The sequence below is a fragment of the Taudactylus pleione genome, unplaced genomic scaffold (genome assembly GCF_031769625.1).
Source record: "Taudactylus pleione unplaced genomic scaffold, aTauple2 ptg000109l, whole genome shotgun sequence".
Lineage (NCBI taxonomy): Eukaryota > Metazoa > Chordata > Amphibia > Anura > Myobatrachidae > Taudactylus > Taudactylus pleione.
In genome coordinates, this window is record NW_028284511.1 from 13,842,031 (window position 1) to 13,986,209 (window position 144,179).

At 31.3% G+C, this 144,179-nt stretch overlaps 12 non-coding genes across 12 annotated transcripts; all 12 read right to left on the bottom strand.

Moving 5' to 3' along the window:
• Positions 1 to 5,028: 5,028 nt before the first annotated feature.
• On the bottom strand, positions 5,029 to 5,101 carry TRNAT-CGU (transfer RNA threonine (anticodon CGU)). Its single transcript has one exon. It is a non-coding gene; the product is annotated as a tRNA-Thr (tRNA).
• Positions 5,102 to 23,828: 18,727 nt separating this feature from the next.
• Positions 23,829 to 23,901, bottom strand: TRNAT-CGU (transfer RNA threonine (anticodon CGU)). The gene has a single exon. It is a non-coding gene; the product is annotated as a tRNA-Thr (tRNA).
• A 2,611-nt stretch (positions 23,902 to 26,512) lies between these two features.
• TRNAT-CGU (transfer RNA threonine (anticodon CGU)) lies at positions 26,513 to 26,585 on the bottom strand. Its single transcript has one exon. It is a non-coding gene; the product is annotated as a tRNA-Thr (tRNA).
• Positions 26,586 to 29,198: 2,613 nt separating this feature from the next.
• Positions 29,199 to 29,271, bottom strand: TRNAT-CGU (transfer RNA threonine (anticodon CGU)). Its single transcript has one exon. It is a non-coding gene; the product is annotated as a tRNA-Thr (tRNA).
• A 2,613-nt stretch (positions 29,272 to 31,884) lies between these two features.
• On the bottom strand, positions 31,885 to 31,957 carry TRNAT-CGU (transfer RNA threonine (anticodon CGU)). Its single transcript has one exon. It is a non-coding gene; the product is annotated as a tRNA-Thr (tRNA).
• Positions 31,958 to 38,565: 6,608 nt separating this feature from the next.
• On the bottom strand, positions 38,566 to 38,638 carry TRNAT-CGU (transfer RNA threonine (anticodon CGU)). The gene has a single exon. It is a non-coding gene; the product is annotated as a tRNA-Thr (tRNA).
• Positions 38,639 to 43,937: 5,299 nt separating this feature from the next.
• TRNAT-CGU (transfer RNA threonine (anticodon CGU)) lies at positions 43,938 to 44,010 on the bottom strand. The gene has a single exon. It is a non-coding gene; the product is annotated as a tRNA-Thr (tRNA).
• Positions 44,011 to 69,400: 25,390 nt separating this feature from the next.
• TRNAT-CGU (transfer RNA threonine (anticodon CGU)) lies at positions 69,401 to 69,473 on the bottom strand. The gene has a single exon. It is a non-coding gene; the product is annotated as a tRNA-Thr (tRNA).
• Positions 69,474 to 72,090: 2,617 nt separating this feature from the next.
• On the bottom strand, positions 72,091 to 72,163 carry TRNAT-CGU (transfer RNA threonine (anticodon CGU)). Its single transcript has one exon. It is a non-coding gene; the product is annotated as a tRNA-Thr (tRNA).
• A 9,335-nt stretch (positions 72,164 to 81,498) lies between these two features.
• On the bottom strand, positions 81,499 to 81,571 carry TRNAT-UGU (transfer RNA threonine (anticodon UGU)). The gene has a single exon. It is a non-coding gene; the product is annotated as a tRNA-Thr (tRNA).
• A 2,614-nt stretch (positions 81,572 to 84,185) lies between these two features.
• Positions 84,186 to 84,258, bottom strand: TRNAT-CGU (transfer RNA threonine (anticodon CGU)). Its single transcript has one exon. It is a non-coding gene; the product is annotated as a tRNA-Thr (tRNA).
• Positions 84,259 to 122,160: 37,902 nt separating this feature from the next.
• Positions 122,161 to 122,233, bottom strand: TRNAA-CGC (transfer RNA alanine (anticodon CGC)). Its single transcript has one exon. It is a non-coding gene; the product is annotated as a tRNA-Ala (tRNA).
• Between the last annotated feature and the right edge of the window lie 21,946 nt (positions 122,234 to 144,179).

Here is a 144,179-nt window from a genome sequence, read left to right on the forward strand (position 1 = left end):
TATCCTCCTGCCTTATAAAGGAACTCTTCAACTTTGGTTTTCATTATACTTTAACACTAATATGACAATTTAAAATGTAGGCTTATGTATACTGTTTTTTTTCAGTTGGTCCTATTTATTGTCATGTTGACTCATTTACTGTATTATTTATGGGGACATTTATGAAAACATGTAGAAGTAGTAGAAGACACCTATGTAAATTAGTGAACAGAAATGATTCTACAACTGTAAAAAGTAATTCAATTCTAAATTTTTTTAGCAAATAAAATACAATATCTCATTGGATTTTATTAATTATATCACTTTGTCCAAAAATCCACTTTTTACAAATGTAGACACTTTGAATCAAATTATTTAAATACATTTTAAAATGAGCTTTCTTATGTTAGTGTGGAGTGTATATAATACAGATACAAGATTGGTCATACTTTCCATGGCTTTCCAACTTTAGGATCCATAGGGTGGAATTATTTCAAAATGTTATAGCCGGACATCTATATAGAGTTATTTGAAGTCATTACTGGTCATTACCCTGAGTCTGCTTGCAGGTGCAGAGTATATATGCTTATATGTTCAAATCTGCCTTCAGTTATATCTATTGGCACCTATGTATCAGTTCAAACTATCGGTATCAATTGAGCAAAATGAAATCTGCTCTATGCAATGCATCTTGATATGTGCTTTAATGCTCTTTTTAAAGTAAAATAATTGGAAATCTTTTATATTAATTTTATAATGATAGTGAATAACCATGTTAGGAGTATCAGTTTGAAGGAAATTGGTCCAATAAAAGATAACACAAATATTTTCTTGAAACCAGTCAATAGATTAGACTGAATGTGATATGTCTCTTTCCAATTTGGCTATACAAGTGTGTATATTCATCATCTTCTCATTTAGTGTACTAAAGCAGAGTATTGCAATATAGGGTGCTGCATCTTAAGTTTTAGCAGCTGTAACAACAATGATGCATTAGGCCCCAGTGAACTCATGACACCTGATTTACAAGACCAGTGCTCTAACCCCTGAGCTATGAGACCATTTGGTTAAGTGTTTTTATACACATTTTGGTGTCTGGTTGAGGATGGAAAACAATATACGGCAAATTTCAAATCTTTTCCTGTAAATGTACTTTTTTCAGTTACAATTGTTGTGTTTATGGTCATCTTAAGTTACTTCAAGATTGCATCAAGACAGTCACAAAACTTGGAAAAGTAGTTGTAGTCGTCTATAATGGACTAGGAATGTATTACTTGCCTTCTTAAAGAGCTGTAGGAGAGAGGCCAGGTTAACATAAAACAAAATATTTTATCCTCCTGCCTTATAAAGGAACACTTCAACTTTGGTTTTCATTATACTTTAACGCTAATATGACAATTTAAAATGTAGGATTATGTATACTGTTTTCATTCAGTTGGTCCTATTTATTGTCATGTTGATTCCTTTACTGTATTATTTATGGGGACATTTATGAAAACATGTAGAAGTAGTGGAAGACACCTATGTAAATTGGTGAATAGAAATGATTCTAAAACTGTAAAAAGTAATTCATAGCAATTTCTAACTTTTTTAGCAAATAAAATCCAATATGTCATTGGATTTTATTAATTGTATCTCATTGTCCAAAAATCCACTTTTTACAAATGGCCTATTCTGATATATATGCAATATCTATAATTGAGGTATACCTGGTAGACACTTTGAATCAAATTCTTTAAATGCATTTTAAAATTGGCTGTTTTATGTTAGTGTGTATATAATATAGATACAAAATTGGTCAAAATTTCCATGGCTTTCCATCTTTAGGATCCATAGGGTGGAATTATTTCAAAATATTATAGCCGCACATATTTATAGAGTTATTTGTAGTCATTAGTGGTCATTACCATGAGTCTGCTTGCACGTGTAGAGTATATATGCTTACATGTTCAAATCAGCCTTCAGTTATATCTATTGTCACCTATGTATATCAGTTCAAAATATCAGTATCAATTGAGCAAGATGAAATCTGCTGTATGCAATGCATGTTGATATGTGCTTTAAATGCTCTTTTTAAATTAAAATAATTGGAAATCTTTAATATTAATTTTACAATGATGGTGAATAACCATGCTGGCAGTATCAGTTTGAAGGAAATTGATCCAATAAAAGATTACACAAATATTTTCAACTATGCTCTTGAAACTTGTCAATAGATTAGACTGAATGTGATAAGTGTCTTTAAAATTTGGCTATACAAGTGTGTGTATTCATCATCTTCTCATTTAGCATACTAAAGCAGAGTATTGCAATATAGGTTGCTGCAAATTAAGTTTTAGCAGCTGTAACAATAAAGAAGAATTAGGCCCCAGTGAGAGTTGAACTCATGACACCAGGTTTACGAGACCAGTGCTCTAACCCCTGAAATATGGAGCCATTTGGTTAAGTGTTTTTATACACATTTTGATTTCTGGTTGAGGATGGAAAACAATATACATCAAATTTCAAATCTTTTCGGGTAAATGTACTTTTTTCAATTACAATTGTTGTGTTTATGGTCATCTTAAGGTACTTCAAGATTGTATCAAGACAGTCACATAAAATTGGCAAAGTAGTTGTAGTCGTCTATAATAGACTAGGAATGTATTACTTTGCTTCTTAAAGAGCTGTAGGAGAGAGGCCAGGTTAACATAAAACATAATATTTTATCCTCCTGCTTTATAAAGGAAAACTTCAACTTTGGTTTTCATTATACTTTAACACTAATATGACAATTTAAAATGTAGGCTTATGTATACTGTTTTCTTTCAGTTGGTCCTATTTATTGTCATGTTGACTCCTTTACTGTATTATTTATGGGGACATTTATGAAAACATGTAGAAGTAGTGGAAGACACCTATGTAAATTGGTGACTAGAAATGATTCTACAACTGTAAAAAGTAATTCAATTTCTAATTTTTTTAGCAAATAAAATACAATATCTCATTGGATTTTATTAATTATATCTCTTTGTCCAAAAATCCACTTTTTACAAATGTAGACACTTTGAATCAAATTATTTAAATGCATTTTAAAATGAGCTTTCTTATGTTGGTGTGGAGTGTATAAAATACAGATACAAAATTGGTCATACATTCCATGGCTTTCCAACTTTAGGATCCATAGGGTGGAATTATTTCAAAATGTTATAGCGGGACATCTTTATAGAGTTATTTGAAGTCATTACTGGTCATTACCCTGAGTATGCTTGCAGGTGCAGAGTATATATGCTTATATGTTCAAATCTGCCTTCAGTTATATCTATTGGCACCTATGTTTCAGTTCAAAATATCGGTATCAACTAAGCAAAATGAAATCTTCTATATGCAATGCATGTTGATATGTGCTTTAACTGCTCTTTTTAAAGTAAAATAATTGGAAATCTTTTATATTAATTTTATAATGATAGTGAATAACCATGTTAGGAGTATCAGTTTGAAGGAAATTGGTCCAATAAAAGATAACACAAATATTTTCTTGAAACCAGTCAATAGATTAGACTGAATGTGATATGTCTCTTTCTAATTTGGCTATACAACTGTGTATATTCATCATCTGTTCATTTAGTGTACTAAAGCAGAGTATTGCAATATAGGGTGCTGCATCTTAAGTTTTAGCAGCTGTAACAACAATGAAGCATTAGGCCCCAGTGAACTCATGACACCTGGTTTACAAGACCAGTGCTCTAACCCCTGAGCTATGAGACCATTTGGTTAAGTGTTTTTATACACATTTTGGTGTCTGGTTGAGGATGGAAAACAATATACAGCAAATTTCAAATCTTTTCCAGTAAATGTACTTTTTTCAGTTACAATTGTTGTGTTTATGGTCATCTTAAGGTACTTCAAGATTGCATCAAGACAGTCACAAAACTTGGAAAAGCAGTTGTAGTCGTCTATAATGGACTAGGAATGTATTACTTTCCTTCTTAAAGAGCTGTAGGAGAGAGGCCAGGTTAACATAAAACAAAATATTTTATCCTCCTGCCTTATAAAGGAACACTTCAACTTTGGTTTTCATTATACTTTAACACTAATATGACAATTTAAAATGTAGGATTATGTATACTGTTTTCTTTCAGTTGGTCCTATTTATTGTCATGTTGATTCCTTTACTGTATTATTTATGGGAACATTTATGAAAACATGTAGAAGTAGTGGAAGACACCTATGTAAATTGGTGAATAGAAATGATTCTAAAACTGTAAAAAGTAATTCATAGCAATTTCTAACTTTTTTAGCAAATAAAATCCAATATGTCATTGGATTTTATTAATTGTATCTCATTGTCCAAAAATCCACTTTTTACAAATGGCCTATTCTGATATATATGCAATATCTATAATTGAGGTATACCTGGTAGACACTTTGAATCAAATTCTTTAAATGCATTTTAAAATTGGCTGTTTTATGTTAGTGTGTATATAATATAGATACAAAATTGGTCAAAGTTTCCATGGCTTTCCAACTTTAGGATCCATAGGGTGGAATTATTTCAAAATATTATACCCGCACATATTTATAAAGTTATTTGTAGTCATTATTGGTCATTACCATGAGTCTGCTTGCACGTGTAGAGTATATATGCTTACATGTTCAAATCAGCCTTCAGTTATATCTATTGGCACCTATGTATATCAGTTCAAAATATCAGTATCAATTGAGCAAGATGAAATCTGCTCTATGCAATGCATGTTGATATGTGCTTTAGATGCTCTTTTTAAATTAAAATAATTGGAAATCTTTAATATTAATTTTACAGTGATGGTGAATAACCATGCTGGCAGTATCAGTTTGAAGGAAATTGATCCAATAAAAGATTACACAAATATTTTCAACTATGCTCTTGAAACTAGTCAATAGATTAGACTGAATGTGATAAGTGTCTTTCCAATTTGGCTATACAAGTGTGTGTATTCATCATCTTCTCATTTAGCATACTAAAGCAGAGTATTGCAATATAGGGTGCTGCAAAATAAGTTTTAGCAGCTGTAACAATAAAGAAGAATTAGGCCCCAGTGAGAATTGAACTCATGACACCTGGTTTACGAGACCAGTGCTCTAACCCCTGAGCTATGGAGCCATTTGGTTAAGTGTTGTTATACACATTTTGGTTTCTGGTTGATGATGGAAAACAATATACATCAAATTTCAAATCTTTTCGGGTAAATGTACTTTTTTCAATTACAATTGTTGTGTTTATGGTCATCTTAAGGTACTTCAAGATTGTATCAAGACAGTCACATAATATTGGCAAAGTAGTTGTAGTCGTCTATAATGGACTAGGAATGTATTACTTTGCTTCTTAAAGAGCTGTAGGAGAGAGGCCAGGTTAACATAAAACAAAATATTTTATCCTCCTGCCTTATAAAGGAACACTTCAACTTTGGTTTTCATTATACTTTAACACTAATATGACAATTTAAAATGTAGGCTTATGTATACTGTTTTCTTTCAGTTGGTCCTATTTATTGTCATGTTGACTCCTTTACTGTATTATTTATGGGGACATTTATGAAAACATGTAGAAGTAGTGGAAGACACCTATGTAAATTGGTGAATAGAAATGATTCTACAACTGTAAAAAGTAATTAAATTCTAACTTTTTTTAGCAAATAAAATACAATATCTCATTGGATTTTATTAATTATATCTCTTTGTCCAAAAATCCACTTTTTACAAATGTAGACACTTTGAATCAAATTATTTAAATGCATTTTAAAATGAGCTTTCTTATGTTAGTGTGGAGTGTATATAATACAGATACAAAATTGGTCATACTTTCCATGGCTTTCCAACTTTAGGATCCATAGGGTGGAATTATTTCAAAATGTTATAGCCAGACATCTTTATAGAGTTATTTGAAGTCATTACTGGTCATTACCCTGAGTCTGCTTGCAGGTGCAGAGTATATATGCTTATATGTTCAAATCTGCCTTCAGTTATATCTATTGGCACCTATGTATCAGTTCAAAATATCGGTATCAATTGAGCAAAATGAAATCTGCTCTATGCAATGCATCTTGATATGTGCTTTAATGCTCTTTTTAAAGTAAAATAATTGGAAATCTTTTATATTAATTTTATAATGATAGTGAATAACCATGTTAGGAGTATCAGTTTGAAGGAAATTGGTCCAATAAAAGATAACACAAATATTTTCTTGAAACCAGTCAATAGATTAGACTGAATGTGATATGTCTCTTTCTAATTTGGCTATACAAGTGTGTATATTCATCATCTTTTCATTTAGTGTACTAAAGCAGAGTATTGCAATATAGGGTGCTGCATCTTAAGTTTTAGCAGCTGTAACAACAATGAAGCATTCGGCCCCAGTGAACTCATGACACCTGGTTTACAAGACCAGTGCTCTAACCCCTGAGCTATGAGACCATTTGGTTAAGTGTTTTTATACACATTTTGGTGTCTGGTTGAGGATGGAAAACAATATACAGCAAATTTCAAATCTTTTCCGGTAAATGTACTTTTTTCAGTTACAATTGTTGTGTTTATGGTCATCTTAAGGTACTTCAAGATTGCATCAAGACAGTCACAAAACTTGGAAAAGTAGTTGTAGTCGTCTATAATGGACTAGGAATGTATTACTTTCCTTCTTAAAGAGCTGTAGGAGAGAGGCCAGGTTAACATAAAACAAAATATTTTATCCTCCTGCCTTATAAAGGAACACTTCAACTTTGGTTTTCATTATACTTTAACACTAATATGACAATTTAAAATGTAGGATTATGTATACTGTTTTCTTTCAGTTGGTCCTATTTATTGTCATGTTGATTCCTTTCTGTATTATTTATGGGGACATTTATGAAAACATGTAGAAGTAGTGGAAGACACCTATGTAAATTGGTGAATAGAAATGATTCTAAAACTGTAAAAAGTAATTCATAGCAATTACTAACTTTTTTAGCAAATAAAATCCAATATGTCATTGGATTTTATTAATTGTATCTCATTGTCCAAAAATCCACTTTTTACAAATGGCCTATTCTGATATATATGCAATATCTAAAATTGAGGTATACCTGGTAGACACTTTGAATCAAATTCTTTAAATGCATTTTAAAATTGGCTGTTTTATGTTAGTGTGTATATAATATAGATACAAAATTGGTCAAAGTTTCCATGGCTTTCCAACTTTAGGATCCATAGGGTGGAATTATTTCAAAATATTATAGCCGCACATATTTATAGAGTTATTTGTAGTCATTAGTGGTAATTACCATGAGCCTGCTTGCACGTGTAGAGTATATATGCTTACATGTTCAAATCTGCCTTCAGTTATATCTATTGTCACCTATGTATATCAGTTCAAATTATCAGTATCAATTGAGCAAGATGAAATCTGCTCTATGTAATGCATGTTGATATGTGCTTTAAATGCTCTATTTAAATTAAAATAATTGGAAATCTTTAATATTAATTTTACAATGATGGTGAATAACCATGCTGGCAGTATCAGTTTCAAGGAAATTGATACAATAAAAGATTACACAAATATTTTCAACTATGCTCTTGAAACTAGTCAATAGATTAGACTGAATGTGATAAGAGTCTTTCCAATTTGGCTATACAAGTGTGTGTATTTATCATCTTCTCATATAGCATACTAAAGCAGAGTATTGCAATATAGGGTGCTGCAACTTAAATTTTAGCAGCTGTAACAATAAAGAAGAATTAGGCCCCAGTGAAAGTTGAACTCATGACACCTGGTTTACGAGACCAGTGCTCTAACCCCTGACCTATGGAGCCATTTGGTTAAGTGTTGTTATACACATTTTGGTTTCAGGTTGAGGATGGAAAACAATATACATCAAATTTCAAATCTTTTCGGGTAAATGTACTTTTTTCAATTACAATTGTTGTGTTTATGGTCATCTTAAGGTACTTCAAGATTGTATCAAGACAGCCACATAAAATTGGCAAAGTAGTTGTAGTCGTCTATAATGGACTAGGAATGTATTACTTTGCTTCTTAAAGAGCTGTAGGAGAGAGGCCAGGTTAACATAAAACATAATATTTTATCCTCCTGCTTTATAAAGGAACACTTCAACTTTGGTTTTCGACGTACTTTAACACTAATATGACAATTTAAAATGTAGGCTTATGTATGCTGTTTTCTTTCAGTTGGTCCTATTTATTGTCATGTTGACTCATTTACTGTATTATTTATGGGGACATTTATGAAAACATGTAGAAGTAGTGGAAGACACCTATGTAAATTGGTGACTAGAAATGATTCTACAACTGTAAAAAGTAATTCAATTTCTAATTTTTTTAGCAAATAAAATACAATATCTCATTGGATTTTATTAATTATATCTCTTTGTCCAAAAATCCACTTTTTACAAATGTAGACACTTTGAATCAAATTATTTAAATGCATTTTAAAATGAGCTTTCTTATGTTGGTGTGGAGTGTATAAAACACAGATACAAAATTGGTCATACTTTCCATGGCTTTCCAACCTTAGGATCCATAGGGTGGAATTATTTCAAAATGTTATAGCCGGACATCTTTATAGAGTTATTTGAAGTCATTACTGGTCATTACCCTGAGTATGCTTGCAGGTGCAGAGTATATATGCTTATATGTTCAAATCTGCCTTCAGTTATATCTATTGGCACCTATGTTTCAGTTCAAAATATCGGTATCAACTAAGCAAAATGAAATCTTCTATATGCAATGCATGTTGATATGTGCTTTAACTGCTCTTTTTAAAGTAAAATAATTGGAAATCTTTTATATTAATTTGATAATGATAGTGAATAACCATGTTAGGAGTATCAGTTTGAAGGAAATTGGTCCAATAAAAGATAACACAAATATTTTCTTGAAACCAGTCAATAAATTAGACTGAATGTGATATGACTCTTTCCAATTTGGCTATATAAGTGTGTATATTCATCATCTTTTCATTTAGCGTACTAAAGCAGAGTATTGCAATATAGGGTGCTGTATCTTAAGTTTTAGCAGCTGTAACAACAAGGAAGCATTAGGCCCCAGTGAACTCATGACACCTGGTTTACAAGACCAGTGCTCTAACCCCTGAGCTATGAAACCATTTGGTTAAGTGTTTTTATACACATTTTGGTGTCTGGTTGAGGATGGAAAACAATATACAGCAAATTTCAAATCTTTTCGGGTAACTGTACTTTTTTCAATTACAATTGCTGTGTTTATGGTCATCTTAAGGTAATTCAAGATTGCATCAAGACAGTCACAAAACTTGGAAAAGCAGTTGTAGTCGTCTATAATGGACTAGGAATGTATTACTTTCCTTCTTAAAGAGCTGTAGGAGAGAGGCCAGGTTAACATAAAACAAAATATTTTATCCTCCTGCCTTATAAAGGAACACTTCAACTTTGGTTTTCATTATACTTTAACACTAATATGACAATTTAAAATGTAGGATTATGTATACTGTTTTCTTTCAGTTGGTCCTATTTATTGTCATGTTGATTCCTTTACTGTATTATTTATGGGGACATTTATGAAAACATGTAGAAGTAGTGGAAGACACCTATGGAAATTGGTGAATAGAAATGATTCTAAAACTGTAAAAAGTAATTCATAGCAATTTCTAACTTTTTTAGCAAATAAAATCCAATATGTCATTGGATTTTATTAATTGTATCTCATTGTCCAAAAATCCACTTTTTACAAATGGCCTATTCTGATATATATGCAATATCTATAATTGAGGTATACCTGGTAGACACTTTGAATCAAATTCTTTCAATGCATTTTAAAATTGGCTGTTTTATGTTAGTGTGCATATAATATAGATACAAAATTGGTCAAAGTTTCAATGGCTTTCCAACTTTAGGATCCATAGGGTGGAATTATTTCAAAATATTATAGCCGCACATATTTATAGAGTTATTTGTAGTCATTAGTGGTCATTACCATGAGTCTGCTTGCACGTGTAGAGTATATATGCTTACATGTTCAAATCAGCCTTCAGTTATATCTATTGGCACCTATGTATATCAGTTCAAAATATCAGTATCAATTGAGCAAGATGAAATCTGCTCTATGCAATGCATGTTGATATGTGCTTTAAATGCTCTTTTTAAATTAAAATAATTGGAAATCTTTAATATTAATTTTACAATGATGGTGAATAACCATGCTGGCAGTATCAGTTTGAAGGAAATTGATCCAATAAAAGATTACACAAATATTTTCAACTATGCTCTTGAAACTTGTCAATAGATTAGACTGAATGTGATAAGTGTCTTTCCAATTTGGCTATACAAGTGTGTGTATTCATCATCTTCTCATTTAGCATACTAAAGCAGAGTATTGCAATATAGGGTGCTGCAAATTAAGTTTTAGCAGCTGTAACAATAAAGAAGAATTAGGCCCCAGTGAGAGTTGAACTCATGACACCAGGTTTACGAGACCAGTGCTCTAACCCCTGAGATATGGAGCCATTTGGTTAAGTGTTTTTATACACATTTTGATTTCTGGTTGAGGATGGAAAACAATATACATCAAATTTCAAATCTTTTCGGGTAAATGTACTTTTTTCAATTACAATTGTTGTGTTTATGGTCATCTTAAGGTACTTCAAGATTGTATCAAGACAGTCACATAAAATTGGCAAAGTAGTTGTAGTCATCTATAATAGACTAGGAATGTATTACTTTGCTTCTTAAAGAGCTGTAGGAGAGAGGCCAGGTTAACATAAAACATAATATTTTATCCTCCTGCTTTATAAAGGAAAACTTCAACTTTGGTTTTCATTATACTTTAACACTAATATGACAATTTAAAATGTAGGCTTATGTATACTGTTTTCTTTCAGTTGGTCCTATTTATTGTCATGTTGACTCCTTTACTGTATTATTTATGGGGACATTTATGAAAACATGTAGAAGTAGTGGAAGACACCTATGTAAATTGGTGACTAGAAATGATTCTACAACTGTAAAAAGTAATTCAATTTCTAATTTTTTTAGCAAATAAAATACAATATCTCATTGCATTTTATTAATTATATCTCTTTGTCCAAAAATCCACTTTTTACAAATGTAGACACTTTGAATCAAATTATTTAAATGCATTTTAAGATGAGCTTTCTTATGTTGGTGTGGAGTGTATAAAATACAGATACAAAATTTGTCATACTTTCCATGGCTTTCCAACTTTAGGATCCATAGGGTGGAATTATTTCAAAATGTTATAGCCGGACATCTTTATAGAGTTATTTGAAGTCATTACTGGTCATTACCCTGAGTATGCTTGCAGGTGCAGAGTATATATGCTTATATGTTCAAATCTGCCTTCAGTTATATCTATTGGCACCTATGTTTCAGTTCAAAATATCGGTATCAACTAAGCAAAATGAAATCTTCTATATGCAATGCATGTTGATATGTGCTTTAACTGCTCTTTTTAAAGTAAAATAATTGGAAATCTTTTATATTAATTTGATAATGATAGTGAATAACCATGTTAGGAGTATCAGTTTGAAGGAAATTGGTCCAATAAAAGATAACACAAATATTTTCTTGAAACCAGTCAATAAATTAGACTGAATGTGATATGACTCTTTCCAATTTGGCTATACAAGTGTGTATATTCATCATCTTTTCATTTAGCGTACTAAAGCAGAGTATTGCAATATAGGGTGCTGTATCTTAAGTTTTAGCAGCTGTAACAACAAGGAAAGCATTAGGCCCCAGTGAACTCATGACACCTGGTTTACAAGACCAGTGCTCTAACCCCTGAGCTATGAAACCATTTGGTTAAGTGTTTTTATACACATTTTGGTGTCTGGTTGAGGATGGAAAACAATATACAGCAAATTTCAAATCTTTTCGGGTAACTGTACTTTTTTCAATTACAATTACTGTGTTTATGGTCATCTTAAGGTAATTCAAGATTGCATCAAGACAGTCACAAAAATTGGCAAAGTAGTTGTAGTCATCTATAATGGACTAGGAATGTATTACTTTGCTTCTTAAAGAGCTGTAGGAGAGAGGCCAGGTTAACATAAAACAAAATATTTTATCCTCCTGCCTTATAAAGGAACACTTCAACTTTGGTTTTCATTATACTTTAACACTAATATGACAATTTAAAATGTAGGCTTATGTATACTGTTTTCTTTCAGTTGGTCCTATTTATTGCCATGTTGACTCGTTTACTGTATTATTTATGGGGACATTTATGAAAACATGTAGAAGTAGTGGAAGACACCTATGTAAATTGGTGAATAGAAATGATTCTAAAACTGTAAAAAGTAATTCATAGCAATTACTAACTTTTTTAGCAAATAAAATCCAATATGTCATTGGATTTTATTAATTGTATCTCATTGTCCAAAAATCCACTTTTTACAAATGGCCTACTCTGATATATATGCAATATCTATAATTGAGGTATACCTGGTAGACACTTTGAATCAAATTCTTTCAATGCATTTTAAAATTGGCTGTTTTATGTTAGTGTGTATATAATATAGATACAAAATTGGTCAAAGTTTCAATGGCTTTCCAACTTTAGGATCCATAGGGTGGAATTATTTCAAAATATTATAGCCGCACATATTTATAGAGTTATTTGTAGTCATTAGTGGTCATTACCATGAGTCTGCTTGCACGTGTAGAGTATATATGCTTACATGTTCAAATCAGCCTTCAGTTATATCTATTGGCACCTATGTATATCAGTTCAAAATATCAGTATCAATTGAGCAAGATGAAATCTGCTCTATGCAATGCATGTTGATATGTGCTTTAAATGCTCTTTTTAAATTAAAATAATTGGAAATCTTTAATATTAATTTTACAATGATGGTGAATAACCATGCTGGCAGTATCAGTTTGAAGGAAATTGATCCAATAAAAGATTACACAAATATTTTCAACTATGCTCTTGAAACTTGTCAATAGATTAGACTGAATGTGATAAGTGTCTTTCCAATTTGGCTATACAAGTGTGTGTATTCATCATCTTCTCATTTAGCATACTAAAGCAGAGTATTGCAATATAGGGTGCTGCAAATTAAGTTTTAGCAGCTGTAACAATAAAGAAGAATTAGGCCCCAGTGAGAGTTGAACTCATGACACCAGGTTTACGAGACCAGTGCTCTAACCCCTGAGATATGGAGCCATTTGGTTAAGTGTTTTTATACACATTTTGATTTCTGGTTGAGGATGGAAAACAATATACATCAAATTTCAAATCTTTTCGGGTAAATGTACTTTTTTCAATTACAATTGTTGTGTTTATGGTCATCTTAAGGTACTTCAAGATTGTATCAAGACAGTCACATAAAATTGGCAAAGTAGTTGTAGTCATCTATAATAGACTAGGAATGTATTACTTTGCTTCTTAAAGAGCTGTAGGAGAGAGGCCAGGTTAACATAAAACATAATATTTTATCCTCCTGCTTTATAAAGGAAAACTTCAACTTTGGTTTTCATTATACTTTAACACTAATATGACAATTTAAAATGTAGGCTTATGTATACTGTTTTCTTTCAGTTGGTCCTATTTATTGTCATGTTGACTCCTTTACTGTATTATTTATGGGGACATTTATGAAAACATGTAGAAGTAGTGGAAGACACCTATGTAAACTGGTGACTAGAAATGATTCTACAACTGTAAAAAGTAATTCAATTTCTAATTTTTTTAGCAAATAAAATACAATATCTCATTGCATTTTATTAATTATATCTCTTTGTCCAAAAATCCACTTTTTACAAATGTAGACACTTTGAATCAAATTATTTAAATGCATTTTAAGATGAGCTTTCTTATGTTGGTGTGGAGTGTATAAAATACAGATACAAAATTTGTCATACTTTCCATGGCTTTCCAACTTTAGGATCCATAGGGTGGAATTATTTCAAAATGTTATAGCCGGACATCTTTATAGAGTTATTTGAAGTCATTACTGGTCATTACCCTGAGTATGCTTGCAGGTGCAGAGTATATATGCTCATATGTTCAAATCTGCCTTCAGTTATATCTATTGGCACCTATGTTTCAGTTCAAAATATCAGTATCAACTAAGCAAAATGAAATCTTCTATATGCAATGCATGTTGATATGTGCTTTAACTGCTCTTTTTAAAGTAAAATAATTGGAAATCTTTTATATTAATTTGATAATGATAGTGAATAACCATGTTAGGAGTATCAGTTTGAAGGAAATTGGTCCAATAAAAGATAACACAAATATTTTCTTGAAACCAGTCAATAAATTAGACTGAATGTGATATGACTCTTTCCAATTTGGCTATACAAGTGTGTATATTCATCATCTTTTCATTTAGCGTACTAAAGCAGAGTATTGCAATATAGGGTGCTGTATCTTAAGTTTTAGCAGCTGTAACAACAAGGAAAGCATTAGGCCCCAGTGAACTCATGACACCTGGTTTACAAGACCAGTGCTCTAACCCCTGAGCTATGAAACCATTTGGTTAAGTGTTTTTATACACATTTTGGTGTCTGGTTGAGGATGGAAAACAATATACAGCAAATTTCAAATCTTTTCGGGTAACTGTACTTTTTTCAATTACAATTACTGTGTTTATGGTCATCTTAAGGTAATTCAAGATTGCATCAAGACAGTCACAAAAATTGGCAAAGTAGTTGTAGTCATCTATAATGGACTAGGAATGTATTACTTTGCTTCTTAAAGAGCTGTAGGAGAGAGGCCAGGTTAACATAAAACAAAATATTTTATCCTCCTGCCTTATAAAGGAACACTTCAACTTTGGTTTTCATTATACTTTAACACTAATATGACAATTTAAAATGTAGGCTTATGTATACTGTTTTCTTTCAGTTGGTCCTATTTATTGCCATGTTGACTCGTTTACTGTATTATTTATGGGGACATTTATGAAAACATGTAGAAGTAGTGGAAGACACCTATGTAAATTGGTGAATAGAAATGATTCTAAAACTGTAAAAAGTAATTCATAGCAATTACTAACTTTTTTAGCAAATAAAATCCAATATGTCATTGGATTTTATTAATTGTATCTCATTGTCCAAAAATCCACTTTTTACAAATGGCCTACTCTGATATATATGCAATATCTATAATTGAGGTATACCTGGTAGACACTTTGAATCAAATTCTTTAAATGCATTTTAAAATTGGCTGTTTCATGTTAGTGTGTATATAATATAGATACAAAATTGGTCAAACTTTCCATGGCTTTCCAACCTTAGGATCCATAGGGTGGAATTATTTCAAAATATTATAGCCGCACATATTTATAGAGTTATTTGTAGTCATTAGTGGTCATTACCATGAGTCTGCTTGCACGTGTAGAGTATATATGCTTACATGTTCAAATCAGCCTTCAGTTATATCTATAGTCACCTATGTATATCAGTTCAAAATATCAGTATCAATTGAGCAAGATGAAATCTGCTCTATGCAATGCATGTTGATATGTGCTTTAAATGCTCTTTTTAAATTAAAATAATTGGAAATCTTTAATATTAATTTTACAATGATGGTGAATAACCATGCTGGCAGTATCAGTTTGAAGGAAATTGATCCAACAAAATATTACACAAATATTTTCAACTATGCTCTTGAAACTTGTCAATAGATTAGACTGAATGTGATAAGTGTCTTTCCAATTTGGCTATACAAGTGTGTGTATTCATCATCTTCTCATTTAGCATACTAAAGCAGAGTATTGCAATATAGGGTGCTGCAAATTAAGTTTTAGCAGCTGTAACAATAAAGAAGAATTAGGCCCCAGTGAGAGTTGAATTCATGACACCTGGTTTACGAGACCAGTGCTCTAACCCCTGAGATATGGAGCCATTTGATTAAGTGTTTTTATACACATTTTGATTTCTGGTTGAGGATGGAAAACAATATACATCAAATTTCAAATCTTTTCGGGTAAATGTACTTTTTTCAATTACAATTGTTGTGTTTATGGTCATCTTAAGGTGCTTCAAGATTGTATCAAGACAGTCACATAAAATTGGCAAAGTAGTTGTAGTCGTCTATAATAGACTAGGAATGTATTACTTTGCTTCTTAAAGAGCTGTAGGAGAGAGGCCAGGTTAACATAAAACAAAATATTTTATCCTCCTGCTTTATAAAGGAAAACTTCAACTTTGGTTTTCATTATACTTTAACACTAATATGACAATTTAAAATGTAGGCTTATGTATACTGTTTTCTTTCAGTTGGTCCTATTTATTGTCATGTTGACTCCTTTACTGTATTATTTATGGGGACATTTATGAAAAAATGTAGAAGTAGTGGAAGACACCTATGTAAAGTGGTGACTAGAAATGATTCTACAACTGTAAAAAGTAATTCAATTTCTAATTTTTTTAGCAAATAAAATACAATATCTCATTGGATTTTATTAATTATATCTCTTTGTCCAAAAATCCACTTTTTACAAATGTAGACACATTGAATCAAATTATTTAAATGCATTTTAAAATGAGCTTTCTTATGTTAGTGTGGAGTGTATATAATACAGATACAAAATTGGTCATACTTTCCATGGCTTTCCAACTTTAGGATCCATAGGGTGGAATTATTTCAAAATGTTATAGCCGGACATCTTTATAGAGTTATTTGAAGTCATTACTGGTCATTACCCTGAGTCTGCTTGCAGGTGCAGAGTATATATGCTTATATGTTCAAATCTGCCTTCAGTTATATCTATTGGCACCTATGTATCAGTTCAAAATATCGGTATCAATTGAGCAAAATGAAATCTGCTCTATGCAATGCATCTTGATATGTGCTTTAATGCTCTTTTTAAAGTAAAATAATTGGAAATCTTTTATATTAATTTTATAATGATAGTGAATAACCATGTTAGGAGTATCAGTTTGAAGGAAATTGGTCCAATAAAAGATAACACAAATATTTTCTTGAAACCAGTCAATAGATTAGACTGAATGTGATATGTCTCTTTCCAATTTGGCTATACAAGTGTGTATATTCATCATCTTTTCATTTAGTGTACTAAAGCAGAGTATTGCAATATAGGGTGCTGCATCTTAAGTTTTAGCAGCTGTAACAACAATGAAGCATTAGGCCCCAGTGAACTCATGACACCTGGTTTACAAGACCAGTGCTCTAACCCCTGAGCTATGAGACCATTTGGTTAAGTGTTTTTATACACATTTTGGTGTCTGGTTGAGGATGGAAAACAATATACAGCAAATTTCAAATCTTTTCGGGTAACTGTACTTTTTTCAATTACAATTGCTGTGTTTATGGTCATCTTAAGGTAATTCAAGATTGCATCAAGACAGTCACAAAACTTGGAAAAGCAGTTGTAGTCGTCTATAATGGACTAGGAATGTATTACTTTCCTTCTTAAAGAGCTGTAGGAGAGAGGCCAGGTTAACATAAAACAAAATATTTTATCCTCCTGCCTTATAAAGGAACACTTCAACTTTGGTTTTCATTATACTTTAACACTAATATGACAATTTAAAATGTAGGATTATGTATACTGTTTTCTTTCAGTTGGTCCTATTTATTGTCATGTTGATTCCTTTACTGTATTATTTATGGGGACATTTATGAAAACATGTAGAAGTAGTGGAAGACACCTATGGAAATTGGTGAATAGAAATGATTCTAAAACTGTAAAAAGTAATTCATAGCAATTTCTAACTTTTTTAGCAAATAAAATCCAATATGTCATTGGATTTTATTAATTGTATCTCATTGTCCAAAAATCCACTTTTTACAAATGGCCTATTCTGATATATATGCAATATCTATAATTGAGGTATACCTGGTAGACACTTTGAATCAAATTCTTTCAATGCATTTTAAAATTGGCTGTTTTATGTTAGTGTGTATATAATATAGATACAAAATTGGTCAAAGTTTCAATGGCTTTCCAACTTTAGGATCCATAGGGTGGAATTATTTCAAAATATTATAGCCGCACATATTTATAGAGTTATTTGTAGTCATTAGTGGTCATTACCATGAGTCTGCTTGCACGTGTAGAGTATATATGCTTACATGTTCAAATCAGCCTTCAGTTATATCTATTGTCACCTATGTATATCAGTTCAAAATATCAGTATCAATTGAGCAAGATGAAATCTGCTCTATGCAATGCATGTTGATATGTGCTTTAAATGCTCTTTTTAAATTAAAATAATTGGAAATCTTTAATATTAATTTTACAATGATGGTGAATAACCATGCTGGCAGTATCAGTTTGAAGGAAATTGATCCAATAAAAGATTACACAAATATTTTCAAGTATGCTCTTGAAACTTGTCAATAGATTAGACTGAATGTGATAAGTGTCTTTCCAATTTGGCTATACAATTGTGTGTTTTCATCATCTTCTCATTTAGCATACTAAAGCAGAGTATTGCAATATAGGGTGCTGCAAATTAAGTTTTAGCAGCTGTAACAATAAAGAAGAATTAGGCCCCAGTGAGAGTTGAACTCATGACACCAGGTTTACGAGACCAGTGCTCTAACCCCTGAGATATGGAGCCATTTGGTTAAGTGTTTTTATACACATTTTGATTTCTGGTTGAGGATGGAAAACAATATACATCAAATTTCAAATCTTTTCGGGTAAATGTACTTTTTTCAATTACAATTGTTGTGTTTATGGTCATCTTAAGGTACTTCAAGATTGTATCAAGACAGTCACATAAAATTGGCAAAGTAGTTGTAGTCATCTATAATAGACTAGGAATGTATTACTTTGCTTCTTAAAGAGCTGTAGGAGAGAGGCCAGGTTAACATAAAACATAATATTTTATCCTCCTGCTTTATAAAGGAAAACTTCAACTTTGGTTTTCATTATACTTTAACACTAATATGACAATTTAAAATGTAGGCTTATGTATACTGTTTTCTTTCAGTTGGTCCTATTTATTGTCATGTTGACTCCTTTACTGTATTATTTATGGGGACATTTATGAAAACATGTAGAAGTAGTGGAAGACACCTATGTAAATTGGTGACTAGAAATGATTCTACAACTGTAAAATGTAATTCAATTTCTAATTTTTTTAGCAAATAAAATACAATATCTCATTGCATTTTATTAATTATATCTCTTTGTCCAAAAATCCACTTTTTACCAATGTAGACACTTTGAATCAAATTATTTAAATGCATTTTAAAATGAGCTTTCTTATGTTGGTGTGGAGTGTATAAAATACAGATACAAAATTTGTCATACTTTCCATGGCTTTCCAACTTTAGGATCCATAGGGTGGAATTATTTCAAAATGTTATAGCCGGACATCTTTATAGAGTTATTTGAAGTCATTACTGGTCATTACCCTGAGTATGCTTGCAGGTGCAGAGTATATATGCTTATATATTCAAATCTGCCTTCAGTTATATCTATTGGCACCTATGTTTCAGTTCAAAATATCGGTATCAACTAAGCAAAATGAAATCTTCTATATGCAATGCATGTTGATATGTGCTTTAACTGCTCTTTTTAAAGTAAAATAATTGGAAATCTTTTATATTAATTTGATAATGATAGTGAATAACCATGTTAGGAGTATCAGTTTGAAGGAAATTGGTCCAATAAAAGATAACACAAATATTTTCTTGAAACCAGTCAATAAATTAGACTGAATGTGATATGACTCTTTCCAATTTGGCTATACAAGTGTGTATATTCATCATCTTTTCATTTAGCGTACTAAAGCAGAGTATTGCAATATAGGGTGCTGTATCTTAAGTTTTAGCAGCTGTAACAACAAGGAAGCATTAGGCCCCAGTGAACTCATGACACCTGGTTTACAAGACCAGTGCTCTAACCCCTGAGCTATGAAACCATTTGGTTAAGTGTTTTTATACACATTTTGGTGTCTGGTTGAGGATGGAAAACAATATACAGCAAATTTCAAATCTTTTCGGGTAACTGTACTTTTTTCAATTACAATTACTGTGTTTATGGTCATCTTAAGGTAATTCAAGATTGCATCAAGACAGTCACAAAAATTGGCAAAGTAGTTGTAGTCATCTATAATGGACTCGGAATGTATTACTTTGCTTCTTAAAGAGCTGTAGGAGAGAGGCCAGGTTAACATAAAACAAAATATTTTATCCTCCTGCCTTATAAAGGAACTCTTCAACTTTGGTTTTCATTATACTTTAACACTAATATGACAATTTAAAATGTAGGCTTATGTATACTGTTTTCTTTCAGTTGGTCCTATTTATTGCCATGTTGACTCGTTTACTGTATTATTTATGGGGACATCTATGAAAACATGTAGAAGTAGTGGAAGACACCTATGTAAATTGGTGAATAGAAATGATTCTAAAACTGGAAAAAGTAATTCATAGCAATTACTAACTTTTTTAGCAAATAAAATCCAATATGTCATTGGATTTTATTAATTGTATCTCATTGTCCAAAAATCCACTTTTTACAAATGGCCTACTCTGATATATATGCAATATCTATAATTGAGGTATACCTGGTAGACACTTTGAATCAAATTCTTTAAATGCATTTTAAAATTGGCTGTTTCATGTTAGTGTGTATATAATATAGATACAAAATTGGTCAAACTTTCCATGGCTTTCCAACCTTAGGATCCATAGGGTGGAATTATTTCAAAATATTATAGCCGCACATATTTATAGAGTTATTTGTAGTCATTAGTGGTCATTACCATGAGTCTGCTTGCACGTGTAGAGTATATATGCTTACATGTTCAAATCAGCCTTCAGTTATATCTATAGTCACCTATGTATATCAGTTCAAAATATCAGTATCAATTGAGCAAGATGAAATCTGCTCTATGCAATGCATGTTGATATGTGCTTTAAATGCTCTTTTTAAATTAAAATAATTGGAAATCTTTAATATTAATTTTACAATGATGGTGAATAACCATGCTGGCAGTATCAGTTTGAAGGAAATTGATCCAACAAAATATTACACAAATATTTTCAACTATGCTCTTGAAACTTGTCAATAGATTAGACTGAATGTGATAAGTGTCTTTCCAATTTGGCTATACAAGTGTGTGTATTCATCATCTTCTCATTTAGCATACTAAAGCAGAATATTGCAATATAGGGTGCTGCAAATTAAGTTTTAGCAGCTGTAACAATAAAGAAGAATTAGGCCCCAGTGAGAGTTGAATTCATGACACCTGGTTTACGAGACCAGTGCTCTAACCCCTGAGATATGGAGCCATTTGATTAAGTGTTTTTATACACATTTTGATTTCTGGTTGAGGATGGAAAACAATATACATCAAATTTCAAATCTTTTCGGGTAAATGTACTTTTTTCAATTACAATTGTTGTGTTTATGGTCATCTTAAGGTGCTTCAAGATTGTATCAAGACAGTCACATAAAATTGGCAAAGTAGTTGTAGTCGTCTATAATAGACTAGGAATGTATTACTTTGCTTCTTAAAGAGCTGTAGGAGAGAGGCCAGGTTAACATAAAACAAAATATTTTATCCTCCTGCTTTATAAAGGAAAACTTCAACTTTGGTTTTCATTATACTTTAACACTAATATGACAATTTAAAATGTAGGCTTATGTATACTGTTTTCTTTCAGTTGGTCCTATTTATTGTCATGTTGACTCCTTTACTGTATTATTTATGGGGACATTTATGAAAACATGTAGAAGTAGTGGAAGACACCTATGTAAAGTGGTGACTAGAAATGATTCTACAACTGTAAAAAGTAATTCAATTTCTAATTTTTTTAGCAAATAAAATACAATATCTCATTGGATTTTATTAATTATATCTCTTTGTCCAAAAATCCACTTTTTACAAATGTAGACACATTGAATCAAATTATTTAAATGCATTTTAAAATGAGCTTTCTTATGTTAGTGTGGAGTGTATATAATACAGATACAAAATTGGTCATACTTTCCATGGCTTTCCAACTTTAGGATCCATAGGGTGGAATTATTTCAAAATGTTATAGCCGGACATCTTTATAGAGTTATTTGAAGTCATTACTGGTCATTACCCTGAGTCTGCTTGCAGGTGCAGAGTATATATGCTTATATGTTCAAATCTGCCTTCAGTTATATCTATTGGCACCTATGTATCAGTTCAAAATATCGGTATCAATTGAGCAAAATGAAATCTGCTCTATGCAATGCATCTTGATATGTGCTTTAATGCTCTTTTTAAAGTAAAATAATTGGAAATCTTTTATATTAATTTTATAATGATAGTGAATAACCATGTTAGGAGTATCAGTTTGAAGGAAATTGGTCCAATAAAAGATAACACAAATATTTTCTTGAAACCAGTCAATAGATTAGACTGAATGTGATATGTCTCTTTCTAATTTGGCTATACAAGTGTGTATATTCATCATCTTTTCATTTAGTGTACTAAAGCAGAGTATTGCAATATAGGGTGCTGCATCTTAAGTTTTAGCAGCTGTAACAACAATGAAGCATTAGGCCCCAGTGAACTCATGACACCTGGTTTACAAGACCAGTGCTCTAACCCCTGAGCTATGAGACCATTTGGTTAAGTGTTTTTATACACATTTTGGTGTCTGGTTGAGGATGGAAAACAATATACAGCAAATTTCAAATCTTTTCCAGTAAATGTACTTTTTTCAGTTACAATTGTTGTGTTTATGGTCATCTTAAGGTACTTCAAGATTGCATCAAGACAGTCACAAAACTTGGAAAAGCAGTTGTAGTCGTCTATAATGGACTAGGAATGTATTACTTTCCTTCTTAAAGAGCTGTAGGAGAGAGGCCAGGTTAACATAAAACAAAATATTTTATCCTCCTGCCTTATAAAGGAACACTTCAACTTTGGTTTTCATTATACTTTAACACTAATATGACAATTTAAAATGTAGGATTATGTATACTGTTTTCTTTCAGTTGGTCCTATTTATTGTGATGTTGATTCCTTTACTGTATTATTTATGGGGACATTTATGAAAACATGTAGAAGTAGTGGAAGACACCTATGTAAATTGGTGAATAGAAATGATTCTAAAACTGTAAAAAGTAATTCATAGCAATTTCTAACTTTTTTAGCAAATAAAATCCAATATGTCATTGGATTTTATTAATTGTATCTCATTGTCCAAAAATCCACTTTTTACAAATGGCCTATTCTGATATATATGCAATATCTATAATTGAGGTATACCTGGTAAACACTTTGAATCAAATTGTTTAAATGCATTTTAAAATTGGCTGTTTTATGTTAGTGTGTATATAATATAGATACAAAATTGGTCAAAGTTTCCATGGCTTTCCAACTTTAGGATCCATAGGGTGGAATTATTTCAAAATATTATAGCCGCACATATTTATAGAGTTATTTGTAGTCATTAGTGGTCATTACCATGAGTCTGCTTGCACGTGTAGAGTATATATGCTTACATATTCAAATCAGCCTTCAGTTATATCTATTGTCACCTATGTATATCAGTTCAAAATATCAGTATCAATTGAGCAAGATGAAATCTGCTCTATGCAATGCATGTTGATATGTGCTTTAAATGCTCTTTTTAAATTAAAATAATTGGAAATCTTTAATATTAATTTTACAATGATGGTGAATAACCATGCTGGCAGTATCAGTTTGAAGGAAATTGATCCAATAAAAGATTACACAAATATTTTCAACTATGCTCTTGAAACTAGTCAATAGATTAGACTGAATGTGATAAGTGTCTTTCCAATTTGGCTATACAAGTGTGTGTATTCATGATCTTCTCATTTAGCATACTAAAGCAGAGTATTGCAATATAGGGTGCTGCAAATTAAGTTTTAGCAGCTGTAACAATAAAGAAGAATTAGGCCCCAGTGAGAGTTGAACTCATGACACCTGGTTTACGAGACCAGTGCTCTAACCCCTGAGCTATGGAGCCATTTGGTTAAGTGTTGTTATACACATTTTGGTTTCTGGTTGAGGATGGAAAACAATATACATCAAATTTCAAATCTTTTCGGGTAAATGTACTTTTTTCAATTACAATTGTTGTGTTTATGGTCATCTTAAGGTACTTCAAGATTGTATCAAGACAGTCACATAAAATTGGCAAAGTAGTTGTAGTCGTCTATAATGGACTAGGAATGTATTACTTTGCTTCTTAAAGAGCTGTAGGAGAGAGGCCAGGTTAACATAAAACAAAATATTTTATCCTCCTACTTTATAAAGGAACACTTCAACTTTGGTTTTCATTATACTTTAACACTAATATGACAATTTAAAATGTAGGCTTATGTATACTGTTTTCTTTCAGTTGGTCCGATTTATTGTCATGTTGACTCCTTTACTGTATTATTTATGGGGACTTTATGAAAACATGTAGAAGTAGTGGAAGACACCTATGTAAATTGGTGAATAGAAATGATTCTAAAACTGTAAAAAGTAATTAAATTCTAACTTTTTTTAGCAAATAAAATACAATATCTCATTGGATTTTATTAATTATATCTCTTTGTCCAAAAATCCACTTTTTACAAATGTAGACACTTTGAATCAAATTATTTAAATGCATTTTAAAATGAGCTTTCTTATGTTAGTGTGGAGTGTATATAATACAGATACAAAATTGGTCATACTTTCCATGGCTTTCCAACTTTAGGATCCATAGGGTGGAATTATTTCAAAATGTTATAGCCGGACATCTTTATAGAGTTATTTGAAGTCATTACTGGTCATTACCCTGAGTCTGCTTGCAGGTGCAGAGTATATATGCTTACATGTTCAAATCTGCCTTCAGTTATATCTATTGGCACCTATGTATCAGTTCAAAATATCGGTATCAATTGAGCAAAATGAAATCTGCTCTATGCAATGCATCTTGATATGTGCTTTAATGCTCTTTTTAAAGTAAAATAATTGGAAATCTTTTATATTAATTTTATAATGATAGTGAATAACCATGTTAGGAGTATCAGTTTGAAGGAAATTGGTCCAATAAAAGATAACACAAATATTTTCTTGAAACCAGTCAATAGATTAGACTGAATGTGATATGTCTCTTTCTAATTTGGCTATACAAGTGTGTATATTCATCATCTTTTCATTTAGTGTACTAAAGCAGAGTATTGCAATATAGGGTGCTGCATCTTAAGTTTTAGCAGCTGTAACAACGATGAAGCATTCGGCCCCAGTGAACTCATGACACCTGGTTTACAAGACCAGTGCTCTAACCCCTGAGCTATGAGACCATTTGGTTAAGTGTTTTTATACACATTTTGGTGTCTGGTTGAGGATGGAAAACAATATACAGCAAATTTCAAATCTTTTCCGGTAAATGAACTTTTTTCAGTTACAATTGTTGTGTTTATGGTCATCTTAAGGTACTTCAAGATTGCATCAAGACAGTCACAAAACTTGGAAAAGTAGTTGTAGTCGTCTATAATGGACTAGGAATGTATTACTTTCCTTCTTAAAGAGCTGTAGGAGAGAGGCCAGGTTAACATATAACAAAATATTTTATCCTCCTGCCTTATAAAGGAACACTTCAACTTTGGTTTTCATTATACTTTAACACTAATATGACAATTTAAAATGTAGGATTATGTATACTGTTTTCTTTCAGTTGGTCCTATTTATTGTCATGTTGATTCCTTTACTGTATTATTTATGGGGACATTTATGAAAACATGTAGAAGTAGTGGAAGACACCTATGTAAATTGGTGAATAGAAATGATTCTAAAACTGTAAAAAGTAATTCATAGCAATTACTAACTTTTTTAGCAAATAAAATCCAATATGTCATTGGATTTTATTAATTGTATCTCATTGTCCAAAAATCCACTTTTTACAAATGGCCTATTCTGATATATATGCAATATCTATAATTGAGGTATACCTGGTAGACACTTTGAATCAAATTCTTTAAATGCATTTTAAAATTGGCTGTTTTATGTTAGTGTGTATATAATATAGATACAAAATTGGTCAAAGTTTCCATGGCTTTCCAACTTTAGGATCCATAGGGTGGAATTATTTCAAAATATTATACCCGCACATATTTATAGAGTTATTTGTAGTCATTAGTGGTCATTACCATGAGTCTGCTTGCACGTGTAGAGTATATATGCTTACATGTTCAAATCAGCCTTCAGTTATATCTATTGTCACCTATGTATATCAGTTCAAAATATCAGTATCAATTGAGCAAGATGAAATCTGCTCTATGCAATGCATGTTGATATGTGCTTTAAATGCTCTTTTTAAATTAAAATAATTGGAAATCTTTAATATTAATTTTACAATGATGGTGAATAACCATGCTGGCAGTATCAGTTTGAAGGAAATTGATCCAATAAAAGATTACACAAATATTTTCAACTATGCTCTTGAAACTAGTCAATAGATTAGACTGAATGTGATAAGTGTCTTTCCAATTTGGCTATACAAGTGTGTGTATTCATCATCTTCTCATTTAGCATACTAAAGCAGAGTATTGCAATATAGGGTGCTGCAAATTAAGTTTTAGCAGCTGTAACAATAAAGAAGAATTAGGCCCCAGTGAGAGTTGAACTCATGACACCTGGTTTACGAGACCAGTGCTCTAACCCCTGAGCTATGGAGCCATTTGGTTAAGTGTTGTTATACACATTTTGGTTTCTGGTTGAGGATGGAAAACAATATACATCAAATTTCAAATCTTTTCGGGTAAATGTACTTTTTTCAATTACAATTGTTGTGTTTATGGTCATCTTAAGGTACTTCAAGATTTTTATCAAGACAGTCACATAAAATTGGCAAAGTAGTTGTAGTCGTCTATAATGGACTAGGAATGTATTACTTTGCTTCTTAAAGAGCTGTAGGAGAGAGGCCAGGTTAACATAAAACAAAATATTTTATCCTCCTGCTTTATAAAGGAACACTTCAACTTTGGTTTTCATTATACTTTAACACTAATATGACAATTTAAAATGTAGGCTTATGTATACTGTTTTCTTTCAGTTGGTCCTATTTATTGTCATGTTGACTCCTTTACTGTATTATTTGTGGGGACATTTATGAAAACATGTAGAAGTAGTGGAAGACACCTATGTAAATTGGTGAATAGAAATTATTCTACAACTGTAAAAAGTAATTAAATTCTAACTTTTTTTAGCAAATAAAATACAATATCTCATTGGATTTTATTAATTATATCTCTTTGTCCAAAAATCCACTTTTTACAAATGTAGACACTTTGAATCAAATTATTTAAATGCATTTTAAAATGAGCTTTCTTATGTTAGTGTGGAGTGTATATAATACAGATACAAAATTGGTCATACTTTCCATGGCTTTCCAACTTTAGGATCCATAGGGTGGAATTATTTCAAAATGTTACAGCCGGACATCTTTATAGAGTTATTTGAAGTCATTACTGGTCATTACCCTGAGTCTGCTTGCAGGTGCAGAGTATATATGCTTATATGTTCAAATCTGCCTTCAGTTATATCTATTGGCACCTATGTATCAGTTCAAACTATCGGTATCAATTGAGCAAAATGAAATCTGCTCTATGCAATGCATCTTGATATGTGCTTTAATGCTCTTTTTAAAGTAAAATAATTGGAAATCTTTTATATTAATTTTATAATGATAGTGAATAACCATGTTAGGAGTATCAGTTTGAAGGAAATTGGTCCAATAAAAGATAACACAAATATTTTCTTGAAACCAGTCAATAGATTAGACTGAATGTGATATGTCTCTTTCTAATTTGGCTATACAAGTGTGTATATTCATCATCTTTTCATTTAGTGTACTAAAGCAGAGTATTGCAATATAGGGTGCTGCATCTTAAGTTTTAGCAGCTGTAACAACGATGAAGCATTCGGCCCCAGTGAACTCATGACACCTGGTTTGCAAGACCAGTGCTCTAACCCCTGAGCTATGAGACCATTTGGTTAAGTGTTTTTATACACATTTTGGTGTCTGGTTGAGGATGGAAAACAATATACAGCAAATTTCAAATCTTTTCCGGTAAATGTACTTTTTTCAGTTACAATTGTTGTGTTTATGGTCATCTTAAGGTACTTCAAGATTGCATCAAGACAGTCACAAAACTTGGAAAAGTAGTTGTAGTCGTCTATAATGGACTAGGAATGTATTACTTTCCTTCTTAAAGAGCTGTAGGAGAGAGGCCAGGTTAACATAAAACAAAATATTTTATCCTCCTGCCTTATAAAGGAACACTTCAACTTTGGTTTTCATTATACTTTAACACTAATATGACAATTTAAAATGTAGGATTATGTATACTGTTTTCTTTCAGTTGGTCCTATTTATTGTCATGTTGATTCCTTTACTGTATTATTTATGGGGACATTTATGAAAACATGTAGAAGTAGTGGAAGACACCTATGTAAATTGGTGAATAGAAATGATTCTAAAACTGTAAAAAGTAATTCATAGCAATTACTAACTTTTTTAGCAAATAAAATCCAATATGTCATTGGATTTTATTAATTGTATCTCATTGTCCAAAAATCCACTTTTTACAAATGGCCTATTCTGATATATATGCAATATCTATAATTGAGGTATACCTGGTAGACACTTTGAATCAAATTCTTTAAATGCATTTTAAAATTGGCTGTTTTATGTTAGTGTGTATATAATATAGATACAAAATTGGTCAAAGTTTCCATGGCTTTCCAACTTTAGGATCCATAGGGTGGAATTATTTCAAAATATTATACCCGCACATATTTATAGAGTTATTTGTAGTCATTAGTGGTCATTACCATGAGTCTGCTTGCACGTGTAGAGTATATATGCTTACATGTTCAAATCAGCCTTCAGTTATATCTATTGTCACCTATGTATATCAGTTCAAAATATCAGTATCAATTGAGCAAGATGAAATCTGCTCTATGCAATGCATGTTGATATGTGCTTTAAATGCTCTTTTTAAATTAAAATAATTGGAAATCTTTAATATTAATTTTACAATGATGGTGAATAACCATGCTGGCAGTATCAGTTTGAAGGAAATTGATCCAATAAAAGATTACACAAATATTTTCAACTATGCTCTTGAAACTAGTCAATAGATTAGACTGAATGTGATAAGTGTCTTTCCAATTTGGCTATACAAGTGTGTGTATTCATCATCTTCTCATTTAGCATACTAAAGCAGAGTATTGCAATATAGGGTGCTGCAAATTAAGTTTTAGCAGCTGTAACAATAAAGAAGAATTAGGCCCCAGTGAGAGTTGAACTCATGACACCTGGTTTACGAGACCAGTGCTCTAACCCCTGAGCTATGGAGCCATTTGGTTAAGTGTTGTTATACACATTTTGGTTTCTGGTTGAGGATGGAAAACAATATACATCAAATTTCAAATCTTTTCGGGTAAATGTACTTTTTTCAATTACAATTGTTGTGTTTATGGTCATCTTAAGGTACTTCAAGATTTTTATCAAGACAGTCACATAAAATTGGCAAAGTAGTTGTAGTCGTCTATAATGGACTAGGAATGTATTACTTTGCTTCTTAAAGAGCTGTAGGAGAGAGGCCAGGTTAACATAAAACAAAATATTTTATCCTCCTGCTTTATAAAGGAACACTTCAACTTTGGTTTTCATTATACTTTAACACTAATATGACAATTTAAAATGTAGGCTTATGTATACTGTTTTCTTTCAGTTGGTCCTATTTATTGTCATGTTGACTCCTTTACTGTATTATTTGTGGGGACATTTATGAAAACATGTAGAAGTAGTGGAAGACACCTATGTAAATTGGTGAATAGAAATTATTCTACAACTGTAAAAAGTAATTCAATTCTAAATTTTTTTAGCAAATAACATACAATATCTCATTGGATTTTATTAATTATATCACTTTGTCCAAAAATCCACTTTTTACAAATGTAGACACTTTGAATCAAATTATTTAAATGCATTTTAAAATGAGCTTTCTTATGTTAGTGTGGAGTGTATATAATACAGATACAAAATTGGTCATACTTTCCATGGCTTTCCAACTTTAGGATCCATAGGGTGGAATTATTTCAAAATGTTATAGCCAGACATCTTTATTGAGTTATTTGAAGTCATTACTGGTCATTACCCTGAGTCTGCTTGCAGGTGCAGAGTATATATGCTTATATGTTCAAATCTGCCTTCAGTTATATCTATTGGCACCTATGTATCAGTTCAAAATATCGGTATCAATTGAGCAAAATGAAATCTGCTCTATGCAATGCATCTTGATATGTGCTTTAATGCTCTTTTTAAAGTAAAATAATTGGAAATCTTTTATATTAATTTTATAATGATAGTGAATAACCATGTTAGGAGTATCAGTTTGAAGGAAATTGGTCCAATAAAAGATAACACAAATATTTTCTTGAAACCAGTCAATAGATTAGACTGAATGTGATATGTCTCTTTCTAATTTGGCTATACAAGTGTGTATATTCATCATCTTTTCATTTAGTGTACTAAAGCAGAGTATTGCAATATAGGGTGCTGCATCTTAAGTTTTAGCAGCTGTAACAACGATGAAGCATTCGGCCCCAGTGAACTCATGACACCTGGTTTACAAGACCAGTGCTCTAACCCCTGAGCTATGAGACCATTTGGTTAAGTGTTTTTATACACATTTTGGTGTCTGGTTGAGGATGGAAAACAATATACAGCAAATTTCAAATCTTTTCCGGTAAATGTACTTTTTTCAGTTACAATTGTTGTGTTTATGGTCATCTTAAGGTACTTCAAGATTGCATCAAGACAGTCACAAAACTTGGAAAAGTAGTTGTAGTCGTCTATAATGGACTAGGAATGTATTACTTTCCTTCTTAAAGAGCTGTAGGAGAGAGGCCAGGTTAACATAAAACAAAATATTTTATCCTCCTGCCTTATAAAGGAACACTTCAACTTTGGTTTTCATTATACTTTAACACTAATATGACAATTTAAAATGTAGGATTATGTATACTGTTTTCTTTCAGTTGGTCCTATTTATTGTCATGTTGATTCCTTTACTGTATTATTTATGGGGACATTTATGAAAACATGTAGAAGTAGTGGAAGACACCTATGTAAATTGGTGAATAGAAATGATTCTAAAACTGTAAAAAGTAATTCATAGCAATTACTAACTTTTTTAGCAAATAAAATCCAATATGTCATTGGTTTTTATTAATTGTATCTCATTGTCCAAAAATCCACTTTTTACAAATGGCCTATTCTGATATATATGCAATATCTATAATTGAGGTATACCTGGTAGACACTTTGAATCAAATTCTTTAAATGCATTTTAAAATTGGCTGTTTTATGTTAGTGTGTATATAATATAGATACAAAATTGGTCAAAGTTTCCATGGCTTTCCAACTTTAGGATCCATAGGGTGGAATTATTTCAAAATATTATACCCGCACATATTTATAGAGTTATTTGTAGTCATTAGTGGTCATTACCATGAGTCTGCTTGCACGTGTAGAGTATATATGCTTACATGTTCAAATCAGCCTTCAGTTATATCTATTGTCACCTATGTATATCAGTTCAAAATATCAGTATCAATTGAGCAAGATGAAATCTGCTCTATGCAATGCATGTTGATATGTGCTTTAAATGCTCTTTTTAAATTAAAATAATTGGAAATCTTTAATATTAATTTTACAATGATGGTGAATAACCATGCTGGCAGTATCAGTTTGAAGGAAATTGATCCAATAAAAGATTACACAAATATTTTCAACTATGCTCTTGAAACTAGTCAATAGATTAGACTGAATGTGATAAGTGTCTTTCCAATTTGGCTATACAAGTGTGTGTATTCATCATCTTCTCATTTAGCATACTAAAGCAGAGTATTGCAATATAGGGTGCTGCAAATTAAGTTTTAGCAGCTGTAACAATAAAGAAGAATTAGGCCCCAGTGAGAGTTGAACTCATGACACCTGGTTTACGAGACCAGTGCTCTAACCCCTGAGCTATGGAGCCATTTGGTTAAGTGTTGTTATACACATTTTGGTTTCTGGTTGAGGATGGAAAACAATATACATCAAATTTCAAATCTTTTCGGGTAAATGTACTTTTTTCAATTACAATTGTTGTGTTTATGGTCATCTTAAGGTACTTCAAGATTTTTATCAAGACAGTCACATAAAATTGGCAAAGTAGTTGTAGTCGTCTATAATGGACTAGGAATGTATTACTTTGCTTCTTAAAGAGCTGTAGGAGAGAGGCCAGGTTAACATAAAACAAAATATTTTATCCTCCTGCTTTATAAAGGAACACTTCAACTTTGGTTTTCATTATACTTTAACACTAATATGACAATTTAAAATGTAGGCTTATGTATACTGTTTTCTTTCAGTTGGTCCTATTTATTGTCATGTTGACTCCTTTACTGTATTATTTGTGGGGACATTTATGAAAACATGTAGAAGTAGTGGAAGACACCTATGTAAATTGGTGAATAGAAATTATTCTACAACTGTAAAAAGTAATTCAATTCTAAATTTTTTTAGCAAATAACATACAATATCTCATTGGATTTTATTAATTATATCACTTTGTCCAAAAATCCACTTTTTACAAATGTAGACACTTTGAATCAAATTATTTAAATGCATTTTAAAATGAGCTTTCTTATGTTAGTGTGGAGTGTATATAATACAGATACAAAATTGGTCATACTTTCCATGGCTTTCCAACTTTAGGATCCATAGGGTGGAATTATTTCAAAATGTTATAGCCAGACATCTTTATAGAGTTATTTGAAGTCATTACTGGTCATTACCCTGAGTCTGCTTGCAGGTGCAGAGTATATATGCTTATATGTTCAAATCTGCCTTCAGTTATATCTATTGGCACCTATGTATCAGTTCAAAATATCGGTATCAATTGAGCAAAATGAAATCTGCTCTATGCAATGCATCTTGATATGTGCTTTAATGCTCTTTTTAAAGTAAAATAATTGGAAATCTTTTATATTAATTTTATAATGATAGTGAATAACCATGTTAGGAGTATCAGTTTGAAGGAAATTGGTCCAATAAAAGATAACACAAATATTTTCTTGAAACCAGTCAATAGATTAGACTGAATGTGATATGTCTCTTTCTAATTTGGCTATACAAGTGTGTATATTCATCATCTTTTCATTTAGTGTACTAAAGCAGAGTATTGCAATATAGGGTGCTGCATCTTAAGTTTTAGCAGCTGTAACAACGATGAAGCATTCGGCCCCAGTGAACTCATGACACCTGGTTTACAAGACCAGTGCTCTAACCCCTGAGCTATGAGACCATTTGGTTAAGTGTTTTTATACACATTTTGGTGTCTGGTTGAGGATGGAAAACAATATACAGCAAATTTCAAATCTTTTCCGGTAAATGTACTTTTTTCAGTTACAATTGTTGTGTTTATGGTCATCTTAAGGTACTTCAAGATTGCATCAAGACAGTCACAAAACTTGGAAAAGTAGTTGTAGTCGTCTATAATGGACTAGGAATGTATTACTTTCCTTCTTAAAGAGCTGTAGGAGAGAGGCCAGGTTAACATAAAACAAAATATTTTATCCTCCTGCCTTATAAAGGAACACTTCAACTTTGGTTTTCATTATACTTTAACACTAATATGACAATTTAAAATGTAGGATTATGTATACTGTTTTCTTTCAGTTGGTCCTATTTATTGTCATGTTGATTCCTTTACTGTATTATTTATGGGGACATTTATGAAAACATGTAGAAGTAGTGGAAGACACCTATGTAAATTGGTGAATAGAAATGATTCTAAAACTGTAAAAAGTAATTCATAGCAATTTCTAACTTTTTTAGCAAATAAAATCCAATATGTCATTGGATTTTATTAATTGTATCTCATTGTCCAAAAATCCACTTTTTACAAATGGCCTATTCTGATATATATGCAATATCTATAATTGAGGTATACCTGGTAGACACTTTGAATCAAATTCTTTCAATGCATTTTAAAATTGGCTGTTTTATGTTAGTGTGTATATAATATAGATACAAAATTGGTCAAAGTTTCCATGGCATTCCAACTTTAGGATCCATAGGGTGGAATTATTTCAAAATATTATTGCCGCACATATTTATAGAGTTATTTGTAGTCATTAGTGGTCATTACCATGAGTCTGCTTGCATGTGTAGAGTATATATGCTTACATGTTCAAATCAGCCTTCAGTTATATCTATTGTCACCTATGTATATCAGTTCAAAATATCAGTATCAATTGAGCAAGATGAAATCTGCTCTATGCAATGCATGTTGATATGTGCTTTAAATGCTCTTTTTAAATTAAAATAATTGGAAATCTTTAATATTAATTTTACAATGATGGTGAATAACCATGCTGGCAGTATCAGTTTGAAGGAAATTGATCCAATAAAAGATTACACAAATATTTTCAACTATGCTCTTGAAACTAGTCAATAGATTAGACTGAATGTGATAAGTGTCTTTCCAATTTGGCTATACAAGTGTGTGTATTCATCATCTTCTCATTTAGCATACTAAAGCAGAGTATTGCAATATAGGGTGCTGCAAATTAAGTTTTAGCAGCTGTAACAATAAAGAAGAATTAGGCCCCAGTGAGAGTTGAACTCATGACACCAGGTTTACGAGACCAGTGCTCTAACCCCTGAGATATGGAGCCATTTGGTTAAGTGTTGTTATACACATTTTGATTTCTGGTTGAGGATGGAAAACAATATACATCAAATTTCAAATCTTTTCGGGTAAATGTACTTTTTTCAATTACAATTGTTGTGTTTATGGTCATCTTAAGGTACTTCAAGATTGTATCAAGACAGTCACATAAAATTGGCAAAGTAGTTGTAGTCATCTATAATAGACTAGGAATGTATTACTTTGCTTCTTAAAGAGCTGTAGGAGAGAGGCCAGGTTAACATAAAACATAATATTTTATCCTCCTGCTTTTTAAAGGAAAACTTCAACTTTGGTTTTCATTATACTTTAACACTAATATGACAAATTAAAATGTAGGCTTATGTATACTGTTTTCTTTCAGTTGATCCTATTTATTGTCATGTTGACTCCTTTACTGTATTATTTATGGAGACATTTATGAAAACATGTAGAAGTAGTGGAAGACACCTATGTAAATTGGTGACTAGAAATGATTCTACAACTGTAAAAAGTAATTCAATTTCTAATTTTTTTAGCAAATAAAATACAATATCTCATTGGATTTTATTAATTATATCTCTTTGTCCAAAAATCCACTTTTTACAAATGTAGACACTTTGAATCAAATTATTTAAATGCATTTTAAAATGAGCTTTCTTATGTTGGTGTGGAGTGTATAAAATACAGCTACAAAATTGGTCATACTTTCCATGGCTTTCCAACTTTAGGATCCATAGGGTGGAATTATTTCAAAATGTTATAGCCGGACATCTTTATAGAGTTATTTGAAGTCATTACTGGTCATTACCCTGAGTATGCTTGCAGGTGCAGAGTATATATGCTTATATGTTCAAATCTGCCTTCAGTTATATCTATTGGCACCTATGTATCAGTTCAAAATATCGGTATCAACTAAGCAAAATGAAATCTTCTATATACAATGCATGTTGATATGTGCTTTAACTGCTCTTTTTAAAGTAAAATAATTGGAAATCTTTTATATTAATTTGATAATGATAGTGAATAACCATGTTAGGAGTATCAGTTTGAAGGAAATTGGTCCAATAAAAGATAACACAAATATTTTCTTGAAACCAGTCAATAAATTAGACTGAATGTGATATGACTCTTTCCAATTTGGCTATACAAGTGTGTATATTCATCATCTTTTCATTTAGCGTACTAAAGCAGAGTATTGCAATATAGGGTGCTGTATCATAAGTTTTAGCAGCTGTAACAACAAGGAAGCATTAGGCCCCAGTGAACTCATGACACCTGGTTTACAAGACCAGTGCTCTAACCCCTGAGCTATGAAACCATTTGGTTAAGTGTTTTTATACACATTTTGGTGTCTGGTTGAGGATGGAAAACAATATACAGCAAATTTCAAATCTTTTCGGGTAACTGTACTTTTTTCAATTACAATTACTGTGTTTATGGTCATCTTAAGGTAATTCAAGATTGCATCAAGACAGTCACAAAAATTGGCAAAGTAGTTGTAGTCATCTATAATGGACTAGGAATGTATTACTTTGCTTCTTAAAGAGCTGTAGGAGAGAGGCCAGGTTAACATAAAACAAAATATTTTATCCTCCTGCTTTATAAAGGAACACTTCAACTTTGGTTTTCATTATACTTTAACACTAATATGACAATTTAAAATGTAGGCTTATGTATACTGTTTTCTTTCAGTTGGTCCTATTTATTGTCATGTTGACTCCTTTACTGTATTATTTGTGGGGACATTTATGAAAACATGTAGAAGTAGTGGAAGACACCTATGTAAATTGGTGAATAGAAATTATTCTACAACTGTAAAAAGTAATTAAATTCTAACTTTTTTTAGCAAATAAAATACAATATCTCATTGGATTTTATTAATTATATCTCTTTGTCCAAAAATCCACTTTTTACAAATGTAGACACTTTGAATCAAATTATTTAAATGCATTTTAAAATGAGCTTTCTTATGTTAGTGTGGAGTGTATATAATACAGATACAAAATTGGTCATACTTTCCATGGCTTTCCAACTTTAGGATCCATAGGGTGGAATTATTTCAAAATGTTATAGCCGGACATCTTTATAGAGTTATTTGAAGTCATTACTGGTCATTACCCTGAGTCTGCTTGCAGGTGCAGAGTATATATGCTTATATGTTCAAATCTGCCTTCAGTTATATCTATTGGCACCTATGTATCAGTTCAAACTATCGGTATCAATTGAGCAAAATGAAATCTGCTCTATGCAATGCATCTTGATATGTGCTTTAATGCTCTTTTTAAAGTAAAATAATTGGAAATCTTTTATATTAATTTTATAATGATAGTGAATAACCATGTTAGGAGTATCAGTTTGAAGGAAATTGGTCCAATAAAAGATAACACAAATATTTTCTTGAAACCAGTCAATAGATTAGACTGAATGTGATATGTCTCTTTCTAATTTGGCTATACAAGTGTGTATATTCATCATCTTTTCATTTAGTGTACTAAAGCAGAGTATTGCAATATAGGGTGCTGCATCTTAAGTTTTAGCAGCTGTAACAACGATGAAGCATTCGGCCCCAGTGAACTCATGACACCTGGTTTACAAGACCAGTGCTCTAACCCCTGAGCTATGAGACCATTTGGTTAAGTGTTTTTATACACATTTTGGTGTCTGGTTGAGGATGGAAAACAATATACAGCAAATTTCAAATCTTTTCCGGTAAATGTACTTTTTTCAGTTACAATTGTTGTGTTTATGGTCATCTTAAGGTACTTCAAGATTGCATCAAGACAGTCACAAAACTTGGAAAAGTAGTTGTAGTCGTCTATAATGGACTAGGAATGTATTACTTTCCTTCTTAAAGAGCTGTAGGAGAGAGGCCAGGTTAACATAAAACAAAATATTTTATCCTCCTGCCTTATAAAAGAACACTTCAACTTTGGTTTTCATTATACTTTAACACTAATATGACAATTTAAAATGTAGGATTATGTATACTGTTTTCTTTCAGTTGGTCCTATTTATTGTCATGTTGATTCCTTTACTGTATTATTTATGGGGACATTTATGAAAACATGTAGAAGTAGTGGAAGACACCTATGTAAATTGGTGAATAGAAATGATTCTAAAACTGTAAAAAGTAATTCATAGCAATTACTAACTTTTTTAGCAAATAAAATCCAATATGTCATTGGATTTTATTAATTGTATCTCATTGTCCAAAAATCCACTTTTTACAAATGGCCTATTCTGATATATATGCAATATCTATAATTGAGGTATACCTGGTAGACACTTTGAATCAAATTCTTTAAATGCATTTTAAAATTGGCTGTTTTATGTTAGTGTGTATATAATATAGATACAAAATTGGTCAAAGTTTCCATGGCTTTCCAACTTTAGGATCCATAGGGTGGAATTATTTCAAAATATTATACCCGCACATATTTATAGAGTTATTTGTAGTCATTAGTGGTCATTACCATGAGTCTGCTTGCACGTGTAGAGTATATATGCTTACATGTTCAAATCAGCCTTCAGTTATATCTATTGTCACCTATGTATATCAGTTCAAAATATCAGTATCAATTGAGCAAGATGAAATCTGCTCTATGCAATGCATGTTGATATGTGCTTTAAATGCTCTTTTTAAATTAAAATAATTGGAAATCTTTAATATTAATTTTACAATGATGGTGAATAACCATGCTGGCAGTATCAGTTTGAAGGAAATTGATCCAATAAAAGATTACACAAATATTTTCAACTATGCTCTTGAAACTAGTCAATAGATTAGACTGAATGTGATAAGTGTCTTTCCAATTTGGCTATACAAGTGTGTGTATTCATCATCTTCTCATTTAGCATACTAAAGCAGAGTATTGCAATATAGGGTGCTGCAAATTAAGTTTTAGCAGCTGTAACAATAAAGAAGAATTAGGCCCCAGCGAGAGTTGAACTCATGACACCTGGTTTACGAGACCAGTGCTCTAACCCCTGAGCTATGGAGCCATTTGGTTAAGTGTTGTTATACACATTTTGGTTTCTGGTTGAGGATGGAAAACAATATACATCAAATTTCAAATCTTTTCGGGTAAATGTACTTTTTTCAATTACAATTGTTGTGTTTATGGTCATCTTAAGGTACTTCAAGATTTTTATCAAGACAGTCACATAAAATTGGCAAAGTAGTTGTAGTCGTCTATAATGGACTAGGAATGTATTACTTTGCTTCTTAAAGAGCTGTAGGAGAGAGGCCAGGTTAACATAAAACAAAATATTTTATCCTCCTGCTTTATAAAGGAACACTTCAACTTTGGTTTTCATTATACTTTAACACTAATATGACAATTTAAAATGTAGGCTTATGTATACTGTTTTCTTTCAGTTGGTCCTATTTATTGTCATGTTGACTCCTTTACTGTATTATTTGTGGGGACATTTATGAAAACATGTAGAAGTAGTGGAAGACACCTATGTAAATTGGTGAATAGAAATTATTCTACAACTGTAAAAAGTAATTCAATTCTAAATTTTTTTAGCAAATAACATACAATATCTCATTGGATTTTATTAATTATATCACTTTGTCCAAAAATCCACTTTTTACAAATGTAGACACTTTGAATCAAATTATTTAAATGCATTTTAAAATGAGCTTTCTTATGTTAGTGTGGAGTGTATATAATACAGATACAAAATTGGTCATACTTTCCATGGCTTTCCAACTTTAGGATCCATAGGGTGGAATTATTTCAAAATGTTATAGCCAGACATCTTTATAGAGTTATTTGAAGTCATTACTGGTCATTACCCTGAGTCTGCTTGCAGGTGCAGAGTATATATGCTTATATGTTCAAATCTGCCTTCAGTTATATCTATTGGCACCTATGTATCAGTTCAAAATATCGGTATCAATTGAGCAAAATGAAATCTGCTCTATGCAATGCATCTTGATATGTGCTTTAATGCTCTTTTTAAAGTAAAATAATTGGAAATCTTTTATATTAATTTTATAATGATAGTGAATAACCATGTTAGGAGTATCAGTTTGAAGGAAATTGGTCCAATAAAAGATAACACAAATATTTTCTTGAAACCAGTCAATAGATTAGACTGAATGTGATATGTCTCTTTCTAATTTGGCTATACAAGTGTGTATATTCATCATCTTTTCATTTAGTGTACTAAAGCAGAGTATTGCAATATAGGGTGCTGCATCTTAAGTTTTAGCAGCTGTAACAACGATGAAGCATTCGGCCCCAGTGAACTCATGACACCTGGTTTACAAGACCAGTGCTCTAACCCCTGAGCTATGAGACCATTTGGTTAAGTGTTTTTATACACATTTTGGTGTCTGGTTGAGGATGGAAAACAATATACAGCAAATTTCAAATCTTTTCCGGTAAATGTACTTTTTTCAGTTACAATTGTTGTGTTTATGGTCATCTTAAGGTACTTCAAGATTGCATCAAGACAGTCACAAAACTTGGAAAAGTAGTTGTAGTCGTCTATAATGGACTAGGAATGTATTACTTTCCTTCTTAAAGAGCTGTAGGAGAGAGGCCAGGTTAACATAAAACAAAATATTTTATCCTCCTGCCTTATAAAGGAACACTTCAACTTTGGTTTTCATTATACTTTAACACTAATATGACAATTTAAAATGTAGGATTATGTATACTGTTTTCTTTCAGTTGGTCCTATTTATTGTCATGTTGATTCCTTTACTGTATTATTTATGGGGACATTTATGAAAACATGTAGAAGTAGTGGAAGACACCTATGTAAATTGGTGAATAGAAATGATTCTAAAACTGTAAAAAGTAATTCATAGCAATTTCTAACTTTTTTAGCAAATAAAATCCAATATGTCATTGGATTTTATTAATTGTATCTCATTGTCCAAAAATCCACTTTTTACAAATGGCCTATTCTGATATATATGCAATATCTATAATTGAGGTATACCTGGTAGACACTTTGAATCAAATTCTTTCAATGCATTTTAAAATTGGCTGTTTTATGTTAGTGTGTATATAATATAGATACAAAATTGGTCAAAGTTTCCATGGCTTTCCAACTTTAGGATCCATAGGGTGGAATTATTTCAAAATATTATTGCCGCACATATTTATAGAGTTATTTGTAGTCATTAGTGGTCATTACCATGAGTCTGCTTGCATGTGTAGAGTATATATGCTTACATGTTCAAATCAGCCTTCAGTTATATCTATTGTCACCTATGTATATCAGTTCAAAATATCAGTATCAATTGAGCAAGATGAAATCTGCTCTATGCAATGCATGTTGATATGTGCTTTAAATGCTCTTTTTAAATTAAAATAATTGGAAATCTTTAATATTAATTTTACAATGATGGTGAATAACCATGCTGGCAGTATCAGTTTGAAGGAAATTGATCCAATAAAAGATTACACAAATATTTTCAACTATGCTCTTGAAACTTGTCAATAGATTAGACTGAATGTGATAAGTGTCTTTCCAATTTGGCTATACAAGTGTGTGTATTCATCATCTTCTCATTTAGCATACTAAAGCAGAGTATTGCAATATAGGGTGCTGCAAATTAAGTTTTAGCAGCTGTAACAATAATGAAGAATTAGGCCCCAGTGAGAGTTGAACTCATGACACCAGGTTTACGAGACCAGTGCTCTAACCCCTGAGATATGGAGCCATTTGGTTAAGTGTTTTTATACACATTTTGATTTCTGGTTGAGGATGGAAAACAATATACATCAAATTTCAAATCTTTTCGGGTAAATGTACTTTTTTCAATTACAATTGTTGTGTTTATGGTCATCTTAAGGTACTTCAAGATTGTATCAAGACAGTCACATAAAATTGGCAAAGTAGTTGTAGTCATCTATAATAGACTAGGAATGTATTACTTTGCTTCTTAAAGAGCTGTAGGAGAGAGGCCAGGTTAACATAAAACATAATATTTTATCCTCCTGCTTTTTAAAGGAAAACTTCAACTTTGGTTTTCATTATACTTTAACACTAATATGACAAATTAAAATGTAGGCTTATGTATACTGTTTTCTTTCAGTTGATCCTATTTATTGTCATGTTGACTCCTTTACTGTATTATTTATGGAGACATTTATGAAAACATGTAGAAGTAGTGGAAGACACCTATGTAAATTGGTGACTAGAAATGATTCTACAACTGTAAAAAGTAATTCAATTTCTAATTTTTTTAGCAAATAAAATACAATATCTCATTGGATTTTATTAATTATATCTCTTTGTCCAAAAATCCACTTTTTACAAATGTAGACACTTTGAATCAAATTATTTAAATGCATTTTAAAATGAGCTTTCTTATGTTGGTGTGGAGTGTATAAAATACAGCTACAAAATTGGTCATACTTTCCATGGCTTTCCAACTTTAGGATCCATAGGGTGGAATTATTTCAAAATGTTATAGCCGGACATCTTTATAGAGTTATTTGAAGTCATTACTGGTCATTACCCTGAGTATGCTTGCAGGTGCAGAGTATATATGCTTATATGTTCAAATCTGCCTTCAGTTATATCTATTGGCACCTATGTATCAGTTCAAAATATCGGTATCAACTAAGCAAAATGAAATCTTCTATATACAATGCATGTTGATATGTGCTTTAACTGCTCTTTTTAAAGTAAAATAATTGGAAATCTTTTATATTAATTTGATAATGATAGTGAATAACCATGTTAGGAGTATCAGTTTGAAGGAAATTGGTCCAATAAAAGATAACACAAATATTTTCTTGAAACCAGTCAATAAATTAGACTGAATGTGATATGACTCTTTCCAATTTGGCTATACAAGTGTGTATATTCATCATCTTCTCATTTAGCGTACTAAAGCAGAGTATTGCAATATAGGGTGCTGTATCATAAGTTTTAGCAGCTGTAACAACAAGGAAGCATTAGGCCCCAGTGAACTCATGACACCTGGTTTACAAGACCAGTGCTCTAACCCCTGAGCTATGAAACCATTTGGTTAAGTGTTTTTATACACATTTTGGTGTCTGGTTGAGGATGGAAAACAATATACAGCAAATTTCAAATCTTTTCGGGTAACTGTACTTTTTTCAATTACAATTACTGTGTTTATGGTCATCTTAAGGTAATTCAAGATTGCATCAAGACAGTCACAAAAATTGGCAAAGTAGTTGTAGTCATCTATAATGGACTAGGAATGTATTACTTTGCTTCTTAAAGAGCTGTAGGAGAGAGGCCAGGTTAACATAAAACAAAATATTTTATCCTCCTGCCTTATAAAGGAACTCTTCAACTTTGGTTTTCATTATACTTTAACACTAATATGACAATTTAAAATGTAGGCTTATGTATACTGTTTTCTTTCAGTTGGTCCTATTTATTGCCATGTTGACTCGTTTACTGTATTATTTATGGGGACATTTATGAAAACATGTAGAAGTAGTGGAAGACACCTATGTAAATTGGTGAATAGAAATGATTCTAAAACTGTAAAAAGTAATTCATAGCAATTACTAACTTTTTTAGCAAATAAAATCCAATATGTCATTGGATTTTATTAATTGTATCTCATTGTCCAAAAATCCACTTTTTACAAATGGCCTACTCTGATATATATGCAATATCTATAATTGAGGTATACCTGGTAGACACTTTGAATCAAATTCTTTAAATGCATTTTAAAATTGGCTGTTTCATGTTAGTGTGTATATAATATAGATACAAAATTGGTCAAAGTTTCCATGGCTTTCCAACTTTAGGATCCATAGGGTGGAATTATTTCAAAATATTATACCCGCACATATTTATAGAGTTATTTGTAGTCATTAGTGGTCATTACCATGAGTCTGCTTGCACGTGTAGAGTATATATGCTTACATGTTCAAATCAGCCTTCAGTTATATCTATTGTCACCTATGTATATCAGTTCAAAATATCAGTATCAATTGAGCAAGATGAAATCTGCTCTATGCAATGCATGTTGATATGTGCTTTAAATGCTCTTTTTAAATTAAAATAATTGGAAATCTTTAATATTAATTTTACAATGATGGTGAATAACCATGCTGGCAGTATCAGTTTGAAGGAAATTGATCCAATAAAAGATTACACAAATATTTTCAACTATGCTCTTGAAACTAGTCAATAGATTAGACTGAATGTAATAAGTGTCTTTCCAATTTGGCTATACAAGTGTGTGTATTCATGATCTTCTCATTTAGCATACTAAAGCAGAGTATTGCAATATAGGGTGCTGCAAATTAAGTTTTAGCAGCTGTAACAATAAAGAAGAATTAGGCCCCAGTGAGAGTTGAACTCATGACACCTGGTTTACGAGACCAGTGCTCTAACCCCTGAGCTATGGAGCCATTTGGTTAAGTGTTGTTATACACATTTTGGTTTCTGGTTGAGGATGGAAAACAATATACATCAAATTTCAAATCTTTTCGGGTAAATGTACTTTTTTCAATTACAATTGTTGTGTTTATGGTCATCTTAAGGTACTTCAAGATTTTTATCAAGACAGTCACATAAAATTGGCAAAGTAGTTGTAGTCATCTATAATGGACTAGGAATGTATTACTTTGCTTCTTAAAGAGCTGTAGGAGAGAGGCCAGGTTAACATAAAACAAAATATTTTATCCTCCTGCTTTATAAAGGAACACTTCAACTTTGGTTTTCATTATACTTTAACACTAATATGACAATTTAAAATGTAGGCTTATGTATACTGTTTTCTTTCAGTTGGTCCTATTTATTGTCATGTTGACTCCTTTACTGTATTATTTGTGGTGACATTTATGAAAACATGTAGAAGTAGTGGAAGACACCTATGTAAATTGGTGAATAGAAATTATTCTACAACTGTAAAAAGTAATTCAATTCTAAATTTTTTTAGCAAATAAAATACAATATCTCATTGGATTTTATTAATTATATCACTTTGTCCAAAAATCCACTTTTTACAAATGTAGACACTTTGAATCAAATTATTTAAATGCATTTTAAAATGAGCTTTCTTATGTTAGTGTGGAGTGTATATAATACAGATACAAAATTGGTCATACTTTCCATGGCTTTCCAACTTTAGGATCCATAGGGTGGAATTATTTCAAAATGGTATAGCCGGACATCTTTATAGAGTTATTTGAAGTCATTACTGGTCATTACCCTGAGTCTGCTTGCAGGTGCAGAGTATATATGCTTATATGTTCAAATCTGCCTTCAGTTATATCTATTGGCACCTATGTATCAGTTCAAACTATCGGTATCAATTGAGCAAAATGAAATCTGCTCTATGCAATGCATCTTGATATGTGCTTTAATGCTCTTTTTAAAGTAAAATAATTGGAAATCTTTTATATTAATTTGATAATGATAGTGAATAACCATGTTAGGAGTATCAGTTTGAAGGAAATTGGTCCAATAAAAGATAACACAAATATTTTCTTGAAACCAGTCAATAGATTAGACTGAATGTGATATGTTTCTTTCCAATTTGGCTATACAAGTGTGTATATTCATCATCTTCTCATTTAGTGTACTAAAGCAGAGTATTGCAATATAGGGTGCTGCATCTTAAGTTTTAGCAGCTGTAACAACAATGAAGCATTAGGCCCCAGTGAACTCATGACACCTGGTTTACAAGACCAGTGCTCTAACCCCTGAGCTATGAGACCATTTGGTTAAGTGTTTTTATACACATTTTGGTGTCTGGTTGAGGATGGAAAACAATATACGGCAAATTTCAAATCTTTTCCAGTAAATGTACTTTTTTCAGTTACAATTGTTGTGTTTATGGTCATCTTAAGGTACTTCAAGATTGCATCAAGACAGTCACAAAACTTGGTAAAGTAGTTGTAGTCGTCTATAATGGACTAGGAATGTATTACTTTCCTTCTTAAAGAGCTGTAGGAGAGAGGCCAGGTTAACATAAAACAAAATATTTTATCCTCCTGCCTTATAAAGGAACACTTCAACTTTGGTTTTCATTATACTTTAACACTAATATGACAATTTAAAATGTAGGATTATGTATACTGTTTTCTTTCAGTTGGTCCTATTTATTGTCATGTTGATTCCTTTACGGTATTATTTATGGGGACATTTATGAAAACATGTAGAAGTAGTGGAAGACACCTATGTAAATTGGTGAATAGAAATGATTCTAAAACTGTAAAAAGTAATTCATAGCAATTTCTAACTTTTTTAGCAAATAAAATCCAATATGTCATTGGATTTTATTAATTGTATCTCATTGTCCAAAAATCCACTTTTTACAAATGGCCTATTCTGATATATATGCAATATCTATAATTGAGGTATACCTGGTAGACACTTTGAATCAAATTCTTTCAATGCATTTTAAAATTGGCTGTTTTATGTTAGTGTGTATATAATATAGATACAAAATTGGTCAAAGTTTCCATGGCTTTCCAACTTTAGGATCCATAGGGTGGAATTATTTCAAAATATTATAGCCGCACATATTTATAGAGTTATTTGTAGTCATTAGTGGTCATTACCATGAGTCTGCTTGCACGTGTAGAGTATATATGCTTACATTTTCAAATCAGCCTTCAGTTATATCTATTGTCACCTATGTATATCAGTTCAAAATATCAGTATCAATTGAGCAAGATGAAATCTGCTCTATGCAATGCATGTTGATATGTGCTTTAAATGCTCTTTTTAAATTAAAATAATTGGAAATCTTTAATATTAATTTTACAATGATGGTGAATAACCATGCTGGCAGTATCAGTTTGAAGGAAATTGATCCAATAAAAGATTACACAAATATTTTCAACTATGCTCTTGAAACTTGTCAATAGATTAGACTGAATGTGATAAGTGTCTTTCCAATTTGGCTATACAAGTGTGTGTATTCATCATCTTCTCATTTAGCATACTAAAGCAGAGTATTGCAATATAGGGTGCTGCAAATTAAGTTTTAGCAGCTGTAACAATAAAGAAGAATTAGGCCCCAGTGAGAGTTGAACTCATGACACCAGGTTTACGAGACCAGTGCTCTAACCCCTGAGATATGGAGCCATTTGGTTAAGTGTTTTTATACACATTTTGATTTCTGGTTGAGGATGGAAAACAATATACATCAAATTTCAAATCTTTTCGGGTAAATGTACTTTTTTCAATTACAATTGTTGTGTTTATGGTCATCTTAAGGTACTTCAAGATTGTATCAAGACAGTCACATAAAATTGGCAAAGTAGTTGTAGTCATCTATAATAGACTAGGAATGTATTACTTTGCTTCTTAAAGAGCTGTAGGAGAGAGGCCAGGTTAACATAAAACATAATATTTTATCCTCCTGCTTTATAAAGGAAAACTTCAACTTTGGTTTTCATTATACTTTAACACTAATATGACAATTTAAAATGTAGGCTTATGTATACTGTTTTCTTTCAGTTGGTCCTATTTATTGTCATGTTGACTCCTTTACTGTATTATTTGTGGGGACATTTATGAAAACATGTAGAAGTAGTGGAAGACACCTATGTAAATTGGTGAATAGAAATTATTCTACAACTGTAAAAAGTAATTCAATTCTAAATTTTTTTAGCAAATAAAATACAATATCTCATTGGATTTTATTAATTATATCACTTTGTCCAAAAATCCACTTTTTACAAATGTAGACACTTTGAATCAAATTATTTAAATGCATTTTAAAATGAGCTTTCTTATGTTAGTGTGGAATGTATATAATACAGATACAAAATTGGTCATACTTTCCATGGCTTTCCAACTTTAGGATCCATAGGGTGGAATTATTTCAAAATGTTATAGCCGGACATCTTTATAGAGTTATTTGAAGTCATTACTGGTCATTACCCTGAGTCTGCTTGCAGGTGCAGAGTATATATGCTTATATGTTCAAATCTGCCTTCAGTTATATCTATTGGCACCTATGTATCAGTTCAAACTATCGGTATCAATTGAGCAAAATGAAATCTGCTCTATGCAATGCATCTTGATATGTGCTTTAATGCTCTTTTTAAAGTAAAATAATTGGAAATCTTTTATATTAATTTGATAATGATAGTGAATAACCATGTTAGGAGTATCAGTTTGAAGGAAATTGGTCCAATAAAAGATAACACAAATATTTTCTTGAAACCAGGCAATAGATAAGACTGAATGTGATATGTCTCTTTCCAATTTGGCTATACAAGAGTGTATATTCATCATCTTCTCATTTAGTGTACTAAAGCAGAGTATTGCAATATAGGGTGCTGCATCTTAAGTTTTAGCAGCTGTAACAACAATGAAGCATTAGGCCCCAGTGAACTCATGACACCTGGTTTACAAGACCAGTGCTCTAACCCCTGAGCTATGAGACCATTTGGTTAAGTGTTTTTATACACATTTTGGTGTCTGGTTGAGGATGGAAAACAATATACGGCAAATTTCAAATCTTTTCCAGTAAATGTACTTTTTTCAGTTACAATTGTTGTGTTTATGGTCATCTTAAGGTACTTCAAGATTGCATCAAGACAGTCACAAAACTTGGAAAAGTAGTTGTAGTCGTCTATAATGGACTAGGAATGTATTACTTTCCTTCTTAAAGAGCTGTAGGAGAGAGGCCAGGTTAACATAAAACAAAATATTTTATCCTCCTGCCTTATAAAGGAACACTTCAACTTTGGTTTTCATTATACTTTAACACTAATATGACAATTTAAAATGTAGGATTATGTATACTGTTTTCTTTCAGTTGGTCCTATTTATTGTCATGTTGATTCCTTTACTGTATTATTTATGGGGACATTTATGAAAACATGTAGAAGTAGTGGAAGACACCTATGTAAATTGGTGAATAGAAATGATTCTAAAACTGTAAAAAGTAATTCATAGCAATTTCTAATTTTTTTAGCAAATAAAATCCAATATGTCATTGGATTTTATTAATTGTATCTCATTGTCCAAAAATCCACTTTTTACAAATGCCTATTCTGATATATATGCAATATCTATAATTGAGGTATACCTGGTAGACACTTTGAATCAAATTCTTTCAATGCATTTTAAAATTGGCTGTTTTATGTTAGTGTGTATATAATATAGATACAAAATTGGTCAAAGTTTCCATGGCTTTCCAACTTTAGGATCCATAGGGTGGAATTATTTGAAAATATTATAGCCGCACATATTTATAGAGTTATTTGTAGTCATTAGTGGTCATTACCATGAGTCTGCTTGCACGTGTAGAGTATATATGCTTACATGTTCAAATCAGCCTTCAGTTATATCTATTGTCACCTATGTATATCAGTTCAAAATATCAGTATCAATTGAGCAAGATGAAATCTGCTCTATGCAATGCATGTTGATATGTGCTTTAAATGCTCTTTTTAAATTAAAATAATTGGAAATCTTTAATATTAATTTTACAATGATGGTGAATAACCATGCTGGCAGTATCAGTTTGAAGGAAATTGATCCAATAAAAGATTACACAAATATTTTCAACTATGCTCTTGAAACTTGTCAATAGATTAGACTGAATGTGATAAGTGTCTTTCCAATTTGGCTATACAAGTGTGTGTATTCATCATCTTCTCATTTAGCATACTAAAGCAGAGTATTGCAATATAGGGTGCTGCAAATTAAGTTTTAGCAGCTGTAACAATAAAGAAGAATTAGGCCCCAGTGAGAGTTGAACTCATGACACCAGGTTTACGAGACCAGTGCTCTAACCCCTGAGATATGGAGCCATTTGGTTAAGTGTTTTTATACACATTTTGATTTCTGGTTGAGGATGGAAAACAATATACATCAAATTTCAAATCTTTTCGGGTAAATGTACTTTTTTCAATTACAATTGTTGTGTTTATGGTCATCTTAAGGTACTTCAAGATTGTATCAAGACAGTCACATAAAATTGGCAAAGTAGTTGTAGTCATCTATAATAGACTAGGAATGTATTACTTTGCTTCTTAAAGAGCTGTAGGAGAGAGGCCAGGTTAACATAAAACATAATATTTTATCCTCCTGCTTTATAAAGGAAAACTTCAACTTTGGTTTTCATTATACTTTAACACTAATATGACAATTTAAAATGTAGGCTTATGTATACTGTTTTCTTTCAGTTGGTCCTATTTATTGTCATGTTGACTCCTTTACTGTATTATTTGTGGGGACATTTATGAAAACATGTAGAAGTAGTGGAAGACACCTATGTAAATTGGTGAATAGAAATTATTCTACAACTGTAAAAAGTAATTCAATTCTAAATTTTTTTAGCAAATAAAATACAATATCTCATTGGATTTTATTAATTATATCACTTTGTCCAAAAATCCACTTTTTACAAATGTAGACACTTTGAATCAAATTATTTAAATGCATTTTAAAATGAGCTTTCTTATGTTAGTGTGGAGTGTATATAATACAGATACAAAATTGGTCATACTTTCCATGGCTTTCCAACTTTAGGATCCATAGGGTGGAATTATTTCAAAATGTTATAGCCGGACATCTTTATAGAGTTATTTGAAGTCATTACTGGTCATTACCCTGAGTCTGCTTGCAGGTGCAGAGTATATATGCTTATATGTTCAAATCTGCCTTCAGTTATATCTATTGGCACCTATGTATCAGTTCAAACTATCGGTATCAATTGAGCAAAATGAAATCTGCTCTATGCAATGCATCTTGATATGTGCTTTAATGCTCTTTTTAAAGTAAAATAATTGGAAATCTTTTATATTAATTTGATAATGATAGTGAATAACCATGTTAGGAGTATCAGTTTGAAGGAAATTGGTCCAATAAAAGATAACACAAATATTTTCTTGAAACCAGTCAATAGATAAGACTGAATGTGATATGTCTCTTTCCAATTTGGCTATACAAGAGTGTATATTCATCATCTTCTCATTTAGTGTACTAAAGCAGAGTATTGCAATATAGGGTGCTGCATCTTAAGTTTTAGCAGCTGTAACAACAATGAAGCATTAGGCCCCAGTGAACTCATGACACCTGGTTTACAAGACCAGTGCTCTAACCCCTGAGCTATGAGACCATTTGGTTAAGTGTTTTTATACACATTTTGGTGTCTGGTTGAGGATGGAAAACAATATACGGCAAATTTCAAATCTTTTCCAGTAAATGTACTTTTTTCAGTTACAATTGTTGTGTTTATGGTCATCTTAAGGTACTTCAAGATTGCATCAAGACAGTCACAAAACTTGGAAAAGTAGTTGTAGTCGTCTATAATGGACTAGGAATGTATTACTTTCCTTCTTAAAGAGCTGTAGGAGAGAGGCCAGGTTAACATAAAACAAAATATTTTATCCTCCTGCCTTATAAAGGAACACTTCAACTTTGGTTTTCATTATACTTTAACACTAATATGACAATTTAAAATGTAGGATTATGTATACTGTTTTCTTTCAGTTGGTCCTATTTATTGTCATGTTGATTCCTTTACTGTATTATTTATGGGGACATTTATGAAAACATGTAGAAGTAGTGGAAGACACCTATGTAAATTGGTGAATAGAAATGATTCTAAAACTGTAAAAAGTAATTCATAGCAATTTCTAATTTTTTTAGCAAATAAAATCCAATATGTCATTGGATTTTATTAATTGTATCTCATTGTCCAAAAATCCACTTTTTACAAATGGCCTATTCTGATATATATGCAATATCTATAATTGAGGTATACCTGGTAGACACTTTGAATCAAATTCTTTCAATGCATTTTAAAATTGGCTGTTTTATGTTAGTGTGTATATAATATAGATACAAAATTGGTCAAAGTTTCCATGGCTTTCCAACTTTAGGATCCATAGGGTGGAATTATTTCAAAATATTATAGCCGCACATATTTATAGAGTTATTTGTAGTCATTAGTGGTCATTACCATGAGTCTGCTTGCACGTGTAGAGTATATATGCTTACATGTTCAAATCAGCCTTCAGTTATATCTATTGTCACCTATGTATATCAGTTCAAAATATCAGTATCAATTGAGCAAGATGAAATCTGCTCTATGCAATGCATGTTGATATGTGCTTTAAATGCTCTTTTTAAATTAAAATAATTGGAAATCTTTAATATTAATTTTACAATGATGGTGAATAACCATGCTGGCAGTATCAGTTTGAAGGAAATTGATCCAATAAAAGATTACACAAATATTTTCAACTATGCTCTTGAAACTTGTCAATAGATTAGACTGAATGTGATAAGTGTCTTTCCAATTTGGCTATACAAGTGTGTGTATTCATCATCTTCTCATTTAGCATACTAAAGCAGAGTATTGCAATATAGGGTGCTGCAAATTAAGTTTTAGCAGCTGTAACAATAAAGAAGAATTAGGCCCCAGTGAGAGTTGAACTCATGACACCAGGTTTACGAGACCAGTGCTCTAACCCCTGAGATATGGAGCCATTTGGTTAAGTGTTTTTATACACATTTTGATTTCTGGTTGAGGATGGAAAACAATATACATCAAATTTCAAATCTTTTCGGGTAAATGTACTTTTTTCAATTACAATTGTTGTGTTTATGGTCATCTTAAGGTACTTCAAGATTGTATCAAGACAGTCACATAAAATTGGCAAAGTAGTTGTAGTCATCTATAATAGACTAGGAATGTATTACTTTGCTTCTTAAAGAGCTGTAGGAGAGAGGCCAGGTTAACATAAAACATAATATTTTATCCTCCTGCTTTATAAAGGAAAACTTCAACTTTGGTTTTCATTATACTTTAACACTAATATGACAATTTAAAATGTAGGCTTATGTATACTGTTTTCTTTCAGTTGGTCCTATTTATTGTCATGTTGACTCCTTTACTGTATTATTTATGGGGACATTTATGAAAACATGTAGAAGTAGTGGAAGACACCTATGTAAATTGGTGACTAGAAATAATTCTACAACTGTAAAAAGTAATTCAATTTCTAATTTTTTTAGCAAATAAAATACAATATCTCATTGGATTTTATTAATTATATCTCTTTGTAAAAAAATACACTTTTTACAAATGTAGACACTTTGAATCAAATTATTTAAATGCATTTTAAAATGACCTTTCTTATGTTGGTGTGGAGTGTATAAAATACAGATACAAAATTGGTCATACTTTCCATGGCTTTCCAACTTTAGGATCCATAGGGTGGAATTATTTCAAAATATTATAGCCGCACATATTTATAGAGTTATTTGTAGTCATTACTGGTCATTACCCTGAGTCTGCTTGCAGGTGCAGAGTATATATGCTTATATGTTCAAATCTGCCTTCAGTTATATCTATTGGCACCTATGTATCAGTTCAAACTATCGGTATCAATTGAGCAAACTGAAATCTGCTCTATGCAATGCATCTTGATATGTGCTTTAATGCTCTTTTTAAAGTAAAATAATTGGAAATCTTTTATATTAATTTGATAATGATAGTGAATAAACATGTTAGGAGTATCAGTTTGAAGGAAATTGGTCCAATAAAAGATAACACAAATATTTTCTTGAAACCAGTCAATAGATTAGACTGAATGTGATATGTCTCTTTCCAATTTGGCTATACAAGTGTGTATATTCATCATCTTCTCATTTAGTGTACTAAAGCAGAGTATTGCAATATAGGGTGCTGCATCTTAAGTTTTAGCAGCTGTAACAACAATGAAGCATTAGGCCCCAGTGAACTCATGACACCTGGTTTACAAAACCAGTGCTCTAACCCCTGAGCTATGAGACCATTTGGTTAAGTGTTTTTATACACATTTTGGTGTCTGGTTGAGGATGGAAAACAATATACGGCAAATTTCAAATCTTTTCCAGTAAATGTACTTTTTTCAGTTACAATTGTTGTGTTTATGGTCATCTTAAGGTACTTCAAGATTGCATCAAGACAGTCACAAAACTTGGAAAAGTAGTTGTAGTCGTCTATAATGGACTAGGAATGTATTACTTTCCTTCTTAAAGAGCTGTAGGAGAGAGGCCAGGTTAACATAAAACAAAATATTTTATCCTCCTGCCTTATAAAGGAACACTTCAACTTTGGTTTTCATTATACTTTAACACTAATATGACAATTTAAAATGTAGGATTATGTATACTGTTTTCTTTCAGTTGGTCCTATTTATTGTCATGTTGATTCCTTTACTGTATTATTTATGGGGACATTTATGAAAACATGTAGAAGTAGTGGAAGACACCTATGTAAATTGGTGAATAGAAATGATTCTAAAACTGTAAAAAGTAATTCATAGCAATTTCTAACTTTTTTAGCAAATAAAATCCAATATGTCATTGGATTTTATTAATTGTATCTCATTGTCCAAAAATCCACTTTTTACAAATGGCCTATTCTGATATATATGCAATATCTATAATTGAGGTATACCTGGTAGACACTTTGAATCAAATTCTTTCAATGCATTTTAAAATTGGCTGTTTTATGTTAGTGTGTATATAATATAGATACAAAATTGGTCAAAGTTTCCATGGCTTTCCAACTTTAGGATCCATAGGGTGGAATTATTTCAAAATATTATAGCCGCACATATTTATAGAGTTATTTGTAGTCATTAGTGGTCATTACCATGAGTCTGCTTGCACGTGTAGAGTATATATGCTTACATGTTCAAATCAGCCTTCAGTTATATCTATTGTCACCTTTGTATATCAGTTCAAAATATCAGTATCAATTGAGCAAGATGAAATCTGCTCTATGCAATGCATGTTGATATGTGCTTTAAATGCTCTTTTTAAATTAAAATAATTGGAAATCTTTAATATTAATTTTACAATGATGGTGAATAACCATGCTGGCAGTATCAGTTTGAAGGAAATTGATCCAATAAAAGATTACACAAATATTTTCAACTATGCTCTTGAAACTTGTCAATAGATTAGACTGAATGTGATAAGTGTCTTTCCAATTTGGCTATACAAGTGTGTGTATTCATCATCTTCTCATTTAGCATACTAAAGCAGAGTATTGCAATATAGGGTGCTGCAAATTAAGTTTTAGCAGCTGTAACAATAAAGAAGAATTAGGCCCCAGTGAGAGTTGAACTCATGACACCAGGTTTACGAGACCAGTGCTCTAACCCCTGAGATATGGAGCCATTTGGTTAAGTGTTTTTATACACATTTTGATTTCTGGTTGAGGATGGAAAACAATATACATCAAATTTCAAATCTTTTCGGGTAAATGTACTTTTTTCAATTACAATTGTTGTGTTTATGGTCATCTTAAGGTACTTCAAGATTGTATCAAGACAGTCACATAAAATTGGCAAAGTAGTTGTAGTCGTCTATAATAGACTAGGAATGTATTACTTTGCTTCTTAAAGAGCTGTAGGAGAGAGGCCAGGTTAACATAAAACAAAATATATTATCCTCCTGCTTTATAAAGGAAAACTTCAACTTTGGTTTTCATTATACTTTAACACTAATATGACAATTTAAAATGTAGGCTTATGTATACTGTTTTCTTTCAGTTGGTCCTATTTATTGTCATGTTGACTCCTTTACTGTATTATTTATGGGGACATTTATGAAAACATGTAGAAGTAGTGGAAGACACCTATGTAAATTGGTGACTAGAAATGATTCTACAACTGTAAAAAGTAATTCAATTTCTAATTTTTTTAGCAAATAAAATAGAATATCTCATTGGATTTTATTAATTATATCTCTTTGTCCAAAAATCCACTTTTTACAAATGTAGACACTTTGAATCAGATTATTTAAATGCATTTTAAAATGAGCTTTCTTATGTTGGTGTGGAGTGTATAAAATACAGATACAAAATTGGTCATACTTTCCATGGCTTTCCAACTTTAGGATCCATAGGGTGGAATTATTTCAAAATGTTATAGCCGGACATCTTTATAGAGTTATTTGAAGTCATTACTGGTCATTACCCTGAGTATGCTTGCAGGTGCAGAGTATATATGCTTATATGTTCAAATCTGCCTTAAGTTATATCTATTGGCACCTATGTTTCAGTTCAAAATATCGGTATCAACTAAGCAAAATGAAATCTTCTATATGCAATGCATGTTGATATGTGCTTTATCTGCTCTTTTTAAAGTAAAATAATTGGAAATCTTTTATATTAATTTGATAATGATCGTGAATAACCATGTTAGGAGTATCAGTTTGAAGGAAAATTGGTCCAATAAAAGATAACACAAATATTTTCTTGAAACCAGTCAATAGATTAGACTGAATGTGATATGTCTCTTTCTAATTTGGCTATACAAGTGTGTATATTCATCATCTTTTCATTTAGTGTACTAAAGCAGAGTATTGCAATATAGGGTGCTGCATCTTAAGTTTTAGCAGCTGTAACAACAATGAAGCATTAGGCCCCAGTGAACTCATGACACCTGGTTTACAAGACCAGTGCTCTAACCCCTGAGCTATGAGACCATTTGGTTAAGTGTTTTTATACACATTTTGGTGTCTGGTTGAGGATGGAAAACAATATACAGCAAATTTCAAATCTTTTCCAGTAAATGTACTTTTTTCAGTTACAATTGTTGTGTTTATGGTCATCTTAAGGTACTTCAAGATTGCATCAAGACAGTCACAAAACTTGGAAAAGCAGTTGTAGTCATCTATAATGGACTAGGAATGTATTACTTTCCTTCTTAAAGAGCTGTAGGAGAGAGGCCAGGTTAACATAAAACAAAATATTTTATCCTCCTGCCTTATAAAGGAACACTTCAACTTTGGTTTTCATTATACTTTAACACTAATATGACAATTTAAAATGTAGGATTATGTATACTGTTTTCTTTCAGTTGGTCCTATTTATTGTCATGTTGATTCCTTTACTGTATTATTTATGGGAACATTTATGAAAACATGTAGAAGTAGTGGAAGACACCTATGTAAATTGGTGAATAGAAATGATTCTAAAACTGTAAAAAGTAATTCATAGCAATTTCTAACTTTTTTAGCAAATAAAATCCAATATGTCATTGGATTTTATTAATTGTATCTCATTGTCCAAAAATCCACTTTTTACAAATGGCCTATTCTGATATATATGCAATATCTATAATTGAGGTATACCTGGTAGACACTTTGAATCAAATTCTTTAAATGCATTTTAACATTGGCTGTTTTATGTTAGTGTGTATATAATATAGATACAAAATTGGTCAAAGTTTCCATGGCTTTCCAACTTTAGGATCCATAGGGTGGAATTATTTCAAAATATTATACCCGCACATATTTATAAAGTTATTTGTAGTCATTATTGGTCATTACCATGAGTCTGCTTGCACGTGTAGAGTATATATGCTTACATGTTCAAATCTGCCTTCAGTTATATCTATTGTCACCTATGTATATCAGTTCAAAATATCAGTATCAATTGAGCAAGATGAAATCTGCTCTATGCAATGCATGTTGATATGTGCTTTAAATGCTCTTTTTAAATTAAAATAATTGGAAATCTTTAATATTAATTTTACAATGATGGTGAATAACCATGCTGGCAGTATCAGTTTGAAGGAAATTGAACCAATAAAAGATTACACAAATATTTTCAACTATGCTCTTGAAACTTGTCAATAGATTAGACTGAATGTGATAAGTGTCTTTCCAATTTGGCTATACAAGTGTGTGTATTCATCATCTTCTCATTCAGCATACTAAAGCAGAGTATTGCAATATAGGGTGCTGCAAATTAAGTTTTAGCAGCTGTAACAATAAAGAAGAATTAGGCCCCAGTGAGAGTTGAACTCATGACACCAGGTTTATGAGACCAGTGCTCTAACCCCTGAGATATGGAGCCATTTGGTTAAGTGTTTTTATACACATTTTGATTTCTGGTTGAGGATGGAAAACAATATACATCAAATTTCAAATCTTTTCGGGTAAATGTACTTTTTTCAATTACAATTGTTGTGTTTATGGTCATCTTAAGGTACTTCAAGATTGTATCAAGACAGTCACATAAAATTGGCAAAGTAGTTGTAGTCGTCTATAATAGACTAGGAATGTATTACTTTGCTTCTTAAAGAGCTGTAGGAGAGAGGCCAGGTTAACATAAAACATAATATTTTATCCTCCTGCTTTATAAAGGAAAACTTCAACTTTGGTTTTCATTATACTTTAACACTAATATGACAATTTAAAATGTAGGCTTATGTATACTGTTTTCTTTCAGTTGGTCCTATTTATTGTCATGTTGACTCCTTTACTGTATTATTTATGGGGACATTTATGAAAACATGTAGAAGTAGTGGAAGACACCTATGTAAATTGGTGACTAGAAATGATTCTACAACTGTAAAAAGTAATTCAATTTCTAATTTTTTTAGCAAATAAAATACAATATCTCATTGGATTTTATTAATTATATCTCTTTGTCCAAAAATCCACTTTTTACAAATGTAGACACTTTGAATCAAATTATTTAAATGCATTTTAAAATGAGCTTTCTTATGTTGGTGTGGAGTGTATAAAATACAGATACAAAATTTGTCATACTTTCCATGGCTTTCCAACTTTAGGATCCATAGGGTGGAATTATTTCAAAATATTATAGCCGCACATATTTATAGAGTTATTTGTAGTCATTAGTGGTCATTACCATGAGTCTGCTTGCACGTGTAGAGTATATATGCTAACATGTTCAAATCAGCCTTCAGTTATATCTATTGTCACCTATGTATATCAGTTCAAAATATCAGTATCAATTGAGCAAGATGAAATCTGCTGTATGCAATGCATGTTGATATGTGCTTTAAATGCTCTTTTTAAATTAAAATAATTGGAAATCTTTAATATTAATTTTACAATGATGGTGAATAACCATGCTGGCAGTATCAGTTTGAAGGAAATTGAACCAATAAAAGATTACACAAATATTTTCAACTATGCTCTTGAAACTTGTCAATAGATTAGACTGAATGTGATAAGTGTCTTTCCAATTTGGCTATACAAGTGTGTGTATTCATCATCTTCTCATTTAGCATACTAAAGCAGAGTATTGCAATATAGGGTGCTGCAAATTAAGTTTTAGCAGCTGTAACAATAAAGAAGAATTAGGCTCCAGTGAGAGTTGAACTCATGACACCAGGTTTATGAGACCAGTGCTCTAACCCCTGAGATATGGAGCCATTTGGTTAAGTGTTTTTATACACATTTTGATTTCTGGTTGAGGATGGAAAACAATATACATCAAATTTCAAATCTTTTCGGGTAAATGTACTTTTTTCAATTACAATTGTTGTGTTTATGGTCATCTTAAGGTACTTCAAGATTGTATCAAGACAGTCACATAAAATTGGCAAAGTAGTTGTAGTCGTCTATAATAGACTAGGAATGTATTACTTTGCTTCTTAAAGAGCTGTAGGAGAGAGGCCAAGTTAACATAAAACAAAATATTTTATCCTCCTGCTTTATAAAGGAAAACTTCAACTTTGGTTTTCATTATACTTTAACACTAATATGACAATTTAAAATGTAGGCTTATGTATACTGTTTTCTTTCAGTTGGTCCTATTTATTGTCATGTTGACTCCTTTACTGTATTATTTATGGGGACATTTATGAAAACATGTAGAAGTAGTGGAAGACACCTATGTAAATTGGTGACTAGAAATGATTCTACAACTGTAAAAAGTAATTCAATTTCTAATTTTTTTAGCAAATAAAATAGAATATCTCATTGGATTTTATTAATTATATCTCTTTGTCCAAAAATCCACTTTTTACAAATGTAGACACTTTGAATCAAATTATTTAAATGCATTTTAAAATGAGCTTTCTTATGTTGGTGTGGAGTGTATAAAATACAGATACAAAATTGGTCATACTTTCCATGGCTTTCCAACTTTAGGATCCATAGGGTGGAATTATTTCAAAATGTTATAGCCGGACATCTTTATAGAGTTATTTGAAGTCATTACTGGTCATTACCCTGAGTATACTTGCAGGTGCAGAGTATATATGCTTATATGTTCAAATCTGCCTTCAGTTATAGCTATTGGCACCTATGTTTCAGTTCAAAATATCGGTATCAACTAAGCAAAATGAAATCTTCTATATGCAATGCATGTTGATATGTGCTTTAACTGCTCTTTTTAAAGTAAAATAATTGGAAATCTTTTATATTAATTAAGTTCATAATGATAGTGAATAACCATGTTAGGAGTATCAGTTTGAAGGAAATTGGTCCAATAAAAGATAACACAAATATTTTCTTGAAACCAGTCAATAGATTAGACTGAATGTGATATGTCTCTTTCTAATTTGGCTATACAAGTGTGTATATTCATCATCTTTTCATTTAGTGTACTAAAGCAGAGTATTGCAATATAGGGTGCTGCATCTTAAGTTTTAGCAGCTGTAACAACAATGAAGCATTAGGCCCCAGTGAACTCATGACACCTGGTTTACAAGACCAGTGCTCTAACCCCTGAGCTATGAGACCATTTGGTTAAGTGTTTTTATACACATTTTGGTGTCTGGTTGAGGATGGAAAACAATATACAGCAAATTTCAAATCTTTTCCAGTAAATGTACTTTTTTCAGTTACAATTGTTGTGTTTATGGTCATCTTAAGGTACTTCAAGATTGCATCAAGACAGTCACAAAACTTGGAAAAGCAGTTGTAGTCGTCTATAATGGACTAGGAATGTATTACTTTCCTTCTTAAAGAGCTGTAGGAGAGAGGCCAGGTTAACATAAAACAAAATATTTTATCCTCCTGCCTTATAAAGGAACACTTCAACTTTGGTTTTCATTATACTTTAACACTAATATGACAATTTAAAATGTAGGCTTATGTATACTGTTTTCTTTCAGTTGGTCCTATTTATTGTCATGTTGACTCCTTTACTGTATTATTTATGGGGACATTTATGAAAACATGTAGAAGTAGTGGAAGACACCTATGTAAATTGGTGACTAGAAATGATTCTACAACTGTAAAAAGTAATTCAATTTCTAATTTTTTTAGCAAATAAAATACAATATCTCATTGGATTTTATTAATTATATCTCTTTGTCCAAAAATCCACTTTTTACAAATGTAGACACTTTGAATCAAATTATTTAAATGCATTTTAAAATGAGCTTTCTTATGTTGGTGTGGAGTGTATAAAATACAGATACAAAATTGGTCATACTTTCCATGGCTTTCCAACTTTAGGATCCATAGGGTGGAATTATTTCAAAATGTTATAGCCGGACATCTTTATAGAGTTATTTGAAGTCATTACTGGTCATTACCCTGAGTCTGCTTGCAGGTGCAGAGTATATATGCTTATATGTTCAAATCTGCCTTCAGTTATATCTATTGGCACCTATGTATCAGTTCAAACTATCGGTATCAATTGAGCAAAATGAAATCTGCTCTATGCAATGCATCTTGATATGTGCTTTAATGCTCTTTTTAAAGTAAAATAATTGGAAATCTTTTATATTAATTTTATAATGATAGTGAATAACCATGTTAGGAGTATCAGTTTGAAGGAAATTGGTCCAATAAAAGATAACACAAATATTTTCTTGAAACCAGTCAATAGATTAGACTGAATGTGATATGTCTCTTTCCAATTTGGCTATACAAGTGTGTATATTCATCATCTTCTCATTTAGTGTACTAAAGCAGAGTATTGCAATATAAGGTGCTGCATCTTAAGTTTTTGCAGCTGTAACAACAATGAAGCATTAGGCCCCAGTGAACTCATGACACCTGGTTTACAAGACCAGTGCTCTAACCCCTGAGCTATGAGACCATTTGGTTAAGTGTTTTTATACATATTTTGGTGTCTGGTTGAGGATGGAAAACAATATACGGCAAATTTCAAATCTTATCCTGTAAATGTACTTTTTTCAGTTACAATTGTTGTGTTTATGGTCATCTTAAGGTACTTCAAGATTGCATCAAGACAGTCACAAAACTTGGAAAAGTAGTTGTAGTCGTCTATAATGGACTAGGAATGTATTACTTTCCTTCTTAAAGAGCTGTAGGAGAGAGGCCAGGTTAACATAAAACAAAATATTTTATCCTCCTGCCTTATAAAGGAACACTTCAACTTTGGTTTTCATTATACTTTAACACTAATATGACAATTTAAAATGTAGGATTATGTATACTGTTTTCTTTCAGTTGGTCCTATTTATTGTCATGTTGATTCCTTTACTGTATTATTTATGGGGACATTTATGAAAACATGTAGAAGTAGTGGAAGACACCTATGTAAATTGGTGAATAGAAATGATTCTAAAACTGTAAAAAGTAATTCATAGCAATTTCTAACTTTTTTAGCAAATAAAATCCAATATGTCATTGGATTTTATTAATTGTATCTCATTGTCCAAAAATCCACTTTTTACAAATGGCCTATTCTGATATATATGCAATATCTATAATTGAGGTATACCTGGTAGACACTTTGAATCAAATTTTTTAAATGCATTTTAAAATTGGCTGTTTTATGTTAGTGTGTATATAATATAGATACAAAATTGGTCAAAATTTCCATGGCTTTCCAACTTTAGGATCCATAGGGTGGAATTATTTCAAAATATTATAGCCGCACATATTTATAGAGTTATTTGTAGTCATTAGTGGTCATTACCATGAGTCTGCTTGCACGGGTAGAGTATATATGCTAACATGTTCAAATCAGCCTTCAGTTATATCTATTGTCACCTATGTATATCAGTTCAAAATATCAGTATCAATTGAGCAAGATGAAATCTGCTGTATGCAATGCATGTTGATATGTGCTTTAAATGCTCTTTTTAAATAAAAATAATTGGAAATCTTTAATATTAATTTTACAATGATGGTGAATAACCATGCTGGCAGTATCAGTTTGAAGGAAATTGATCCAATAAAAGATTACACAAATATTTTCAACTATGCTCTTGAAACTTGTCAATAGATTAGACTGAATGTGATAAGTGTCTTTCCAATTTGGCTATACAAGTGTGTGTATTCATCATCTTCTCATTTAGCATACTAAAGCAGAGTATTGCAATATAGGGTGCTGCAAATTAAGTTTTAGCAGCTGTAACAATAAAGAAGAATTAGGCCCCAGTGAGAGTTGAACTCATGACACCAGGTTTACGAGACCAGTGCTCTAACCCCTGAGATATGGAGCCATTTGGTTAAGTGTTTTTATACACATTTTGATTTCTGGTTGAGGATGGAAAACAATATACATCAAATTTCAAATCTTTTCGGGTAAATGTACTTTTTTCAATTACAATTGTTGTGTTTATGGTCATCTTAAGGTACTTCAAGATTGTATCAAGACAGTCACATAAAATTGGCAAAGTAGTTGTAGTCGTCTATAATAGACTAGGAATGTATTACTTTGCTTCTTAAAGAGCTGTAGGAGAGAGGCCAGGTTAACATAAAACAAAATATATTATCCTCCTGCTTTATAAAGGAAAACTTCAACTTTGGTTTTCATTATACTTTAACACTAATATGACAATTTAAAATGTAGGCTTATGTATACTGTTTTCTTTCAGTTGGTCCTATTTATTGTCATGTTGACTCCTTTACTGTATTATTTATGGGGACATTTATGAAAACATGTAGAAGTAGTGGAAGACACCTATGTAAATTGGTGACTAGAAATGATTCTACAACTGTAAAAAGTAATTCAATTTCTAATTTTTTTAGCAAATAAAATAGAATATCTCATTGGATTTTATTAATTATATCTCTTTGTCCAAAAATCCACTTTTTACAAATGTAGACACTTTGAATCAGATTATTTAAATGCATTTTAAAATGAGCTTTCTTATGTTGGTGTGGAGTGTATAAAATACAGATACAAAATTGGTCATACTTTCCATGGCTTTCCAACTTTAGGATCCATAGGGTGGAATTATTTCAAAATGTTATAGCCGGACATCTTTATAGAGTTATTTGAAGTCATTACTGGTCATTACCCTGAGTATGCTTGCAGGTGCAGAGTATATATGCTTATATGTTCAAATCTGCCTTAAGTTATATCTATTGGCACCTATGTTTCAGTTCAAAATATCGGTATCAACTAAGCAAAATGAAATCTTCTATATGCAATGCATGTTGATATGTGCTTTATCTGCTCTTTTTAAAGTAAAATAATTGGAAATCTTTTATATTAATTTGATAATGATCGTGAATAACCATGTTAGGAGTATCAGTTTGAAGGAAAATTGGTCCAATAAAAGATAACACAAATATTTTCTTGAAACCAGTCAATAGATTAGACTGAATGTGATATGTCTCTTTCTAATTTGGCTATACAAGTGTGTATATTCATCATCTTTTCATTTAGTGTACTAAAGCAGAGTATTGCAATATAGGGTGCTGCATCTTAAGTTTTAGCAGCTGTAACAACAATGAAGCATTAGGCCCCAGTGAACTCATGACACCTGGTTTACAAGACCAGTGCTCTAACCCCTGAGCTATGAGACCATTTGGTTAAGTGTTTTTATACACATTTTGGTGTCTGGTTGAGGATGGAAAACAATATACAGCAAATTTCAAATCTTTTCCAGTAAATGTACTTTTTTCAGTTACAATTGTTGTGTTTATGGTCATCTTAAGGTACTTCAAGATTGCATCAAGACAGTCACAAAACTTGGAAAAGCAGTTGTAGTCATCTATAATGGACTAGGAATGTATTACTTTCCTTCTTAAAGAGCTGTAGGAGAGAGGCCAGGTTAACATAAAACAAAATATTTTATCCTCCTGCCTTATAAAGGAACACTTCAACTTTGGTTTTCATTATACTTTAACACTAATATGACAATTTAAAATGTAGGATTATGTATACTGTTTTCTTTCAGTTGGTCCTATTTATTGTCATGTTGATTCCTTTACTGTATTATTTATGGGAACATTTATGAAAACATGTAGAAGTAGTGGAAGACACCTATGTAAATTGGTGAATAGAAATGATTCTAAAACTGTAAAAAGTAATTCATAGCAATTTCTAACTTTTTTAGCAAATAAAACCCAATATGTCATTGGATTTTATTAATTGTATCTCATTGTCCAAAAATCCACTTTTTACAAATGGCCTATTCTGATATATATGCAATATCTATAATTGAGGTATACCTGGTAGACACTTTGAATCAAATTCTTTAAATGCATTTTAACATTGGCTGTTTTATGTTAGTGTGTATATAATATAGATACAAAATTGGTCAAAGTTTCCATGGCTTTCCAACTTTAGGATCCATAGGGTGGAATTATTTCAAAATATTATACCCGCACATATTTATAAAGTTATTTGTAGTCATTATTGGTCATTACCATGAGTCTGCTTGCACGTGTAGAGTATATATGCTTACATGTTCAAATCTGCCTTCAGTTATATCTATTGTCACCTATGTATATCAGTTCAAAATATCAGTATCAATTGAGCAAGATGAAATCTGCTCTATGCAATGCATGTTGATATGTGCTTTAAATGCTCTTTTTAAATTAAAATAATTGGAAATCTTTAATATTAATTTTACAATGATGGTGAATAACCATGCTGGCAGTATCAGTTTGAAGGAAATTGAACCAATAAAAGATTACACAAATATTTTCAACTATGCTCTTGAAACTTGTCAATAGATTAGACTGAATGTGATAAGTGTCTTTCCAATTTGGCTATACAAGTGTGTGTATTCATCATCTTCTCATTCAGCATACTAAAGCAGAGTATTGCAATATAGGGTGCTGCAAATTAAGTTTTAGCAGCTGTAACAATAAAGAAGAATTAGGCCCCAGTGAGAGTTGAACTCATGACACCAGGTTTATGAGACCAGTGCTCTAACCCCTGAGATATGGAGCCATTTGGTTAAGTGTTTTTATACACATTTTGATTTCTGGTTGAGGATGGAAAACAATATACATCAAATTTCAAATCTTTTCGGGTAAATGTACTTTTTTCAATTACAATTGTTGTGTTTATGGTCATCTTAAGGTACTTCAAGATTGTATCAAGACAGTCACATAAAATTGGCAAAGTAGTTGTAGTCGTCTATAATAGACTAGGAATGTATTACTTTGCTTCTTAAAGAGCTGTAGGAGAGAGGCCAGGTTAACATAAAACATAATATTTTATCCTCCTGCTTTATAAAGGAAAACTTCAACTTTGGTTTTCATTATACTTTAACACTAATATGACAATTTAAAATGTAGGCTTATGTATACTGTTTTCTTTCAGTTGGTCCTATTTATTGTCATGTTGACTCCTTTACTGTATTATTTATGGGGACATTTATGAAAACATGTAGAAGTAGTGGAAGACACCTATGTAAATTGGTGACTAGAAATGATTCTACAACTGTAAAAAGTAATTCAATTTCTAATTTTTTTAGCAAATAAAATACAATATCTCATTGGATTTTATTAATTATATCTCTTTGTCCAAAAATCCACTTTTTACAAATGTAGACACTTTGAATCAAATTATTTAAATGCATTTTAAAATGAGCTTTCTTATGTTGGTGTGGAGTGTATAAAATACAGATACAAAATTTGTCATACTTTCCATGGCTTTCCAACTTTAGGATCCATAGGGTGGAATTATTTCAAAATATTATAGCCGCACATATTTATAGAGTTATTTGTAGTCATTAGTGGTCATTACCATGAGTCTGCTTGCACGTGTAGAGTATATATGCTAACATGTTCAAATCAGCCTTCAGTTATATCTATTGTCACCTATGTATATCAGTTCAAAATATCAGTATCAATTGAGCAAGATGAAATCTGCTGTATGCAATGCATGTTGATATGTGCTTTAAATGCTCTTTTTAAATTAAAATAATTGGAAATCTTTAATATTAATTTTACAATGATGGTGAATAACCATGCTGGCAGTATCAGTTTGAAGGAAATTGAACCAATAAAAGATTACACAAATATTTTCAACTATGCTCTTGAAACTTGTCAATAGATTAGACTGAATGTGATAAGTGTCTTTCCAATTTGGCTATACAAGTGTGTGTATTCATCATCTTCTCATTTAGCATACTAAAGCAGAGTATTGCAATATAGGGTGCTGCAAATTAAGTTTTAGCAGCTGTAACAATAAAGAAGAATTAGGCTCCAGTGAGAGTTGAACTCATGACACCAGGTTTATGAGACCAGTGCTCTAACCCCTGAGATATGGAGCCATTTGGTTAAGTGTTTTTATACACATTTTGATTTCTGGTTGAGGATGGAAAACAATATACATCAAATTTCAAATCTTTTCGGGTAAATGTACTTTTTTCAATTACAATTGTTGTGTTTATGGTCATCTTAAGGTACTTCAAGATTGTATCAAGACAGTCACATAAAATTGGCAAAGTAGTTGTAGTCGTCTATAATAGACTAGGAATGTATTACTTTGCTTCTTAAAGAGCTGTAGGAGAGAGGCCAAGTTAACATAAAACAAAATATTTTATCCTCCTGCTTTATAAAGGAAAACTTCAACTTTGGTTTTCATTATACTTTAACACTAATATGACAATTTAAAATGTAGGCTTATGTATACTGTTTTCTTTCAGTTGGTCCTATTTATTGTCATGTTGACTCCTTTACTGTATTATTTATGGGGACATTTATGAAAACATGTAGAAGTAGTGGAAGACACCTATGTAAATTGGTGACTAGAAATGATTCTACAACTGTAAAAAGTAATTCAATTTCTAATTTTTTTAGCAAATAAAATAGAATATCTCATTGGATTTTATTAATTATATCTCTTTGTCCAAAAATCCACTTTTTACAAATGTAGACACTTTGAATCAAATTATTTAAATGCATTTTAAAATGAGCTTTCTTATGTTGGTGTGGAGTGTATAAAATACAGATACAAAATTGGTCATACTTTCCATGGCTTTCCAACTTTAGGATCCATAGGGTGGAATTATTTCAAAATGTTATAGCCGGACATCTTTATAGAGTTATTTGAAGTCATTACTGGTCATTACCCTGAGTATACTTGCAGGTGCAGAGTATATATGCTTATATGTTCAAATCTGCCTTCAGTTATAGCTATTGGCACCTATGTTTCAGTTCAAAATATCGGTATCAACTAAGCAAAATGAAATCTTCTATATGCAATGCATGTTGATATGTGCTTTAACTGCTCTTTTTAAAGTAAAATAATTGGAAATCTTTTATATTAATTAAGTTCATAATGATAGTGAATAACCATGTTAGGAGTATCAGTTTGAAGGAAATTGGTCCAATAAAAGATAACACAAATATTTTCTTGAAACCAGTCAATAGATTAGACTGAATGTGATATGTCTCTTTCTAATTTGGCTATACAAGTGTGTATATTCATCATCTTTTCATTTAGTGTACTAAAGCAGAGTATTGCAATATAGGGTGCTGCATCTTAAGTTTTAGCAGCTGTAACAACAATGAAGCATTAGGCCCCAGTGAACTCATGACACCTGGTTTACAAGACCAGTGCTCTAACCCCTGAGCTATGAGACCATTTGGTTAAGTGTTTTTATACACATTTTGGTGTCTGGTTGAGGATGGAAAACAATATACAGCAAATTTCAAATCTTTTCCAGTAAATGTACTTTTTTCAGTTACAATTGTTGTGTTTATGGTCATCTTAAGGTACTTCAAGATTGCATCAAGACAGTCACAAAACTTGGAAAAGCAGTTGTAGTCGTCTATAATGGACTAGGAATGTATTACTTTCCTTCTTAAAGAGCTGTAGGAGAGAGGCCAGGTTAACATAAAACAAAATATTTTATCCTCCTGCCTTATAAAGGAACACTTCAACTTTGGTTTTCATTATACTTTAACACTAATATGACAATTTAAAATGTAGGATTATGTATACTGTTTTCTTTCAGTTGGTCCTATTTATTGTCATGTTGATTCCTTTACTGTATTATTTATGGGAACATTTATGAAAACATGTAGAAGTAGTGGAAGACACCTATGTAAATTGGTGAATAGAAATGATTCTAAAACTGTAAAAAGTAATTCATAGCAATTTCTAACTTTTTTAGCAAATAAAATCCAATATGTCATTGGATTTTATTAATTGTATCTCATTGTCCAAAAATCCACTTTTTACAAATGGCCTATTCTGATATATATGCAATATCTATAATTGAGGTATACCTGGTAGACACTTTGAATCAAATTCTTTAAATGCATTTTAAAATTGGCTGTTTTATGTTAGTGTGTATATAATATAGATACAATATTGGTCAAAGTTTCCATGGCTTTCCAACTTTAGGATCCATAGGGTGGAATTATTTCAAAATATTATACCCGCACATATTTATAAAGTTATTTGTAGTCATTATTGGTCATTACCATGAGTCTGCTTGCACGTGTAGAGTATATATGCTTACATGTTCAAATCAGCCTTCAGTTATATCTATTGTCACCTATGTATATCAGTTCAAAATATCAGTATCAATTGAGCAAGATGAAATCTGCTCTATGCAATGCATGTTGATATGTGCTTTAAATGCTCTTTTTAAATTAAAATAATTGGAAATCTTTAATATTAATTTTACAGTGATGGTGAATAACCATGCTGGCAGTATCAGTTTGAAGGAAATTGATCCAATAAAAGATTACACAAATATTTTCAACTATGCTCTTGAAACTAGTCAATAGATTAGACTGAATGTGATAAGTGTCTTTCCAATTTGGCTATACAAGTGTGTGTATTCATCATCTTCTCATTTAGCATACTAAAGCAGAGTATTGCAATATAGGGTGCTGCAAATTAAGTTTTAGCAGCTGTAACAAAAAAGAAGAATTAGGCCCCAGTGAGAGTTGAACTCATGACACCTGGTTTACGAGACCAGTGCTCTAATCCCTGAGCTATGGAGCCATTTGGTTAAGTGTTGTTATACACATTTTGGTTTCTGGTTGATGATGGAAAACAATATACATCAAATATCAAATCTTTTCGGGTAAATGTACTTTTTTCAATTACAATTGTTGTGTTTATGGTCATCTTAAGGTACTTCAAGATTGTATCAAGACAGTCACATAAAATTGGCAAAGTAGTTGTAGTCGTCTATAATGGACTAGGAATGTATTACTTTGCTTCTTAAAGAGCTGTAGGGGAGAGGCCAGGTTAACATAAAACAAAATATTTTATCCTCCTGCTTTATAAAGGAACACTTCAACTTTGGTTTTCATTATACTTTAACACTAATATGACAATTTAAAATGTAGGCTTATGTATACTGTTTTCTTTCAGTTGGTCCTATTTATTGTCATGTTGACTCCTTTACTGTATTATTTATGGGGACATTTATGAAAACATGTAGAAGTAGTGGAAGACACCTATGTAAATTGGTGACTAGAAATGATTCTACAACTGTAAAAAGTAATTCAATTTCTAATTTTTTTAGCAAATAAAATAGAATATCTCATTGGATTTTATTAATTATATCTCTTTGTCCAAAAATCCACTTTTTACAAATGTAGACACTTTGAATCAGATTATTTAAATGCATTTTAAAATGAGCTTTCTTATGTTGGTGTGGAGTGTATAAAATACAGATACAAAATTGGTCATACTTTCCATGGCTTTCCAACTTTAGGATCCATAGGGTGGAATTATTTCAAAATGTTATAGCCGGACATCTTTATAGAGTTATTTGAAGTCATTACTGGTCATTACCCTGAGTATGCTTGCAGGTGCAGAGTATATATGCTTATATGTTCAAATCTGCCTTAAGTTATATCTATTGGCACCTATGTTTCAGTTCAAAATATCGGTATCAACTAAGCAAAATGAAATCTTCTATATGCAATGCATGTTGATATGTGCTTTAACTGCTCTTTTTAAAGTAAAATAATTGGAAATCTTTTATATTAATTAAGTTCATAATGATAGTGAATAACCATGTTAGGAGTATCAGTTTGAAGGAAATTGGTCCAATAAAAGATAACACAAATATTTTCTTGAAACCAGTCAATAGATTAGACTGAATGTGATATGTCTCTTTCTAATTTGGCTATACAAGTGTGTATATTCATCATCTTTTCATTTAGTGTACTAAAGCAGAGTATTGCAATATAGGGTGCTGCATCTTAAGTTTTAGCAGCTGTAACAACAATGAAGCATTAGGCCCCAGTGAACTCATGACACCTGGTTTACAAGACCAGTGCTCTAACCCCTGAGCTATGAGACCATTTGGTTAAGTGTTTTTATACACATTTTGGTGTCTGGTTGAGGATGGAAAACAATATACAGCAAATTTCAAATCTTTTCCAGTAAATGTACTTTTTTCAGTTACAATTGTTGTGTTTATGGTCATCTTAAGGTACTTCAAGATTGCATCAAGACAGTCACAAAACTTGGAAAAGCAGTTGTAGTCGTCTATAATGGACTAGGAATGTATTACTTTCCTTCTTAAAGAGCTGTAGGAGAGAGGCCAGGTTAACATAAAACAAAATATTTTATCCTCCTGCCTTATAAAGGAACACTTCAACTTTGGTTTTCATTATACTTTAACACTAATATGACAATTTAAAATGTAGGATTATGTATACTGTTTTCTTTCAGTTGGTCCTATTTATTGTCATGTTGATTCCTTTACTGTATTATTTATGGGAACATTTATGAAAACATGTAGAAGTAGTGGAAGACACCTATGTAAATTGGTGAATAGAAATGATTCTAAAACTGTAAAAAGTAATTCATAGCAATTTCTAACTTTTTTAGCAAATAAAATCCAATATGTCATTGGATTTTATTAATTGTATCTCATTGTCCAAAAATCCACTTTTTACAAATGGCCTATTCTGATATATATGCAATATCTATAATTGAGGTATACCTGGTAGACACTTTGAATCAAATTCTTTAAATGCATTTTAAGATTGGCTGTTTTATGTTAGTGTGTATATAATATAGATACAATATTGGTCAAAGTTTCCATGGCTTTCCAACTTTAGGATCCATAGGGTGGAATTATTTCAAAATATTATACCCGCACATATTTATAAAGTTATTTGTAGTCATTATTGGTCATTACCATGAGTCTGCTTGCACGTGTAGAGTATATATGCTTACATGTTCAAATCAGCCTTCAGTTATATCTATTGTCACCTATGTATATCAGTTCAAAATATCAGTATCAATTGAGCAAGATGAAATCTGCTCTATGCAATGCATGTTGATATGTGCTTTAAATGCTCTTTTTAAATTAAAATAATTGGAAATCTTTAATATTAATTTTACAGTGATGGTGAATAACCATGCTGGCAGTATCAGTTTGAAGGAAATTGATCCAATAAAAGATTACACAAATATTTTCAACTATGCTCTTGAAACTAGTCAATAGATTAGACTGAATGTGATAAGTGTCTTTCCAATTTGGCTATACAAGTGTGTGTATTCATCATCTTCTCATTTAGCATACTAAAGCAGAGTATTGCAATATAGGGTGCTGCAAATTAAGTTTTAGCAGCTGTAACAAAAAAGAAGAATTAGGCCCCAGTGAGAGTTGAACTCATGACACCTGGTTTACGAGACCAGTGCTCTAATCCCTGAGCTATGGAGCCATTTGGTTAAGTGTTGTTATACACATTTTGGTTTCTGGTTGATGATGGAAAACAATATACATCAAATATCAAATCTTTTCGGGTAAATGTACTTTTTTCAATTACAATTGTTGTGTTTATGGTCATCTTAAGGTACTTCAAGATTGTATCAAGACAGTCACATAAAATTGGCAAAGTAGTTGTAGTCGTCTATAATGGACTAGGAATGTATTACTTTGCTTCTTAAAGAGCTGTAGGGGAGAGGCCAGGTTAACATAAAACAAAATATTTTATCCTCCTGCTTTATAAAGGAACACTTCAACTTTGGTTTTCATTATACTTTAACACTAATATGACAATTTAAAATGTAGGCTTATGTATACTGTTTTCTTTCAGTTGGTCCTATTTATTGTCATGTTGACTCCTTTACTGTATTATTTATGGGGACATTTATGAAAACATGTAGAAGTAGTGGAAGACACCTATGTAAATTGGTGAATAGAAATGATTCTACAACTGTAAAAAGTAATTAAATTCTAACTTTTTTTAGCAAATAAAATACAATATCTCATTGGATTTTATTAATTATATCTCTTTGTCCAAAAATCCACTTTTTACAAATGTAGACACTTTGAATCAAATTATTTAAATGCATTTTAAAATGAGCTTTCTTATGTTAGTGTGGAGTGTATATAATACAGATACAAAATTGGTCATACTTTCCATGGCTTTCCAACTTTAGGATCCATAGGGTGGAATTATTTCAAAATGTTATAGCCAGACATCTTTATAGAGTTATTTGAAGTCATTACTGGTCATTACCCTGAGTCTGCTTGCAGGTGCAGAGTGTATATGCTTATATGTTCAAATCTGCCTTCAGTTATATCTATTGGCACCTATGTATCAGTTCAAATTATCGGTATCAATTGAGCAAAATGAAATCTGCTCTATGCAATGCATCTTGATATGTGCTTTAATGCTCTTTTTAAAGTAAAATAATTGGAAATCTTTTATATTAATTTTATAATGATAGTGAATAACCATGTTAGGAGTATCAGTTTGAAAGAAATTGGTCCAATAAAAGATAACACAAATATTTTCTTGAAACCAGTCAATAGATTAGACTGAATGTGATATGTCTCTTTCTAATTTGGCTATACAAGTGTGTATATTCATCATCTTTTCATTTAGTGTACTAAAGCAGAGTATTGCAATATAGGGTGCTGCATCTTAAGTTTTAGCAGCTGTAACAACAATGAAGCTTTCGGCCCCAGTGAACTCATGACACCTGGTTTACAAGACCAGTGCTCTAACCCCTGAGCTATGAGACCATTTGGTTAAGTGTTTTTATACACATTTTGGTGTCTGGTTGAGGATGGAAAACGATATACAGCAAATTTCAAATCTTTTCCGGTAAATGTACTTTTTTCAGTTACAATTGTTGTGTTTATGGTCATCTTAAGGTACTTCAAGATTGCATCAAGACAGTCACAAAACTTGGAAAAGTAGTTGTAGTCGTCTATAATGGACTAGGAATGTATTACTTTCCTTCTTAAAGAGCTGTAGGAGAGAGGCCAGGTTAACATAAAACAAAATATTTTATCCTCCTGCCTTATAAAGGAACACTTCAACTTTGGTTTTCATTATACTTTAACACTAATATGACAATTTAAAATGTAGGATTATGTATACTGTTTTCTTTCAGTTGGTCCTATTTATTGTCATGTTGATTCCTTTCTGTATTATTTATGGGGACATTTATGAAAACATGTAGAAGTAGTGGAAGACACCTATGTAAATTGGTGAATAGAAATGATTCTAAAACTGTAAAAAGTAATTCATAGCAATTACTAACTTTTTTAGCAAATAAAATCCAATATGTCATTGGATTTTATTAATTGTATCTCATTGTCCAAAAATCCACTTTTTACAAATGGCCTATTCTGATATATATGCAATATCTATAATTGAGGTATACCTGGTAGACACTTTGAATCAAATTCTTTAAATGCATTTTAAAATTGGCTGTTTTATGTTAGTGTGTATATAATATAGATACAAAATTGGTCAAAGTTTCCATGGCTTTCCAACTTTAGGATCCATAGGGTGGAATTATTTCAAAATATTATAGCCGCACATATTTATAGAGTTATTTGTAGTCATTAGTGGTAATTACCATGGGCCTGCTTGCACGTGTAGAGTATATATGCTTACATGTTCAAATCTGCCTTCAGTTATATCTATTGGCACCTATGTTTCAGTTCAAAATATCGGTATCAACTAAGCAAAATGAAATCTTCTATATGCAATGCATGTTGATATGTGCTTTAACTGCTCTTTTTAAAGTAAAATAATTGGAAATCTTTTATATTAATTTGATAATGATAGTGAATAACCATGTTAGGAGTATCAGTTTGAAGGAAATTGGTCCAATAAAAGATAACACAAATATTTTCTTGAAACCAGCCAATAAATTAGACTGAATGTGATATGACTCTTTCCAATTTGGCTATATAAGTGTGTATATTCATCATCTTTTCATTTAGCGTACTAAATCAGAGTATTGCAATATAGGGTGCTATATCTTAAGTTTTAGCAGCTGTAACAACAAGGAAGCATTAGGCCCCAGTGAACTCATGACACCTGGTTTACAAGACCAGTGCTCTAACAACTGAGCTATGAAACCATTTGGTTAAGTGTTTTTATACACATTTTGGTGTCTGGTTGAGGATGGAAAACAATATACAGCAAATTTCAAATCTTTTCGGGTAACTGTACTTTTTTCAATTACAATTGCTGTGTTTATGGTCATCTTAAGGTAATTCAAGATTGCATCAAGACAGTCACAAAAATTGGCAAAGTAGTTGTAGTCATCTATAATGGACTAGGAATGTATTACTTTGCTTCTTAAAGAGCTGTAGGAGAGAGGCCAGGTTAACATAAAACAAAATATTTTATCCTCCTGCATTATAAAGGAACTCTTCAACATTGGTTTTCATTATACTTTAACACTAATATGACAATTTAAAATGTAGGCTTATGTATACTGTTTTCTTTCAGTTGGTCCTATTTATTGCCATGTTGACTCGTTTACTGTATTATTTATGGGGACATTTATGAAAACATGTAGAAGTAGTGGAAGACACCTATGTAAATTGGTGAATAGAAATGATTCTAAAACTGTAAAAAGTAATTCATAGCAATTACTAACTTTTTTAGCAAATAAAATCCAATATGTCATTGGATTTTATTAATTGTATCTCATTGTCCAAAAATCCACTTTTTACAAATGGCCTACTCTGATATATATGCAATATCTATAATTGAGGTATACCTGGTAGACACTTTGAATCAAATTCTTTAAATGCATTTTAAAATTGGCTGTTTTATGTTAGTGTGTATATAATATAGATAAAAAATTGGTCAAACTTTCCATTGCTTTCCAACCTTAGGATCCATAGGGTGGAATTATTTCAAAATATTATAGCCGCACATATTTATAGAGTTATTTGTAGTCATTAGTGGTCATTACCATGAGTCTGCTTGCACGTGTAAAGTATATATGCTTACATGTTCAAATCAGCCTTCAGTTATATCTATTGTCACCTATGTATATCAGTTCAAAATATCAGTATCAATTGAGCAAGATGAAATCTGCTGTATGCAATGCATGTTGATATGTGCTTTAAATGCTCTTTTTAAATTAAAATAATTGGAAATCTTTAATATTAATTTTACAATGATTGTGAATAACCATGCTGGTAGTATCAGTTTGAAGGAAATTGATCCAACAAAATAATACACAAATATTTTCAACTATGCTCTTGAAACTTGTCAATAGATTAGACTGAATGTGATAAGTGTCTTTCCAATTTGGCTATACAAGTATGTGTATTCATCATCTTCTCATTTAGCATACTAAACAGAGTATTGCAATATAGGGTGCGGCAAATTAAGTTTTAGCAGCTGTAACAATAAAGAAGAATTAGGCCCCAGTGAGAGTTGAACTCATGACACCAGGTTTACGAGACCAGTGCTCTAACCCCTGAGATATGGAGCGATTTAGTTAAGTGTTTTTATACACATTTTGATTTCTGGTTGAGGATGGAATACAATATACATCAAATTTCAAATCTTTTCGGGTAAATGTACTTTTTTCAATTACAATTGTTGTGTTTATGGTCATCTTAAGGTGCTTCAAGATTGTATCAAGACAGTCACATAAAATTGGCAAAGTAGTTGTAGTCGTCTATAATAGACTAGGAATGTATTACTTTGCTTCTTAAAGAGCTGTAGGAGAGAGGCCAGGTTAACATAAAACAAAATATTTTATCCTCCTGCTTTATAAAGGAAAACTTCAACTTTGGTTTTCATTATACTTTAACACTATTATGACAATTTAAAATGTAGGCTTATGTATACTGTTTTCTTTCAGTTGGTCCTATTTATTGTCATGTTGACTCCTTTACAGTATTATTTATGGGGACATTTATGAAAACATGTAGAAGTAGTGGAAGACACCTATGTAAAGTGGTGAGTAGAAATGATTCTACAACTGTAAAAAGTAATTCAATTTCTAATTTTTTTAGCAAATAAAATACAATATCTCATTGGATTTTATTAATTATATCTCTTTGTCCAAAAATCCACTTTTTACAAATGTAGACACATTGAATCAAATTATTTAAATGCATTTTAAAATGAGCTTTCTTATGTTAGTGTGGAGTGTATGTAATACAGATACAAAATTGGTCATACTTTCCATGGCTTTCCAACTTTAGGATCCATAGGGTGGAATTATTTCAAAATGTTATAGCCGGACATCTTTATAGAGTTATTTGAAGTCATTACTGGTCATTACCCTGAGTCTGCTTGCAGGTGCAGAGTATATATGCTTATATGTTCAAATCTGCCTTCAGTTATATCTATTGGCACCTATGTATCAGTTCAAAATATCGGTATCAATTGAGCAAAATGAAATCTGCTCTATGCAATGCATCTTGATATGTGCTTTAATGCTCTTTTTAAAGTAAAATAATTGGAAATCTTTTATATTAATTTTATAATGATAGTGAATAACCATGTTAGGAGTATCAGTTTGAAGGAAATTGGTCCAATAAAAGAAAACACAAATATTTTCTTGAAACCAGTCAATAGATTAGACTGAATGTGATATGTCTCTTTCTAATTTGGCTATACAAGTGTGTATATTCATCATCTTTTCATTTAGTGTACTAAAGCAGAGTATTGCATTATAGGGTGCTGCATCTTAAGTTTTAGCAGCTGTAACAACAATGAAGCATTAGGCCCCAGTGAACTCATGACACCTGGTTTACAAGACCAGTGCTCTAACCCCTGAGCTATGAGACCATTTGGTTAAGTGTTTTTATACACATTTTGGTGTCTGGTTGAGGATGGAAAACAATATACAGCAAATTTCAAATCTTTTCCAGTAAATGTACTTTTTTCAGTTACAATTGTTGTGTTTATGGTCATCTTAAGGTACTTCAAGATTGCATCAAGACAGTCACAAAACTTGGAAAAGCAGTTGTAGTCGTCTATAATGGACTAGGAATGTATTACTTTCCTTCTTAAAGAGCTGTAGGAGAGAGGCCAGGTTAACATAAAACAAAATATTTTATCCTCCTGCCTTATAAAGGAACACTTCAACTTTGGTTTTCATTATACTTTAACACTAATATGACAATTTAAAATGTAGGATTATGTATACTGTTTTCTTTCAGTTGGTCCTATTTATTGTCATGTTGATTCCTTTACTGTATTATTTATGGTGACATTTATGAAAACATGTAGAAGTAGTGGAAGACACCTATGTAAATTGGAGAATAGAAATGATTCTAAAACTGTAAAAAGTAATTCATAGCAATTACTAACTTTTTTAGCAAATAAAATCCAATATGTCATTGGATTTTATTAATTGTATCTGATTGTCCAAAAATCCACTTTTTACAAATGGCCTACTCTGATATATATGCAATATCTATAATTGAGGTATACCTGGTAGACACTTTGAATCAAATTCTTTAAATGCATTTTAAAATTGGCTGTTTTATGTTAGTGTGTATATAATATAGATAAAAAATTGGTCAAACTTTCCATTGCTTTCCAACCTTAGGATCCATAGGGTGGAATTATTTCAAAATATTATAGCCGCACATATTTATAGAGTTATTTGTAGTCATTAGTGGTCATTACCATGAGTCTGCTTGCACGTGTAAAGTATATATGCTTACATGTTCAAATCAGCCTTCAGTTATATCTATTGTCACCTATGTATATCAGTTCAAAATATCAGTATCAATTGAGCAAGATGAAATCTGCTCTATGCAATGCATGTTGATATGTGCTTTAAATGCTCTTTTTAAATTAAAATAATTGGAAATCTTTAATATTAATTTTACAATGATTGTGAATAACCATGCTGGTAGTATCAGTTTGAAGGAAATTGATCCAACAAAATAATACACAAATATTTTCAACTATGCTCTTGAAACTTGTCAATAGATTAGACTGAATGTGATAAGTGTCTTTCCAATTTGGCTATACAAGTGTGTGTATTCATCATCTTCTCATTTAGCATACTAAACAGAGTATTGCAATATAGGGTGCGGCAAATTAAGTTTTAGCAGCTGTAACAATAAAGAAGAATTAGGCCCCAGTGAGAGTTGAACTCATGACACCAGGTTTACGAGACCAGTGCTCTAACCCCTGAGATATGGAGCGATTTAGTTAAGTGTTTTTATACACATTTTGATTTCTGGTTGAGGATGGAATACAATATACATCAAATTTCAAATCTTTTCGGGTAAATGTACTTTTTTCAATTACAATTGTTGTGTTTATGGTCATCTTAAGGTGCTTCAAGATTGTATCAAGACAGTCACATAAAATTGGCAAAGTAGTTGTAGTCGTCTATAATAGACTAGGAATGTATTACTTTGCTTCTTAAAGAGCTGTAGGAGAGAGGCCAGGTTAACATAAAACAAAAAATTTTATCCTCCTGCTTTATAAAGGAAAACTTCAACTTTGGTTTTCATTATACTTTAACACTAATATGACAATTTAAAATGTAGGCTTATGTATACTGTTTTCTTTCAGTTGGTCCTATTTATTGTCATGTTGACTCCTTTACAGTATTATTTATGGGGACATTTATGAAAACATGTAGAAGTAGTGGAAGACACCTATGTAAAGTGGTGACTAGAAATGATTCTACAACTGTAAAAAGTAATTCAATTTCTAATTTTTTTAGCAAATAAAATACAATATCTCATTGGATTTTATTAATTATATCTCTTTGTCCAAAAATCCACTTTTTACAAATGTAGACACATTGAATCAAATTATTTAAATGCATTTTAAAATGAGCTTTCTTATGTTAGTGTGGAGTGTATGTAATACAGATACAAAATTGGTCATACTTTCCATGGCTTTCCAACTTTATTATCCATAGGGTGGAATTATTTCAAAATGTTATAGCCGGACATCTTTATAGAGTTATTTGAAGTCATTACTGGTCATTACCCTGAGTCTGCTTGCAGGTGCAGAGTATATATGCTTATATGTTCAAATCTGCCTTCAGTTATATCTATTGGCACCTATGTATCAGTTCAAAATATCGGTATCAATTGAGCAAAATGAAATCTGCTCTATGCAATGCATCTTGATATGTGCTTTAATGCTCTTTTTAAAGTAAAATAATTGGAAATCTTTTATATTAATTTTATAATGATAGTGAATAACCATGTTAGGAGTATCAGTTTGAAGGAAATTGGTCCAATAAAAGATAACACAAATATTTTCTTGAAACCAGTCAATAGATTAGACTGAATGTGATATGTCTCTTTCTAATTTGGCTATACAAGTGTGTATATTCATTATCTTTTCATTTAGTGTACTAAAGCAGAGTATTGCATTATAGGGTGCTGCATCTTAAGTTTTAGCAGCTGTAACAACAATGAAGCATTAGGCCCCAGTGAACTCATGACACCTGGTTTACAAGACCAGTGCTCTAACCCCTGAGCTATGAGACCATTTGGTTAAGTGTTTTTATACACATTTTGGTGTCTGGTTGAGGATGGAAAACAATATACAGCAAATTTCAAATCTTTTCCAGTAAATGTACTTTTTTCAGTTACAATTGTTGTGTTTATGGTCATCTTAAGGTACTTCAAGATTGCATCAAGACAGTCACAAAACTTGGAAAAGCAGTTGTAGTCGTCTATAATGGACTAGGAATGTATTACTTTCCTTCTTAAAGAGCTGTAGGAGAGAGGCCAGGTTAACATAAAACAAAATATTTTATCCTCCTGCCTTATAAAGGAACACTTCAACTTTGGTTTTCATTATACTTTAACACTAATATGACAATTTAAAATGTAGGATTATGTATACTGTTTTCTTTCAGTTGGTCCTATTTATTGTCATGTTGATTCCTTTACTGTATTATTTATGGTGACATTTATGAAAACATGTAGAAGTAGTGGAAGACACCTATGTAAATTGGAGAATAGAAATGATTCTAAAACTGTAAAAAGTAATTCATAGCAATTTCTAACTTTTTTAGCAAATAAAATCCAATATGACATTGGATTTTATTAATTGTATCTCATTGTCCAAAAATCCACTTTTTACAAATGGCCTATTCTGATATATATGCAATATCTATAATTGAGGTATACCTGGTAGACACTTTGAATCAAATTCTTTAAATGCATTTTAAAATTGGCTGTTTTATGTTAGTGTGTATATAATATAGATACAAAATTGGTCAAAGTTTCCATGGCTTTCCAACTTTAGGATCCATAGGGTGGAATTATTTCAAAATATTATACCCGCACATATTTATAGAGTTATTTGTAGTCATTAGTGGTCATTACCATGAGTCTGCTTGCACGTGTAGAGTATATATGCTTACATGTTCAAATCAGCCTTCAGTTATATCTATTGTCACCTATGTATATCAGTTCAAAATATCAGTATCAATTGAGCAAGATGAAATCTGCTCTATGCAATGCATGTTGATATGTGCTTTAAATGCTCTTTTTAAATTAAAATAATTGGAAATCTTTAATATTAATTTTACAATGATGGTGAATAACCATGCTGGCAGTATCAGTTTGAAGGAAATTGATCCAATAAAAGATTACACAAATATTTTCAACTATGCTCTTGAAACTAGTCAATAGATTAGACTGAATGTGATAAGTGTCTTTCCAATTTGGCTATACAAGTGTGTGTATTCATCATCTTCTCATTTAGCATACTAAAGCAGAATATTGCAATATAGGGTGCTGCAAATTAAGTTTTAGCAGCTGTAACAATAAAGAAGAATTAGGCCCCAGTGAGAGTTGAACTCATGACACCTGGTTTACAAGACCAGTGCTCTAACCCCTGAGCTATGGAGCCATTTGTTTAAGTGTTGTTATACACATTTTGGTTTCTGGTTGAGGATGGAAAACAATATACATCAAATTTCAAATCTTTTCGGGTAAATGTACTTTTTTCAATTACAATTGTTGTGTTTATGGTCATCTTAAGGTACTTCAAGATTTTTATCAAGACAGTCACATAAAATTGGCAAAGTAGTTGTAGTCGTCTATAATGGACTAGGAATGTATTACTTTGCTTCTTAAAGAGCTGTAGGAGAGAGGCCAGGTTAACATAAAACAAAATATTTTATCCTCCTGCTTTATAAAGGAACACTTCAACTTTGGTTTTCATTATACTTTAACACTAATATGACAATTTAAAATGTAGGCTTATGTATACTGTTTTCTTTCAGTTGGTCCTATTTATTGTCATGTTGACTCCTTTACTGTATTATTTGTGGGGACATTTATGAAAACATGTAGAAGTAGTGGAAGACACCTATGTAAATTGGTGAATAGAAATTATTCTACAACTGTAAAAAGTAATTCAATTCTAAAAATTTTTAGCAAATAAAATACAATATCTCATTGGATTTTATTAATTATATCACTTTGTCCAAAAATCCACTTTTTACAAATGTAGACACTTTGAATCAAATTATTTAAATGCATTTTAAAATGAGCTTTCTTATGTTAGTGTGGAGTGTATATAATACAGATACAAAATTGGTCATACTTTCCATGGCTTTCCAACTTTAGGATCCATAGGGTGGAATTATTTCAAAATGTTATAGCCGGACATCTTTATAGAGTTATTTGAAGTCATTACTGGTCATTACCCTGAGTCTGCTTGCAGGTGCAGAGTATATATGCTTATATGTTCAAATCTGCCTTCAGTTATATCTATTGGCACCTATGTATCAGTTCAAACTATCGGTATCAATTGAGCAAAATGAAATCTGCTCTATGCAATGCATCTTGATATGTGCTTTAATGCTCTTTTTAAAGTAAAATAATTGGAAATCTTTTATATTAATTTGATAATGATAGTGAATAACCATGTTAGGAGTATCAGTTTGAAGGAAATTGGTCCAATAAAAGATAACACAAATATTTTCTTGAAACCAGTCAATAGATTAGACTGAATGTGATATGTCTCTTTCCAATTTGGCTATACAAGTGTGTATATTCATCATCTTCTCATTTAGTGTACTAAAGCAGAGTATTGCAATATAGGGTGCTGCATCTTAAGTTTTAGCAGCTGTAACAACAATGAAGCATTAGGCCCCAGTGAACTCATGACACCTGGTTTACAAGACCAGTGCTCTAACCCCTGAGCTATGAGACCATTTGGTTAAGTGTTTTTATACACATTTTGGTGTCTGGTTGAGGATGGAAAACAATATACGGCAAATTTCAAATCTTTTCCAGTAAATGTACATTTTTCAGTTACAATTGTTGTGTTTATGGTCATCTTAAGGTACTTCAAGATTGCATCAAGACAGTCACAAAATTTGGAAAAGTAGTTGTAGTCGTCTATAATGGACTAGGAATGTATTACTTTCCTTCTTAAAGAGCTGTAGGAGAGAGGCCAGGTTAACATAAAACAAAATATTTTATCCTCCTGCCTTATAAAGGAACACTTCAACTTTGGTTTTCATTATACTTTAACACTAATATGACAATTTAAAATGTAGGATTATGTATACTGTTTTCTCTCAGTTGGTCCTATTTATTGTCATGTTGATTCCTTTACTGTATTATTTATGGGGACATTTATGAAAACATGTAGAAGTAGTGGAAGACACCTATGTAAATTGGTGAATAGAAATGATTCTAAAACTGTAAAAAGTAATTCATAGCAATTACTAACTTTTTTAGCAAATAAAATCCAATATGTCATTGGATTTTATTAATTGTATCTCATTGTCCAAAAATCCACTTTTTACAAATGGCCTATTCTGATATATATGCAATATCTATAATTGAGGTATACCTGGTAGACACTTTGAATCAAATTCTTTAAATGCATTTTAAAATTGGCTGTTTTATGTTAGTGTGTATATAATATAGATACAAAATTGGTCAAAGTTTCCATGGCTTTCCAACTTTAGGATCCATAGGGTGGAATTATTTCAAAATTTTATAGCCGCACATATTTATAGAGTTATTTGTAGTCATTAGTGGTCATTACCATGAGCCTGCTTGCACGTGTAGAGTATATATGCTTACATGTTCAAATCTGCCTTCAGTTATATCTATTGTCACCTATGTATATCAGTTCAAAATATCAGTATCAATTGAGCAAGATTAAATCTGCTCTATGCAATGCATGGTTGATATGTGCTTTAAATGCTCTTTTTAAATTAAAATAATTGGAAATCTTTAATATTAATTTTACAATGATGGTGAATAACCATGCTGCCAGTATCAGTTTGAAGGAAATTGAAACAATAAAAGATTACACAAATATTTTCAACTATGCTCTTGAAACTAGTCAATAGATTAGACTGAATGTGATAAGAGTCTTTCCAATTTGGCTATACAAGTGTGTGTATTTATCATCTTCTCATATAGCATACTGAAGCAGAGTATTGCAATAAAGGGTGCTGCAACTTAAATTTTAGCAGCTGTAACAATAAAGAAGAATTAGGCCCCAGTGAAAGTTGAACTCATGACACCTGGTTTACGAGACCAATGCTCTAACCCCTGAGCTATGGAGCCATTTCGTTAAGTGTTGTTATACACATTTTGGTTTCTGGTTGAGGATGGAAAACAATATACATCAAATTTCAAATCTTTTCGGGTAAATGTACTTTTTTCAATTACAATTGTTGTGTTTATGGTCATCTTAAGGTACTTCAAGTTTGTATCAAGACAGCCACATAAAATTGGCAAAGTAGTTGTAGTCGTCTATAATGGACTAGGAATGTATTACTTTGCTTCTTAAAGAGCTGTAGGAGAGAGGCCAGGTTAACATAAAACAAAATATTTTATCTTCCTGCCTTATAAAGGAACACTTCAACTTTGGTTTTCATTATACTTTAACACTAATATGACAATTTTAAATGTAGGCTTATGTATGCTGTTTTCTTTCAGTTGGTCCTATTTATTGTCATGTTGACTCATTTACTGTATTATTTATGGGGACATTTATGAAAACATGTAGAAGTAGTGGAAGACACCTATGTAAATTGGTGAATAGAAATGATTCTACAACCGTAAAAAGTAATTCAATTTCAATTTTTTTTAGCAAATAAAATACAATATCTCATTGGATTTTATTAATTATATCTCTTTGTCCAAAAATCCACTTTTTACAAATGTAGACACTTTGAATCAAATTATTTAAATGCATTTTAAAATTAGCTTTCTTATGTTAGTGTGGAGTGTATAAAATACAGTTACAAAATTGGTCATACTTTCCATGGCTTTCCAACTTTAGAATCCATAGGGTGGAATTATTTCAAAATGTTATAGCCAGACATCTTTATAGAGTTATTTGAAGTCATTACTGGTCATTACCCTGAGTCTGCTTGCAGGTGCAGAGTATATATGCTTATATGATCAAGTCTGCCTTCAGTTATATCTATTGGCACCTATGTTTCAGTTCAAATTATCGGTATCAACTGAGCAAAATTAAATCTTCTATATGCAATGCATGTTGATATGTGCTTTAACTGCTCTTTTTAAAGTAAAATAATTGGAAATCTTTTATATTAATTTGATAATGATAGTGAATAACCATGTTAGGAGTATCAGTTTGAAGGAAATTGGTCCAATAAAAGATAACACAAATATTTTCTTGAAACCAGTCAATAAATTAGACTGAATGTGATATGACTCTTGCCAATTTGGCTATACAAGTGTGTATATTCATCATCTTTTCATTTAGCGTACTAAAGCAGAGTGTTGCAATATAGGGTGCTGTATCTTAAGTATTAGCAGCTGTAACAACAAGGATGCATTAGGCCCCAGTGAACTCATGACACCTGGTTTACAAGACCAGTGCTCTAACCCCTAAGCTATGAAACCATTTGGTTAAGTGTTTTTATACACATTTTGGTGTCTGGTTGAGGATGGAAAACAATATACAGCAAATTTCAAATCTTTTCCGGTAACTGTACTTTTTTCAATTACAATTGTTGTGTTTATGGTCATCTTAAGGTACTTCAAGATTGCATCAAGACAGTCACAAAAATTGGCAAAGTAGTTGTAGTCATCTATAATGGACTAGGAATGTATTACTTTGCTTCTTAAAGAGCTGTAGGAGAGAGGCCAGGTTAACATAAAACAAAATATTTTATCCTCCTGCCTTATAAAGGAACTCTTCAACTTTGGTTTTCATTATACTTTAACACTAATATGACAATTTAAAATGTAGGCTTATGTATACTGTTTTCTTTCAGTTGGTCCTATTTATTGTCATGTTGACTCATTTACTGTATTATTTATGGGGACATTTATGAAAACATGTAGAAGTAGTGGAAGACACCTATGTAAATTGGTGAATAGAAATGATTCTACAACTGTAAAAAGTAATTCAATTCTAAAATTTTTTAGCAAATAAAATCCAATATGTCATTGGATTTTATTAATTGTATCTCATTGTCCAAAAATCCACTTTTTACAAATGGCCTATTCTGATATATATGCAATATCTATAATTGAGGTATACCTGGTAGACACTTTGAATCAAATTCTTTAAATGCATTTTAAAATTGGCTGTTTTATGTTAGTGTGTATATAATATAGATACAAAATTGGTCAAAGTTTCCATGGCTTTCCAACTTTGGGATCCATAGGCTGGAATTATTTCAAAATATTATAGCCGCACATATTTATAGAGTTATTTGTAGTCATTAGTGGTCATTACCATGAGTCTGCTTGCACGTGTAGAGTACATAAGCTTACATGTTCAAATCAGCCTTCAGTTATATCTATTGTCACCTATGTATATCAGTTCAAAATATCAGTATCAATTGAGCAAGATGAAATCTGCTCTATGCAATGCATGTTGATATGTGCTTTAAATGCTCTTTAAAAATTAAAATAATTGGAAATCTTTAATATTAATTTTACAATGATGGTGAATAACCATGCTGGCAGTATCAGTTTGAAGGAAATTGATCCAATAAAAGATTACACAAATATTTTCAACTATGCTCTTGAAACTTGTCAATAGATTAGACTGAATGTGATAAGTGTCTTTCCAATTTGGCTATACAAGTGTGTGTATTCATCATCTTCTCATTTAGCATACTAAAGCAGAGTATTGCAATATAGGGTGCTGCAAATTAAGTTTTAGCAGCTGTAACAATAAAGAAGAATTAGGCCCCAGTAAGAGTTGAACTCATGACACCAGGTTTACGAGACCAGTGCTCTAACCCCTGAGATATGGAGCCATTTGGTTAAGTGTTTTTATACACATTTTGATTTCTGGTTGAGGATGGAAAACAATATACATCAAATTTCAAATCTTTTCGGGTAAATGTACTTTTTTCAATTACAATTGTTGTGTTTATGGTCATCTTAAGGTACTTCAAGATTGCATCAAGACAGTCACATAAAATTGGCAAAGTAGTTGTAGTCGTCTACAATAGACTAGGAATGTATTACTTTGCTTCTTAAAGAGCTGTAGGAGAGAGGCCAGGTTAACATAAAACATAATATTTTATCCTCCTGCTTTATAAAGGAAAACTTCAACTTTGGTTTTCATTATACTTTAACACTAATATGACAATTTAAAATGTAGGCTTATGTATACTGTTTTCTTTCAGTTGGTCCTATTTATTGTCATGTTGACTCCTTTACTGTATTATTTATGGGGACATTTATGAAAACATGTAGAAGTAGTGGAAGACACCTATGTAAATTGGTGACTAGAAATGATTCTACAACTGTAAAAAGTAATTCAATTTCTAATTTTTTTAGCAAATAAAATACAATATCTCATTGGATTTTATTAATTATATCTTTGTCCAAAAATCCACTTTTTACAAATGTAGATACTTTGAATCAAATTATTTAAATGCATTTTAAAATGAGCTTTCTTATGTTGGTATGGAGTGTATAAAATACAGATACAAAATTGGTCATACTTTCCATGGCTTTCCAACTTTAGGATCCATAGGGTGGAATTATTTCAAAATGTTATAGCCGGACATCTTTATAGAGTTATTTGAAGTCATTACTGGTCATTACCCTGAGTATGCTTGCCGGTGCAGAGTATATATGCTTATATGTTCAAATTTGCCTTCAGTTATATCTATTGGCACCTGTGTTTCAGTTCAAAATATCGGTATCAACTAAGCAAAATGAAATCTTCTATATGCAATGCATGTTGATATGTGCTTTAACTGCTCTTTTTAAAGTAAAATAATTGGAAATCTTTTATATTATTTTGATAATGATAGTGAATAACCATGTTAGGAGTATCAGTTTGAAGGAAATTGGTCCAATAAAAGATAACACAAATATTTTCTTGAAACCAGTCAATAAATTAGACTGAATGTGATATGACTCTTTCCAATTTGGCTATACAAGTGTGTATATTGATCATCTTTTCATTTAGCGTATTAAAGCAGAAAATTGCAATATAGGGTGCTGTATCTTAAGTTTTAGCAGCTGTAACAACAAGGAAGCATTAGGCCCCAGTGAACTCATGACACCTGGTTTAAAAGACCAGTGCTCTAACCCCTGAGCTATGAAACCATTTGGTTAAGTGTTTTTATACACATTTTGGTGTCTAGTTGAGGATGGAAAACAATATACAGCAAATTTCAAATCTTTTCGGGTAACTGTACTTTTTTCAATTACCATTGTTGTGTTTATGGTCATCTTAAGGTAATTCAAGATTGCATCAAGACAGTCACAAAAATTGGCAAAGTAGTTGTATTCATCTATAATGGACTAGGAATGTATTACTTTGCTTCTTAAAGAGCTGTAGGAGAGAGGCTAGGTTAACATAAAACAAAATATTTTATACTCCTGCCTTATAAAGGAACTCTTCAACTTTGGTTTTCATTATACTTTAACACTAATATGACAATTTAAAATGTAGGCTTATGTATACTGTTTTCGTTCAGTTGGTCCTATTTATTGTCATGTTGACTCACTTACTGTATTATTTATGGGGACATTTATGAAAACATGTAGAAGTAGTGGAAGACACCTATGTAAATTGGTGAATAGAAATGATTCTAAAACTGTAAAAAGTAATTCATAGCAATTACTAACTTTTTAAGCAAATAAAATCCAATATGTCATTTAATTTTATTAATTGTATCTCATTGTCCAAAAATCCACTTTTTACAAATGGCCTATTCTGATATATATACAATATCTATAATTGAGGTATACCTGGTAGACACTTTGAATCTAATTCTTTAAATGCATTTTAAAATTGGCTGTTTTATGTAGTGTGTATATAATATAGATACAAAATTGGTCATACTTTCCATGGCTTTCCAACTTTAGGATCCATAGGGTGGAATTATCTCAAAATGTTGTAGCCGGACATCTTTATAGAGTTATTTGCAGACATTAGAGGTCATTACCCTGAGTCTGCTTGCAGGTGCAGAGTATATATGCTTATATGTTCAAATCTGCCTTCAGTTATATCTATTGGCACCTATGTTTCAGTTCAAAATATCGGTATCAACTGAGCAAAATGAAATCTTCTATATGCAATGCATGTTGATATGTACTTTAACTGCTCTTTTTAAAGTAAAATAATTGGAAATCTTTTTTATTAATTTGATATTGATAGTGAATAACCATGTTAGGAGTATCAGTTTGAAGGAAATTGGTCCAATAAAAGATAACAAAAATATTTTCTTGAAACCAGTCAATAAATTAGACTGAATGTGATATGTCTCTTTCCAATTTGGCTATACAAGTGTGTATATAAATCATCTTTTCATTTAGCGTACCAAAGCAGAGTATTGCAATATAGGGTGCTGTATCTTAAGTTTTAGCAGCTGTAACAACAAGGAAGCATTAGGCCCCAGTGAACTCATGACACCTGGTTTACAAGACCAGTGCTCTAACCCCTGAGCTATGAAACCATTTGGTTAAGTGTTTTTATACACATTTTGGTGTCTGGTTGAGGATGGAAAACAATATACAGCAAATTTCAAATCTTTTCGGGTAACTGTACTTTTTTCAATTACAATTGTTGTGTTTATGGTCATCTTAAGGTACTTCAAGATTGCATCAAGACAGTCACAAAAATTGGCAAAGTAGTTGTAGTCATCTATAATGTACTAGGAATGTATTACTTTGCTTCTTAAAGAGCTGTAGGAGAGAGGCCAGGTTAACATAAAACAAAATATTTTATCCTCCTGCCTTATAAAGGAACACTTCAACTTTGGTTTTCATTATACTTTAACACTAATATGACAATTTAAAATGTAGGCTTATGTATACTGTTTTCTTTCAGTTGGTCCTATCTATTTTGATGTTGAATCCTTTACTGTATTATTTATGGGGACATTTATGAAAACATGTAGAAGTAGTGGAAGACACCCATGTAAATTGGTGAATAGAAAAGATTCAAAAACTGTAAAAAGTAATTCATAGCAATTACTAACTTTTTTAGCAAATAAAATCCAATATGTCATTGGATTTTATTAATTGTATCTCATTGTCCAAAAATCCACTTTTTACAAACTGCCTATTCTGATATATATGCAATATCTATAATTGAGGTATACCCGGTAGACACTTTGAATCAAATTCTTTAAATGCATTTTAAAATTGGCTGTTTTATGTTAGTGTGTATATAATATAGATACAAAATTGGTCATACTTTCCATGGCTTTCCAACTTTAGGATCCATAGGGTGGAATTATCTCAAAATGTTATAGCCGAACATCTTTATAGAGTTATTTGTAGTCATTAGAGGTCATTACCCTGAGTCTGCTTGCAGGTGCAGAGTATATATGCTTACATGTTCAAATCTGCCTTCAGTTATATCTATTGTCACCTATGTATATCATTTCAAAATATCAGTATCAATTGAGCAAGATGAAATCTGCTCTATGCAATGCATGTTGATATGTGCTTTAAATGCTCTTTTTAAATTAAAATAATTGGAAATCTTTAATATTAATTTTACAATGATGGTGAATAACCATGCTGGCAGTATCAGTTTGAAGGAAATTGATCCAATAAAAGATTACACAAATATTTTCAATTATGCTCTTGAAACTAGTCAATAGATTAGACTGAATGTGATAAGTGACTTTCCAATTTGGCTATACAAGTGTGTGTATTCATCATCTTCTCATTTAGCATACTAAAGCAGAGTATTGCAATATAGGGTGCTGCAAATTAAGATTTAGCAGCTGTAACAATAAAGAAGAATTAGGCAACAGTGAGAGTTGAACTCATAACACCTGGTTTACGAGACCAGTGCTCTAACCCCTGAGATATGGAGCCATTTTGTTAAGTGTTTTTATACACATTTTGATTTCTGGTTGAGGATGGAAAACAATATACATCAAATTTCAAATCTTTTCGGGTAAATGTACTTTTTTCAATTACAATTGTTGTGTTTATGGTCATCTTAAGGTACTTCAAGAATGTTTCAAGACAGTCACATAAAATTGGCAAAGTAGTTGTAGTCGTCTATAAAGGACTAGGAATGTATTACTTTGCTTCTTAAAGAGCTGTAGGAGAGAGGCCAGGTTAACATAAAACAAAATATTTTATCCTCCTGCCTTATAAAGGAACTCTTCAACTTTGGTTTTCATTATACTTTAACACTAATATGACAATTTAAAATGTAGGCTTATGTATACTGTTTTCTTTCAGTTGGTCCTATTTATTGTCATGTTGACTCGTTTACTGTATTATTTATGGGGACGTTTATGAAAACATGCAGAAGTAGTGGAAGACACCTATGTAAATTGGTGAATAGAAGTGATTCTACAACTGTAAAAAGTAATTAAATTCTAACTTTTTTTAGCAAATAAAATACAATATCTCATTGGATTTTATTAATTATATCTCTTTGTCCAAAAATCCACTTTTTACAAATATAGACACTTTGAATCCAATTATTTAAATGCATTTTAAAATGAGCTTTCTTATGTTAGTGTGGAGTGTATATAATACAGATACAAAATTGGTCATACTTTCCATGGCTTTCCAACTTTAGGATCCATAGGGTGGAATTATTTCAAAATGTTATAGCCGGACATCTTTATAGAGTTATTTGAAGTCATTACTGGTCATTACCCTGAGTATGCTTGCAGGTGCAGAGTATATATGCTTATATGTTCAAATCTGCCTTCAGTTATATCTATTGGCACCTATGTTTCAGTTCAAAATATCGGTATCAACTAAGCAAAATTAAATCTTCTATATGCAATGCATGTTGATATGAGCTTTAACTGCTCTTTTTAAAGTAAAATAATTGGAAATCTTTTATATTAATTTGATAATGATAGTGAATAACCATGTTAGGAGTATCAGTTTGAAGGAAATTGGTCCAATTAAAGATAACACAAATATTTTCTTGAAACCAGTCAATAAATTAGACTGAATGTGATATGACTCTTTCCAATTTGGCTATAAAAGTGTGTATATTCATCATCTTTTCATTTAGCATACTAAAGCAGAGTATTGCAATATAGGGTGCTGTATCTTAAGTTTTAGCAGCTGTAACAACAAGGAAGCATTAGGCCCCAGTGAACTCATGACACCTGGTTTACAAGACCAGTGCTCTAACCCCTGAGCTATGAAACCATTTGGTTAAGTGTTTTTATACACATTTTGGTGTCTGGTTGAGGATGGAAAACAATATACAGCAAATTTCAAATCTTTTCGGGTAACTGTACTTTTTTCAATTACAATTGTTGTGTTTATGGTCATCTTAAGGTAATTCAAGATTGCATCAAGACAGTCACAAAAATTGGCAAAGTAGTTGTAGTCATCTATAATGGACTAGGAATGTATTACTTTGCTTCTTAAAGAGCTGTAGGAGAGAGGCCAGGTTAACATAAAACAAAATATTTTATCCTCCTGCCTTATAAAGGAAATCTTCAACTTTGGTTTTCATTATACTTTAACACTAATATGACAATTTAAAATGTAGGCTTATGTATACTGTTTTCGTTCAGTTGGTCCTATTTATTGTCATGTTGACTCGCTTACTGTATTATTTATGGGGACATTTATGAAAACATGTAGAAGTAGTGGAAGACACCTATGTAAATTGGTGAATAGAAATGATTCTAAAACTGTAAAAAGTAATTCATAGCAATTACTAACTTTTTTAGCAAATAAAATCCAATATGTCATTTAATTTTATTAATTGTATCTCATTGTCCAAAAATCCACTTTTTACAAATGGCCTATTCTGATATATATACAATATCTATAATTGAGGTATACCTGGTAGACACTTTGAATCAAATTCTTTAAATGCATTTTAAAATTGGCTGTTTTATGTTAGTGTGTATATAATATAGATACAAAATTGGTCATACTTTCCATGGCTTTCCAACTTTAGGATCCATAGGGTGGAATTATCTCAAAATGTTGTAGCCGGACATCTTTATAGAGTTATTTGTAGACATTAGAGGTCATTACCCTGAGTCTGCTTGCAGGTGCAGAGTATATATGCTTATATGTTCAAATCTGCCTTCAGTTATATCTATTGGCACCTATGTTTCAGTTCAAAATATCGGTATCAACTGAGCAAAATGAAATCTTCTATATGCAATGCATGTTGATATGTGCTTTAACTGCTCTTTTTAAAGTAAAATAATTGGAAATCTTTTATATTAATTTGATATTGATAGTGAATAACCTTGTTAGGAGTATCAGTTTGAAGGAAATTGGTCCAATAAAAGATAACACAAATATTTTCTTGAAACCAGTCAATAAATTAGACTGAATGTGATATGTCTCTTTCCAATTTGGCTATACAAGTGTGTATATAAATCATATTTTCATTTAGCGTACCAAAGCAGAGTATTGCAATATAGGGTGCTGTATCTTAAGTTTTAGCAGCTGTAACAACAAGGAAGCATTAGGCCCCAGTGAACTCATGACACCTGGTTTACAAGACCAGTGCTCTAACCCCTGAGCTATGAAACCATTTGGTTAAGTGTTTTTATACACATTTTGGTGTCTGGTTGAGGATGGAAAACAATATACAGCAAATTTCAAATCTTTTCGGGTAACTGTACTTTTTTCAATTACAATTGTTGTGTTTATGGTCATCTTAAGGTACTTCAAGATTGCATCAAGACAGTCACAAAAATTGGCAAAGTAGTTGTAGTCATCTATAATGGACTAGGAATGTATTACTTTGCTTCTTAAAGAGCTGTAGGAGAGAGGCCAGGTTAACATAAAACAACATATTTTATCCTCCTGCCTTATAAAGGAACACTTCAACTTTGGTTTTCATTATACTTTAACACTAATATGACAATTTAAAATGTAGGCTTATGTATACTGTTTTCTTTCAGTTGGTCCTATCTATTGTGATGTTGAATCCTTTACTGTATTATTTATGGGGACATTTATGAAAACATGTAGAAGTAGTGGAAGAGACCCATGTAAATTGGTGAATAGAAAAGATTCAAATACTGTAAAAAGTAATTCTTAGCAATTACTAACTTTTTTAGCAAATAAAATCCAATATGTCATTGGATTTTATTAATTGTATCTCATTGTCCAAAAATCCACTTTTTACAAACTGCCGATTCTGATATATATGCAATATCTATAATTGAGGTATACCCGGTAGACACTTTGAATCAAATTCTTTAAATGCATTTTAAAATTGGCTGTTTTATGTTAGTGTGTATATAATATAGATACAAAATTGGTCATACTTTCCATGGCTTTCCAACTTTAGGATCCATAGGGTGGAATTATCTCAAAATGTTATAGCCAAACATCTTTATAGAGTTATTTGTAGTCATTAGAGGTCATTACCCTGAGTCTGCTTGCAGGTGCAGAGTATATATGCTTACATGTTCAAATCTGCCTTCAGTTATATCTATTGTCACCTATGTATATCATTTCAAAATATCAGTATCAATTGAGCAAGATGAAATCTGCTCTATGCAATGCATGTTGATATGTGCTTTAAATGCTCTTTTTAAATTAAAATAATTGGAAATCTTTAATATTAATTTTACAATGATGGTGAATAACCATGCTGGCAGTATCAGTTTGAAGGAAATTGATCCAATAAAAGATTACACAAATATTTTCAATTATGCTCTTGAAACTAGTCAATAGATTAGACTGAATGTGATAAGTGACTTTCCAATTTGGCTATACAAGTGTGTGTATTCATCATCTTCTCAATTAGCATACAAAAGCAGAGTATTGCAATATAGGGTGCTGCAAATTAAGATTTAGCATCTGTAACAATAAAGAAGAATTAGGCAACAGTGAGAGTTGAACTCATAACACCTGGTTTACGAGACCAGTGCTCTAACCCCTGAGATATGGAGCCATTTTGTTAAGTGTTTTTATACACATTTTGATTTCTGGTTGAGGATGGAAAACAATATACATCAAATTTCAAATCTTTTCGGGTAAATGTACTTTTTTCAATTACAATTGTTGTGTTTATGGTCATCTTAAGGTACTTCAAGAATGTTTCAAGACAGTCACATAAAATTGGCAAAGTAGTTGTAGTCGTCTATAAAGGACTAGGAATGTATTACTTTGCTTCTTAAAGAGCTGTAGGAGAGAGGCCAGGTTAACATAAAACAAAATATTTTATCCTCCTGCCTTATAAAGGAACACTTCAACTTTGGTTTTCATTATACTTTAACACTAATATGACAATTTAAAATGTAGGCTTATGTATACTGTTTTCTTTCAGTTGGTCCTATTTATTGTCATGTTGACTCGTTTACTGTATTATTTATGGGGACATTTATGAAAACATGCAGAAGTAGTGGAAGACACCTATGTAAATTGGTGAATAGAAATGATTCTACAACTGTAAAAAGTAATTAAATTCTAACTTTTTTTAGCAAATAAAATACAATATCTCATTGGATTTTATTAATTATATCTCTTTGTCCAAAAATCCACTTTTTACAAATATAGACACTTTGAATCCAATTATTTAAATGCATTTTAAAATGAGCTTTATTATGTTAGTGTGGAGTGTATATAATACAGATACAAAATTGGTCATACTTTCCATGGCTTTCCAACTTTGGGATCCATAGGGTGGAATTATTTCAAAATGTTATAGCCGGACATCTTTATAGAGTTATTTGAAGTCATTACTGGTCATTACCCTGAGTATGCTTGCAGGTGCAGAGTATATATGCTTATATGTTCAAATCTGCCTTCAGTAATATCTATTGGCACCTATGTTTCAGTTCAAAATATCGGTATCAACTAAGCAAAATTAAATCTTCTATATGCAATGCATGTTGATATGAGCTTTAACTGCTCTTTTTAAAGTAAAATAATTGGAAATATTTTATATTAATTTGATAATGATAGTGAATAACCATGTTAGGAGTATCAGTTTGAAGGAAATTGGTCCAATAAAAGATAACACAAATATTTTCTTGAAACCAGTCAATAAATTAGACTGAATGTGATATGACTCTTTCCAATTTGGCTATACAAGTGTGTATATTCATCATCTTTTCATTTAGCATACTAAAGCAGAGTATTGCAATATAGGGTGCTGTATCTTAAGTTTTAGCAGCTGTAACAACAAGGAAGCATTAGGCCCCAGTGAACTCATGACACCTGGTTTACAAGACCAGTGCTCTAACCCCTGAGCTATGAAACCATTTGGTTAAGTGTTTTTATACACATTTTGGTGTCTGGTTGAGGATGGAAATCAATATACAGCAAATTTCAAATCTTTTCAGGTAAATGTACTTTTTCAATTACAATTGTTGTGTTTATGGTCATCTTAGGGTAATTCAAGATTGCATCAAGACAGTCACAAAAATTGGCAAAGTATTTGTAGTCATCTATAATGGACTAGGAATGTATTACTTTGCTTCTTAAAGAGCTGTAGGAGAGAGGCCAGGTTAACATAAAACATAATATTTTATCCTCCTGCCTTATAAAGGAACTCTTCAACTTTGGTTTTCATTATACTTTAACACTAATATGACAATTTAAAATGTAGGCTTATGTATAATGTTTTCTTTCAGTTGGTCCTATTTATTGTGATGTTGATTCCTTTACTGTATTATTTATGGGGACATTTATGAAAACATTTAGAAGTAGTGGAAGACACCCATGTAAGTTGGTGAATAGAAAAGATTCAAACACTGTAAAAAGGAATTCATAGCAATTACTAACTTTTTTAGCAAATAAAATCCAATATGTCATTGGATTTTATTAATTGTATCTCATTGTCCAAAAATCCACTTTTTACAAATGGCCTATTCTGATATATATGCAATATCTATAATTGAGGTATACCTGGTAGACACTTTGAATCAAATTCTTTAAATGCATTTTAAAATTGGCTGTTTTATGTTAGTGTGTATATAATATAGATACAAAATTGGTCATACTTTCCATGGCTTTCCAACTTTAGGATCCATAGGGTGGAATTATCTCAAAATGTTATAGCCGAACAACTTTATAGAGTTATTTGTAGTCATTAGAGGTCATTACCCTGAGTCTGCTTGCAGGTGCAGAGTATATATGCTTACATGTTCAAATCTGCCTTCAGTTATATCTATCGTCACCTATGTATATCATTTCAAATATCAGTATCAATTGAGCAAGATGAAATCTGCTCTATGCAATGCATGTTGATATGTGCTTTAAATGCTCTTTTTAAATTAAAATAATTGGAAATCTTTAATATTAATTTTACAATGAAGGTGAATAACCCTGCTGGCAGTATCAGTTTGAAGGAAATTGATCCAATGAAAGATTAGACAAATATTTTCAATTATGCTCTTGAAACTAGTCAATAGATTAGACTGAATATGATAAGTGACTTTCCAAATTGGCAATACAAGTGTGTGTATTCATCATCTTCTCATTTAGCATACTAAAGCAGAGTATTGCAATATAGGGTGCTGCAAATTAAGATTTAGCAGCTGTAACAATAAAGAAGAATTAGGCAACAGTGAGAGTTAAACTCATAACACCTGGTTTACAAGACCAGTGCTCTAACCCCTGAGATATGGAGCCATTTGGTTAAGTATTTTTATACACATTTTGATTTCTGGTTGAGGATGGAAAACAATATACATCAAATTTCAAATCTTTTCGGGTAAATGTACTTTTTTCAGTTACAATTGTTGTGTTTATGGTCATCTTAAGGTACTTCAAGAATGTTTCAAGACAGTCACATAAAATTGGCAAAGTAGTTGTAGTCGTCTATAAAGGACTAGGAATGTATTACTTTGCTTCTTAAAGAGCTGTAGGAGAGAGGCCAGGTTAACATAAAACAAAATATTTTATCCTCCTGCCTTATAAAGGAACTCTTCAACTTTGGTTTTCATTATACTTTAACACTAATATGACAATTTAAAATGTAGGCTTATGTATAATGTTTTCTTTCAGTTGGTCCTATTTATTGTGATGTTGATTCCTTTACTGTATTATTTATGGGGACATTTATGAAAACATGTAGAAGTAGTGGAAGACACCTATGTAAATTGGTGAATAGAAATGATTCTAAAACTGTAAAAAGTAATTCATAGCAATTACTAACTTTTTTAGCAAATAAAATCCAATATGTCATTGGATTTTATTAATTGAATCTCATTGTCCAAAAATCCACTTTTTACAAATGGCCTATTCTGATATATATGCAATATCTATAATTGAGGTATACCTGGTAGACACTTTGAATCAAATTGTTTAAATGCTTTTTAAAATTGTCTGTTTTATGTTAGTGTGTATATAATAAAGATACAAAATTGGTTAAAATTTTCCATGGCTTTCCAACTTTAGGATACATAGGGTGGATTTATTTCAAAATGTTATAGCCGAACATCTTTATAGAGTTATTTGTAGTCATTAGTGGTGATTACCATGAGTCTGCTTGCACGTGTAGAGTATATATGCTTACATGTTCAAATCTGCCTTCAGTTATATCTATTGTCACCTATGTATACCAGTTCAAAATATGAGGTATCAATTGAGCAAGATGAAATCTGCTCTATGCAATGCATGTTGATATGTGCTTTAAATGCTCTTTTTAAATTAAAATAATTGGAAATCTTTCATATTAATTTTACAATGAAGGTGAATAACCATGCTGGCAGTATCAGTTTGAAGGAAATTGATCCAATAAAAGATTACACAAATATTTTCAACTTTCCTCTTGAAACTAGTCAATAGATTAGACTGAATGTGATAAGTGTCTTTCCAAATTGGCTATACAAGTGTGTGTATTCATCATCTTCTCATTTAGCATACTAAAGCAGAGTATTGCAATATAGGGTGCTGCAACTTAAGATTTAGCAGCTGTAACAATAAAGAACAATTAGACCTCAGTGAGAGTTGAACTCATGACCCCTGCTTTATGAGACCAGTGCTCTAACCCCTGAGATATGGAGCCATTTGGTTAAGTGTTTTTATACACATTTTGATTTCTGGTTGAGGATGGAAAACAATATACATCAAATTTCAAATCTTTTCCGGTAAATGTACTTTTTTCAATTACAATTGTTGTGTTTATGGTCATCTTAAGGTACTTCAAGATTGCATCAAGACAGTCACAAAAATTGGCAAAGTAGTTGTAGTCATCTATAATGGACTAGGAATGTATTACTTTGCTTCTTAAAGAGCTATACGAGAGAGGCCAGGTTATCATAAAACAAAATATTTTATCCTCCTGCCTTATAAAGGAACACTTCATCTTTTGTTTTACTTATACTTTAACACTAATATGACAATTTAAAATGTAGGCTTATGTATACTGTTTTCTTTCAGTTGGTCCTATCTATTGTGATGTTGAATCCTTTACTGTATTAATTATGTGGACATTAATGAAAACATGTAGAAGTACTGGAGGACACCTATGTAAATTGGTGAATAGAAATGATTCTAAAACTGTAAAAACTAATTCATACCAATTTCTAACTTTTTTAGCAAATAAAATCCAAAATGTCATTGGATTTTATTAATTGTATCTCTTTGTCCAAAAATCCAGTTTTTACAAATGGCCTATTCTAATATATATGCAATATCTAAAATTGAGGTATACCTGGTAGACACTTTGAATCAAATTCTTTAAATACATTTTAAAATTGTCTGTTTTATGTTACTGTGGTGTGTATATAATATAGATACAAAATTGGTCATACTTTCCATGGCTTTCCAACTTCAGGATCCATAGGGTGGAATTATCTCAAAATGTTGTAGCCGGACATCTTTATAGAGTTATTTGTAGACATTAGAGGTCATTACCCTGAGTCTGCTTGCAGGTGCAGAGTATATATGCTTATATGTTCAAATCTGCCTTCAGTTATATCTATTGGCACCTATGTTTTAGTTCAAAATATCGGTATCAACTGAGCAAAATGAAATCTTCTATATGCAATGCATGTTGATATGTGCTTTAACTGCTCTTTTTAAAGTAAAATAATTATAAATCTTTTATATTAATTTGATAATGATAGTGAATAACCATGTTAGGAGTATCAGTTTGAAGGAAATTGGTCCAATAAAAGATAACAAAAATATTTTCTTGAAACCAGTCAATAAATTAGACTGAATGTGATATGTCTCTTTCCAATTTGGCTATACAAGTGTGTATATAAATCATCTTTTCATTTAGCGTACCAAAGCAGAGTATTGCAATATAGGGTGCTGTATCTTAAGTTTTAGCAGCTGTAACAACAAGGAAGCATTAGGCCGCAGGGAACTCATGACACCGGGTTTACAAGACCAGTGCTCTAACCCCTGAGCTATGAAACCATTTGGTTAAGTGTTTTTATACACATTTTGGTGTCTGGTTGAGGATGGAAATCAATATACAGCAAATTTCAAATCTTTTCGGGTAACTGTACTTTTTTCAATTACAATTGTTGTGTTTATGGTCATCTTAAGGTACTTCAAGATTGCATCAAGACAGTCACAAAAATTGGCAAAGTAGTTGTAGTCATCTATAATGGACTAGGAATGTATTACTTTGCTTCTTAAAGAGCTGTAGGAGAGAGGCCAGGTTAACATAAAACAAAATATTTTATCCTCCTGCCTTATAAAGGAACACTTCAACTTTGGTTTTCATTATACTTTAACACTAATATGACAATTTTAAATGTAGGCTTATGTATACTGTTTTCTTTCAGTTGGTCGTATCTATTGTGATGTTGAATCATTTACTGTATTATTTATGGGGACATTTATGAAAACAAGTAGAAGTAGTGGTAGACACCTATGTAAATTGGTGAATAGAAAAGTTTCAAAAACTGTAAAAAGGAATTCATAGCAATTACTAACTTTTTTAGCAAATAAAATCCAATATGTCATTGGATTTTATTAATTGTATCTCATTGTCCAAAAATCCACTTTTTACAAATGGCCTATTCTGATATATATGCAATATCTATAATTGAGGTATACCTGGTAGACACTTTGAATCAAATTCTTTAAATGCATTTTAAAATTGGCTGTTTTATGTTAGTGTGTATATAATATAGATACAAAATTGGTCATACTTTCCATGGCTTTCCAACTTTAGGATCCATAGGGTGGAATTATCTCAAAATGTTATAGCCGAACATCTTTATAGAGTTATTTGTAGTCATTAGAGGTCATTACCCTGAGACTGCTTGCAGGTGCAGAGTATATATGCTTACATGTTCAAATCTGCCTTCAGTTATATCTATTGTCACCTATGTATATCATTTCAAAATATCAGTATCAATTGAGCAAGATGAAATCTGCTCTATGCAATGCATGTTGATATGTGCTTTAAATGCTCTTTTTAAATTAAAATAATTGGAAATCTTTAATATTAATTTTACAATGAAGGTGAATAACCATGCTGGCAGTATCAGTTTGAAGGAAATTGATCCAATGAAAGATTAGACAAATATTTTCTATTATGCTCTTGAAACTAGTCAATAGATTAGACTGAATGTGATAAGTGACTTTCCAAATTGGCTATACAAGTGTGTGTATTCATCATCTTCTCATTTAGCATACTAAAGCACAGTATTGCAATATAGGGTGCTGCAAACTAAGATTTAGCAGCTGTAACAATAAAGAAGAATTAGGCAACAGTGAGAGTTGAACTCATAACACCTGGTTTACAAGACCAGTGCTCTAACCCCTGAGATATGGAGCCATTTGGTTAAGTATTTTTATACACATTTTGATTTCTGGTTGAGGATGGAAAACAATATACATCAAATTTCAAATCTTTTCGGGTAAATGTACTTTTTTCAGTTACAATTGTTGTGTTTATGGTCATCTTAAGGTACTTCAAGAATGTTTCAAGACAGTCACATAAAATTGGCAAAGTAGTTGTAGTCGTCTATAAAGGACTAGGAATGTATTACTTTGCTTCTTAAACAGCTGTAGGAGAGAGGCCAGGTTAACATAAAACAAAATATTTTATCCTCCTGCCTTATAAAGGAACACATCAACTTTGGTTTTCATTATACTTTAACACTAATATGACAATTTAAAATGTAGGCTTATGTATACTGTTTTCTTTCAGTTGGTCCTATTTATTGTGATGTTGACTCGTTTACTGTATTATTTATGGGGACATTTATGAAAACATGTAGAAGTAGTGGAAGACACCTATGTAAATTGGTGAATAGAAATGATTCTACAACTGTAAAAAGTATTTAAATTCTAACTTTTTTTAGCAAATAAAATACAATACCTCATTGGATTTTATTAATTATATCTCTTTGTCCAAAAATCCACTTTTTACAAATATAGACACTTTGAATCAAATTATTTAAATGCATTTTAAAATGAGCTTTCTTATGTTAGTGTGGATTGTATATAATACAGATACAAAATTGGTCATACTTTCCATGGCATTCCAACTTTAGGATCCATAGGGTGGAATTATTTCAAAATGTTATAGCCGGACATCTTTATAGAGTTATTTGAAGTCATTACTGGTCATTACCCTGAGTATGCTTGCAGGTACAGAGTATATATGCTTATATGTTCAAATCTGCCTTCAGTTATATCTATTGGCACCTATGTTTCAGTTCAAAATATCGGTATCAACTGAGCAAAATGAAATCTTCTATATGCAATGCATGTTGATATGTGCTTTAACTGCTCTTTTTAAAGTAAAATAATTGGAAATCTTTTATATTAATTTGATATTGATAGTGAGTAACCATGTTAGGAGTATCAGATTGAAGGAAATTGGTCCAATAAAAGATAACACAAATATTTTCTTGAAACCAGTCAATAAATTAGACTGAATGTGATATGACTCTTTCCAATTTGGCTATACAAGTGTGTATATTCATCATCTTTTCATTTAGCATACTAAAGCAGAGTATTGTAATATAGGGTGCTGTATCTGAAGTTTTAGCAGCTGTAACAACAAGGAAGCATTAGGCCCCAGTGAAGTCATGACACCTGGTTTACAAGACCAGTGCTCTAACCCCTGAGCTATGAAACCATTTGGTTAAGTGTTTTTATACACATTTTGGTGTCTGGTTGAGGATGGAAATCAATATACAGCAAATTTCAAATCTTTTCGGGTAAATGTACTTTTTTCAATTACAATTGTTGTGTTTATGGTCATCTTAAGGTAATTCAAGATTGCATCAAGACAGTCACAAAAATTGGCAAAGTAGTTGTAGTCATCTATAATGGACTAGGAATGTATTACTTTGCTTCTTAAAGAGCTGTAGGAGAGAGGCCAGGTTAACATAAAACATAATATTTTATCCTCCTGCCTTATAAAGGAACTCTTCAACTTTGGTTTTCATTATACTTTAACACTAATATGACAATTTAAAATGTAGGCTTATGTATAATGTTTTCTTTCAGTTGGTCCTATTTATTGTGATGTTGATTCCTTTACTGTATTATTTATGGGGACATTTATGAAAACATGTAGAAGTAGTGGGAGACACCTATGTAAATTGGTGAACAGAAATGATTCTAAAACTGTAAAAAGTAATTCCTAGCAATTACTAACTTTTTTAGCAAATAAAATCCAATATGTCATTGGATTTTATTAATTGTATCTCATTGTCCAAAAATCCACTTTTTACAAATGGCCTATTCTGATATATATGCAATATCTATAATTGAGGTATACCTGGTAGACACTTTGAATCAAATTCTTTAAATGCATTTTAAAATTGGCTGTTTTATGTTTGTGTGTATATAATATAGATACAAAATTGGTCAAAGTTTCCATGGCTTTCCAACTTTAAGATCCATAGGGTGGAATTATTTCAAAATGTTATAGCCACACATCTTTATAGAGTTATTTGTAGTCATTAGTGGTCATTACCATGAGTCTGCTTGCATGTGTAGAGTATATATGCTTACATGTTCAAATTTGCCTTCAGTTATATCTATTGTCACCTATGTATACCAGTTCAAAATATCAGTATCAATTGAGCAAGATGAAATCTGCTCTATGCAATGCTTGTTGATATGTGCTTTAAATGCTCTTTTTAAATTAAAATAATTGGAAATCTTTAATATTAATTTTACAATGAATGTGAATAACCATGCTGGCAGTATCAGTTTGAAGGAAATTGATCCAATAAACGATTACACAAATATTTTCAACTATGCTCTTGAAACTAGTCAATAGATTAGACTGAATGTGATAAGTGTCTTTCCAATTTGGCTATACAAGTGTGTGTATTCATCATCTTCTCATTTAGCATACTAAAGCAGAATATTGCAATATAGGGTGCTGCAACTTAAGTTTTAGCAGCTGTAACAATAAAGAACAATTAGACCTCAGTGAGAGTTGAACTCATGACCCCTGGTTTATGAGACCAGTGCTCTAACCCCTGAGCTATGAAACCATTTGGTTACATTTTTTATTCACATTTTGGTGTCTGGTTGAGGATGGAAAACAATATACCGCAAATTTCAAATCTTTTCCGGTAAATGTACTTTTTCAATTACAATTGTTGTGTTTATGGTCATCTTAAGGTACTTCAAGATTGCATCAAGACAGTCACAAAAATTGGCAAAGTAGTTGTAGTCATCTATAATGGACTAGGAATGTATTACTTTGCTTCTTAAAGAGCTGTAGGAGAGAGGCCAGGTTATCATAAAACAAAATATTTTATCCTCCTGCCTTATAAAGGAACACTTCAACTTTGGTTTTACTTATACTTTAACACTAATATGACAATTTAAAATGTAGGCTTATGTATACTGTTTTCTTTCAGTTGGTCCTATCTATTGTGATGTTGAATCCTTTACTGTATTATTTAAGTGGACATTAATGAAAACATGTAGAAGTACTGGAGGACACCTATGTAAATTGGTGAATAGAAATGATTCTAAAACTGTAAAAACTAATTCATACCAATTTCTAACTTTTTTAGCAAATAAAATCCAAAATGTCATTGAATTTTATTAATTGTATCTCTTTGTCCAAAAATCCAGTTTTTACAAATGGCCTATTCTAATATATATGCAATATCTATAATTGAGGTATACCTGGTAGACACTTTGAATCAAATTCTTTAAATACATTTTAAAATTGTCTGTTTTATGTTACTGTGGTGTGTATATAATATAGATACAAAATTGGTCATACTTTCCATGGCTTTCCAACTTCAGGATCCATAGGGTGGAATTATCTCAAAATGTTGTAGCCGGACATCTTTATAGAGTTATTTGTAGACATTAGAGGTCATTACCCTGAGTCTGCTTGCAGGTGCAGAGTATATATGCTTATATGTTCAAATCTGCCTTCAGTTATATCTATTGGCACCTATGTATCAGTTCAAAATATCGGTATCAACTGAGCAAAATGAAATCTTCTATATGCAATCCATGTTGATATGTGCTTTAACTGCTCTTTTCAAAGTAAAATAATTATAAATCTTTTATATTAATTTGATAATGATAGTGAATAACCATGTTAGGAGTATCAGTTTGAAGGAAATTGGTCCAATAAAAGATAACACAAATATTTTCTTGAAACCAGTCATTAAATTAGACTGAATGTGATATGTCTCTTTCCAATTTGGCTATACAAGTGTGTATATAAATCATCTTTTCATTTAGCGTACCAAAGCAGAGTATTGCAATATAGGGTGCTGTATCTTAAGTTTTAGCAGCTGTAACGACAAGGAAGCATTAGGCCCCAGTGAAGTCATGACACCTGGTTTACAAGACCAGTGCTCTAACCCCTGAGCTATGAAACCATTTGGTTAAGTGTTTTTATACACATTTTGGTGTCTGGTTGAGGATGGAAATCAATATACAGCAAAATTCAAATCTTTTCGGGTAAATGTACTTTTTTCAATTACAATTGTTGTGTTTATGGTCATCTTAATGTAATTCAAGATTGCATCAAGACAGTCACAAAAATTGGCAAAGTAGTTGTAGTCATCTATAATGGACTAGGAATGTATTACTTTGCTTCTTAAAGAGCTGTAGGAGAGAGGCCAGGTTAACATAAAACATAATATTTTATCCTCCTGCCTTATAAAGGAACTCTTCAACTTTGGTTTTCATTATACTTTAACACTAATATGACAATTTAAAATGTAGGCTTATGTATAATGTTTTCTTTCAGTTGGTCCTATTTATTGTGATGTTGATTCCTTTACTGTATTATTTATGGGGACATTTATGAAAACATGTAGAAGTAGTGGAAGACACCCATGTAAGTTGGTGAATAGAAAAGATTCAAACACTGTAAAAAGGAATTCATAGCAATTACTAACTTTTTTAGCAAATAAAATCCAATATGTCATTGGATTTTATTAATTGTATCTCATTGTCCAAAAATCCACTTTTTACAAATGGCCTATTCTGATATATATGCAATATCTATAATTGAGGTATACCTGGTAGACACGTTGAATCAAATTCTTTAAATGCATTTTAAAATTGGCTGTTTTATGTTAGTGTGTATATAATATAGATACAAAATTGGTCATACTTTCCATGGCTTTCCAACTTTAGGATCCATAGGGTGGAATTATCTCAAAATGTTATAGCCGAACAACTTTATAGAGTTATTTGTAGTCATTAGAGGTCATTACCCTGAGTCTGCTTGCAGGTGCAGAGTATATATGCTTACATGTTCAAATCTGCCTTCAGTTATATCTATCGTCACCTATGTATATCATTTCAAATATCAGTATCAATTGAGCAAGATGAAATCTGCTCTATGCAATGCATGTTGATATGTGCTTTAAATGCTCTTTTTAAATTAAAATAATTGGAAATCTTTAATATTAATTTTACAATGAAGGTGAATAACCATGCTGGCAGTATCAGTTTGAAGGAAATTGATCCAATGAAAGATTAGACAAATATTTTCAATTATGCTCTTGAAACTAGTCAATAGATTAGACTGAATGTGATAAGTGACTTTCCAAATTGGCAATACAAGTGTGTGTATTCATCATCTTCTCATTTAGCATACTAAAGCAGAGTATTGCAATATAGGGTGCTGCAAATTAAGATTTAGCAGCTGTAACAATAAAGAAGAATTAGGCAACAGTGAGAGTTGAACTCATAACACCTGGTTTACAAGACCAGTGCTCTAACCCCTGAGATATGGAGCCATTTGGTTAAGTATTTTTATACACATTTTGATTTCTGGTTGAGGATGGAAAACAATATACATCAAATTTCAAATCTTTTCGGGTAAATGTACTTTTTTCAGTTACAATTGTTGTGTTTATGGTCATCTTAAGGTACTTCAAGAATGTTTCAAGACAGTCACATAAAATTGGCAAAGTAGTTGTAGTCGTCTATAAAGGACTAGGAATGTATTACTTTGCTTCTTAAAGAGCTGTAGGAGAGAGGCCAGGTTAACATAAAACAAAATATTTTATCCTCCTGCCTTATAAAGGAACTCTTCAACTTTGGTTTTCATTATACTTTAACACTAATATGACAATTTAAAATGTAGGCTTATGTATAATGTTTTCTTTCAGTTGGTCCTATTTATTGTGATGTTGATTCCTTTACTGTATTATTTATGGGGACATTTATGAAAACATGTAGAAGTAGTGGAAGACACCTATGTAAATTGGTGAATAGAAATGATTCTAAAACTGTAAAAAGTAATTCTTAGCAATTACTAACTTTTTTAGCAAATAAAATCCAATATGTCATTGGATTTTATTAATTGAATCTCATTGTCCAAAAATCCACTTTTTACAAATGGCCTATTCTGATATATATGCAATATCTATAATTGAGGTATACCTGGTAGACACTTTGAATCAAATTGTTTAAATGCTTTTTAAAATTGTCTGTTTTATGTTAGTGTGTATATAATAAAGATACAAAATTGGTTAAAATTTTCCATGGCTTTCCAACTTTAGGATACATAGGGTGGAATTATTTCAAAATGTTATAGCCGAACATCTTTATAGAGTTATTTGTAGTCATTAGTGGTGATTACCATGAGTCTGCTTGCACGTGTAGAGTATATATGCTTACATGTTCAAATCTGCCTTCAGTTATATCTATTGTCACCTATGTATACCAGTTCAAAATATCAGTATCAATTGAGCAAGATGAAATCTGCTCTATGCAATGCATGTTGATATGTGCTTTAAATGCTCTTTTTAAATTAAAATAATTGGAAATCTTTCATATTAATTTTACAATGAAGGTGAATAACCATGCTGGCAGTATCAGTTTGAAGGAAATTGATCCAATAAAAGATTACACAAATATTTTCAACTATCCTCTTGAAACTAGTCAATAGATTAGACTGAATGTGATAAGTGTCTTTCCAAATTGGCTATACAAGTGTGTGTATTCATCATCTTCTCATTTAGCATACTAAAGCAGAGTATTGCAATATAGGGTGCTGCAACTTAAGATTTAGCAGCTGTAACAATAAAGAACAATTAGACCTCAGTGAGAGTTGAACTCATGACCCCTGCTTTATGAGACCAGTGCTCTAACCCCTGAGATATGGAGCCATTTGGTTAAGTGTTTTTATACACATTTTGATTTCTGGTTGAGGATGGAAAACAATATACATCAAATTTCAAATCTTTTCCGGTAAATGTACTTTTTTCAATTACAATTGTTGTGTTTATGGTCATCTTAAGGTACTTCAAGATTGCATCAAGACAGTCACAAAAATTGGCAAAGTAGTTGTAGTCATCTATAATGGACTAGGAATGTATTACTTTGCTTCTTAAAGAGCTATAGGAGAGAGGCCAGGTTATCATAAAACAAAATATTTTATCCTCCTGCCTTATAAAGGAACACTTCAACTTTTGTTTTACTTATACTTTAACACTAATATGACAATTTAAAATGTAGGCTTATGTATACTGTTTTCTTTCAGTTGGTCCTATCTATTGTGATGTTGAATCCTTTACTGTATTAATTATGTGGACATTAATGAAAACATGTAGAAGTACTGGAGGACACCTATGTAAATTGGTGAATAGAAATGATTCTAAAACTGTAAAAACTAATTCATACCAATTTCTAACTTTTTTAGCAAATAAAATCCAAAATGTCATTGGATTTTATTAATTGTATCTCTTTGTCCAAAAATCCAGTTTTTACAAATGGCCTATTCTAATATATATGCAATATCTAAAATTGAGGTATACCTGGTAGACACTTTGAATCAAATTCTTTAAATACATTTTAAAATTGTCTGTTTTATGTTACTGTGGTGTGTATATAATATAGATACAAAATTGGTCATACTTTCCATGGCTTTCCAACTTCAGGATCCATAGGGTGGAATTATCTCAAAATGTTGTAGCCGGACATCTTTATAGAGTTATTTGTAGACATTAGAGGTCATTACCCTGAGTCTGCTTGCAGGTGCAGAGTATATATGCTTATATGTTCAAATCTGCCTTCAGTTATATCTATTGGCACCTATGTTTTAGTTCAAAATATCGGTATCAACTGAGCAAAATGAAATCTTCTATATGCAATGCATGTTGATATGTGCTTTAACTGCTCTTTTTAAAGTAAAATAATTATAAATCTTTTATATTAATTTGATAATGATAGTGAATAACCATGTTAGGAGTATCAGTTTGAAGGAAATTGGTCCAATAAAAGATAACAAAAATATTTTCTTGAAACCAGTCAATAAATTAGACTGAATGTGATATGTCTCTTTCCAATTTGGCTATACAAGTGTGTATATAAATCATCTTTTCATTTAGCGTACCAAAGCAGAGTATTGCAATATAGGGTGCTGTATCTTAAGTTTTAGCAGCTGTAACAACAAGGAAGCATTAGGCCGCAGGGAACTCATGACACCGGGTTTACAAGACCAGTGCTCTAACCCCTGAGCTATGAAACCATTTGGTTAAGTGTTTTTATACACATTTTGGTGACTGGTTGAGGATGGAAAACAATATACAGCAAATTTCAAATCTTTTCGGGTAACTGTACTTTTTTCAATTACAATTGTTGTGTTTATGGTCATCTTAAGGTACTTCAAGATTGCATCAAGACAGTCACAAAAATTGGCAAAGTAGTTGTAGTCATCTATAATGGACTAGGAATGTATTACTTTGCTTCTTAAAGAGCTGTAGGAGAGAGGCCAGGTTAACATAAAACAAAATATTTTATCCTCCTGCCTTATAAAGGAACACTTCAACTTTGGTTTTCATTATACTTTAACACTAATATGACAATTTTAAATGTAGGCTTATGTATACTGTTTTCTTTCAGTTGGTCGTATCTATTGTGATGTTGAATCATTTACTGTATTATTTATGGGGACATTTATGAAAACAAGTAGAAGTAGTGGTAGACACCCATGTAAATTGGTGAATAGAAAAGTTTCAAAAACTGTAAAAAGGAATTCATAGCAATTACTAACTTTTTTAGCAAATAAAATCCAATATGTCATTGGATTTTATTAATTGTATCTCATTGTCCAAAAATCCACTTTTTACAAATGGCCTATTCTGATATATATGCAATATCTATAATTGAGGTATACCTGGTAGACACTTTGAATCAAATTCTTTAAATGCATTTTAAAATTGGCTGTTTTATGTTAGTGTGTATATAATATAGATACAAAATTGGTCATACTTTCCATGGCTTTCCAACTTTAGGATCCATAGGGTGGAATTATATCAAAATGTTATAGCCGAACATCTTTATAGAGTTATTTGTAGTCATTAGAGGTCATTACCCTGAGACTGCTTGCAGGTGCAGAGTATATATGCTTACATGTTCAAATCTGCCTTCAGTTATATCTATTGTCACCTATGTATATCATTTCAAAATATCAGTATCAATTGAGCAAGATGAAATCTGCTCTATGCAATGCATGTTGATATGTGCTTTAAATGCTCTTTATAAATTAAAATAATTGGAAATCTTTAATATTAATTTTACAATGAAGGTGAATAACCATGCTGGCAGTATCAGTTTGAAGGAAATTGATCCAATGAAAGATTAGACAAATATTTTCTATTATGCTCTTGAAACTAGTCAATAGATTAGACTGAATGTGATAAGTGACTTTCCAAATTGGCTATACAAGTGTGTGTATTCATCATCTTCTCATTTAGCATACTAAAGCACAGTATTGCAATATAGGGTGCTGCAAACTAAGATTTAGCAGCTGTAACAATAAAGAAGAATTAGGCAACAGTGAGAGTTGAACTCATAACACCTGGTTTACAAGACCAGTGCTCTAACCCCTGAGATATGGAGCCATTTGGTTAAGTATTTTTATACACATTTTGATTTCTGGTTGAGGATGGAAAACAATATACATCAAATTTCAAATCTTTTCGGGTAAATGTACTTTTTTCAGTTACAATTGTTGTGTTTATGGTCATCTTAAGGTACTTCAAGAATGTTTCAAGACAGTCACATAAAATTGGCAAAGTAGTTGTAGTCGTCTATAAAGGACTAGGAATGTATTACTTTGCTTCTTAAACAGCTGTAGGAGAGAGGCCAGGTTTACATAAAACAAAATATTTTATCCTCCTGCCTTATAAAGGAACACATCAACTTTGGTTTTCATTATACTTTAACACTAATATGACAATTTAAAATGTAGGCTTATGTATACTGTTTTCTTTCAGTTGGTCCTATTTATTGTGATGTTGACTCGTTTACTGTATTATTTATGGGGACATTTATGAAAACATGTAGAAGTAGTGGAAGACACCTATGTAAATTGGTGAATAGAAATGATTCTACAACTGTAAAAAGTATTTAAATTCTAACTTTTTTTAGCAAATAAAATACAATACCTCATTGGATTTTATTAATTATATCTCTTTGTCCAAAAATCCACTTTTTACAAATATAGACACTTTGAATCAAATTATTTAAATGCATTTTAAAATGAGCTTTCTTATGTTAGTGTGGATTGTATATAATACAGATACAAAATTGGTCATACTTTCCATGGCATTCCAACTTTAGGATCCATAGGGTGGAATTATTTCAAAATGTTATAGCCGGACATCTTTATAGAGTTATTTGAAGTCATTACTGGTCATTACCCTGAGTATGCTTGCAGGTACAGAGTATATATGCTTATATGTTCAAATCTGCCTTCAGTTATATCTATTGGCACCTATGTTTCAGTTCAAAATATCGGTATCAACTGAGCAAAATGAAATCTTCTATATGCAATGCATGTTGATATGTGCTTTAACTGCTCTTTTTAAAGTAAAATAATTGGAAATCTTTTATATTAATTTGATATTGATAGTGAGTAACCATGTTAGGAGTATCAGATTGAAGGAAATTGGTCCAATAAAAGATAACACAAATATTTTCTTGAAACCAGTCAATAAATTAGACTGAATGTGATATGACTCTTTCCAATTTGGCTATACAAGTGTGTATATTCATCATCTTTTCATTTAGCATACTAAAGCAGAGTATTGTAATATAGGGTGCTGTATCTGAAGTTTTAGCAGCTGTAAGAACAAGGAAGCATTAGGCCCCAGTGAAGTCATGACACCTGGTTTACAAGACCAGTGCTCTAACCCCTGAGCTATGAAACCATTTGGTTAAGTGTTTTTATACACATTTTGGTGTCTGGTTGAGGATGGAAATCAATATACAGCAAATTTCAAATCTTTTCGGGTAAATGTACTTTTTTCAATTACAATTGTTGTGTTTATGGTCATCTTAAGGTAATTCAAGATTGCATCAAGACAGTCACAAAAATTGGCAAAGTAGTTGTAGTCATCTATAATGGACTAGGAATGTATTACTTTGCTTCTTAAAGAGCTGTAGGAGAGAGGCCAGGTTATCATAAAACAAAATATTTTATCCTCCTGCCTTATAAAGGAACACTTCAACTTTGGTTTTACTTATACTTTAACACTAATATGACAATTTAAAATGTAGGCTTATGTATACTGTTTTCTTTCAGTTGGTCCTATCTATTGTGATGTTGAATCCTTTACTGTATTATTTAAGTGGACATTAATGAAAACATGTAGAAGTACTGGAGGACACCTATGTAAATTGGTGAATAGAAATGATTCTAAAACTGTAAAAACTAATTCATACCAATTTCTAACTTTTTTAGCAAATAAAATCCAAAATGTCATTGAATTTTATTAATTGTATCTCTTTGTCCAAAAATCCAGTTTTTACAAATGGCCTATTCTAATATATATGCAATATCTATAATTGAGGTATACCTGGTAGACACTTTGAATCAAATTCTTTAAATACATTTTAAAATTGTCTGTTTTATGTTACTGTGGTGTGTATATAATATAGATACAAAATTGGTCATACTTTCCATGGCTTTCCAACTTCAGGATCCATCGGGTGGAATTATCTCAAAATGTTGTAGCCGGACATCTTTATAGAGTTATTTGTAGACATTAGAGGTCATTACCCTGAGTCTGCTTGCAGGTGCAGAGTATATATGCTTATATGTTCAAATCTGCCTTCAGTTATATCTATTGGCACCTATGTATCAGTTCAAAATATCGGTATCAACTGAGCAAAATGAAATCTTCTATATGCAATCCATGTTGATATGTGCTTTAACTGCTCTTTTCAAAGTAAAATAATTATAAATCTTTTATATTAATTTGATAATGATAGTGAATAACCATGTTAGGAGTATCAGTTTGAAGGAAATTGGTCCAATAAAAGATAACACAAATATTTTCTTGAAACCAGTCATTAAATTAGACTGAATGTGATATGTCTCTTTCCAATTTGGCTATACAAGTGTGTATATAAATCATCTTTTCATTTAGCGTACCAAAGCAGAGTATTGCAATATAGGGTGCTGTATCTTAAGTTTTAGCAGCTGTAACGACAAGGAAGCATTAGGCCCCAGTGAAGTCATGACACCTGGTTTACAAGACCAGTGCTCTAACCCCTGAGCTATGAAACCATTTGGTTAAGTGTTTTTATACACATTTTGGTGTCTGGTTGAGGATGGAAATCAATATACAGCAAAATTCAAATCTTTTCGGGTAAATGTACTTTTTTCAATTACAATTGTTGTGTTTATGGTCATCTTAAGGTAATTCAAGATTGCATCAAGACAGTCACAAAAATTGGCAAAGTAGTTGTAGTCATCTATAATGGACTAGGAATGTATTACTTTGCTTCTTAAAGAGCTGTAGGAGAGAGGCCAGGTTAACATAAAACATAATATTTTATCCTCCTGCCTTATAAAGGAACTCTTCAACTTTGGTTTTCATTATACTTTAACACTAATATGACAATTTAAAATGTAGGCTTATGTATAATGTTTTCTTTCAGTTGGTCCTATTTATTGTGATGTTGATTCCTTTACTGTATTATTTATGGGGACATTTATGAAAACATGTAGAAGTAGTGGAAGACACCCATGTAAGTTGGTGAATAGAAAAGATTCAAACACTGTAAAAAGGAATTCATAGCAATTACTAACTTTTTTAGCAAATAAAATCCAATATGTCATTGGATTTTATTAATTGTATCTCATTGTCCAAAAATCCACTTTTTACAAATGGCCTATTCTGATATATATGCAATATCTATAATTGAGGTATACCTGGTAGACACGTTGAATCAAATTCTTTAAATGCATTTTAAAATTGGCTGTTTCATGTTAGTGTGTATATAATATAGATACAAAATTGGTCATACTTTCCATGGCTTTCCAACTTTAGGATCCATAGGGTGGAATAATCTCAAAATGTTATAGCCGAACAACTTTATAGAGTTATTTGTAGTCATTAGAGGTCATTACCCTGAGTCTGCTTGCAGGTGCAGAGTATATATGCTTACATGTTCAAATCTGCCTTCAGTTATATCTATCGTCACCTATGTATATCATTTCAAATATCAGTATCAATTGAGCAAGATGAAATCTGCTCTATGCAATGCATGTTGATATGTGCTTTAAATGCTCTTTTTAAATTAAAATAATTGGAAATCTTTAATATTAATTTTACAATGAAGGTGAATAACCATGCTGGCAGTATCAGTTTGAAGGAAATTGATCCAATGAAAGATTAGACAAATATTTTCAATTATGCTCTTGAAACTAGTCAATAGATTAGACTGAATGTGATAAGTGACTTTCCAAATTGGCAATACAAGTGTGTGTATTCATCATCTTCTCATTTAGCATACTAAAGCAGAGTATTGCAATATAGGGTGCTGCAAATTAAGATTTAGCAGCTGTAACAATAAAGAAGAATTAGGCAACAGTGAGAGTTGAACTCATAACACCTGGTTTACAAGACCAGTGCTCTAACCCCTGAGATATGGAGCCATTTGGTTAAGTATTTTTATACACATTTTGATTTCTGGTTGAGGATGGAAAACAATATACATCAAATTTCAAATCTTTTCGGGTAAATGTACTTTTTTCAGTTACAATTGTTGTGTTTATGGTCATCTTAAGGTACTTCAAGAATGTTTCAAGACAGTCACATAAAATTGGCAAAGTAGTTGTAGTCGTCTATAAAGGACTAGGAATGTATTACTTTGCTTCTTAAAGAGCTGTAGGAGAGAGGCCAGGTTAACATAAAACAAAATATTTTATCCTCCTGCCTTATAAAGGAACTCTTCAACTTTGGTTTTCATTATACTTTAACACTAATATGACAATTTAAAATGTAGGCTTATGTATAATGTTTTCTTTCAGTTGGTCCTATTTATTGTGATGTTGATTCCTTTACTGTATTATTTATGGGGACATTTATGAAAACATGTAGAAGTAGTGGAAGACACCTATGTAAATTGGTGAATAGAAATGATTCTAAAACTGTAAAAAGTAATTCATAGCAATTACTAACTTTTTTAGCAAATAAAATCCAATATGTCATTGGATTTTATTAATTGAATTTCATTGTCCAAAAATCCACTTTTTACAAATGGCCTATTCTGATATATATGCAATATCTATAATTGAGGTATACCTGGTAGACACTTTGAATCAAATTGTTTAAATGCTTTTTAAAATTGTCTGTTTTATGTTAGTGTGTATATAATAAAGATACAAAATTGGTTAAAATTTTCCATGGCTTTCCAACTTTAGGATACATAGGGTGGAATTATTTCAAAATGTTATAGCCGAACATCTATATAGAGTTATTTGTAGTCATTAGTGGTGATTACCATGAGTCTGCTTGCACGTGTAGAGTATATATGCTTACATGTTCAAATCTGCCTTCAGTTATATCTATTGTCACCTATGTATACCAGTTCAAAATATCAGTATCAATTGAGCAAGATGAAATCTGCTCTATGCAATGCATGTTGATATGTGCTTTAAATGCTCTTTTTAAATTAAAATAATTGGAAATCTTTCATATTAATTTTACAATGAAGGTGAATAACCATGCTGGCAGTATCAGTTTGAAGGAAATTGATCCAATAAAAGATTACACAAATATTTTCAACTATCCTCTTGAAACTAGTCAATAGATTAGACTGAATGTGATAAGTGTCTTTCCAAATTGGCTATACAAGTGTGTGTATTCATCATCTTCTCATTTAGCATACTAAAGCAGAGTATTGCAATATAGGGTGCTGCAACTTAAGATTTAGCAGCTGTAACAATGAAGAACAATTAGACCTCAGTGAGAGTTGAACTCATGACCCCTGCTTTATGAGACCAGTGCTCTAACCCCTGAGATATGGAGCCATTTGGTTAAGTGTTTTTATACACATTTTGATTTCTGGTTGAGGATGGAAAACAATATACATCAAATTTCAAATCTTTTCCGGTAAATGTACTTTTTTCAATTACAATTGTTGTGTTTATGGTCATCTTAAGGTACTTCAAGATTGCATCAAGACAGTCACAAAAATTGGCAAAGTAGTTGTAGTCATCTATAATGGACTAGGAATGTATTACTTTGCTTCTTAAAGAGCTATAGGAGAGAGGCCAGGTTATCATAAAACAAAATATTTTATCCTCCTGCCTTATAAAGGAACACTTCAACTTTTGTTTTACTTATACTTTAACACTAATATGACAATTTAAAATGTAGGCTTATGTATACTGTTTTCTTTCAGTTGGTCCTATCTATTGTGATGTTGAATCCTTTACTGTATTAATTATGTGGACAATAATGAAAACATGTAGAAGTACTGGAGGACACCTATGTAAATTGGTGAATAGAAATGATTCTAAAACTGTAAAAACTAATTCATACCAATTTCTAACTTTTTTAGCAAATAAAATCCAAAATGTCATTGGATTTTATTAATTGTATCTCTTTGTCCAAAAATCCAGTTTTTACAAATGGCCTATTCTAATATATATGCAATATCTAAAATTGAGGTATACCTGGTAGACACTTTGAATCAAATTCTTTAAATACATTTTAAAATTGTCTGTTTTATGTTACTGTGGTGTGTATATAATATAGATACAAAATTGGTCATACTTTCCATGGCTTTCCAACTTCAGGATCCATAGGGTGGAATTATCTCAAAATGTTGTAGCCGGACATCTTTATAGAGTTATTTGTAGACATTAGAGGTCATTACCCTGAGTCTGCTTGCAGGTGCAGAGTATATATGCTTATATGTTCAAATCTGCCTTCAGTTATATATATTGGCACCTATGTTTTAGTTCAAAATATCGGTATCAACTGAGCAAAATGAAATCTTCTATAAGCAATGCATGTTGATATGTGCTTTAACTGCTCTTTTTAAAGTAAAATAATTATAAATCTTTTATATTAATTTGATAATGATAGTGAATAACCATGTTAGGAGTATCAGTTTGAAGGAAATTGGTCCAATAAAAGATAACAAAAATATTTTCTTGAAACCAGTCAATAAATTAGACTGAATGTGATATGTCTCTTTCCAATTTGGCTATACAAGTGTGTATATAAATCATCTTTTCATTTAGCGTACCAAAGCAGAGTATTGCAATATAGGGTGCTGTATCTTAAGTTTTAGCAGCTGTAACAACAAGGAAGCATTAGGCCGCAGGGAACTCATGACACCGGGTTTACAAGACCAGTGCTCTAACCCCTGAGCTATGAAACCATTTGGTTAAGTGTTTTTATACACATTTTGGTGTCTGGTTGAGGATGGAAAACAATATACAGCAAATTTCAAATCTTTTCGGGTAACTGTACTTTTTTCAATTACAATTGTTGTGTTTATGGTCATCTTAAGGTACTTCAAGATTGCATCAAGACAGTCACAAAAATTGGCAAAGTAGTTGTAGTCATCTATAATGGACTAGGAATGTATTACTTTGCTTCTTAAAGAGCTGTAGGAGAGAGGCCAGGTTAACATAAAACAAAATATTTTATCCTCCTGCCTTATAAAGGAACACTTCAACTTTGGTTTTCATTATACTTTAACACTAATATGACAATTTTAAATGTAGGCTTATGTATACTGTTTTCTTTCAGTTGGTCGTATCTATTGTGATGTTGAATCATTTACTGTATTATTTATGGGGACATTTATGAAAACAAGTAGAAGTAGTGGTAGACACCCATGTAAATTGGTGAATAGAAAAGTTTCAAAAACTGTAAAAAGGAATTCATAGCAATTACTAACTTTTTTAGCAAATAAAATCCAATATGTCATTGGATTTTATTAATTGTATCTCATTGTCCAAAAATCCACTTTTTACAAATGGCCTATTCTGATATATATGCAATATCTATAATTGAGGTATACCTGGTAGACACTTTGAATCAAATTCTTTAAATGCATTTTAAAATTGGCTGTTTTATGTTTGTGTGTATATAATATAGATACAAAATTGGTCAAAGTTTCCATGGCTTTCCAACTTTAAGATCCATAGGGTGGAATTATTTCAAAATGTTATAGCCACACATCTTTATAGAGTTATTTGTAGTCATTAGTGGTCATTACCATGAGTCTGCTTGCATGTGTAGAGTATATATGCTTACATGTTCAAATTTGCCTTCAGTTATATCTATTGTCACCTATGTATACCAGTTCAAAATATCAGTATCAATTGAGCAAGATGAAATCTGCTCTATGCAATGCTTGTTGATATGTGCTTTAAATGCTCTTTTTAAATTAAAATAATTGGAAATCTTTAATATTAATTTTACAATGAATGTGAATAACCATGCTGGCAGTATCAGTTTGAAGGAAATTGATCCAATAAAAGATTACACAAATATTTTCAACTATGCTCTTGAAACTAGTCAATAGATTAGACTGAATGTGATAAGTGTCTTTCCAATTTGGCTATACAAGTGTGTGTATTCATCATCTTCTCATTTAGCATACTAAAGCAGAATATTGCAATATAGGGTGCTGCAACTTAAGTTTTAGCAGCTGTAACAATAAAGAACAATTAGACCTCAGTGAGAGTTGAACTCATGACCCCTGGTTTATGAGACCAGTGCTCTAACCCCTGAGCTATGAAACCATTTGGTTACATTTTTTATTCACATTTTGGTGTCTGGTTGAGGATGGAAAACAATATACCGCAAATTTCAAATCTTTTCCGGTAAATGTACTTTTTCAATTACAATTGTTGTGTTTATGGTCATCTTAAGGTACTTCAAGATTGCATCAAGACAGTCACAAAAATTGGCAAAGTAGTTGTAGTCATCTATAATGGACTAGGAATGTATTACTTTGCTTCTTAAAGAGCTGTAGGAGAGAGGCCAGGTTATCATAAAACAAAATATTTTATCCTCCTGCCTTATAAAGGAACACTTCAACTTTGGTTTTACTTATACTTTAACACTAATATGACAATTTAAAATGTAGGCTTATGTATACTGTTTTCTTTCAGTTGGTCCTATCTATTGTGATGTTGAATCCTTTACTGTATTATTTAAGTGGACATTAATGAAAACATGTAGAAGTACTGGAGGACACCTATGTAAATTGGTGAATAGAAATGATTCTAAAACTGTAAAAACTAATTCATACCAATTTCTAACTTTTTTAGCAAATAAAATCCAAAATGTCATTGAATTTTATTAATTGTATCTCTTTGTCCAAAAATCCAGTTTTTACAAATGGCCTATTCTAATATATATGCAATATCTATAATTGAGGTATACCTGGTAGACACTTTGAATCAAATTCTTTAAATACATTTTAAAATTGTCTGTTTTATGTTACTGTGGTGTGTATATAATATAGATACAAAATTGGTCATACTTTCCATGGCTTTCCAACTTCAGGATCCATAGGGTGGAATTATCTCAAAATGTTGTAGCCGGACATCTTTATAGAGTTATTTGTAGACATTAGAGGTCATTACCCTGAGTCTGCTTGCAGGTGCAGAGTATATATGCTTATATGTTCAAATCTGCCTTCAGTTATATCTATTGGCACCTATGTATCAGTTCAAAATATCGGTATCAACTGAGCAAAATGAAATCTTCTATATGCAATCCATGTTGATATGTGCTTTAACTGCTCTTTTCAAAGTAAAATAATTATAAATCTTTTATATTAATTTGATAATGATAGTGAATAACCATGTTAGGAGTATCAGTTTGAAGGAAATTGGTCCAATAAAAGATAACACAAATATTTTCTTGAAACCAGTCATTAAATTAGACTGAATGTGATATGTCTCTTTCCAATTTGGCTATACAAGTGTGTATATAAATCATCTTTTCATTTAGCGTACCAAAGCAGAGTATTGCAATATAGGGTGCTGTATCTTAAGTTTTAGCAGCTGTAACGACAAGGAAGCATTAGGACCCAGTGAACTCATGACACCTGGTTTACAAGACCAGTGCTCTAACCCCTGAGCTATGAAACCATTTGGTTAAGAGTTTTTATACACATTTTGGTGTCTGGTTGAGGATGGAAAACAATATACAGCAAATTTCAAATCTTTTCGGGTAACTGTACTTTTTTCAATTACAATTGTTGTGTTTATGGTCATCTTAAGGTACTTCAAGATTGCATCAAGACAGTCACAAAAATTGGCAAAGTAGTTGTAGTCATCTATAATGGACTAGGAATGTATTACTTTGCTTCTTAAAGAGCTGTAGGAGAGAGGCCAGGTTAACATAAAACATAATATTTTATCCTCCTGCCTTATAAAGGAACTCTTCAACTTTGGTTTTCATTATACTTTAACACTAATATGACAATTTAAAATGTAGGCTTATGTATAATGTTTTCTTTCAGTTGGTCCTATTTATTGTGATGTTGATTCCTTTACTGTATTATTTATGGGGACATTTATGAAAACATGTAGAAGTAGTGGAAGACACCTATGTAAATTGGTGAACAGAAATGATTCTAAAACTGTAAAAAGTAATTCCTAGCAATTACTAACTTTTTTAGCAAATAAAATCCAATATGTCATTGGATTTTATTAATTGTATCTCATTGTCCAAAAATCCACTTTTTACAAATGGCCTATTCTGATATATATGCAATATCTATAATTGAGGTATACCTGGTAGACACTTTGAATCAAATTCTTTAAATGCATTTTAAAATTGGCTGTTTTATGTTTGTGTGTATATAATATAGATACAAAATTGGTCAAAGTTTCCATGGCTTTCCAACTTTAAGATCCATAGGGTGGAATTATTTCAAAATGTTATAGCCACACATCTTTATAGAGTTATTTGTAGTCATTAGTGGTCATTACCATGAGTCTGCTTGCATGTGTTGAGTATATATGCTTACATGTTCAAATTTGCCTTCAGTTATATCTATTGTCACCTACATATACCAGTTCAAAATATCAGTATCAATTGAGCAAGATGAAATCTGCTCTATGCAATGCTTGTTGATATGTGCTTTAAATGCTCTTTTTAAATTAAAATAATTGGAATTCTTTAATATTAATTTTACAATGAATGTGAATAACCATGCTGGCAGTATCAGTTTGAAGGAAATTGATCCAATAAAAGATTACACAAATATTTTCAACTATGCTCTTGAAACTAGTCAATAGATTAGACTGAATGTGATAATTGTCTTTCCCATTTGGCTATACAAGTTACATCATCTTCTCATTTAGCATACTAAAGCAGAGTATTGCAATATAGGGTGCTGCAACTTAAGTTTTAGCAGCTGTAACAATAAAGAATTAGGCCCCAATGACAGTTGAACTCACGACCCCTGGTTTGCGAGACCAGTGCTCTAACCCCTGAGCTATGGAGCCATTTGGTTAAGTGTTTTTATACACATTTTGGTTTCTGGTTGAGGATGGAAAACAATAAACATCAATTTTCAAATCTTTTCGGGTAAATGTACTTTTTTCTACTACAATTGTTGTGTTTATGGTCATCTTAAGGTTCTTCAAGATTGTATCAAGACAGTCACATAAAATTGGCAAAGTAGTTGTAGCCGTCTATAATGGACTTGGAATGTATTACATTGCTTCTTAAAGAGCTGTAGGAGAGAGGCCAGGTTAACATAAAACAAAATAATTTATCCTCCTGCCTTACAGAGGAACACTTCAACTTTGGTTTTCATTATACTTTAACACTAATATGACAATTTAAAATGTAGGCTTCTGTATACTGTTATCTTTCAGTTGGTCCTATTTATTGTGATGTTGAATCCTTTACTGTATTATCTATGGGACATTTATGAAAAAATGTAGAAGTAGTGGAAGACACCTATGTAAATTGGTGAATAGAAATGATTCTAAAACTGTAAAAAGTAATTCATAGCAATTTCTAACTTTTTTAGCAAATAAAATCCAATATGTCATTGGATTTTATTAATTGTATCTCTTTGTCCAAAAATCCACTTTTTACATATGGCCTATTCTGATATATATTCAATATCTATAAATGAGGTATACCTGGTAGACACTTTGAATCAAATTCTTTAAATTAATTTTAAAATTGGCTGTTTTATGTTAGTGTGGTGTGTATATAATATAGATACAAAATTGGTCAAAATTTCCATGGCTTTCCAACTTTAGGTTCAATAGGGTGGAATTATTTCAAAATGTTATAGCCGCACAACTTTATAGAGTTATTTGTAGTCATTAGTGATCATTACCCTGAGTCTGCTTGCACGTGTAGAGTATATATGCTTACATGTTCAAATCAGCCTTCAGTTATATCTATTGTCACCTATGTATATCAGTTCAAAATATCAGTATCAATTGAGCAAGATGAAATCTGCTCTATGCAATGCATGTTGATATGTGCTTTAAATGCTCTTTTTAAATAAAAATAATTAGAAATCTTTAATATTAATTTTACAATGATGGTGAATAACCATGCTGGCAGTATCAGTTTGAAGGAAATTGATCCAATAAAAGATTACACAAATATTTTCAAACATGCTCTTGAAACTAGTCAATAGATTAGACTGAATGTGATAATTGTCTTTCCCATTTGGCTATACAAGTGTGTGTATTCATCATCTTCTCATTTAGCATACTAAAGCAGAGTATTGCAATATAGGGTGCTGCAAATTAAGTTTTAGCAGCTGTAACAATAAAGAAGAATTAGACCCCAGTGACAGGTGAACTCCCGACCCCAGGTTTACGAGACCAGTGCTCTAACCCCTGAGCTATGGAGCCATTTGGTTAAGTGTTTTTATACACATTTTGGTTTCTGGTTGAGGATGGAAAACAATATACATCAATTTTCAAATCTTTTCGGGTAAATGTACTTTTTTCTACTACAATTGTTGTGTTTATGGTCATCTTAAGGTTCTTCAAGATTGTATCAAGACAGTCACATAAAATTGGCAAAGTAGTTGTAGTCGTCTATAATGGACTAGGAATGTATTACTTTTCTTCTTAAAGATCTGTAGGAGAGAGGCCAGGTTAACATAAAACAAAATATTTTATCCTCCTGCCTTATAAAGGAACACTTCAACTTTGGTTTTCATTATACTTTAACACTAATATGACAATTTAAAATGTAGGCTTATGTATGCTGTTTTCTTTCAGTTGGTCCTATTTATTGTCATGTTGACTCCTTTACTGTATTATTTATGGGGACATTTATGAAAACATGTAGAAGTAGTGGAAGACACCTATGTAAATTGGTGAATAGAAATGATTCTACAACTGTAAAAAGTAATTCAATTTCTAACTTTTTTTAGCAAATAAAATACAATATCTCATTGGAAATTATTAATTATATCTCTTTGTCCAAAAATACACTTTTTACAAATGTATACACTTTGAATCAAATTATTTAAATGCATTTTAAAATGAGCTTTCTTATGTTAGTGTGGAGTGTATATAATTCAGATAAAAAATTGGTCATATTTACCTTGGCTTTTCAACTTTAGGATCCATAGGGTGGAATTATTTCAAAATGTTATAGCCGGACATCTTTATAGAGTTATTTGAAGTCATTACTGGTCATTACCCTGAGTCTGCTTGCAGGTGCAGAGTATATATGCTTATATGTTCAAATCTGCCTTCAGTTATATCTATTGGCATCTATGTATCAGTTCAAAATATCGGTATCAATTGAGCAAAATGAAATCTGCTCTATGCAATGCATCTTGATATGTGCTTTAAATACTCTTTTTAAATTAAAATAATTGGAAATCTTTTATATTAATTTTATAATGATAGTGAATAACCATGTTAGGAGTATCAGTTTGAAGGAAATTGGTCCAATAAAGATAACACAAATATTTTCTTGAAACAAGTCAATAGATTAGACTGAATGTGATATGTATCTTTCCAATTTGGCTATACAAGTATGTATATTCATCATCTTTTCATTTAGTGTACTAAAGCAGAGTATTGCAATATAGGGTGATGCATCTAAAGTTTTAGCAGCTGTAACAACAAGGAAGCAATAGGTCCCAGTGAACTCATGACACCTGGTTTACAAGACCAGTGCTCTAACCCCTGAGCTATGAAACCATTTGGTTAAATGTTTTTATACACATTTTGGAGTCTGAATGAGGATGGAAAACAATATACAGCAAATATCAAATCTTTTCCGGTAAATGTACTTTTTTCAATTACAATTTTTGTGTTTATGGTCAACTTAAGGTACTTCAAGATTGCATCAAGACAGTTACAAAAATTGGAAAAGTAGTTGTAGTCGTCTATAATGGACTAGGAATGTATTACTTTGCTTCTTAAAGAGCTGTAGGAGAAAGGCCAGGTTAACATAAAACAAAATATTTTATCCTCCTGCCTTATAAAGGAACACTTCAACTTTCGTTTTCATTATACTTTAACACTAATATGACAATTTAAAATGTAGGCTTATGTATACTGTTCTCTTTCAGTTGGTCCTATTTATTGTGATGTTGATTCCTTTACTGTATTATCTATGGGGACATTTATGAAAAAATGTAGAAGTAGTGGAAGACACCTATGTAAATTGGTGAATAGAAATGATTCTAAAACTGTAAAAAGTAATTCATAGCAATTTCTAACTTTTTTAGCAAATAAAATCCAATATGTCATTGGATTTTATTAATTGTATCTCTTTGTCCAAAAATCCACTTTTTACATATGGCCTATTCTGATATATATGCAATATCTATAATTGAGGTATACCTGGTAGACACTTTGAATCAAATTCTTTAAATTAATTTTAAAATTGGCTGTTTTCTGTTAGTGTCGTGTGTATATAATATAGATACAAATTTGGTCAAAGTTTCCATGGCTTTCCAACTTTAGGATCCATAGGGTGGAATTATTTCAAAATGTTACAGCTGCACATCTTTATAGAGTTATTTGTAGTCATTAGTGGTCATTACCCTGAGTCTGCTTGCACGTGTAGAGTATATATGCTTACATGTTCAAATCAGCCTACAGTTATATCTATTGTCACCTATGTATATCAGTTCAAAATATCGGTATCAATTGAGCAAGATGAAATCTGCTCTATGCAATGCATGTTGATATGTGCTTTAAATGCTCTTTTTAAATTAAATAATTCGAAATCTTTAATATTAATTTTACAATGATGGTGAATAACCATGCTGGCAGTATCAGTTTGAAGGAAATTGATCCAATAAAAGATTACACAAATATTTTCAAACATGCTCTTGAAACTAGTCAATAGATTAGACTGAATGTGATAATTGTCTTTCCCATTTGGCTATACAAGTGTGTGTATTCATCATCTTCTCATTTAGCATACTAAAGCAGAGTATTGCAATATAGGGTGCTGCAAATTAAGTTTTAGCAGCTGTAACAATAAAGAAGAATTAGACCCCAGTGACAGGTGAACTCCCGACCCCTGGTTTACGAGACCAGTGCTCTAACCCCTGAGCTATGGAGCCATTTGGTTAAGTGTTTTTATACACATTTTGGTTTCTGGTTGAGGATGGAAAACAATATACATCAATTTTCAAATCTTTTCGGGTAAATGTACTTTTTTCTACTACAATTGTTGTGTTTATGGTCATCTTAAGGTTCTTCAAGATTGCATCAAGACAGTCACAAAAATTGGAAAAGTACTTGTTGTCGTCTATAATGGACTAGGAATGTATTACTTTGCTTCTTAAAGAGCTGTAGGAGAAAGGCCAGGTTAACATAAAACAAATTATTTTATCCTCCTGCCTTATAAAGGAACACTTGAACTTTGGTTTTCATTATACTCTAACACTAATATGACAATTTAAAATGTAGGCTTATGTATACTGTTTTCTTTCAGTTGGTCCTATTTATTGTGATGTTGATTCCTTTACTGTATTATTTATGGGGACATTTATGAAAAAATGTAGAAGTAGTGGAAGACACCTATGCAAATTGGTGAATAGAAATGATTCTACAACTGTAAAAAGTAATTCAATTTCTAACTTTTTTTAGCAAATAAAATACAATATCTCATTGGATTTTATTAATTATATCTCTTTGTCCAAAAATTCACTTTTTACAAATGTATACACTTTGAATCAAATTATTTAAATGCATTTTAAAATGAGCTTTCTTATGTTAGTGTGGAGTGTATATAATACAGATACAAAATTGGTCATATTTACCATGGCTTACCAACTTTAGGATCCATAGGGTGGAATTATTTCAAAATGTTATAGCCGGACATCTTTATAGAGTTATTTGAAGTCATTACTGGTCATTACCCTGAGTCTGCTTGCAGGTGCAGAGTATATATGCTTATATGTTCAAATCTGCCTTCAGTTATATCTATTGGCATCTATGTATCAGTTCAAAATATCGGTATCAATTGAGCAAAATGAAATCTGCTCTATGCAATTTATCTTGATATGTGCTTTAAATACTCTTTTTAAATTAAAATAATTGGACATCTTTTATATTAATTTTATAATGATAGTGAATAACCATGTTAGGAGTATCAGTTTGAAGGAAATTGGTCCAATAAAAGATAACACAAATATTTTCTTGAAACAAGTCAATACATTAGACTGAATGTGATATGTATCTTTCCAATTTGGCTATACAAGTATGTATATTCATCATCTTTTCATTTAGTGTACTAAAGCAGAGTATTGCAATATAGGGTGATGCATCTAAAGTTTTAGCAGCTGTAACAACAAGGAAGCAATAGGTCCCAGTGAACTCATGACACCTGGTTTACAAGACCAGTGCTCTAACCCCTGAGCTATGAAACCATTTGGTTAAGTGTTTTTATACACATTTTGGAGTCTGAATGAGGATGGAAAACAATATACAGCAAATATCAAATCTTTTCTGGTAAATGTACTTTTTTCAATTACAATTGTTGTGTTTATGGTCAACTTAAGGTACTTCAAGATTGCATCAAGACAGATACAAAAATTGGAAAAGTAGTTGTAGTCGTCTATAATGGACTAGGAATGTATTACTTTGCTTCTTAAAGAGCTGTAGGAGAAAGCCCAGGTTAACATAAAACAAAATATTTTATCCTCCTGCCTTATAAAGGAACACTTCAACTTTCGTTTTCATTATACTTTAACACTAATATGACAATTTAAAATGTAGGCTTATGTATACTGTTCTCTTTCAGTTGGTCCTATTTATTGTGATGTTGATTCCTTTACTGTATTATCTATGGGGACATTTATGAAAAAATGTAGAAGTAGTGGAAGACACCTATGTAAATTGGTGAATAGAAATGATTCTAAAACTGTAAAAAGTAATTCATAGCAATTTCTAACTTTTTTAGCAAATAAAATCCAATATGTCATTGGATTTTATTAATTGTATCTCTTTGTCCAAAAATCCACTTTTTACATATGGCCTATTCTGATATATATGCAATATCTATAATTGAGGTATACCTGGTAGACACTTTGAATCAAATTCTTTAAATTAATTTTAAAATTGGCTGTTTTCTGTTAGTGTCGTGTGTATATAATATAGATACAAATTTGGTCAAAGTTTCCATGGCTTTCCAACTTTAGGATCCATGGGGTGGAATTATTTCAAAATGTTACAGCTGCACATCTTTATAGAGTTATTTGTAGTCATTAGTGGTCATTACCCTGAGTCTGCTTGCACGTGTAGAGTATATATGCTTACATGTTCAAATCAGCCTACAGTTATATCTATTGTCACCTATGTATATCAGTTCAAAATATCGGTATCAATTGAGCAAGATGAAATCTGCTCTATGCAATGCATGTTGATATGTGCTTTAAATGCTCTTTTTAAATTAAATAATTAGAAATCTTTAATATTAATTTTACAATGATGGTGAATAACCATGCTGGCAGTATCAGTTTGAAGGAAATTGATCCAATAAAAGATCACACAAATATTTTCAAACATGCTCTTGAAACTAGTCAATAGATTAGACTGAATGTGATAATTGTCTTTCCCATTTGGCTATACAAGTGTGTGTATTCATCATCTTCTCATTTAGCATACTAAAGCAGAGTATTGCAATATAGGGTGCTGCAAATTAAGTTTTAGCAGCTGTAACAATAAAGAAGAATTAGACCCCAGTGACAGGTGAACTCCCGACCCCTGGTTTACGAGACCAGTGCTCTAACCCCTGAGCTATGGAGCCATTTGGTTAAGTGTTTTTATACACATTTTGGTTTCTGGTTGAGGATGGAAAACAATATACATCAATTTTCAAATCTTTTCGGGTAAATGTACTTTTTTCTACTACAATTGTTGTGTTTATGGTCATCTTAAGGTTCTTCAAGATTGCATCAAGACAGTCACAAAAATTGGAAAAGTACTTGTTGTCGTCTATAATGGACTAGGAATGTATTACTTTGCTTCTTAAAGAGCTGTAGGAGAAAGGCCAGGTTAACATAAAACAAATTATTTTATCCTCCTGCCTTATAAAGGAACACTTGAACTTTGGTTTTCATTATACTCTAACACTAATATGACAATTTAAAATGTAGGCTTATGTATACTGTTTTCTTTCAGTTGGTCCTATTTATTGTGATGTTGATTCCTTTACTGTATTATTTATGGGGACATTTATGAAAAAATGTAGAAGTAGTGGAAGACACCTATGCAAATTGGTGAATAGAAATGATTCTACAACTGTAAAAAGTAATTCAATTTCTAACTTTTTTTAGCAAATAAAATACAATATCTCATTGGATTTTATTAATTATATCTCTTTGTCCAAAAATTAACTTTTTACAAATGTATACACTTTGAATCAAATTATTTAAATGCATTTTAAAATGAGCTTTCTTATGTTAGTGTGGAGTGTATATAATACAGATACAAAATTGGTCATATTTACCATGGCTTACCAACTTTAGGATCCATAGGGTGGAATTATTTCAAAATGTTATAGCCGGACATCTTTATAGAGTTATTTGAAGTCATTACTGGTCATTACCCTGAGTCTGCTTGCAGGTGCAGAGTATATATGCTTATATGTTCAAATCTGCCTTCAGTTATATCTATTGGCATCTATGTATCAGTTCAAAATATCGGTATCAATTGAGCAAAATGAAATCTGCTCTATGCAATTTATCTTGATATGTGCTTTAAATACTCTTTTTAAATTAAAATAATTGGAAATCTTTTATATTAATTTTATAATGATAGTGAATAACCATGTTAGGAGTATCAGTTTGAAGGAAATTGGTCCAATAAAAGATAACACAAATATTTTCTTGAAACAAGTCAATACATTAGACTGAATGTGATATGTATCTTTCCAATTTGGCTATACAAGTATGTATATTCATCATCTTTTCATTTAGTGTACTAAAGCAGAGTATTGCAATATAGGGTGATGCATCTAAAGTTTTAGCAGCTGTAACAACAAGGAAGCAATAGGTCCCAGTGAACTCATGACACCTGGTTTACAAGACCAGTGCTCTAACCCCTGAGCTATGAAACCATTTGGTTAAGTGTTTTTATACACATTTTGGAGTCTGAATGAGGATGGAAAACAATATACAGCAAATATCAAATCTTTTCTGGTAAATGTACTTTTTTCAATTACAATTGTTGTGTTTATGGTCAACTTAAGGTACTTCAAGATTGCATCAAGACAGATACAAAAATTGGAAAAGTAGTTGTAGTCGTCTATAATGGACTAGGAATGTATTACTTTGCTTCTTAAAGAGCTGTAGGAGAAAGGCCAGGTTAACATAAAACAAAATATTTTATCCTCCTGCCTTATAAAGGAACACTTCAACTTTCGTTTTCATTATACTTTAACACTAATATGACAATTTAAAATGTAGGCTTATGTATACTGTTCTCTTTCAGTTGGTCCTATTTATTGTGATGTTGATTCCTTTACTGTATTATCTATGGGGAAATTTATGAAAAAATTTAGAAGTAGTGGAAGACACCTATGTAAATTGGTGAATAGAAATGATTCTAAAACTGTAAAAAGTAATTCATAGCAATTTCTAACTTTTTTAGCAAATAAAATCCAATATGTCATTGGATTTTATTAATTGTATCTCTTTGTCCAAAAATCCACTTTTTACATATGGCCTATTCTGATATATATGCAATATCTATAATTGAGGTATACCTGGTAGACACTTTGAATCAAATTCTTTAAATTAATTTTAAAATTGGCTGTTTTCTGTTAGTGTCGTGTGTATATAATATAGATACAAATTTGGTCAAAGTTTCCATGGCTTTCCAACTTTAGGATCCATAGGGTGGAATTATTTCAAAATGTTACAGCTGCACATCTTTATAGAGTTATTTGTAGTCATTAGTGGTCATTACCCTGAGTCTGCTTGCACGTGTAGAGTATATATGCTTACATGTTCAAATCAGCCTACAGTTATATCTATTGTCACCTATGTATATCAGTTCAAAATATCGGTATCAATTGAGCAAGATGAAATCTGCTCTATGCAATGCATGTTGATATGTGCTTTAAATGCTCTTTTTAAATTAAATAATTAGAAATCTTTAATATTAATTTTACAATGATGGTGAATAACCATGCTGGCAGTATCAGTTTGAAGGAAATTGATCCAATAAAAGATTACACAAATATTTTCAAACATGCTCTTGAAACTAGTCAATAGATTAGACCGAATGTGATAATTGTCTTTCCCATTTGGCTATACAAGTGTGTGTATTCATCATCTTCTCATTTAGCATACTAAAGCAGAGTATTGCAATATAGGGTGCTGCAAATTAAGTTTTAGCAGCTGTAACAATAAAGAAGAATTAGACCCCAGTGACAGGTGAACTCCCGACCCCTGGTTTACGAGACCAGTGCTCTAACCCCTGAGCTATGGAGCCATTTGGTTAAGTGTTTTTATACACATTTTGGTTTCTGGTTGAGGATGGAAAACAATATACATCAATTTTCAAATCTTTTCGGGTAAATGTACTTTTTTCTACTACTATTGTTGTGTTTATGGTCATCTTAAGGTTCTTCAAGATTGCATCAAGACAGTCACAAAAATTGGAAAAGTACTTGTTGTCGTCTATAATGGACTAGGAATGTATTACTTTGCTTCTTAAAGAGCTGTAGGAGAAAGGCCAGGTTAACATAAAACAAATTATTTTATCCTCCTGACTTATAAAGGAACACTTGAACTTTGGTTTTCATTATACTCTAACACTAATATGACAATTTAAAATGTAGGCTTATGTATACTGTTTTCTTTCAGTTGGTCCTATTTATTGTGATGTTGATTCCTTTACTGTATTATTTATGGGGACATTTATGAAAAAATGTAGAAGTAGTGGAAGACACCTATGCAAATTGGTGAATAGAAATGATTCTACAACTGTAAAAAGTAATTCAATTTTTAACTTTTTTTAGCAAATAAAATACAATATCTCATTGGATTTTATTAATTATATCTCTTTGTCCAAAAATTCACTTTTTACAAATGTATACACTTTGAATCAAATTATTTAAATGCATTTTAAAATGAGCTTTCTTATGTTAGTGTGGAGTGTATATAATACAGATACAAAATTGGTCATATTTACCATGGCTTTCCAACTTTAGGATCCATAGGGTGGAATAATTTCAAAATGTTATAGCCGGACATCTTTATAGAGTTATTTGAAGTCATTACTGGTCATTACCCTGAGTCTGCTTGCAGGTGCAGAGTATATATGCTTATATGTTCAAATCTGCCTTCAGTTATATCTATTGGCATCTATGTATCAGTTCAAAATATCGGTATCAATTGAGCAAAATGAAATCTGCTCTATGCAATGCATCTTGATATGTGCTTTAAATACTCTTTTTAAATTAAAATAATTGGAAATCTTTTATATTAATTTTATAATGATAGTGAATAACCATGTTAGGAGTATCAGTTTGAAGGAAATTGGTCCAATAAAAGATAACACAAATATTTTCTTGAAACAAGTCAATAGATTAGACTGAATGTGATATGTATCTTTCCAATTTGGCTATACAAGTATGTATATTCATCATCTTTTCATTTAGTGTACTAAAGCAGAGTATTGCAATATAGGGTGATGCATCTAAAGTTTTAGCAGCTGTAACAACAAGGAAGCAATAGGTCCCAGTGAACTCATGACACCTGGTTTACAAGACCAGTGCTCTAACCCCTGAGCTATGAAACCATTTGGTTAAGTGTTTTTATACACATTTTGGAGTCTGAATGAGGATGGAAAACAATATACAGCAAATATCAAATCTTTTCCGGTAAATGTACTTTTTTCAATTACAATTGTTGTGTTTATGGTCAACTTAAGGTACTTCAAGATTGCATCAAGACAGATACAAAAATTGGAAAAGTAGTTGTAGTCGTCTATAATGGACTAGGAATGTATTACTTTGCTTCTTAAAGAGCTGTAGGAGAAAGGCCAGGTTAACATAAAACAAAATATTTTATCCTCCTGCCTTATAAAGGAACACTTCAACTTTCGTTTTCATTATACTTTAACACTAATATGACAATTTAAAATGTAGGCTTATGTATACTGTTCTCTTTCAGTTGGTCCTATTTATTGTGATGTTGATTCCTTTACTGTATTATCTATGGGGACATTTATGAAAAAATGTAGAAGTAGTGGAAGACACCTATGTAAATTGGTGAATAGAAATGATTCTAAAACTGTAAAAAGTAATTCATAGCAATTTCTAACTTTTTTAGCAAATAAAATCCAATATGTCATTGGATTTTATTAATTGTATCTCTTTGTCCAAAAATCCACTTTTTATATATGGCCTATTCTGATATATATGCAATATCTATAATTGAGGTATACCTGGTAGACACTTTGAATCAAATTCTTTAAATTAATTTTAAAATTGGCTGTTTTCTGTTAGTGTCGTGTGTATATAATATAGATACAAATTTGGTCAAAGTTTCCATGGCTTTCCAACTTTAGGATCCATGGGGTGGAATTATTTCAAAATGTTACAGCTGCACATCTTTATAGAGTTATTTGTAGTCATTAGTGGTCATTACCCTGAGTCTGCTTGCACGTGTAGAGTATATATGCTTACATGTTCAAATCAGCCTACAGTTATATCTATTGTCACCTATGTATATCAGTTCAAAATATCGGTATCAATTGAGCAAGATGAAATCTGCTCTATGCAATGCATGTTGATATGTGCTTTAAATGCTCTTTTCAAATTAAATAATTAGAAATCTTTAATATTAATTTTACAATGATGGTGAATAACCATGCTGGCAGTATCAGTTTGAAGGAAATTGATCCAATAAAAGATTACACAAATATTTTCAAACATGCTCTTGAAACTAGTCAATAGATTAGACTGAATGTGATAATTGTCTTTCCCATTTGGCTATACAAGTGTGTGTATTCATCATCTTCTCATTTAGCATACTAAAGCAGAGTATTGCAATATAGGGTGCTGCAAATTAAGTTTTAGCAGCTGTAACAATAAAGAAGAATTAGACCCCAGTGACAGGTGAACTCCCGACCCCTGGTTTACGAGACCAGTGCTCTAACCCCTGAGCTATGGAGCCATTTGGTTAAGTGTTTTTATACACATTATGGTTTCTGGTTGAGGATGGAAAACAATATACATCAATTTTCAAATCTTTTCGGGTAAATGTACTTTTTTCTACTACAATTGTTGTGTTTATGGTCATCTTAAGGTTCTTCAAGATTGCATCAAGACAGTCACAAAAATTTGAAAAGTAGTTGTTGTCGTCTATAATGGACTAGGAATGTATTACTTTGCTTCGTAAAGAGCTGTAGGAGAAAGGCCAGGTTAACATAAAACAAATTATTTTATCCTCCTGCCTTATAAAGGAACACTTGAACTTTGGTTTTCATTATACTCTAACACTAATATGACAATTTAAAATGTAGGCTTATGTATACTGTTTTCTTTCAGTTGGTCCTATTTATTGTGATGTTGATTCCTTTACTGTATTATTTATGGGGACATTTATGAAAAAATGTAGAAGTAGTGGAAGACACCTATGCAAATTGGTGAATAGAAATGATTCTACAACTGTAAAAAGTAATTCAATTTCTAACTTTTTTTAGCAAATAAAATACAATATCTCATTGGATTTTATTAATTATATCTCTTTGTCCAAAAATTCACTTTTTACAAATGTATACACTTTGAATCAAATTATTTAAATGCATTTTAAAATGAGCTTTCTTATGTTAGTGTGGAGTGTATATAATACAGATACAAAATTGGTCATATTTACCATGGCTTTCCAACTTTAGGATCCATAGGGTGGAATTATTTCAAAATGTTATAGCCGGACATCTTTATAGAGTTATTTGAAGTCATTACTGGTCATTACCCTGAGTCTGCTTGCAGGTGCAGAGTATATATGCTTATATGTTCAAATCTGCCTTCAGTTATATCTATTGGCATCTATGTATCAGTTCAAAATATCGGTATCAATTGAGCAAAATGAAATCTGCTCTATGCAATGCATCTTGATATGTGCTTTAAATACTCTTTTTAAATTAAAATAATTGGAAATCTTTTATATTAATTTTATAATGATAGTGAATAACCATGTTAGGAGTATCAGTTTGAAGGAAATTGGTCCAATAAAAGATAACACAAATATTTTCTTGAAACAAGTCAATAGATTAGACTGAATGTGATATGTATCTTTCCAATTTGGCTATACAAGTATGTATATTCATCATCTTTTCATTTAGTGTACTAAAGCAGAGTATTGCAATATAGGGTGATGCATCTAAAGTTTTAGCAGCTGTAACAACAAGGAAGCAATAGGTCCCAGTGAACTCATGACACCTGGTTTACAAGACCAGTGCTCTAACCCCTGAGCTATGAAACCATTTGGTTAAGTGTTTTTATACACATTTTGGAGTCTGAATGAGGATGGAAAACAATATACAGCAAATATCAAATCTTTTCCGGTAAATGTACTTTTTTCAATTACAATTGTTGTGTTTATGGTCAACTTAAGGTACTTCAAGATTGCATCAAGACAGATACAAAAATTGGAAAAGTAGTTGTAGTCGTCTATAATGGACTAGGAAATATTACTTTGCTTCTTAAAGAGCTGTAGGAGAAAGGCCAGGTTAACATAAAACAAAATATTTTATCCTCCTGCCTTATAAAGGAACACTTCAACTTTCGTTTTCATTATACTTTAACACTAATATGACAATTTAAAATGTAGGCTTATGTATACTGTTCTCTTTCAGTTGGTCCTATTTATTGTGATGTTGATTCCTTTACTGTATTATCTATGGGGACATTTATGAAAAAATGTAGAAGTAGTGGAAGACACCTATGTAAATTGGTGAATAGAAATGATTCTAAAACTGTAAAAAGTAATTCATAGCAATTTCTAACTTTTTAGCAAATAAAATCCAATATGTCATTGGATTTTATTAATTGTATCTCTTTGTCCAAAAATCCACTTTTTACATATGGCCTATTCTGATATATATGCAATATCTATAATTGAGGTATACCTGGTAGACACTTTGAATCAAATTCTTTAAATTAATTTTAAAATTGGCTGTTTTCTGTTAGTGTCGTGTGTATATAATATAGATACAAATTTGGTCAAAGTTTCCATGGCTTTCCAACTTTAGGATCCATGGGGTGGAATTATTTCAAAATGTTACAGCTGCACATCTTTATAGAGTTATTTGTAGTCATTAGTGGTCATTACCCTGAGTCTGCTTGCACGTGTAGAGTATATATGCTTACATGTTCAAATCAGCCTACAGTTATATCTATTGTCACCTATGTATATCAGTTCAAAATATCGGTATCAATTGAGCAAGATGAAATCTGCTCTATGCAATGCATGTTGATATGTGCTTTAAATGCTCTTTTCAAATTAAATAATTAGAAATCTTTAATATTAATTTTACAATGATGGTGAATAACCATGCTGGCAGTATCAGTTTGAAGGAAATTGATCCAATAAAAGATTACACAAATATTTTCAAACATGCTCTTGAAACTAGTCAATAGATTAGACTGAATGTGATAATTGTCTTTCCCATTTGGCTATACAAGTGTGTGTATTCATCATCTTCTCATTTAGCATACTAAAGCAGAGTATTGCAATATAGGGTGCTGCAAATTAAGTTTTAGCAGCTGTAACAATAAAGAAGAATTAGACCCCAGTGACAGGTGAACTCCCGACCCCTGGTTTACGAGACCAGTGCTCTAACCCCTGAGCTATGGAGCCATTTGGTTAAGTGTTTTTATACACATTTTGGTTTCTGGTTGAGGATGGAAAACAATATACATCAATTTTCAAATCTTTTCGGGTAAATGTACTTTTTTCTACTACAATTGTTGTGTTTATGGTCATCTTAAGGTTCTTCAAGATTGCATCAAGACAGTCACAAAAATTGGAAAAGTAGTTGTTGTCGTCTATAATGGACTAGGAATGTATTACTTTGCTTCTTAAAGAGCTGTAGGAGAAAGGCCAGGTTAACATAAAACAAATTATTTTATCCTCCTGCCTTATAAAGGAACACTTGAACTTTGGTTTTCATTATACTCTAACACTAATATGACAATTTAAAATGTAGGCTTATGTATACTGTTTTCTTTCAGTTGGTCCTATTTATTGTGATGTTGATTCCTTTACTGTATTATTTATGGGGACATTTATGAAAAAATGTAGAAGTAGTGGAAGACACCTATGCAAATTGGTGAATAGAAATGATTCTACAACTGTAAAAAGTAATTCAATTTTTAACTTTTTTTAGCAAATAAAATACAATATCTCATTGGATTTTATTAATTATATCTCTTTGTCCAAAAATTCACTTTTTACAAATGTATACACTTTGAATCAAATTATTTAAATGCATTTTAAAATGAGCTTTCTTATGTTAGTGTGGAGTGTATATAATACAGATACAAAATTGGTCATATTTACCATGGCTTTCCAACTTTAGGATCCATAGGGTGGAATTATTTCAAAATGTTATAGCCGGACATCTTTATAGAGTTATTTGAAGTCATTACTGGTCATTACCCTGAGTCTGCTTGCAGGTGCAGAGTATATATGCTTATATGTTCAAATCTGCCTTCAGTTATATCTATTGGCATCTATGTATCAGTTCAAAATATCGGTATCAATTGAGCAAAATGAAATCTGCTCTATGCAATGCATCTTGATATGTGCTTTAAATACTCTTTTTAAATTAAAATAATTGGAAATCTTTTATATTAATTTTATAATGATAGTGAATAACCATGTTAGGAGTATCAGTTTGAAGGAAATTGGTCCAATAAAAGATAACACAAATATTTTCTTGAAACAAGTCAATAGATTAGACTGAATGTGATATGTATCTTTCCAATTTGGCTATACAAGTATGTATATTCATCATCTTTTCATTTAGTGTACTAAAGCAGAGTATTGCAATATAGGGTGATGCATCTAAAGTTTTAGCAGCTGTAACAACAAGGAAGCAATAGGTCCCAGTGAACTCATGACACCTGGTTTACAAGACCAGTGCTCTAACCCCTGAGCTATGAAACCATTTGGTTAAGTGTTTTTATACACATTTTGGAGTCTGAATGAGGATGGAAAACAATATACAGCAAATATCAAATCTTTTCCGGTAAATGTACTTTTTTCAATTACAATTGTTGTGTTTATGGTCAACTTAAGGTACTTCAAGATTGCATCAAGACAGATACAAAAATTGGAAAAGTAGTTGTAGTCGTCTATAATGGACTAGGAATGTATTACTTTGCTTCTTAAAGAGCTGTAGGAGAAAGGCCAGGTTAACATAAAACAAAATATTTTATCCTCCTGCCTTATAAAGGAACACTTCAACTTTCGTTTTCATTATACTTTAACACTAATATGACAATTTAAAATGTAGGCTTATGTATACTGTTCTCTTTCAGTTGGTCCTATTTATTGTGATGTTGATTCCTTTACTGTATTATCTATGGGGACATTTATGAAAAAATGTAGAAGTAGTGGAAGACACCTATGTAAATTGGTGAATAGAAATGATTCTAAAACTGTAAAAAGTAATTCATAGCAATTTCTAACTTTTTTAGCAAATAAAATCCAATATGTCATTGGATTTTATTAATTGTATCTCTTTGTCCAAAAATCCACTTTTTACATATGGCCTATTCTGATATATATGCAATATCTATAATTGAGGTATACCTGGTAGACACTTTGAATCAAATTCTTTAAATTAATTTTAAAATTGGCTGTTTTCTGTTAGTGTCGTGTGTATATAATATAGATACAAATTTGGTCAAAGTTTCCATGGCTTTCCAACTTTAGGATCCATGGGGTGGAATTATTTCAAAATGTTACAGCTGCACATCTTTATAGAGTTATTTGTAGTCATTAGTGGTCATTACCCTGAGTCTGCTTGCACGTGTAGAGTATATATGCTTACATGTTCAAATCAGCCTACAGTTATATCTATTGTCACCTATGTATATCAGTTCAAAATATCGGTATCAATTGAGCAAGATGAAATCTGCTCTATGCAATGCATGTTGATATGTGCTTTAAATGCTCTTTTTAAATTAAATAATTAGAAATCTTTAATATTAATTTTACAATGATGGTGAATAACCATGCTGGCAGTATCAGTTTGAAGGAAATTGATCCAATAAAAGATTACACAAATATTTTCAAACATGCTCTTGAAACTAGTCAATAGATTAGACTGAATGTGATAATTGTCTTTCCCATTTGGCTATACAAGTGTGTGTATTCATCATCTTCTCATTTAGCATACTAAAGCAGAGTATTGCAATATAGGGTGCTGCAAATTAAGTTTTAGCAGCTGTAACAATAAAGAAGAATTAGACCCCAGTGACAGGTGAACTCCCGACCCCTGGTTTACGAGACCAGTGCTCTAACCCCTGAGCTATGGAGCCATTTGGTTAAGTGTTTTTATACACATTTTGGTTTCTGGTTGAGGATGGAAAACAATATACATCAATTTTCAAATCTTTTCGGGTAAATGTACTTTTTTCTACTACAATTGTTGTGTTTATGGTCATCTTAAGGTTCTTCAAGATTGCATCAAGACAGTCACAAAAATTGGAAAAGTAGTTGTTGTCGTCTATAATGGACTAGGAATGTATTACTTTGCTTCTTAAAGAGCTGTAGGAGAAAGGCCAGGTTAACATAAAACAAATTATTTTATCCTCCTGCCTTATAAAGGAACACTTGAACTTTGGTTTTCATTATACTCTAACACTAATATGACAATTTAAAATGTAGGCTTATGTATACTGTTTTCTTTCAGTTGGTCCTATTTATTGTGATGTTGATTCCTTTACTGTATTATTTATGGGGACATTTATGAAAAAATGTAGAAGTAGTGGAAGACACCTATGCAAATTGGTGAATAGAAATGATTCTACAACTGTAAAAAGTAATTCAATTTTTAACTTTTTTTAGCAAATAAAATACAATATCTCATTGGATTTTATTAATTATATCTCTTTGTCCAAAAATTCACTTTTTACAAATGTATACACTTTGAATCAAATTATTTAAATGCATTTTAAAATGAGCTTTCTTATGTTAGTGTGGAGTGTATATAATACAGATACAAAATTGGTCATATTTACCATGGCTTTCCAACTTTAGGATCCATAGGGTGGAATTATTTCAAAATGTTATAGCCGGACATCTTTATAGAGTTATTTGAAGTCATTACTGGTCATTACCCTGAGTCTGCTTGCAGGTGCAGAGTATATATGCTTATATGTTCAAATCTGCCTTCAGTTATATCTATTGGCATCTATGTATCAGTTCAAAATATCGGTATCAATTGAGCAAAATGAAATCTGCTCTATGCAATGCATCTTGATATGTGCTTTAAATACTCTTTTTAAATTAAAATAATTGGAAATCTTTTATATTAATTTTATAATGATAGTGAATAACCATGTTAGGAGTATCAGTTTGAAGGAAATTGGTCCAATAAAAGATAACACAAATATTTTCTTGAAACAAGTCAATAGATTAGACTGAATGTGATATGTATCTTTCCAATTTGGCTATACAAGTATGTATATTCATCATCTTTTCATTTAGTGTACTAAAGCAGAGTATTGCAATATAGGGTGATGCATCTAAAGTTTTAGCAGCTGTAACAACAAGGAAGCAATAGGTCCCAGTGAACTCATGACACCTGGTTTACAAGACCAGTGCTCTAACCCCTGAGCTATGAAACCATTTGGTTAAGTGTTTTTATACACATTTTGGAGTCTGAATGAGGATGGAAAACAATATACAGCAAATATCAAATCTTTTCCGGTAAATGTACTTTTTTCAATTACAATTGTTGTGTTTATGGTCAACTTAAGGTACTTCAAGATTGCATCAAGACAGATACAAAAATTGGAAAAGTAGTTGTAGTCGTCTATAATGGACTAGGAATGTATTACTTTGCTTCTTAAAGAGCTGTAGGAGAAAGGCCAGGTTAACATAAAACAAAATATTTTATCCTCCTGCCTTATAAAGGAACACTTCAACTTTCGTTTTCATTATACTTTAACACTAATATGACAATTTAAAATGTAGGCTTATGTATACTGTTCTCTTTCAGTTGGTCCTATTTATTGTGATGTTGATTCCTTTACTGTATTATCTATGGGGACATTTATGAAAAAATGTAGAAGTAGTGGAAGACACCTATGTAAATTGGTGAATAGAAATGATTCTAAAACTGTAAAAAGTAATTCATAGCAATTTCTAACTTTTTTAGCAAATAAAATCCAATATGTCATTGGATTTTATTAATTGTATCTCTTTGTCCAAAAATCCACTTTTTACATATGGCCTATTCTGATATATATGCAATATCTATAATTGAGGTATACCTGGTAGACACTTTGAATCAAATTCTTTAAATTAATTTTAAAATTGGCTGTTTTCTGTTAGTGTCGTGTGTATATAATATAGATACAAATTTGGTCAAAGTTTCCATGGCTTTCCAACTTTAGGATCCATGGGGTGGAATTATTTCAAAATGTTACAGCTGCACATCTTTATAGAGTTATTTGTAGTCATTAGTGGTCATTACCCTGAGTCTGCTTGCACGTGTAGAGTATATATGCTTACATGTTCAAATCAGCCTACAGTTATATCTATTGTCACCTATGTATATCAGTTCAAAATATCGGTATCAATTGAGCAAGATGAAATCTGCTCTATGCAATGCATGTTGATATGTGCTTTAAATGCTCTTTTCAAATTAAATAATTAGAAATCTTTAATATTAATTTTACAATGATGGTGAATAACCATGCTGGCAGTATCAGTTTGAAGGAAATTGATCCAATAAAAGATTACACAAATATTTTCAAACATGCTCTTGAAACTAGTCAATAGATTAGACTGAATGTGATAATTGTCTTTCCCATTTGGCTATACAAGTGTGTGTATTCATCATCTTCTCATTTAGCATACTAAAGCAGAGTATTGCAATATAGGGTGCTGCAAATTAAGTTTTAGCAGCTGTAACAATAAAGAAGAATTAGACCCCAGTGACAGGTGAACTCCCGACCCCTGGTTTATGAGACCAGTGCTCTAACCCCTGAGCTATGGAGCCATTTGGTTAAGTGTTTTTATACATATTTTGGTTTCTGGTTGAGGATGGAAAACAATATACATCAATTTTCAAATCTTTTCGGGTAAATGTACTTTTTTCTACTACAATTGTTGTGTTTATGGTCATCTTAAGGTTCTTCAAGATTGTATCAAGACAGTCACATAAAATTGGCAAAGTAGTTGTAGCCGTCTATAATGGACTAGGAATGTATTACATTGCTTCTTAAAGAGCTGTAGGAGAGAGGCCAGGTTAACATAAAACAAAATATTTTATCCTCCTGCCTTATAAAGGAACACTTCAACTTTGGTTTTCATTATACTTTAACACTAATATGACAATTTAAAATGTAGGCTTATGTATACTGTTTTCTTTCAGTTGGTACTATTTATTGTCATGTTGATTCCTTTACTGTATTATTTATGGGGACATTTATGAAAACATGTAGAAGTAGTGGAAGACACCTATGTAAATTGGTGAATAGAAATGATTCTAAAACTGTAAAAAGTAATTCATAGCAGTTTCTAACTTTTTTAGCAAATACAATCCAATATGTCATTGGATTTTATTAATTGTATCTCTTTGTCCAAAAATCCACTTTTTACATATGGCCTATTCTGATAAATATGCAATATCTATAATTGAGGTATACCTGGTAGACACTTTGAATCAAATTCTTTAAATTAATTTTAAAATTGGCTGTTTTATGTTAGTGTGGTGTGTATATAATATAGATACAAATTTGGTCAAAGTTTCCATGGCTTTCCAACTTTAGGATCCATAGGGTGGAATTATTTCAAAATGTTACAGCTGCACATCTTTATAGAGTTATTTGTAGTCATTAGTGGTCATTACCCTGAGTCTGCTTGCACGTGTAGAGTATATATGCTTACATGTTCAAATCAGCCTACAGTTATATCTATTGTCACCTATGTATATCAGTTCAAAATATCGGTATCAATTGAGCAAGATGAAATCTGCTCTATGCAATGCATGTTGATATGTGCTTTAAATGCTCTTTTTAAATTAAAATAATTGGAAATCTTTAATATTAATTTTACAATGATGGTGAATAACCATGCTGGCAGTATCAGTTTGAAGGAAATTGATCCAATAAAAGATTACACAAATATTTTCAAACATGCTCTTGAAACTAGTCAATAGATTAGACTGAATGTGATAATTGTCTTTCCCATTTGGCTATACAAGTGTGTGTATTCATCATCTTCTCATTTAGCATACTAAAGCAGAGTATTGCAATATAGGGTGCTGCAAATTAAGTTTTAGCAGCTGTAACAATAAAGAAGAATTAGACCCCAGTGACAGGTGAACTCCCGACCCCTGGTTTATGAGACCAGTGCTCTAACCCCTGAGCTATGGAGCCATTTGGTTAAGTGTTTTTATACACATTTTGGTTTCTGGTTGAGGATGGAAAACAATATACATCAATTTTCAAATCTTTTCAGGTAAATGTACTTTTTTCTACTACAATTGTTGTGTTTATGGTCATCTTAAGGTTCTTCAAGATTGTATCAAGACAGTCACATAAAATTGGCAAAGTAGTTGTAGCCGTCTATAATGGACTAGGAATGTATTACATTGCTTCTTAAAGAGCTGTAGGAGAGAGGCCAGGTTAACATAAAACAAAATATTTTATCCTCCTGCCTTATAAAGGAACACTTCAACTTTGGTTTTCATTATACTTTAACACTAATATGACAATTTAAAATGTAGGCTTATG